General features: G+C 38.2%; 2 protein-coding genes across 2 annotated transcripts; one reads left to right on the forward strand and one right to left on the reverse strand.

The window, feature by feature from the left end:
- Window positions 1-6,072: 6,072 nt before the first annotated feature.
- Window positions 6,073-15,728, forward strand: C1GALT1 (core 1 synthase, glycoprotein-N-acetylgalactosamine 3-beta-galactosyltransferase 1). Its single transcript, XM_009286353.2, has 3 exons — window positions 6,073-6,307; window positions 8,050-8,717; window positions 11,192-15,728. Exons 1-3 carry the CDS (start codon window positions 6,085-6,087, stop codon window positions 11,399-11,401), a joined length of 1,101 nt encoding a protein of 366 aa, XP_009284628.1. The 5' UTR covers window positions 6,073-6,084; the 3' UTR covers window positions 11,402-15,728.
- Window positions 15,729-29,374: 13,646 nt separating this feature from the next.
- On the reverse strand, window positions 29,375-99,449 carry COL28A1 (collagen type XXVIII alpha 1 chain). The gene is given in 37 exon segments (XM_009286354.2): window positions 29,375-29,848; window positions 30,818-30,994; window positions 31,461-31,677; window positions 33,075-33,193; window positions 33,196-33,261; window positions 34,474-35,028; window positions 35,327-35,363; window positions 35,554-35,589; window positions 35,680-35,760; window positions 38,223-38,291; window positions 43,533-43,601; window positions 45,708-45,776; window positions 54,119-54,187; window positions 56,360-56,428; window positions 60,778-60,846; window positions 63,567-63,635; window positions 64,280-64,351; window positions 64,937-65,005; window positions 66,945-67,016; window positions 68,035-68,103; window positions 69,615-69,683; window positions 70,407-70,475; window positions 72,081-72,149; window positions 73,083-73,151; window positions 74,421-74,489; window positions 76,010-76,078; window positions 85,621-85,674; window positions 89,062-89,106; window positions 91,767-91,811; window positions 93,063-93,089; window positions 93,792-93,833; window positions 94,353-94,406; window positions 95,669-95,725; window positions 96,406-96,426; window positions 97,112-97,671; window positions 98,233-98,386; window positions 99,277-99,449. Coding segments are annotated over 35 exon segments (3,486 nt in total). The 5' UTR covers window positions 98,354-98,386; window positions 99,277-99,449; the 3' UTR covers window positions 29,375-29,848; window positions 30,818-30,824.
- Between the last annotated feature and the right edge of the window lie 8,410 nt (window positions 99,450-107,859).

Consider the following 107,859-nt stretch of genomic DNA (forward strand, 5'->3'; position numbering starts at 1 on the left):
CGCGGTTGCGGGGACGGCAGGTGCCTGGCTGCCCGCCCGCCTGGGAAGGAGAAGCTCCGAAAGAGGGGTCTCCTTGGAAGACAGCGAGTCTCTCAGAGACCCACTGGAGGGAGCAAGGTGCCTTCGGCGGCGGGGGAGGGAATCGCTCGCTGCTCCCCACCCATCCGCCTTCTGCTCCTTGTAGCGGGGGACTTCCTGGACTGCCGTCGCAGTTCCCTTTAGTAAGAACTAGGTTAGCAGAGGTCTAGAAAGCCATGCTTTGGAGATGGTAACTTGTTGCCGAAAGAGGATGTCAGCGTTTGGAATGAGGGAGGAGATTACCAAGATCTTTCTTCCCTCTCACCTGCACTGTGGATTGTTACACATCTTGTTTCAGTGCTGTTATTGTCCACCTGTACCAAAATACCTTGCTTTTGTTGTCTATATTTTTGGATAGAACAACCAAGAGTTTTTGATGGAAAAAGTTCCTCTCCGAAGAAATGCTTGTAACATTAGATTTTTTTTTTAAAAAACAAAACACTTTCGAAAATGAAAAATATAATCTATGCTTAGTTGATAGGAAACTGCAGCAGTTCACAGTAATCCTTGATGCAGGCAACATTAGCAGATGTACAACTGTTTTGCATAGAGCTTCATTTTAGAAGCATATGAATATGTATGTATAAAGCTTCTAGAAATAATGGGACTTGGTGAGCAGAAGACCTTTCTTGGGCATTGCACAACTAACTACGTTTTCAACATTTTGACTTTAATTATTCTGATGTGTTGCTCAACTCTTACGGACATGGCAGTAGAGATCAATTTCATTGCTAATTATGCAGCCGTCAATGGACATTTACATTCTGTTTCATGCTGAGGCCTCAGAGCTTCCCCCTCCCTTCGTAAGTAAGGGATACAAAGAAGAGCCAGCTGTGTGTGTAGGCTAGCCATATTCTCATTATTTCTCATAACCTTAAAGTGATTATGGTGGGATGAAACATGTACAAAAATATCTTAGAGTTATGTCCCGCATTCTGTAAATTTCAGAATCCCAGATCGGGGTGTTTTTTTGTTGAATGTGTTTCCTCTGGAAACAAGTTCAAAAAGTTACGTGGTCTGAGTTTGTTTAAAAGTATTAATTTTAATTAATTTTGGTTTGGGTTTTTTTTTTTTGAGGGGTGGGGATGGGGCAAGCTTCAGTATCATATATTCCTATTCCATGAGGATTCCCTAAGTTTGCTTTGGCTTAGGAAGGTGACCTTAACCCTTGTTGGAACAGCTAGCAGAGTGAGAACAGTGTTTTAGATTAATGTGTTAAAAGGCTCATCACCAGAACCACACAGAGGCACAGCGGGGGTGGGGGGGGTGGGGCATTAATCTCATCAGAGGAGGCAGCCCCCGGTTCTGTCACTGGAGAGCCATCAGCCCCATTGCCCAGGTGTGACATGCATCAGGATAAGTCAACAGAAGGGCTCTCTGGAACAGCTTAGAAGATTGAGGGGGGGTAACTGCCTACAGAATATGGGACATATTATGGGATGCAGGAGAAGAGCATCTTGTGACTGTGCAAAACTTATTATGGGATGCTTAGGGGAGGGACTAAAGGGAGGGAACAGGATGGTTTGAGGAGGAACAAGTATGGGAAAATAGAGGGATAAGGGGATAAAGGGCCTGGTCAATTGTAAACAAGTGGCTGGTCAGTATGTTTGGCCATGCCCTGTGCCAGACTACCACAGCCTGTCCTCTTTTCTCATTAAGCTCCATTTCTAACTTTTCCTGGGTGAGGGGACTCTGTGCTATATTCATGCGTGCATACGGAGGTCTAAGTGCCAGCAGCTGGAGTGGTACCATAAGTTATAGGGACCTCTGTGTCTGCTGTGCCAGCAACTGGAGAGTGGAGTGAGTGAGGGTCTAAATGCCAGCAACCGGAGTGGAGACCATAAGTCATAGAGGCTTGTGTGTCTGGACTGCCAGTAACTGGGAAGACTGGAGTGCAGGTGTGTTGTCTTGGCAAGTATGTCAGAGTGTGGTTGCCAGTTATCATGCAGGGCTAGCCAGTGAGTAGGATGAGAGGCTTGGGAGCCAGGTTTTGAGGCAGTTGTAAGTGTGGGACAGGTACTAGTGAGATTAGAGGGTCTTAAATTTGGCAATGAGAGTCGAGGAGGTCCAGGCCAGCTACTGGAGGGACTGTAAGATCTGGGGGTAGTTTTGGAGGCTCATTTGCATGTGTGTCTCTGAGCGAGGCAACTGGAGACAAAATGATCCAAGGGCCAATTACTGAGTGGACTGAATGTCTAAGGCCATGGGGGATCATGGTATGCCTGTGGGGAGCCGTGTGTGTGTATCTGGGTGAGGAGGTCTGTATCAGCAACTGGAGTGGGGCTCTGGGGAGGCTGAGGTTTCAGGGTTGGTGTCTGGATAGATTGAGTGTCTGAGGCCAGTTACTGGAGGGATCCACATTGCATGTATGTGTATATTCCCCACTAACGGACTTTTGTCCCGGTCAGCTAGGGAGAGGAGCAGCATTAGGCCAGACCATGTTTGTGTTTGCATGAACACTGTTTTTAGCTGTGTTGATCTGTATGGTCAGCCATGTGTATATATGCATGTTTGCATGTGCAAGTATGGAAATACATCCTCAGCCTTGTCACTGGCTGGACCTGGGGACATGGAGTTGCAGCAGCCTTGTCTCCATTGGGCTGCCAGGTTCAGCAGCCCGTAACACAGAAAAAATACTTTTTCTGTAAGTTTGAAGGTGCAGAAATCGTTGACTCATAAAACTTAAATTTGGAGCCAAATCTACAATGAGTGTTAAGTTGTGGTAGAATTTTAAAACATTTATTGGTCTGGTTGATGTAAATAGGGCTACCTACATGAATAGATATATTTGTTTAATATATCCTTGTTTAATATATCCTCCAAATAGATATATTTGGTTAAGCTGCCATAATAGAGCAGTGGAGCATAAATTAAATTTAAACCTAGGCTTTTGTTGTAGGTGGTTTTTTAAATAGTGTCTGTTTTTTAACTCAAGAGAAGTAAAAATAGAAATAGAAATAAAAATGGGGATCTTTTAGTGACCTGGTAGGTTTTGCACGTACCTTTTCCCTCTCTGTATGTCATAGAATCATAGCATCACAGACTGGTTTGGGTTGGAAGGGATCTTTAAAGATCATCTAGCCCAACTCCCTGCCATGAGCAGGGGCATCTTTCATTAGATCAGGTTGCTCAAAGCCCCGTCCAACCTGACCTTGAACACTTAAATGTTTTGCATGTCTTGCCCCTGAATAAATCCCTGCATAGAAAAGAATGTCAACAAAGAGTCTGAGTGGGGATGCTTATCATAATAAGAACTGACCTTCCTTTTAGACATTTTCTGGTTCTAGTCTAATGTTATAGCATTCAGTTATTTTTGCTGGCAAGTTAAAAGACTCAACTTATGTCAAATATCAAGATAATATAAAAAAATGAAGATTTCTGTCCTGTTTACTGTTGGAGTTTCTAAACATATGGATACACACACATGTATATAGTGGTCCGGTCTGTTGATATAAAATTGATAGCACGATGAACAGATTATTTTAGATTGAAAACTGTAACTAGAGGCATTTCATATCAAATATGAAGTACAGCTTCAGCATCTGTCCCTACCTGCTCCTAGAAATCTTCTTTGCTTGTGGAATACTGCCAAATCAACTTCTGATTTCCAAATGTGATTAATGCATTTTTTACATTTAACATTTCCAATACACTTAAAGTTTTTTTCTAAAGAATCTAATTTAACATAATTCCATAGTTTAATAAGCAGCAATTATTTTCAAGTTATTTTCTTTTTTTCTCCCCAAGCAAGAGTAATTTTAACAGCTGTTAGAGCAGGTAACTGAAATTGTATGGCAGAGACACCTAATATTGAAAAGTGGAACAATGGAGACTTTTTCTTCTAGAAAGTGCTGTAGCTATGTTGTGTGCATGCATGGATTTCCCCCCCCCCCCCCCTTTTAATATGCTGAAGGAAGGCATTGTTTTATTTTATTCTGGCCCTCTCCCTTTGTGTATTGCAAATTTTGAGGGGACTTTGTGGTGATAGATGGAGAAAGTGAAAACAAAACAAAAAATTTTAGTACAGTGGATACTTTTCAACGTCATAGGCTCCTTGTGCGTATAGGCTTTTCCTTAAATGTTTTGGGGTTTTGCTTTTTTTTTTTGTGGAAGGCACCTGATCTAAGTCCTTATGTTTTCTTCCCAAGTTAGTGGCATATAAGACAATAGAAATAAAGCTGGAAACCACATCATTTTTTCAAGGCCTGGGTCACAAATGATAATACAGTCAATTTTATACTTTTAAGATGTGATGTCTAAAGGCAATCTTTAGTCTCCACCAAGATGTAGTACTGAATTGAGGGAAGACAACATATGATTAAAAAATTGTATAATGTGCTTTTTCATATTAAAGAGCTACAGCTCCTTATCAACCGCAGTTATAATTATGTGAATTTGATACAACCTTTAAGTTTCTTGATTTTTATTTTGTGCTTCAAGTTGCGTTTCCAATTTTCTTTCCTTTTTCTAGCAGTGTGGAAAGAAAAACATATCACATGTTAGAGCTGCTTCGCTCTCAAATGATCTAGATCTGCATGTGTGCAGTAAATCTGATAATTTCTGAAAGTGCCAGCCTAACAATATGCACACTTGCTTTCTGTCCTCTCTGCTTTCCCTTCAGGAGAGCATTCTGACAGACAGAAAGCTGGTATTTGGAGCGCGTGTTGCTGCAAAGTGATTCATGCAGCTTGCTTGGGACAGTCTTGTTCCAGTAGATGCTGCACAGCCGATGAGAGAAGTGGGTGCAGGCTAAATGAGTTGTTCTGGTGGCTGCAGCTCTTTTGCGATCAATGGTTTTCATCGATGCTCTGTACATTCCATAACTTTCTTTTTTTGGCTCCCTGACTAACTAAACTGCGTTCTGCCCATTGACATTAGGAATGATCCTAATGGAGGGAACATCATCAACTTGTTTGTAAGGCACTGGCTTGAATCCAGTATGTATTTAACAGTCAATGTTTTTGTAGTTTAGTCACGAATTATTAGAAAATATCTCAACCCTTTGCAAAGATGAAAAGACTTCAGGCCTCAACAGCCTGGAATTGGTTTGGAAGTGTTTAATATATAAAAATTCACACTTGTTTCGGATGTGTAAAGCTCACTTTATGCAGGCGTAGATGCTGGTTTTGTTTAATTTTATAAAAACGGTCAGCAAAGTCCTTTAGTTTTTGAGGAGCAAGGGTGTGGCTGAAGTGAAGGGGTTTTTTATTACTGGAATACAAGGTTTTTGATGTGTAGAGGAGGCCCTGGGGCTGATGTGTTTTCTTCTCCTCTTCCTCCAAACGCCTTTTAAAAATGGGTGTTTCTGTATGAAAATTCAGATATTGTCTTACTCTTTCTTCTGAAAGTCTACCCTCAGTACTTCCTAAAAGTGGAAGAAAAACTGCCCTACTTTGAGAGTAGATTTACTTTTATAACCCTTCAAAACCTGCTTTGACATCTGTTAAAGAATTCCTGTCGTATACTTACTCCTGGAGTTTAAGTACATCTCATGACCGTATTGTATCTTGACCTGTAGATTGCCTTTGATCATCATCTTTTAGCTTTGTAAAAGACTTAGGTATTACATTTTAAAGCACAGATTTCTTGGGATGAAGAGAATAAAGAAGTGAACATATATTACAATTTTATAATGAAGATATTGCAGTTTAAATATATACGTTCTTGTATAAATATACATTAAATATAATGAATGGGTTTTGTATGTGCAGTCACTATTGTGATTTATGACTGTCCTTTATAATTTTAAGCTAAAGAATATATGGTAGGTCTTTTGCAGTAAATTTATCAATGGTTGTACAGTATTATATGCATATTTGCATTGCTCTTGTACTTAAACTTCCATGCAAGTCCAGGGGAGCTGAATCTGAGCTAGAACTGAGATCTCTACTTCCAGAGAGTTAGTCCTTGATTTCTTCCTATAGCTTTAGATTTGATTTCTGTGTTAAGCGGCTTTAAGCTTAATATATTTTTCATTTGTTTTTGACAGTGTATTACCTTCAGGAGATGGCCTCTTCCAAGTCTTTGATGAACCTTCTAACCTTCACTTTTGGATCAGCAATAGGATTTTTTGTATGCTATCTTCTGTTTAGCATTATACTGGAAGAACAGGTTAAGATCCAGCCTCATATCCTTCACAATGATCCACATGGTCAACACTCAGCAGATACCGATAACAATCAGCTGCAAGGACAAATGAATTTCAATGCAGACTTTGGACAGCATAAAGGTATTTTGTTACGCCTGACTAATTGTATAATATGCCCCCTTTTCATGCACTGCAAAATGTTGCTTTCTTCACTGCCAAGAATTTGTATGAATCCTTTTCTTTCACTTTACCCGTGTTCAGGTTACATCTAAATAACTTTGTTCTCCTGAGGTCTCCTGAATGGTGGTTTTCTTTGTTTGCATTTTTATTACAGTAGTGACTTTTTTCCTTAGAGCCCAATTGTTTGTCCCGCTTCTGTATCCAGACTTGCTTGGAGCAGGAACTTCTCAAATGAACTATTGACATCAAATGGTGGTTTTGCTAAGCAGATGTATTTGCTAGCATTGTAGATGTGACTGAATTGCATTTTAGCTTTAAGAAGCTAATTCTGGACCACTGCTAACTTTTTACCTAGCCTCTCAGATAAAGCTGAAAAAAAAAAAGTAATTCTCTTTTTGGCAGGATTAGTAAAACTTGGAATTGGGGTGGGGTGGAGGGGCAGAGGGGGGTCACTGTGGGCATTGTTTGGCAAGCTGATTATGCAGCAGTCCAAACACAAATTGCTGTTCGCAATCAAAACCAGAAATTCTGTTGCACTCTGATTTTTTTTTTTTTAATTTTCTTTTTTTTTTTCCAAAGAAGGTAGATCCTTCTAATATTTCAGGCATACTTTTAAATTTTTGAATACTCAGGCATCTCATTAAATGAGTTCATTCTAAATCCTAAATACAGATAGTGTCTGAGTTGGGACAGTTTGGATAAGGAAAAAATGCAATGTAATGCATTTGCTGAAGATGTTAATAAGTAATTTGCTATTTAAATGTATTTGAACTACAAACTTTGTAAGACAAGTTTGTGAGTGTTTCACATGTAATTGTAGAAAATTGTTACAAAGAAATCTGATCTGTCATTGCCTAAAGCGTAAGCAGGAATATTTTAGGACCAGTTATGCAGATCTCACTCTCCGTGGAATATTCTTTTACATGAGTTAAAATCACTCTGTATGTATCAAGTGAAAATGTTTTTTTGAGGGAAATGAATGCTTTGGCAGCTTGGAAAACATTATATTACACTCCTCAAATAACTGTATCTATTTATTCTGTTGGATTGTCTGCAAATAGCAACATTTTAGCACAACAATGATACTGTTTCATAGTATTCTAACTTATTTAATCTGATTTTTTTACAAATAAGATTTAACTTGATTTGGTGATAAACTCTTTCTTTCTGGCTTACCATCTGCTTTTCCTTCAGAAATATGTTGCTATTTTGGAAATATTTATTAGGTTTTGTTAATTAACATGAATATATATAACAGAGCTTATTAGCTTTTTGACCTTTCTGTGTTGTAATCATTAAGTTGTGTTCATTGTGAATGGCAAAAATATTCAGCTTTTTAATTTTCGTTAGTCCTCCAGTAACATAAAGAAGTTGCCTCTGGACAGTTTTTATGCACAAACCAAGGTTTTTTTAAAGCCACACTTCCCTGAGCAGATACCCATTTTGATATGGCTCTTACGCTTGCCTTTATCCTGTGAAGTTGAAGTAGCTTTAAGAATTTTATTTTCTTGGTTTTGGGAGTCTTGTTGTTTTCTTCCTAAATCTAACATTAATTTCATTAACTGGTACATTTGGAAGCAAATGCCTCTTCTCTCTCTGCATGTCTTTTCTGACCTAGAAACAGAATGTCTGGGGGGAGGTTGCTCTTACATTTGTTTTGCAATCAAGTCTGATATTGTTTTGGAACTTTCCTCTTTTTTTAGATGAGAATAAAAATATTGCAGAGGGACTGTATCAGAAGGTGAAAATACTGTGTTGGGTCATGACTGGACCTCAAAATCTAGAAAAGAAAGCCAAGCATGTTAAGGCCACTTGGGCCCAACGTTGTAATAAAATACTTTTTATGAGCTCTGAGGAAAATAAAGACTTCCCAACTGTGGGCCTAGAAACCAAAGAAGGCAGGGACCAACTGTACTGGAAGACTATTAAAGCTTTTCAATATGTATATGACCATTATTTTGATGATGCCGATTGGTTTATGAAAGCAGATGATGATACATATGTTATATTGGACAATTTGAGATGGCTTCTTTCAAAATACAGTCCTGAGCAACCAATATACTTCGGAAGAAGGTTTAAGCCTTATGTGAAACAGGGCTACATGAGTGGAGGAGCGGGATATGTTCTGAGCAAAGAAGCTCTGAAGAGATTTGTTGCTGCATTTAAAATGAACAAATGCTCTCACAGTTCCTCAATTGAAGACCTAGCACTAGGAAAATGCATGGAGATCATTAATGTGGAAGCAGGAGATTCTAGGGATACAAGCGGTAGAGAAACCTTTCATCCCTTCGTTCCAGAACATCACTTAATCATAGGATACCTACCAAAAACGTTCTGGTACTGGAATTATAATTATTATCCTGCTGTAGAGGTAAGTCCTTAGGAACCCGATACCCATTTTATGAAGTGTATCTTATGATGTGTATGAATGTGTATGATGTGTGAATTAGCAGTTTAATAGCAGCTCAATATATTTTAGAAAAGAAAATTTTGTTGTGATATCCTGTGATACACCTGTGTGTAGATGTGTTAAATACACTAGTCATCAACTAGAAGTTGATGCTAAGAACTGAACGTTCCAGAAGAGCTAGTGAATCTTAAATTATTATTGCGGTTTTGCTATGTTCTGTGGACAGCAAAAAATGATGAAACCTTTTTGACACGTTTGTCTAGTGTCACCACTACTACCTTCCTTGCAAAGTTATTGTTCTGTTTTGTTCCCTCATATCTCACACACAGTGTCCCTAGCTTCTTCTCCAGCCACCCAACTACCAGTGTGCAGTGAGAAGCGAGACCAGCGTGGTTCATTCCAAGCTGTGTGTGCTGACTGTTACAGAACCGGGTCAAACAGTATTGCTTAGTTACACTGAAGCCTACTGAAAGGGGAGGTGGCACTGAGACACCTTTATCTTCTACCCAAGAGCAAACTGTGCATAAAACTTGTAGAAATAGAAGTAATTTTGAGACTTGCTCATGATCGTATTTGGTTAACGTTGGCTAGGAGATTCCCAAGTTACTGGAGGGGCTGGTGGGTAATGGTATGCGTGACTGTACTGCCTGCTAGTCTTCTTCCTTCCAAATGGAGAAGTGCTGCAATATATTTCTCTTATCACTGATAACTGTGTGCAGTGTTACGTGGCTTGAATGCTGGTAGCTGTCCTGCCCTCACTTTTTTTTATTGAAGGTTGTTAAAATGTACACATAAGTGAATTCCATTGAAAAAATTACAGAAGAATGAACATTGCCCAGAAGTGAAATAAAAGCAAGACCCAAACAAGGAAATATGATTAGATTTCCTTATGTAGTTGTATTAAATTTGTCTACCTTCTGTAGAAGTACAGGCAAGCATGAGAGCTGGCAAAGTTAATTTTTTTTTTTTTAATTCTTTTGTTGTAGCAACAAAAATAGCATTTACAAGCTGAAACATTCTTACTGCAAGAACTTCAGATTGTCCTTTGTATTCCACATCTGAAATCTCTGGTTTAAAAAAAAAAAAAAAGGAGGAAAAAAAAAAGGGGCGGAGCAGGGCGCTACTTGAAATTAAAGTGATCTGAAGGTATTCTGCATTGTAAACTTCGATGATCATGTAATCTGTGATGTGGCTTCTTTTTTAGGATTATAATCTCACTTTTAAAGGTATTATTTTTCAGCAAGCTTTGAGATCAGCATAAGTGGCCAAAATCAAGGATAGGATGTGGGATTTTTTTACACAGTAAAGCTGGGGGAAAAAAAAAAGTCTAGCTCTTCAGTAGACTCCTTTCATTGTAAAGCATCTATTTTTGTACTTTTATTAAGCAGCTAGAGCATTTCTGTAGCTTAAAACAGCTATGATACTGTATTGAGTGTGTCAGGATGCAGCAGCTTTAGCTATGGTTGCAGTTCATGGGGGGCTGAGCTGTGGACAGTTACATCTGTAACTGACACAGTGGTGGTGAGGATCAATAATGGAAATCGCATATTTGATCCTGTCCTATCATATTTGCGTTTGGATAGAGACTACTTTATCTGGTATCAAAACCAAGTTATATTGGTCAAACTTAGTAAGTATTGAAAGAATATTTCTTGTATTCTTTCAATGTAATAATTGTTCTCTTCAATGTCTTTAAATGTTGAATCTCAGTCCCAGTTAGAGATGGAATAATAGCAGCTCTGCAATCAAACCTGATGAGCCCCCCTCAAACTATCTTCCAGAAAAGCGCTTTCAAAGCCAAATATGAGCTAGGAAAAACAAGTTGTAACAAATGTGTTAACAATGATCCTTTAGCTCTTAAAAATGCTTAATAATGTCAATGAAATTAATAAATGTAAAAAAAAAAAAAAGAGTTCCAAAATTATTTGTTACAGCTTTCTATATGTAGGAAGTTAGATACTGACAATTTTGCCAAACTGTGTAATGTGTGAACACACACACAGGTGCGTGCGTGTACACGTTTGGCGTATATACTCTGGATGGATGCTGTCATGAATAACAAGCATGTATTGTTTCATATATAAATGCAATGCATTTAGACCTGCTTGCTGCTTCTTGGTTTTGTTTAAACACCAGCATAAAAAAAAGAAGTACAGAAAAGCAAAAAACCTCTGACATTAATGAGGGCAGCTAGTTTTTTCACTGGCTTGATTACAGAAGCAAAAGACTTTCTCCAACTTTATTTTGGAAAGATGCTTTGGCAGATGTCTGATACGTTTTGCTTGGCTAACATTAAGTTTTGAAGTATATGAAGGACTGATGATAGTGAATTTCTCACCACGAAGTCAAGTATGTGTTTGAATTCTTCCTGGATCTTTAATCCAGGGCATGCTTTGCAATTCTTGCTCATTATTTTGCCTTGTTTTGTATTTTAGGGTCCTGGATGCTGCTCCGATCTAGCAGTTTCATTCCATTATGTTGATTCCGTGACTATGTATCATTTGGAATATTTGATTTATCATCTCCGTCCGTATGGGTATTTGTATCGGTACAATCCTGATTCGGCAAAGAATCCAGAAGAGCAGAGCAAAAATGAAGCAGAGGAGGATAATCAAAAGCTAAAGCAAAAAATTTCTGAGAATTAAGTGAACTTTGAAGAAAACGAAAAGAAGCCAGTACAATGAATAAGAGTCTCCTCAAACTCCTGCATGAAGCTTGTGGACTAAAATTACTCATGGCGATTCTTATTTCAAAAACCACGTTGGCAGTACTTCCTGTCGCTGTCCGTGTACAACAGTCCAGTGCTGGCTCTGACTGTTTGGGATAGTGTGACCTTGCAGCCCTGCTCATGAAGATTTGGGGCCCTAAATCTGTGAAATAGGAGGTTGTTCTGGTGTGCTAATATCTGGAAGAGTTTGTATAAAAAAACAGTGGATGGGTTCAAAGATTCCTTGTTAGAGTATTTCTGTTCCTTCTTCTGTTCTCCTCTATTTCCTTCCAGATGTTCTGTTAGGTCAATTCTAATTTTAGAGATTGGATGCTGCACAGTCAAATACTTCATGATGGCTTACTCTAGTATTCTCTGTATCTTGAAGTTACTGTGTGTACCTTGCCCTATAAGGAAGGGAGAGGTGTGAAAATAAGAGTCTCAAATCTGCTTTGCCGTAACAACAGACTGGTTATTACGAATAGGCAGAGATCCGCCCAAAAGATTAATCTGAATTGTTTCAGAAATGGAATTCGCTGCTGTGACATATTTTAAAAAATTTTAAGTCTCTATTGCACAAAACAATACGAAGTTGGATCACTACTGTTTTAGGGAGAAACCCAGAAATAGTTACTATTGTTTAAATTGCTGAGGTGATGCAAGCTGCTTACATGTTTGCCTGTGGCTTTTTTTTTTATTAACTTATCCTATTGGTTGAATGGATATAAAAATTCATCTCAGGATTTCTCAGCATAAGATAAGGTAGAAGCTTTTTGAAATAAAGTCTCTCTTCCATCACACCTTCCATGTAAACCAGAATGAATAGTATCTTAGCAAAGTTACAGTAGCATTATAACAACTTGATTTCAGCCAGTATTATAATTAGTTTGTTTCCATTTAATTTTCACGTCACTGTACTTTGAGATTGTGGGATTCATTAGAATTTTACAGATACAAACAAGTCCTATTTTAAAACTGCAGCAAAGCCGATTTGACTGCTTCCCTACACATGTAGTTTATTTGGTTAAAGTACTTAATTTCACTTTTCTGAATTTTTTTTTTCCCTCCATTTTTAAAATTTCTTCTGTATCTGCTTCTTGTTACCTTTTTCAGAACAAAGTGTTATATGATCCTTATTTCACTCTTTTTGAAGATGAAGTATATAGTTATTTGGGTAAGGTAGGCTGAATGCAGGAATCTTTCAAAGTGCATTAACTTTCTTCGCTACTTTATGAGTATCTCAGCCTCCTAACTGAAAACACTTCCTTGGTGTGGGACAAAATAGGTGTTTTAATTCCTGAAAAATTTTCAGAGGCCAAGCCTATGTTTTATATAGTTAACGTAAAACTTTCTGGTTTTCTCTTTTTCAAATTGAGTGAATAGCCGTGTGGAGGATGGGGTTGAGCTTGACCTGTAGTGTGTCTTTATTCCACACTTGAACAAAAGTTTCTTCATCTTTTTATCACTTTTCACCTTCATCATATTGATGAATTTGGACATAACCTAATTACCTCCAGTCATTGTTTTGGAAAGGGCACATACTGGTAGCAGACAGCCTTATTTACTACCGCTGTCCTTCAGGATGTTCCTGGAAGAGGATGTTACCATAAAGTACTGGAATTTTTTTTCGAAAGAGAGTTCTTGTACAGATTGGGGTTCTATCTGTTGTCCAGCAGTAGAGAGTCATGACTTCCTTTCTGACCATTGCTCTGCAGTGTGATGGCAATTACTGAAATATCTCATGGAGTTGAAGTATTACATACATCTTCTCTGCCTGAATATAGGCTGGATTCATATATCAAGTATTAGTTAAATGAATAGTTCCTGCAGGGTTAAATCTGTTGGTCTTTTATGAGCAAGACTGAAGTACTCTGAAGTACTGAAAGGGACGTGAGCTTTATTTTATGTTAATTGACTTAAGTAGAAAATTATAACCGTATTTGTTTAAAAAAGGAAGAAGTCTCCAGTTTGCTGTAGTCAGAGGGATGCTTGTCCAGAGGAGAATGGATGGTACCATGCTGAGAGGTGCTTCCTTCTGTGAACTAAATGTTTATCCCATGTGCAACACAAACCAATAATATTGTGAAATCTGTGTCGTATTGATAACTCCAGTGGCATTGTTCAAACATGCAATTAAAATTTTCTGGGATACTTAAGGAAGTTATAAAATGAAATCAAGATCCCAACTTAATCTTTTTGTAAATTCAGCGCATGTAGAAGATCTACTGAACTACTGTACGGTTCCATTGAAACTGCTTTCCTCCTCAGTTCATCCGTGGGGATTTAAAGATTTTCTTCCACAACAGGCAGAACTATTCTTGCATATTTTCTGCAGATTTGTGTCCTGTTTGCCCTGCACTGCCCTGTGAAGTAACATAATTTCCTCTTCACGTTCCTTACTATCCTGACTACCTGTCTTTGGGCTTTCAGTTTCATCATGCATAAGTCTGAGGTGGACAAGAGGAAGCAGGCAGTGAGATGTTTGAGCTCCACATGGGTTGGTTGCTGAGGTGGCAAGTCAAACCAGCCACTGCTGAGCTCAGGGTGAAGCCTTTTCTCAGCAGCAGTTCTAATTCTTGTCTGCTGCCCAGCTGTGGCTTGGGGGTTTAGCAGAGTGGGGCAGGAATGTCCCTTTCCACAAAACATGCAGGACCTCAGAGGGAATGGAGAAATAAAGGAACAAGTTCCATTTCTTGGGGGGAATAAGGCTAAGAACATACTACCTTGTGATAAATAGGTGGCCTATCTGGAGAAATAAGAGTAGCCTTTTCTTCAAGCATCATTCTTGCTTTGTTTTAAAGTGTCCTTGCTCTTAGGCCTTTGAATCTATTTCTTTTGCCTTTCTAACAGCACTGCAAAGTATTTTTTTTCCTTCCAGACAGGCTAGAAAAGTACCGGTTTTTACATTCTGTGATTATAACAGAGGACTGTTGTTCTCTGTAGAATTGTATTGCCATAACAATGAGCTGATACCTCTGAAATAATTGGTTTGTATCTCACTCCCTTCAAAAGCTTCAGTAGACAAGGTTGGAATGTGAACAGTTAGTATCATTTTCAGGTACAACATTACACTACTATTAGTAGTTTGTTATTTCACTCTCAGGTCTTTGTGCTTTGAGGAGGTATTTATTGAGTTTGAGTATTTGCAGCCGAAGGAGGCTACTGTATTTTGGGTGGATAGACCTTGCTGAAGCACAGCAACATAGGCTCTCTTAAGCTATACCGATTATTGCTCTGTGATTTTTGTTTTGTTTTGTTTCTAAAAGAGGTTTCTTAATTTTATGAAACATAAAAGCTTCCATTGGCACCGTAGCGATTTAAATGACCCGTCTAAAAATTTTGAACTAGTTTTCTTGAAATTTCTAGGCAGCAGTTGTTTGCACTTGGATGTGGGAATGTCACTTAGTGTAACATTTTAACCTTGCGTTAAGTGTTTTTTAGTTCAGAAGGAATGAGAATGCCACAAAGCTACCTTCCGATCACTGTTCTTAATCAGAGCTAGTATTAATCTTTGTTTGCAGAAAAAAGACCAATTTTAATCTTCTTTCATTTCCAATTAATTTTTGCAGTCTATATTGGTCTTACTGAAGAGGTTACATGCTGGTGATGTTAGCACCATCTCTCATTTTGCGGAAGCTTTTTCCCCAGTACCTTTTACCTTTAAGGACACTTTCTTTGTTTTGCTTTGGTGGGAGTATACATTAAAAATCGCTTTTCTTCACATGTTGCCATTTGTTCTGTTGCACTTCCAGAAGTATAAATTTTAGTGAGTAGCTGATAGACCTCTTATAAACAGTTTTCTATCTGAGCAGGGTGTTTTATCTTTGTACGATAGAAAAGTGGGGGTTATTTCTCTGATGTACCTGCTACTGATGTTGATAGTGCACGCAGAGGTGAAAATGGATCCCTCAACACAGGACCACTTGGAAAGGCAATTTTGTCCTTCTTCTGTCAAGAAAAACTTCTGTGGAACTCCAAAAGTGTGATTTGCTTTGTTTTACCATATTGTATTTAAAATATTCCACAAATGTTATTAATGCTCTAAAAGAATTGAATATTGCTGCTGGACAGTATGCTCCACTTAAAACCTGTGAATGTTTCACTTTGCAATTATAGGTAGTCGTGTCCCTAATGGCAGGTATAAGTTGGTGACTTGTCTGGACTGATCACCATAAGGATTTGTTTCTTAAGTACCTTCTTTGAAGTGCCTTTGACCAATTTTTAGCATCAAAATTAAGTTGAGAATTGAATAAATAAAGTAAGTTATCTCATACACAGTGCACGTCTGTCGTCATTTACCCCTCTTGTATGCTGGTAGTGTAGCATAGCAGCACAATTTAGTCTAATAAAAACATTCTTACTTTTTTTTTCTTGCGTGGGTACAGGGAAGTCAAAAAGCTTCTCACCTCGCTATGTTTTCTGTTATTATATTTATGCTATTAACAAATAGCAAGCTACCTTGAAAACAAAGATGGGGTTTTAAGTGTAACATTAATCATAAGCGCTAGTGCTAGATTCACATAAGCAGGCTGTTGTTTCTGCATTGTCCTGATTTTTCAGTGTCGCCACCTTGTTACAGAGCCCTGAGTGAACTGGCTATAGCTGATACCTCAAAGATAAAGCAAAACTGTTCAAAATTAACCACCTTTTTTTTAAAAGGATTTATTCTTTCAGTGACTCTCTTACTTCCGAAAAAAACCCAAAACCAGTTAAGATTTAAATGTGCTTTCTAACCTAGCTTTCTGCTATTCATGCAGAATAATATTCAGCAGTAAAGAATATTCCACTTATGCGGATGGGAAGTGTCTTCCCGTGCGAAATGTTGGTTGTTGGACATGGTAGGCACAAGCACGGTACAGCTGTGTTTCCTTACCTCAAGTACTGTAGCAGACTCTGCTAGTACTATTAACCTGGATTAATTAACCATTTCATTGCTTTTGACTGGGGTGCAAGCATGCCTGCAAAGTGCAGGAAGTGCGTGACAACAATTTAACTGCTCAAAAGCTAGAGTATTTTAGCTAAGGAACACCAGCCAATTGAACAGATGATAGAAGCTCCTCTCGGAAGTTTCAGGTGTAGGTTATGCTCCTATGTGATGCTACTGTAACTTCCAGTTGTCAGGATCAAACTGGATCCAGCAAATTGCGGGGCGATGCGAGTACTGGAGCAGAACAAAAACTACAGCTACCATGCTGGAGGAAACCTGTTTTGCAAGTGTGGTTTCGCATTGCTTGCTCTTCGAATTCGTAACAGACTCTGCGTATTTGATGACCAGAAGTTGTAGACACAAGCGAAATGTCATTCAATGAAGGTAAGCTCTCCTAAGCTCTCCTAACCTGCTCACTTGCAGAAAGCTTCACTGGCTCGAGGGAATTTTCCTGGGGTTCTCTCTGCACTAGTGTGAACTAAAAGGAAATCTAAGTATCTTGCACCCTGGGACTGCGAAGGTTGTTTAAGCTGTGGGGAAGATAAGCCTGCGTATTGCTGGTTCCAGCTCTCCCTGCAAAACGTTTAGCAGTCTTTCCTCCTTTTTGACAATGTTTCACCTTAACAAGGCCCTTCTGTGGGTTCCAGAAACTTGGCAGTGAGGGGCTTGTTCTGACAACTGTTATGAGGAATAAGTGAGAAAATCGGAGCCCTGCAGTGAACGTTTTCATTGTTCCACATGTAAAGTAATTTAACATAGATGGGAAAACAGCCGGATCATGGGATCACACTTCTAGGTGTCAGGGTGGTATTTGGCAAAGTATTTGGAAAAGTGGCTCTTTAATTCAGAAATGTAGCCTGAGCTCTCCATTTTTTCAGCTTTCTAATATATATATTCCTGCAAGGCTGCTTGAAATGCCAATAAAAATAAATTGTAGAGGTGCCCTCAATGCTGGTTAGTCAACAAAATGTGGCAGGGACACTACTTCTAAGTATGCTTTTGTTAGCACTGGAATTCGGATCTGATGTGGTTTTGAGCTGTGACCCACAGGTTTTAATTTTAACTCTTCTTTCCAGACTCCCTCAGCCCCCTGTTCCATTGTGTGTAATGCTCCTCTTACGGTGGTGAAACTACAAGCCATGAAATACAGTCCCTTCTTTCCTTCCTCCCCCAAAAATGCCTTTCTGTAAGCTTTGTTTTATTTAGGGTAGGTTGAAGCCTCGGGTGCCGGAGTCTGCACTGGAGGCTTCATACCCCGGTGTCCCAGTTCTACTTGGGGCTTCTCTGATGTGTGGGACAGCTCCTGGGATGAGAAAGTGTCAATTCTTTTGCATATTCAAGGTGTTACCTTCTTGGGAGGCGTGATTTGTCTTTTAAACAGATTCCCATCCTCCCCCTCCCCCCTTTTTTCTTTCCTTTTCCTGTCAATAGTTTCACCTTCTGCTCTGCAAAGTGCTTTTTGAGGAGTACGTGATACCAGACGGATCGCCGTCATTTTCACACTCCCAAGTGGCTGCAGCTCCCTTCAGGTCTGTATGTGAAATGGTACGCTGCCTTCAGTAAAGTTACTAACTTACAGCATGCTTTAAAATCAGGCTAAACGAGGCACTACTGAAGCGAGAGTTGGAACCATGTTTTATCATTTGATGCTTAAGATACTTCCCGCTCTGGTAGGATGGACGGGTGGACTGGCTCCAAACTCTAGCAGCCAGTTGTGCTAAAGTAGCATGAAAAATGTTTTCCTTAGAGAAGAGGGAATTCTTTGTAGCAACGTTCTTCTAAAAGGAACATGGATTTTCCAACTGTCCGCTAAGTGTTGCTACAGTCTCAATCTTATTCTTTACTTTTGCACAAAGAGGTGAACAGTCTCTTGCAAAGCTGAGTGGCAATGGAATTTCGAATTTAGATCTGAATAGAGATGGGAGTTTCACAGGAACGTTTGTTAAAGAGAAAGTTGATGTGAGCAGCTTGCTTATTTCCTTCCATTTAAACTCTAAACCTTTGCTTAAGGAGGTACGTAAGTTTGCAGCAGTACAAAACCAAACTATGGCGCATGTGAACCCATCACTTCGGCATCTTGAAGTCTCGGTTTGTTTCTTTGAATTTCTAAGCTGGCTTCCAGCAACTCCTTGCGCCCTCTGATTTCTTTCCCCTCCTAGGATAAAATCCTAATCCACTGCAAGGAAAGGAGCTTTGTCATAACTTCAGTCACCTGAAGAACCGGATCAGCCTCCTGCTGCTGCTGCTCCTTCCTGGTTCCACCCTGAGTTTTCAGTGTTCCCCTGCAGCTCTGGATCCTGCATGGTCTCAGGTAGTCAAGGTCTTGACTCTTCCTCCTCTGTCTAAGAACCTAGCAAAAAGACTTCGAAATTAATGTGCGTTAGTACCCTGTACCTTTAAAACCTTGGACTATGATTTTTTTCCTTTCACCGTCCCATGAATTCTTAACTAGGAATCACCCGAATGTTGTGCTGTTAAGTGTTGTCTTCCTGCTCCCTGCCCCTGGAGATGGAGAGAGAACATTTAAGACAAACGTTCACTTAGGGCCAAATCCTGAGTACTTGGTAGAAATCAAAACAACTAGATGTCTCTGTAATTGATTTTTTTAAATTAATTTTGTCTCCAAACTCCTAGTTCTCCTAAATTTGGGAGTATGACAACATTGTTAAATGTCTGTTCTCTATCACAAGTGGAGGAGGTGGCTGTAAACTGGAGTCCATACCCTTCTTGGATTTATAGTCCAGGTGAACACCCTGCAGGGGTTAAGCACAAATCGTATGAAAGTCACACCTGAGGGTCTGAAATTTTCCCAGCACGGAAGAGTGCTTCACCAGCACCAGGAGTTCGAACACATACCATTGAAAACAGCAGGTTTCACGTATTCTGCTGTGGATTCTGTTGAAATTGTAGCTGATTAGTGATTAGTGTTTCAAGGACAGGTAGGGTAATCATGTCTAAAACCAATTTTCAAACACCATTTAGAAAAGCAAAGTCTCCTGTTCAGGAGCTGGCAGTGCTTCAATGTGAACAATGAAATCTTTGTTCCTATTTGCTAAAAAGTGGTGTAATATTGACAGAGAACAGGCGGTGTCTGTTTACCCAGATTAGAACATCATTTGTCAGTCTAATCATCAGCATCCTGCTTTTAAAGTATTTCCTTGTCAGCTAGGTTGGGCTTTGAGCTTTCTCTTTGTCCCCTTCCAAAGCTGCATTTCATGCATCTTGTTCAGACTCATTCAAGTGAGTATTTCTCAAAATGCATTGGCCATGTTTTCATTTTAGGTAAGCTTCTTGATGTCTAAATGCAGAAGTTGTCTTACCAAACGTAGATCTGAATGTCCACAAATTCACACCAATCCCAGCGGGAGAAGTCTCATGCAGCAGCTGTATCTTCTCGCTTTAAAACCATCATTACAAAAGTAGCGTTTGGGTCTTATTAGTCACTGTACAACTGCTAATACTTTCTCCAGGAGACTGAGTTAGGTTCACAGACCCTTTATTATCTTATATAATCTTATTGTAATTGCAGAAAAATCCCACTGTAAATGCAGTTATGCCAGTCCACGCTTTGGCCAGCACTTCTTGTTCAAGGAGCTTTCAGTGATACTGACTGAAAACCGATACCTTATAGATGTGTGGTGGCTCTCTGGTTTGCTCTGGTCTTTGCCATACTGATCAGTCCTGCAGCAAGGAGTTTCAGTATTGTCGACTGTTTTTTTGGGGAGTCCAAGTTGTGGATTTCATGTATATTTTCAGCAACGCTTTTTAAAAGATCTGTATGTACTGGTGGCAAGCTGCCACCCTGAACGCTCCGTCCTCATGAGCCTTAAAGAAGTGGAGGGAGCGTGAGTTACTCTTAGGTGTAGCATCTGGGAATTTTACTCCTGATATCACTGTAAAATGAGGAAACTGTTACAAATGTTTAACAGCATGAAAAAAATGAAAGCATGGTTGGAAGAGGACATATTTGCTGTGTCCTATTAGCTAAATATATTTGTGGGCTAGATGTCTGGGCCCAGGAGAGAGTGAGAAAACTATTGCAGCATATAAATGAACCAAAAATGTTGGCTGGAACTATGGCTTTTGCAATTAGACAAAGGTTAATTACATACATTCAGCTGGACCCCCTAGTATTTTGACTTCTAAACATATAATTGTGTACTGTAGAGGTAGCACCTCTAAGATGAGCGTAAGGAAAGAAAATGCTAGTATGAGGAACGCGGATGTCCCATGCTGATCTGTCAATCAGTAGTAGTAGAGACATTCTAACGTGACTGAAGAGAGGACAAACCCTTTTGATTTTACACTTTAGTATTACGCTGCTGCCTGGATTGCTGAACTCCAACATCTGTTTCAGCTGGAGCATCTTATCAAGGGAATACCTTCGCAATGGGTTTTCCATGTGCAGCTGCAATGCTTCGTACTTCTGCTGCCGGGCAGCACCTGCTCTATTCAATACCTGCCCAAGCTTTTCCATCCAACTGCTCTGACTGCCCTCAGGAGCTTTGGGCTCTTCAAGATGAGTCACCATCCCTGGAAGTATTTAAAAGACGTGTAGATGAGGCGCTTAGGGACATGGTTTAGTGGGCATGGTGGTGTTGCGTTGACGGTTGGACTCGATGATCTTAGAGGTCTTTTCCAACCTCAATGATTCTATGATTCTATGATTCTATCTGCTGTGGAGTTTTCCAAATCTGTCCTGCCTGGTTGCTCATCACCCAACTTTAATATTCTACGATTCTAAGATGGTCAGGTTTGAGGATGAGGCTCACTTCTGTAAGATATTTGCCTGTGTGCAGGAGTGTAGAGGCTTGAGTAACCCAATCCGACCTTGTAGTTGACCCTCCTTTGAACGGGAATCCTGCATGGACTAGATGACTTCTGTGGTCTTTTCCTACCCGAGTTATCCTACAACCTTAAAATGTTTTGTCAGCTTTGCAGGGAGATGTTTTGGCACCTGCATGTTTTCCCTTCAGCTCCTCCAGGTCCGGCTGGTCCCTGCTTGCTGCTTTGCAGTCAGCTCCCTTCCACAGCCTGGAGAGCCCCTGCCTGACTGCTGGCAGGGCTCTGTCATGCCCATCTCATCCTTCATGCGTTTTCACCTTCTCCCTTTCCTTCCAGAGGAACGGCGGTATTGTGGAAGTTCTGCTTATCGTTCTGAACAGTACTACACAAAACACCTCTTTTATGTCCCACTTTATAGAAGGGTGGTTAGACTATTTTGTTTCGTCTCAATGCTAATGTGTACTGTTTCCATCACGTGGGGAAGGGACTGTTCTGCTGCATCATATAAGTGACTAACTATAGGTTGAGTTTGCCCTCCTTCCAGCGTTGTATCCTGGTTAATGCACAATGGGTTTTATCAGTGTAAAGGTTCCCTTCTCTCTTTGTTCCTGTACAACGGTTGTGCCTATTCCTTGCTGAACTCGGAGATCACGTTTCCTTGGTATGCAGAGCTAGAAGGGTAACTCTGGTATTGGCGCCATTCCTTTCTCTGTTACAAAAGCTTCTAGTCTCTGGTAGCCGGCAGGTAGTTGCTCTTAAAAGCGCCATAAAAAATGATTATCGGCAATGTGAGAACAGGATCCAAAACAGTTTTTCCCATGTGGAAGTAATAAAGGGGAGCCTGCGCTGCCTGCAGCACCTGTGCCAAACTTAAGCCCAGTGCTTAAGAATTACTTGTTGTAATTCTTAAAAAGGAAATACATAAAGAACAGGAAACAAACGCAACAAGGCAGGAAACACTTTCCCTCGATGTTCAGTTCAGCATTATGCTGATATTTAGCGTTTCACTGCTCTTTCACAAATACATCTGTTCCGTGTTAGAGGAGGAAGCAAGCTGGTTAAAGAAAGCACAGTTAAAGAAACACACCCAGTATCCAAAAACTTTACACCAAGACCCACAGGAGGAAATGTCCAAACAAAAGCTTGCCACCCTATGATAACCAGCTGGCAAGTAGAGTGCCTGAGAGCAGGTGGAGATGGAAACCAAGGTGTGCTGCTAGCATGACGTGAGTGTGAAAGGTCAACATACACCTAAGAGTGAGAATGATCCTGATGCGATGGTTGGAATGAGTTTTACATCACAAATGACTTCCAGGTCCGATGTTAATGCTGCTCTCTCCCATTGCTGCTCTTTGATTAATAGATGCTGCTCTTTTGAAAGCTGGAAGGGGCTCTCGTTACAGAACAGGATGCTACAGAAAACAGTGTAAGATACATAAAAGTACAAATATTTCCCTGTGCAAAGTATACCAATTAAAAAAAAAAAAAAAAGGAATTTGGTGAAATGACGTTCCCAGAATGAAGCCTTGTTCTCAGGGCTGAGAAAGCTTTACAGAGAACGGGTGCGTTGGGGCATTGCTAGTTTGAGCTGACTGGGGGGGTAGGAAGGTAGTTCAGCTTGTATCCCAGGTTGTATCCAGGAGGGGTCATGCTGGGCGCATCGAGGCACCATCAAAAAGCAGAGACCAGTCTTTTCTCCTGTCTCAGACCTCCTGCACCTCGCTGCAGACCAGCTCACGAGCTCTGGAGCCCTTCAACTCAGATCACCGGGATGAGTAATCTGGCAGAGAGTAAAGGCTGCTTCTGTGTAATAGCTTCATTTCCACCAAGACACGTTCTCCACCTGGCTTTGTACTGGAGATACCGCTTGGGGCCAGGGACTCTCATTTACTACCGCTGCTACTACACTGAGCCCTGACTTCCCTGGGCGCTTCCAGAAAGCGCTCCTAGGCTTGACCTTTATTGCCAGACGTACATTCGCTAGATACAGCAGTATTGCAATGGCTATAGATGAAGTGGGGTGCTGCAAGGGGATCCATGAGATGATTATGGGGTATGTTGCTCTTTGGCTTTCACACTACAGTACAGTGTGTGTAAGGGCCCTTTTTATAGCCGTGTTCCTGCTTCAGTGTAGATACCGTGTAAGACTTGTCCCTGCAATGCTGAGTATCTGTTTTGCCCAACATCCTGTTTCCACAATGTCCAGTTTAAACATCAGTCATAAGACAACTTATAAATTTGTCAAAGAGACTGAGGAATATGAGGTAGCTACGGTGGCCAGTAGAAAATGTAATTTTGAGATGAATTAAGAGGTGATTTAAAAAGTCCTCAACCAGCTACTGCTGCTGAGCTGAGTTTTGGAAGTTGTTACTTCAATATGATTTGTAAAAACCTGTTGATGTCTTGCTATGTTTGTTTTATAGAGGCATTTTGTTGTTTTCCTCCTGGTGGCACTGCAGGATGAAGCCATGGTCGTTGGGGCCCTGTACTGCAGCTGCATCATTTAAAATGCTGGGATTTCTTCTTGCTGACGTGACAAGTTCTGTAATGCTTGACTTGAGGACCAGTACAGCATCCTTACTCCATGTTAACCTAAATTACTGAAGTGTACTTTAACTTATTTAAGGGAACTTTTGTTGGGTGATTTTTCTCTTCTTAAGAAGGAAAGTTTCAACCAGCTTACGAATTGTAAACAAATCCAAAGCATCACTGAGCGTGTCAAAAAATCTCAAGAAAGCCTGACATATGACTACTAAATTCTCAAGGATCCCGCTCAAAGAATGGTTTTCACTCACACAAGTTCACCTGTATGCTCTAGAATATCCAGCAAGTACTGTGACTGTTGGTTGACTATATTGTACAGTTCATCCAGAACAAAAATTGAAGATTTCTATTTGCAAACAGGATATTCCCTGCAGGCAGAGCGCAGTTCTGCCTCCAGCACTGCCCTCGTCAGTACGCTTTCTGCTTATCACAGCGACTTGTGTATTTTGGCAGCCTGTGCCTCAAGTAACTTATGATCCGCACAGTTATGCGGCGTGCAGCCTGATGGAGTCCCAGTCATAGTTCTCTGAGGGTCATGGCAATGAAAATATTAATTTTCAAACCCGGATTTTATATATGAATCTCATTATGCTTGAATTAATTGGAAAATACAGCCTTTCTGGTCAGCAGAAATCTATTTTACCTATTAATTTACAATGTAGTTAAAACTGACAGAAGCTATCTTTTGAGAAAACACGATGCGCTAGGGAGTTGCCCTGAATGAAGTAAGAAGTAGCTGAAATTGCCAATTACATCATGATGGTAATTCAGAGGAATTACTAGCTATTTGCTTTCCATGGAAAAATCACTACTAACTGCCCTCAGCCTCCCTCCCCTGCTGCGCTCTCCACACCCGTGCCTGTGTGCTCAGCGAGCCTGGGGCACTCCTGGGCCAGCAGGCAGCAGCCAGACCACAAAATCCCGGAAAGCCTTCTCCGAATCGATGCCTTCCATGCGCTGACCGTCCCTCTGCCGCAGCCCCTCTTCCCCAGCCCTGCTACCGAAGGGGACGTACCCAGGCACATGCTGGGCCTGGGGGCTTTTTTGAATTGTTGCTCATTTATTTACGGCTCTGGCAGGTTTATTTAAGTGTCCCAAAAGCTTTAAGCTGCTGGGAGAGGAGCGCCAGCCCAAACACTTCCAGCAGCACCTGGAATTAGCCGAGTTCGCAACAATTTTAAAGCTAATCCAAAACTCTTTTGGGGGGTTTACTCACATGTTGAGCCTTGTGGTTGCCAGATTTATTCTTGTCAAAATTCTTATCTACCATTATTTTTACAATAAGAAATGGTTTCCTTTGTGTCCCAGGGTCAACCGCGCCAGATGTTGGAGAGATCCCTTTTGCCATGCCAATAAAATGCAAAAATCTCCCTTCTCCCTCCCTGTCCGCACGTAGGGAGGTTACAGCTGCTGAAAGCACAGATTGTGAGACAAGGAGGACAGCCCACGTGTTCTTCCTTTCATCTTGGGAATTGCTCTAAAATAGGTCTTACGTACCGTTAGAAAGCCAGAATAGAAAGTCTCTATGGATCACATTTTAGAGCCTTAGCCATTTGGCTGAATTTCTACATATTCCTGGTTAGAAAAAAAAAAAGCCAAGCTTAAGCAGAATTTGCCTCAAAATCTGGGTTTCGTTTATCCCTGAAGCTTAGACTCGATTGTGTCCCTACTAAAAGATGTGATAATACTCCTGCAACTAAAGACACTTAAATATAAGGCCGTCTCAAGTAAAAATCTAGCAACTAAATATAATTTATATTTCTTTGACTAGCTACCAAGTATGATAGCCAAGATGTCTGCTTACGTTCACCCGTGCGATTTCAAAACCTTGATCTGCTGCAGCTTCAGCAGCAGCTGGAAGAGCTCTGCAACTGGCAAGGTAAAAAGCAAGCCTGAGGAGACTGAAATTACTATAAAGGACAATTGATAAGAAGCTGCAGGAGGAGTAACAGTAGATAATGGGGATGTCAAAGATCTCAGTGCTGGACCTACAGTATTTCATGTGTCAGGAGACCTCAGTAAAGTCGCTCTACGCGCAGGTAGAGCTGGGGTGTCCCAGCCCACACACCTGCCCATGAAGACTTTGGCCCTTTCACTGAGGGGTGGAGGAAGAGGAGTTGTTTATTTTGTTTTTAACAAAAGATCTTTTTTAAAAATTCATCAATACCCGTGAGAACTTGCTTTAAACTATGTGCCGTGAGCTGGATGCCTTTGCAAGCTTCGAGAAGGGTGTGCTGTATGTACAGATGGCACCAAAAGAGCTAAGAAAGCAGCTGAGCAAGAAAAGTGCAGGAATGCTGCGATAAATCTATACTGTCTGTAAAACTTTTCTTTAAAAAAAGTGGATGCTGGTCTCAGCCATGCTATCAATAAAGACTTTTTTTTCTTTTTTTCTCCCCCCAAGGAATGTCTTTGACAGCAACTTCCAAATGAGGAAACGCGGTAATCGGTTTTCCAAGTATGTTCGAAACTGCGGTGCAGGAAATGTTGCGTATCTTCAGCCAATTTAGGGTAACGGAGAGGAAATTTGAAGATGTAGAAGAAACAGAGGAGTGCAGACAGCAGGACGGTCAGTGAACAGGCAGCGTTATTAAACAGCCTGAATGGGCCCTGGGGACAGACAGTGACTGAACTGGGTTAAGGCAAAAGATGAATTCAATTTGATAGCTGTTAGCAAGAGACTGGTAGAGTTTCTCAAAGTGAAAAGCTGCTGCTGTTCTACGATGAGCAGATGGGGTACTATTTTCTTGTTAATTTTCCGAGTCTTTTTCTGAATTGCTAGAAGCAAGGATGTCAGAAAAAGAATTCACCTTATAATGATCAGTTCTACAGAAAAGAAAAGCCTCTGTTATTCTCAACCATTTTTAGCTTTTATGGTTTATAGCATTTGGCCTGGTCTAGCAGGAGATTTAAGGATTTCATGATTAAACTATTCTTGCTTTTAAAATTGGCCTGCGATGTAAATAAAGGGTTCGTTTGCTTGCCAGTGGAAACTGTAATGCTTTCAGTTAGTAATGATGTTTTATGATTTTATACAACCCGAGAATAAAGCAGTGGATGTTTGGCAAGAGGTGCCCTCTCCTGGTTTATTGACCCATGACACCCTTGAGGATGCAGAGCTGGGCGAGGAGACACAGGAGCCAATGCTGCCAGTCAGTGCTGATACAGATGGAGAGAAGAGTTGTCCTTTCAGCGGCGACTTACATGCTTTTTCATGGTTTACTAAATATCAGAGCATATATTCAGAGTTTGCAGCCTGGGGATTCACAGAAAGACCTGAATAGCAATGGATGCTTATTCCAGGATAATCTGATTTGAACAGTGTACAACTTTTAAAAAACCTTTATAGGCTTCACTTTTGCTCCTTTGCTACAAGAGGTTTAGTCAACTCTACATGAAAGCGGAAAAGAAAGCAGAGACCTTCTGGATCACACTGGTTTAATTGCATTGAGAAGACTCCTTGTATGCATGTTGAAGAGTAACTGCTTCTTTTTTTTAGCATTGTTACGTAGCAAATGGTGTCACTATCTGTACTTACTAAAGCTTGCTAACGTTACCAGGACAGTTTGCACTAAGCATTATAGAAGATATTATTGCAAACCCGTAACTTACATCTTCACATTTATGCCCAAATTCATTATCCCCAGTATTTCTTAGACAAGACATCTCTATCTGTCTGGACATCTGGAGCTGAACACAACACCTAATCCCACCCCTGAAACAACTGCCCAGGCACAGATTAGAACAGATTTGAAAGATCCTGCAAATTCCTAGACTTCCTTGCAATTCCAGTGGGAATTGCACCTACCTAAAATATTCCTGGTAGGTGTGAAATGAAGTGGCTCTTGGAACCTGTTACACTCAGAGTTTTTTTACGGCTATCCATAAAGTAATCTACAGTAGAGTTTAACTGTGCAAACTTTTCATCTTTTCTGGATGAAAAGATCTTTTCTCTATATCGTCATTGGATACGTATCTCTATCCCTGTATCTACCTACCTCTCTCACTCTCTCTAGTTATCCGTATCTATCTATGCCTCCAACTTAACTTCCTTGCCTGTATCAGTGCAATGAATCATTCCTGCTGAAGTGTAGGATGTCACACTTGCTGTTACTGGCTCCAGGCTGCTGTGGGGCGAGGGTCCTTTTGGGTTGGGGGGGGTGCTGGTGATTTTTTTTTTCTTCAGATGATTTTTTCTTCTTTTGAGGGTCTCATTTTGTGCTAATCTTTTTCTTAAAAATGTTTGCACTGCCTCTTTTGTTTTAATATTTCTTACATTGCCTTAGTCATCTAACTGAAATGAATTCTGAATACTGGATTTGAGACCTAGCCTAGAAAAAAAGTCTCTCAATACATCTTTCAAGTTTGACAGTATGTTAACATTATAGTTTAGTATGTTTTAAGTTTTGAATCTACTGTTTCCAGCCAATTTGAAAGCATCATTTTGTCTATCCCTCTTGCTCTTCTTTCTCCCTAAACTTTGTGCTTATTCCTCTCTTGCTTTTGACATCTGTTCACTGTTAAAGGTCTCCAGCGCATTGATATTCTTGGTATGATGGCATTGGCTTTACTACTGAACAGTAGTTTCATTCTTTCCATGATCTTTTTGCACCACTAGTAAGCAGTTTGTTTGCTTCAAGCCTTTTATTTGACCTTTCATTTTATTTGCTGCTTATGTCCAGCTTTATATGTAGCTGATTTTATTTATCACAAGAGTCCATCTATATCATTTGTTGTATACTTTGAAGCAATTTATTTTTCTGATGCAAAAAACCCTAACAGACTTATTAAAAGTTGTGTCAAATTTTACTTTCTGATCTTTTTTCTGTGAAAGGAAACTAGTTCTTGATTTCAACAGCTTGACTTTTGTTCTACACCATTGAGTCCCTTCATTTTCAGAATATCACAGGACACACAGTATAAGGTAACGTCCTTGAGTTTTACTGTTCCATGTCACGCAGAAATTAATTGTGCCCTCAGGGTTTTTTTGATGATCATCATATTAGTTCTGAGTATAATAAGAGCAGGACAGTTTTTTGGGGCTGCTGTCAGTTTTTTCTTTTCTAATTTGAAACTCACTAACAGTGCCAGATTTTTTGAAAAAAAAAAAATTAAAAACTTTTAAACTGTACTTCAAGCACATCTTTCCATAGAATTAGGTTTGCAACCTATCTGCTGCAAACAAGTTCATTTTGCATGGTACATGCTATCATTTGGTTACATGGCAGGGGGGAAATTGTGCAAGCAATTGTTTAATGTATCAAGAATTGTCCATACATGCATCCATACATGTAAATAACAATGCACGACTCTTAAAGAGGTATTGCTTTCCATTTTAATCACATGCTCATCATTTTCAGTTTTAACGATACGTTAATATAGGATTATGGCTAAAAGTAGAAAGGATACAGGTAAACATTTATATACATCTTTCAGTGCTTTTCTCTTTTTTAATTTAATAGCATATATTAGAGTGAAATAACTTTTCTTTTTAACACAGAGGCCCTGAGAAATTGAAATGTACTGACTAGCCTAAAGGACATGAAGAATCCTGTTTTTAATGTAATTCTGAATGAAAGTCCTACCATTATAATCGAAAAGATTATATTGATGTTAATCCAAATGTGCTTTAATGGGGGGGGGGGGAACTATTTACATTCCAAAGAGGTACTCTAATTAATGGAAATCTTAATTTACGTCTCTAAATGCTGTATTAAGAGTGCTAATTTCAGGAACCACTTACTCTTGTTTAAAACTAGAGCATAGTTTATTCTTCTGCGACACTGAGAGACCTCTGTCATTAAATGCTAAGTGTAAACACTTCTGACATTTTAATCCTAAAAATAGAACCTCATCATTGCCACATGTAGTAGTAACAAGTTAACATAAATTCAGAAGGAAAAGGTATGTTCCAGTGTGTGTGTATGTGTGATTGTAAGTTATTGCTACGGTGTTGCAGATAACATACGTTATACAGGAATCTAGTTAAAGTGAATACCATAGTGAGGAAAGTAGTAGAGCGTGGTAGTAATATATTCAAGTTAACGCATCACTTTGGATTCTTCTCGGTCAGTTCTTCCTCAATACACATGAACTTCCAGCTTTAAAAACTCCAAACAGCAGCCATTTCTAGAAGAAATAAGGACTTGTTTAATTTTCCTGAAATGTTTAGAAAAACACACGCTGCAGTTCAATAGAATTTTTCTGTACTGAAAGACGAAATAGGGTATTTAATACAATTTATTGGGGATGAGCTATATGGCTTTTGTAAAGGTAGTTAGGCACTACTGATAAATGACCTCTTTGAAGTCCAAGCCTCACTCACTAAGCATGTGGACCTAAGGCAGTTAGTACAGTCTGCTTGGATTTCCAAAACACAAGGTCCTTCCCCAAAGGAAAGTGTTACTGGTTTGAGAGGGACAGTCTTCTAATTTGTAAGTGGTGACAAGAATAAAACAAAGGAAAGGGATAAATGGTCAGTGGAGAGAAGCCACTGGTGGATGTATGCTATGGTCTGTCCTACTCAATGTAGTTGTAAGAGATCTAAAGAAGGGAGTAAAAAGCGAGGTGACAAAGTTGGTGACAATACTGTGTTACTCTGAAGTAGTAAAGAAAAGGGGTGACTGCAAGAAATTGCAGAAGGACCTTGTGATATTGACTGTGTAGGCTGTGAGTGGAAAAGGAAAACTGAGTTTTGGTATCTGAAATAATATGCGAGGGGAAAAATGATCATAAATTCACATATAATATGATGGGTTCTCAGCTCATCCTATAGATGAAGTCTTGGAATTATGATCTATGAAAATATCACCTCCAATCTCAGTAATGGTCAAAAATCAAATACAATGGTAGAAACTATAAGATAAGGAATAGAGAACAAAGTAGAAAGCCTCACTGTGTCACTGTATAAATCCATGACTACCAAGAGCACTTCTGGTCCCACCATCTCAAAAAGGTTCAGACAAACGTATCAAGGTTGTTCAAAGGTATAAAAGATGATATAATATGTATGTATAGTATGGGAGACACTTAAGTAGACTAAATCTTTTTAGCCTGGAAAAGAGGTGATTGAAGGAGGACCTGGTGGAGACAACTTACTTATTCATCAATCAATGCAGGTTTCTCGACATTCTTTTTCTGTTTCAAATCTATTGTTGGTACCATTACAACCTCCATACCAGAACTGGCCACAAGAATTGCCATTCTTGTCATAATACCATTTCACCACGTAGTCCCGACAATCCCCTGGTTTCATAGGTTCCAAGCACCTTGGATCTGAAAGTATATCAGTAAAAGTTAGCTTGGATTCTGGGGAGAAGTTACGTTATCCTAGAAGTGCTTCCTTCAGCAAGAAGAACACCCCTTTTTTTTCTTTCTTGTAGTGCCTGGGCGTATATATGCCTCTCTCAAATTTGTAGCCAAATTCCATTTCTATTAATGAGTTACCTGAACAGGCCTAAACAAATACAGGATCAGTTTGAAATGAGACTGCCTAAATCCTGATGTAAGAACCAAGCTGCTATTTAAATACCTAAGCACACAATTGGTACGCAAGGGTTGTTTGTCATCTAGGTTTGAAAATCTGGCTCTCACTGTATGTGATATCTGTAGACAGAGCATCCAGAAAAACCAAAGGTGATAAAATCTAGTAACTGTATTGGGGGAGGGAGTGGGGTTTGCTCGTTGGTTTTTTTGGTGCAGACTTGCTACCCAATATTTGAGGACAGTATTTATTACTTACCTTTTCCGGTTGTTGCTACCTGTGTTTGCAACACAGTTAGGTGGTGATCTTCAGTAGCTGTTACATTGAACAAAGAATTGACAACTGGACTCTGAGACCTGATTTCAGATATGTCATAAAGCAGGGGAAATGTCGATTCTCTGTGAGCAGAGGTAGTCGCAGTGTGATCCTGAGCAGATGGCAGTGGCTCAGTATATCTGGTCCGTGGTGGACTAAGCTGCAAAAGGAGTCAAAATCTTATAACTTAAAATTCCATCTGGGCTCAGATGCTAAGAGAAAAAATCGAGAGAATTATGTAGGAAACTTTTGCTAAATAATGTGTGAGAAAATATCATTAACAACAGATGGGTTCAGACCTCCTTCTAGTGATTGCTCAGCATGTGACCATAATTTTCTGACACCGAGAACTGAATGAAAAGGCAAAGTAATGCCTTCAATTTAGTCACTAAGCTGAATTCATTCCATTGAAGCAAAATTTCAGCCACCACTTAGTCTGTAATATAAATAAAACAAAAAATGGAAGGAACTCTGGGGCAAATCAGCGCTTCTTAACATCTAGTACACTCACTGGGAATGATCTGACATCTTCAATCTGCCAAGAAATGGAAAATGGCAGGCAGGAGGAACAGGATACTTGTTATTGATAGAAAAACACACGTACATTATGCTCCTCCAAAGATCTTTTTGGATGTGGAATCCCTTGATACAGCAAAAATTTCCAAAACTTGTGTTATGGGAACCACATCCTATTAATAAGATTGTCTCATAGATGTGTCCTTGCCTGTATCAAGCCAAGTGACTAATGACCCATTTTCCTGTTTCTAGCTAACAGCCAGTTGCTAATCATTAGAATTTTAGAGTTTACCTTGATAGAAGTGTTAAGAAGCCAACCCTGCTCTTCAAATTAAGACTATTATATAAAAATTTGGCTCTCTAGTGTTTTAGTATATTCAAGAAGATTTGCAAGGATCTTAGTATAGTATAGTACAAACGACTGCATTAATCCCACGTGCTGATTACCTGCTGAGAACGGGAAGGAATTTGATACTATTCAATATCTTCCCATTTACAGGCCACTACTGACACACTCAGTCAGTTTAAGAAAACTCTTCAGAGTCATTGGGACTCTGAAAATTGAAGTCTAGGTGAAATGTAAATGTGCAGACAATTTATCCAATCCTTTGCATACTGCATTTCTTCTCCAGGTCTACAAAAAGGCTGTGTTTATTTCTGATAGTAATTCAATAGTTTTGAAGATTTAACTATAACCATGGCTAGCCAGAACCAAGAGTGTGTGCATCTAATCGCTTAGAACTAATCCTACCTGTGATCCTTATCACACGCTTTATAAAGTCAGCATCTATAAATTCAGGTTTACATTTATTTTTCCTAATGATACAGAATGTCAAAATTGACCCTCAGTGTCACACAGATCTGTCTGGAGGTATTACAAGCCCCAAACCTAAATCAGTCACACCTACTGAGGGAGCTCTTATTCCAAGAAATTAAACTGAATATTAGAAGACTGGTGAATGGTGAAATAAAGAGTATTTGAATTCAAATAAAGACACACATCTTCTAAAAACATTTGATAATTGTTACTTCTTTACTTACTGGGTAACTGATTCCTTCCGTAGGGAGTATATAAATATCTGAAGTAGTCATTTTGTGTAACTGGCTGTTAGTATCTTCACTAGCAATTTCAGATTCCGGACTTGGAGATGGAGATAAACATTATCGTTTCTGGTGTAGACTTCAGACACATTCTCACAGATTTTTGTGATCAGTTTATTTTCAAGAGCTGAAAAGATTAACAAAATGATGAAATTTATTAAGGGTAATCAAGAAAAGTCATAATGATTCACCACAAGCTTTTAGTGCAGTATTAACCCTAAATCTTCAATGATAGTGACTTGTGAAAGACCATCATCTAAAGTTATGTCAAAATGCAAATGAGAAGTAATAAAGTAACGCACTCTCTGAATTATTTGATTTTAAGGCCCTTTTTTTCTTTTAAGAAGGAACAGATAAAAATACCAAGTCCCTTTTTTAAGCAGGAGTCATAGCTCAACAGTGAAGGAAAAAAAAACCAGAGTGAAGGAAAGAAAGCGTTTATGTGTAAGAAGGAAAAAGAAAAACTGGGCGACACATTTGCACAAAAAAATTCAGTGACTGGGAATACTTTTATGTTGAATGCTGGAGCCTGAGTCAGAGGCCTAAGTTTAATCCCAGCTGGGACCAGAACCTTAGCTTGGACTCTCTTCTCACTGTTAACGCCTTAAATCCAGACTTAACTCCATCCACAGGCTCAGCGTAGCAAAATTAGTTCATGCTCAGGAAAAATATACTTTATAAGGCTAGTCTGCAGTTAGTCTAGATCAATATACTTTTTTCTTCATGGGTCATTATTGGTTTCCTCTGGATTTTCTCCTGATTCCATCTGTGGCCACAGGACTTTTTCAAGCCACAGTTTGAAATATACAATGTACTATCAGCCCCCATTCCCTTGTGTGTTGCTCCACCACTTTTCCCCTAGAATCAGGCTGAAAGCATAGGTTTCCCTATGGCTTTCAGAAAAAACCCCAAAAGAGTGCTTGTAAGAGATAGTGGAGGGACTCCAAGACTGACAAGAGCCATATGAAATAGAGAGAGAGAAAGAGACAGAGATGTTGCGTCAAGGTGGAAGGAAATCTGCACCTCTCTGGGATGAAACCATGGCCAAGCACAAAAGGACTGCGAGGGAAGGCTGATGCAAGCTCTCACAAAAGAGGAGTGCCCCAAAGAAGGCCTCGGCTCAGCAAACTGATGTTCATTGTTTTTTATTGTTTCTGCAAGAGGTAACAATTTGGCAAAGGTTTCATTTGGCCAAAGAAGAAGAGAAACAGAAGAAAGCTGCATCCAAAAAAGAAACAGAAGCTGCCATTCAGCAGGCTGCCTTGCCTTGCTATGGGAAAGGCCAAACTCTCTTATACGCTTATTTCAAGTTTCCTCTTACTAAAATAGTTTCTTTTACCTGAAAGCGTCATGAAGTCATCTATCTGGTAAACATGTTCTTCATCAGGGTCTGTTGCAATGAGCTGCATTTCTTTCAGAAAATCGTCATAATGAGGATCAGTCCTTTGAATGATCCCAATGACAAATATCTCAATATTCGTAGCATGGGCCTCTCTTACTACAGTATCCAGCTGTACTTTATCACGAGTGTCTGCTTGTCCATCCGTTATTACAACAGCCACTTTTCTTACTGCTGGGCGTGCTGCCTGAAATAACTGAATGGCTTCTTGGATAGCAGAAGCTGTGTACGTGCCTTCTCCGAAGTAGGGCATTTTATCAACAGCTGATTTCAGGTTTTCTTTGGTTGTGTATTGCTTCAGAGAAGACACCAACTCCACTTTATGGCTGAAGTTGATAATGCCAATGCGGGTTGTAACATGGTTGGCCGATACCTTGTCAATGACTGTTTTCATAAAAGTTTTGATAATATTGAAGTTATCTGGTCCAACACTTTCTGAACTGTCAATGACAAATACTAGTTCCAGTGGTGTTACTTTACATCTGATACCACAACCTAGAAGAATAACCATTTCAGACATTTTATGAGAAACAACCTTCATAAAAACAAATTGAACTCATATATCAGATTTACAGTCAGTTAAAGCTCAATTAATGAATTAATTTATAGTTACTGATAAATAGAAACAGAGCTGGACCAAATTACTTCCAGTATAGCTCTGGCAACATAGTGAGCATCGTTTTCACATCAATGGTATCCTTACACACAAACATGCAGAGGACAAGTCCATTCAGTCAATATAAATTCAGTGTGTTTTATTAAAACTATTTTTTTTCCATACTGGAATGCTTACCACATATTTCATTGATAAGCCTGATAACTTCTTCTCTCTGAAAAAGAGTATTAATTAATTTGCTGTGTGTTCTAGTTTTGAGAATGCTGAAATTTATTTATTTATTTATTTACAAAAATGCAGGCAATGCAATGCCCCATAAACAACCTTGTGTAACATCACATAGCCTTTAACTATTTTCCCAAAATAAACTCCTATCCTTTAAATTAATTCATGTACATACTTACCGAAAGACCAGGTTCACCTTTTCTTCCCCAAATTCCCTGAAAACATGTAGGGTGAGATAAGTAACAAAAGCCAAATCTGTCTAATTTCTGTTGTGCAAAATTAAGTAATATGAAAATGTGTTTTACCTTTGGTCCTGGAGGTCCTGGGTCTCCAATCTCTCCTTTGGCACCTTTGCTCCCTGGATCACCTTTATCTCCATAGTCTCCCTAGTTTAAAACAACCGTATTAAACACAGTCAGTAACTCCAGTTTTGTTGATAGTCAGAGCTGGAGTTATGGTTCAATGAGCTTTTAAGATAAATTTTCTGATTTTTTTTTTTTGTGTGGCTGGTTTATCTTGTATGTATTATGAAGAGAACATCTGAAAACAGGCTCTCAGAGAAAGCAAGATGGGCAGTAAAAACATCTTTAAGAAATTTATATGAAAAATTACCTTAATTCAGGAGTGAGGGGTAAAGACATCTTTATGCAAATGTCCAGAATATATAATTTTTCACTCTTCTTTGATTTTCTTGAACTCTAAAACAATGTTTATACTGGACCTATGTTAATTCAGACCTATGGAGAGACATAACTGCCTCAGATCAGCCAATGTACTGAAACTCACACCAGCTTTGCATAGAACCCACATGAAAAACTGGGAGCTTGCAAAGAACAGAGGAAAAGGCATGCTCGGACTGTTACATCCATTGGAAAATATGTAGTTTCACATTTAGAAGCAATTCTGCACTTTTTTCCTCAAGTGACTAGACCTTTTGATTTCCAAAAAGAGAAAGGGTTCAACATTACAGTATTTCAAGACACAGTTTTCACATAATGCAGATATGAAACACACTATCAAAAGATTCAGGTTCTAAATTAGACATTTCTTCAAGAAGGAGATTGTGCAGGACAGTTTTTTACTTCTCTCTGGAAGCTACTGAACAGCTTACATTTCACTTGAAACTTCAGAGCTTAGAAATTTATATAGATTACTGCCCATTTTGACATTATTCCTCATTATTACCCAGCCAATGGAATCACATAGACACCTCCTGTGTTACAGCGTTCACCGTGGTGATTCCTATCAATTTTAAGGAACCCTTTTGAGTCTCTCAGTCTGATTCTGATCTTATTCAAACTGATATAAACCTGAAAGCTGTACATAGCTCCTCCACAGCGTTAAGAAAACCAGTCTCCACTAAGTAAGCTCTTGGAAGACAGTTTCTATTCTATTTCACAAAATCATAATATCCAGCAAAGGATATTACTTCCCATTACCTGTCCATGAATTGAATCTAACCTCATCAAAGTTAATGTCAGCATAAGGGAGAGCAAATATGATCTACTGACTGCGGTGGTGCTGCTACTCTCTTACACATAAATATACTAAAACCTGATCTCTTTGGTATTTGGCACTTATATGAAATTCCTACTGAACTAAACCATTCCTTTCCATGTGTGACAAGTCTGCTATATTAATAGCAAACAGAAAAATTGTATTTGGAGAGATTTACATTGGGTCACGAAGATTAGTCAAGATACAAGATGAATATGAAGAACAGTGAAAATATTGCAATTATTATTATAGTATGTAGCATTTGGCATCTGAGAGAAAAGAGAATTAGGAGGCAGAAATTTGAAGCTGTGTGAAAGAGCTTGATATTCACTGTTGCATAAAAGCTCCAAGCTGTAGTAGCTTGAATAATACAGAAGTCTGAGAAAGTAAGCTAGTGTAGACCATAGTACCATGAACATCATTAGTGCAGGCAACAAATGGCTGGGGCTTTGAATGGGTACTGCCTGCCTCAGGTGACTAGAGGGGATTGAACTCTTATTTGGGTAACTTCTTAAAGTTAGAGAGCCTCATCATCTCTGCTCTCCCATGAAGACTGCCATGGATTTTTTCCTCAGGCTTTCCAGACAGAGCCTTCGCAATAAATTCAATATTTCAGCTATGTTGTAATTATTGCAGAGGGGCTGCCCAGCTGGCCCAGGCATATGCTGTGAATTAAAGGTGGTGTACTGTATCAGGCATTTACATCAACGCTCATTCCGCCTGGGCACACTGTTCTCTCTTGTGTATGCACATAGTTGGTCTGCACATCCACATTGACCATGAGCCTTGGTTTCCTTTGGCTAGGCTGCTCCCATCAGAAGCTGCGCATCTGAAAATCACTAATAAATAGCCAAAGTATTTAAATTCTCTTTGTGCAAAATTTGTTAGATGGGAATAGGTATGTGTAGGAAATTCTTACAATTTTTATATCAACCAGGAAGTTGTTCAGTAAGGAAAGATTCAAGCTTGGGCTTCAATCATTGTAAAAAAAAATGAGTCAAAACAAAGCCCTTAAAAGACATTAGTCAAAAAGCAATTCTTTTTTTTGTCAAAGCCTGGCAAATAAAAGAACGTTTTGTAATACCTGAAAAATATCGAAGATAATTGAATACATAATTTGACCAATATTATTCTCCTGCTAACAGGTACGACCTCATTCTAGATCCTACTTCAGAGCCTGGTCCTTAATGACAATTAGTATTTTCACAGACAAAGTAGTATGCACTTACCTTGCTAGCTATACAAGACAATGTCTTTGCCTCCTATTTATCTTCAAAGACCTGTCACACCAAATAACCAATAAAGGAAGAAAAAATTACCTTTTTTTCCTTACCGCAAACCTAGGATTTACCTTTGGTCCAGGAAGGCCAATTCCTATTGATCCCTTTGGTCCAGGAAAACCTTGATTTCCTTTTTCTCCCTGAACAGAAAGTAAGTTTAACTGAAAATTAAAGTAAAATCTACGTCATATCTATTCACTTTATAACATTCTGCATCATAGAGAAAGCCAGATATTTATATTATGCAATGAAGCACATAATTTTCAAGATAGAAGTGGTCTGAAGCTGGAGAAATAAACTGGGTATGATTCAGAACACACATGAAGCCTTTATAAAGCATATAATGAAAAATTTATTCCTGATTAATTAAATGAAATATTGTTATTTCACTGAAACACATGAAAGACAAAAGTAACCTCACTGAGGCTCAGACAGTTATTCATCCAGTCTACAAGCAGTAAAATGAGGTCCAACACAAAGGTCCTCTAGAAATACACACCCAGAATCTCTGCAGGGTTGATTTTTTTTTTCTGATCTTAAGTAAATAAAAAGACGTCTGCTTTTCACAATGTGGAGAGCAGAACATCTTTCTGCTGATACTTCAAAAGACAGTATCAGTCCAGCTACAAAGTTAAAATTTGTTTATAATGATTGTTACACATGCCCTGCTGCATGCACACAGACTTGAAAAGCATGTTCATGCTAGCAGTGTGGGCATACATGTTAAAAAACACAGCTGTTATAAAATACATACAGAAAATCCTTCCCAGCATCTGGCTTCCAGAAACTTTCCTGCTTTATTTAATAGGGTAACACAAATATTTTTTTCATATCAACTGCTGTATACATTTTAAACACAGCTAGAGGTGATGATATTCCCTGGTACATAAATGCTTCATCATAATTCACATTACATACATAATTCACATAACAGCAGTGCCCGGTGCAGATACCAAAACCAGCTCCAGAGAATGTCAATGAGACCAGGAGCAGTCATCACCTGTACCAAACCCAGCCTACGAGATGCAAGTACAAGGTTAGTTTTATTTTTCAGTCAAGAGCTCTCAGACTGTCTCACTAAAGCATCTTTTACTAATACTTGTTTAGCTGCTCACAAATGGGCCTAAAGGGGTTATATTGCTCATAATGGGAAGAGAAATATAAAAATGTTTCCAAATTTATCAAGACTCCAGCCTTCACCAAAGGCACACTAGTGCAGAAGGACTGCCCACTGACCATTCCTGCTGTGCTGGGTAGGGGCTTATGGATTTCTACAGGTGGAGAAGCAGCTGCACAGTGCACAGCCAAGTCAACCTTCTCTTCCTTGTACTCAGGGCTCCTGACTCCCATGAGTTGGGAGTTCACTGGGAGTTAGACAATGAGATGCCGGTCCTAGAAGAGGCAGTATACTATGAGTCATGGTCCACGGATGGTTCTCCCTGTCCAAATTCCAGATCTCAATCCTGCTGAGATGGGAGCTTCTGCTTGCACACGGGTGCATTGTGGTCTTGCCCCGTTCTAGGCAAATGCACCCACTGCACTCCACCGTTCACATCTCCACTGGAGCACTGCCTTTACAGCCCTGCCCTGCGGGAGCCTCTTGGTCCGCTAGTCCTAACTTGGGGAGCTAAAATGCTCTGCTTGTCATCGGGGCTACCCATCACTGACCTGCTAACTGGCAGCCTCTTGCCTCTGTAAGCAGAACTTCTCCCCTTCCCCTTGCCCCAATTTCTTACAGCAGCAAAAATTCAGACACTGTTATGTAGACTCTGGAGACTGGCAAAGAAACTACGATACACCAAATTACATAGCTGATTCACTAGGGAGAAAAAAAAAAAAAGAATTTCCTGCAAATAGGAAATATTCCTAAGCCAGTGCGATGCACAGGGCAATTTATTTTGCACGGTTGTAGGAACGCACAGTGACTATTTAATCTAATTTACTTTAAGTCACTTTTTAGCAGGATTGTGCTTCCTGGGTCATTCATGTAGGTTGGTAATGCAAATGGCTTTTAAACATAGCGAAACAGTGTGCCAGCTTGTTTCAACGCTTGCTGTCCAGCACTGGGACTGACTATCCTTCCTGACTAGGGTCATCACACAGCTTCCTGATTAACACCTTTGCATATCTGCAGAGCACATACATACGAACCAGAATTAGGATATCCTGTGTATTCCAGCGGTCCTTCACTAATAATAAATGTCAGATCTGACAAAACTATAGATTTATTGCTGCCATTTGTTACAGCCCATTTGACATTGTTAGGATGGCATTCAGGCAATGAAAACTGAATGAGACCTACTGTTCTAAAAAAATTCATACCTGTACAGCTGACATTTCTCACAGGCACACATGTGAGTTTTATCCTTTAAAATGTCAACTGCAGAAACAAATCCTGCTTCCTCTACTTCTGCCATCAATCAACATAAGAAGGATTTATCATACATACCATAACTGAACATTTAGTAAAAACCAAGAAGTATGCTGGATTAATTTAAAATTTAATTGCTTTGCCAGTTCAATCCACGTACATAACTAAATTCAAACTTGACAATCAGTCTTATCATAAAAACCAAAGTGGTATGCATGTAAAAATGCAGACCCTTGGATCCCTGACCCTAATATCCTGCTAGATTACTGACCAATAAGCAGACTTCTATGTAAAAATGTCATTCTATGAACTGAGTGCAGATCTGAGAATGTCTAGACTGTGGTTTTGAAAGGAAACCAAGCATAAAAAAGAAGACCTGTGAAAGTAGCTATCAACATAAAGCTACTCGAAAACCATCTCATTTTTGACATTCTGTTCTTACTATATGCAGACGGAGCTCTATGTATATATAAAAAAAAATACTTGGAGTGATAATGATAGTTCAAATGCAGGAGCATAGTAGCTTTAAGCTGATGAAGAGTGGCCAAAAAGAATGAAGCTTGGCATGGCTGTGAAGAGACAGAAGGACAGAAGAGACAGATAGAAGCTCAACAAGCATCAGCATATGGAGGAAACAGGTACTACAGGAGCAAGAGAGCTGCCAAAGTTGTTCAGAAAGAAGATGTTCCTCAGAATTAGATAAAAATAATCGTAATTTAAGAAAGTGATTGTTAAGGGAAGAAAATTTAAATGACAAGACTGTACCTACACAACTCGTGGAATGCAACAGAAACACCACCAGCTGAGTTCGATCCACCATATCATTACAGTTTTGGTCTCAAACCCAAAGACAAAGACCTTCCGTAGCCAGAGCACATGTTACTTTCCTACATCCCTAAATTTCACATCCTTACATTATAAACATGCCTTTCTCTGACTGTGTGTCAGTGGACCGTGTTCCTCCACTGGAAAACTTCCATGATGAAACTGAGTTCTCTGCACTTCTAAAATATGCTTTAGATATTTATTCATAGCAGTGCCAACATAACATCCAAAACTCTGTGTGTATCTATATAGCGATAGGGAGACAGATAGATGTACTCTATAGAGATAGGGAGACAGATAGATGTATATGTACACACTGAGCATATTTTGACTAACCTTTATCTTTTTTCAGGAACAGAAAAAATATTATATAATCTGTATATTTTTTCATGTATAATCAGATGCATTTGATGGCTGAAACATTTCTGTTCAGAATGGCAATTGCGCTTTTATAAATAACCTCACATACCCATAGAATTAACAAAATAGGGAGACAGATAGATGTATATGTACACACTGAGCATATTTTGACTAACCTTTATCTTTTTTCAGGAACAGAAAAAATATTATATAATCTGTATATTTTTTCATGTATAATCAGATGCATTTGATGGCTGAAACATTTCTGTTCAGAATGGCAATTGCGCTTTTATAAATAACCTCACATACCCATAGAATTAACAAAGATATATCCCAAGCATTAGATTCTGGAAACACATCAGAAATGTCTATTAAAGCCAGGCGGGAAATAGTTTTCCTATACTATAAAGCCATACAGAAATGGCAGAAATTTTTCTGTTTTCCACAAGAATAGAGCAAAGAGCCTTCAGAGATTCAGCAAACAAAGGAAGAAGAGAAAAGAAAGTAAGTTCCTTATGCCCTCACATTAAAATACGTAATAGCTTTGTGGTTACTGATAACAATTAATATAGAAGAAAACTGCAAACAGGTCAGAACCAAAGGTCCAGACAGTCATGACTCTCTCTGTAGAGATCTCTGTCTAGGAAAGTCCTGAGACGAGATAAATCAGAATCTGTTAAAGAGAGTTATACAATAAGGAGAAAAGAAAGAACACAGTAAAGTATGTTTTTATGCTGTGAAACACCTCACACTGAAAAAAGGAAGGGCTCTCTGCAGTATAAAAAGGGAAATGGTTGAACAAGAATATAAAAATAGAAGACACTGAAGCTGGAATCAGAGCAAGTACTGAACAAAAATTCAGAAGGAATCGGTGCTTTTCTGGTAAAGCTTGTATGAAGTAATTCCACGCTGACCCAAAGAAAGGTTCTCCTCTGAAACATTTTGCCAACAAGGTACATTTTAATGATTTTTTTGTTTGTTTGTTTCAGCATGTCACTACTTTCCAACAAAAACCTATTTTGTCAGTGAATTCCCTGGTGGCTTTAGTATCTACAGCCAACCGCAGTATAGAGAGGCATCTTTCCTAACCCAACTAAAACAGTGCCCCTCTTACTGAATGGTGGTGGTTTGATAGCCTAGAGTTGGAGAGCTGAGCACAATCCTCCTGATCCAGGGAAATATTCAATCATATGCTCAACTTTAAGCACACTGATTTCAGAGAAATAGGAGAAACTTGGGTTGTTCTCCACTAGAGCCTCCAGTTTTAATAATTTTCTTCCACACATTTATGACAAGGCAATTTATTAACTTTGAATGTTCAGAATATGTTACCATGTTTGTGTTTCTCCTTACAAGGAGAGAAGTTGTGGTTATGGCTGGAACTGGGTGAGTAAAAACCTGATGAGTATGTGGGAGACCGGCTAATTTCTTTTGTATTCCTATATGTGTTGTTTAACTTATTTTGTCATGGTAGATCTCTGTCACTGTCTTTTACAAGGGCATCCAGAGAAAACCCTGGACACTTTCTTTGGACTGTCCTTTAAATCTAAATAAATCAGTAAGATGTGGCAGAGATGAGACTTTTTTCCCGGGTTAAATATATTTATAATGACAAGAATAATAGGAGAACAATCGGGTGCCACCAATACTGAAAACTCAACAGTTAAAGCAAATATTACATACCTTATGAACAAGAAACTTAAATACACAATGAGTATTTGCAGGAGTTCACTGACTCAGTGGCAAAGAGAAAAATAGACAATGAATCTCCTTAAGAGACAGTTTTAAGAAGAAACTGGACAGATATCACATTAAACTGGATTACCTTGCTTCCTTGTATGCTGTTGCCAGGGGGGCCAGGTGGACCAGGCAAGCCTTTCTGTCCCATAATACCCTATAACAGTCAGTGGGGCAAAAAAAGAAGAATTAGGAGGTAAACTCTATTCCTGGTAACACTAAGGAAGTCATCTCAAAGTCACTGCAAGCAAAAAGTAAAACCATGTCAAAGACTCTAGTTCTGATTCTTCTTTGGTTTATGGTTTCTCACTGTGAGCCTTAGTAATTATCCTTGGCAAATTCCCAGGAAAGCAAAGGAACAATTAAGCTGAAAATAATTAAAGAATAAAATCTGCCCATGACACAGTGTGATATTTTCCCCAGTGTTTTCCGCGTAGAAACCAACAGAAACCATCTTTACACAACAGCTTCATGCAATCACTCCACACAAGGGAGGCACAACAGTAGAGGCACAAAGGACCAGAGCAATAAAACCCAGCACGAGTAAACCTGCCAGGCATATTAGCTAGTTCTTGTGCATCATGTATATATGCCAAGCCCCTGTGATGCCACAGTCTCCAGGAGCACTAGTCATTCAGAAAATCGTAAGTGGGAGGGAAAGAGAGAAAAGTCAAAGCAGCATCTGCTGATTTGTGTCGATACAGTCAAAGCCAGGTAAAGCCCTTGTGCTTTGGAGGCAGGCAAATCTAACATTTCAAAGTGACAAAGTGAAGCACATCCCTTTGATTACATCAAAATTAAATGTTTGTTTTTCCTTTTTTTCCTCTTTATTCTTAGTTGAAAAAAGCTTCTGAAATTTGACCAAGCTTCATAAAAGTTTCTGTAGAGTTCAGGTTGAGTTTTTGATTACTGTCTTATAATAAATAATCACTGTGCTCCAATACAGTAAAGGGAATTCATTCAGTGGTATGCAAATTACCTACATTTTGCGTATGTTGAATATTTAGGCAGAAGTATATGAAAATTTGATCATTATTAAATAGAAATATATAGCTCAATATTTAACTTCTAGATATTAGTGAAGTTTGAAAAGTCATCATTCTCATCTGTGTAGACAAAAAATTTGCCACAAACTTTGACAGAATCTCTTGTGAAAAATACTGTTAATCTATATATTTATAAGCAAGGATTCACACAAAACGTTGTGCTAAATAGCTTATCTCAAGAACTAGGTGCTACAAACAGGTCCTCCCCCTTGAAAACAAAATATTGTTTCCCCACAGAAAACACATTTTTCATTCTCAAAGGTTTTGTGGAAGCAGTACATAGTGTCACACATTTGTAGGATTTTGACACTCAGTCCAAACTTACATTTTTAAACAGACTGTGTCTGTACGATTTACCAAAGTACTGAGATTGCTGCAGCTTTCAGAAAGCAAGGCAAAGTCAGACATACATCCTGAGAAAATATTCATGCTCCGTCGCTCATTGCATTTCTGTAACAGGTTGGTAATAGCAATGTTTCTCCATTCAGATACTGGTTTATTCAAAATGGCAGTGGAGACTTCCATTAATCCTTGCTAAGGAAATCACAGGAAAAGTTACAAAGGCATATCGATTTTTAACTTAAGTGGAGGAATATACACAATGTTTCTCCTCATTGCCTTTGTAAAAATAACTGATGTATACACCTATAACAAAGAAAACCAGGCATGCATTGAATTTCTTCTCTTACCAGTATGTCTTTTTTGAATTATAAATCACTTTAGTGGACGGAGGAAAAAATTGCCCAGATGTTGCATGCTGGCTGCTTATAGAATTAACATTTTGTTTTCATGTTTCTTTCCTAAATGGTTTTACTAATGAAATTAATTGGATTCAATTTCATTGAGCAAAAATTGCAAACATAAAATTCACATTTAACATATTGTCCACCACAAAAGAATCTCTTGGAAACAGAATAGATAGAAACAGAAGAAATGCAATCATTTAACTAATTTATCAGCCTGATAGTTCTGTTCAATTTCCAGCTGTAATCTCATAAAGTTTAGCTGCAAATGCAACTTTCATCCAGTTAGTATTCCTTCCTAATCCGGTTAGTAGAAGTGTATGGTCAGTGCCCATGTTTTTATGCTTGATTTCTCCTGCAGTTGCACCAATGTAAATCAATAACTGATGAAGATATTTTGGTGTCCGGGAGAAGAGAGTCTGGCTGTCAGCATCACAAAAGAGCACAAAAGCTTCAACACGGCATCATACCAACCTTGGGACCAACCGTTCCGCTTCCCCGTGGCCCCGGGGGCCCAGGATAGCCTCTCATTCCACGGTCTCCCTGAAAATAGTCACAGAAATGTCAGTAATTTATCACCTATTAACTGTTACATCTTTCATCCACTTACAAAGCAGTCAGTCAAACTACTGAGTTTAAAAAACAAAACAAACGTTACATACATAAACGGTTGCTTTATAGATAGATATAAAAAAAAGCCCAAAATGCAGGCACCCACGTTATTTAAGCTCGAGGTGAAGAACATTATTCCCCAAGCAAAGGTCCACGTGATCAAAGTCACCAACAGAGTTAGGACTCTAATTTGCAAACTTATCAGCTACAGAAGAAGAAAAGCAAACTCATTTGGAAACAAGACCATTTTTCCATCACATTCTGCAGGGGCTTACCAGGATGGACAGGGAGCTTACTAGTGGGACACAACAGTGATCATGTCCTTTACTGATACTGTGCTTGTTCTGAAACTAGAGACACTTAATTTCCAGAACTGTCAAACTAATGTGTTTATGAAAACAGTATGAATTTTAATAGCATTGATATAGAAGAACAAAAAGAACAGCCCTTTGTTTTCCTAAAAAGCCTTAATGCATATATGTTTAGCTTGATTCCTTAAGGAAATGAGGCTTAAGTGATACTCTGCCTGTGTTTCTGCTTGTCTGTGTCAGTCCTCTTTTTTCTCCCGGTATATTTTGAACTCATCAGTTGATTTCAGCCAAATTCATCAGAAATGTAGAGGCTTTGAGCATATTCAACAGTTTTGGTGATAACTGGAGACCAGGTAAAGGAGAGAGATTCAATTTATGCTTTTAGTGGGGAAAAAAAACCAGAGGGGGCTCATCCCTTAACCAGGAGGCAGACAGAAGGCAGCAGCTGGCTGGCCAGGAGCAATCTGGGTAACGCTGAGCCCGGTGATGCCCCTCGTGCTGCAGACAAGCCCAGCGAAGGAGATGGGAGTCAGGGGACATTAGTGGTAGAGGGAAGGCATGGGGACGTAAGAGGCAGTTGTGTTTTCCTCAGTCCGTAATTGTACAAATGAGGGAATAGGCACGCGTTCAGCACATGGTCACTAGAAAACTCCCATCAGTTTGAAAAGTAAAAAAGAAATCTATAACTGCTAAGTTATAGATGCAGAAAATTCTGAATCAGGTTTACCAAATGTCCCTAAACCTATGCCTGTGCAGGCAAGTGCAAAAGAAAGAAATGTTCTGATAAGCTATTAGTCATCCCATATATTAACAATAGAGCCAAGAAGAAATGGTATTTCTTGACAAAATAAAAAATTCCATTATAAAAACTCTTCATTGTACTTGTTTTTGCACTCGGAAAAGCAGTAGAAATGGCTGTGCCTGCAGAGGGAGCATTCTAACTAGGAGAGAGGCGCAAGGATGAATCACACGAATCACAGATGACGCTTGAATTGTGGTAGGTGAAAAGAAACAACATATCAAACCGATGAAAAAGGAAGGAAACAAAAGTACAGAATCTTTTACTGACTTCCTTTACTTTCCGGCAGTCATTATAACAACTGCTTTTAGGTGAAATGCCCAAGGTTCAATCTCTAGCGAGAGATCACTCCAATCTGTGTTTTTTATATATGGCTATGATACTCTCATGCTAAGTGCTGACATATGTGCTATTTATGTAAATATATTAGGACGGAAACTATGCTCAGGTTTGATGGATTTGGAGAGGTGGGAACTCTGAATCCAAAGGCTAAGGCTTAGACTGAGCTTATAATGCTTTCCTTCTTGATGTAACATTTGGCTTCTGAATTTATTTTCAATTTCTCTTTCTTCCAAAGCGCTGGAGACTGGCCAATTGGAGTCTGGACATAGGTATGGTACATGGATGCTCTTAGCTTTAAATTGGTGGGTCAAGCTGATTGGGTTAAACTGATTGCTATGTTCAGTCGGGAGGAAATTTCTCCCTCAGATTTGATCAGAGAGGGGAGTTTGTTGTTTTCGTCTAGTCTGGTTTGGGAAAGGGAACTAAAGAGAGAGCTACTCTCTTTAGCCGTGTTCTTCTTCTTCAGATGACCTAAGGCTTTTATATCACACCTTCCCTGCTAATGCAAAGAGCCAAGATATTGGCAATGCCCTTGAGCTTTTTGCCTTTTTTTCCCCCAAATTATAGCTGTAAACTCTTAAAGATTACAATTTTAAGTACTTAAGGATTGTAGCACTTAAGTCTGGTACATGGTGCTGGGAAATGCCCCTCTGCAGTGGGATGAATGGTAGATATTCCTGATCTTTTAAAACATGCCCAGTTTCTCAATTCCTCCTGCAATGCATTTTCTTACAATTAGCTTGAGATTGTCATATTGCTAGGAAATACTGAGAGTCTAGGCAAATGTAGTCATCTTCCTATTTAGTACCATCTATTATCAAAGGAATAATTATTGGTCCTCAGTGTCCCCACAAACCATAATACAGCCTTAAGCTGTTTGTAGGAGAACTCTTCATGAGCAGAAGTTGGACAGAGCAGCCAAAGCTTTCCCTGCCCAAGCCTCCCTCTGAAAGCTGCCAGAGGTGCCAGAGCTAAGAGGTGGGTATAGAGATAAGACTTTGCATTGTAAGCTTTTTTTAGGAGATCCTGGGCTGCTGTGGCCTGTGAAACAGCCTGTAAGCCGCTGTGATGAAAGCTGAATGGGAGGTTGCCAAACAAGTAAATGATTCCTTATGGTCCAGTATCCAATATATCTACAACCTGCTCTTAGACCAGCCGTGACCAAAAAGAGCGTAAGGGTGACTTGAAGTCATCTGCCTCTTCCTCCCATGGGTAACACATTCTTACACAGGGTCGTTGCAGGTGAAGGATCGAATTTTAGCCTCACATGCTTAGTTAATACCAGATGTCTCACTGAAAAGCTCTTTTGTAGAGCTTTATAGCAATCCTCAAAGTTTCTATATTTCTTGGCTTAGAGAAAAAGACTTTTATTTTGCTTTATGGGTTGCGAAGTGGAGCAGTTCTTTTTTCTAAGGTGTGACACTAAACTGTCCTCCAGGGAATTCATTTCAAGAAGGATTAGTGCTGTTCTTTGATGAGTTCTAATTTATTTCCTGTATTGTGCTTGTAGACAAGCTTGTCACCATCAGCAAAACAGTGAACTAGAAAAACACGACTGAAACAAGAAATAAAGAGTTGAGTCAAAACAGTGTAAAGTATGGGATTTCAATGCATATTCCATACCATTTGTTCAAGAAAATTCATTAAATGACCTAATGGTCACCTGAAAAATAAATCTTGGCTTCCTCATATATACACCTCATTTACTGTAAAGCACGTATATTTGATACTGAAACTTACAACAGACACTGCAATACTCTCTTTAGTGAGAGCTAGTGGACGTAACAGTATTTGTAAGAAGAACATATTAAAAAAAAGACATTGTATCTCTACTTTCCACATTTTGGTTCAAATAGACAGGGCCCAAGCTGCAAAAAAAAAAGTTATTTATATTGCAACTGGATCCATCTCAAATGTTCATGCACTAGGGACTGTGCTAGGGGTTTTAATAATCCTTCTGCTATCCAGTTACTGAGAATGAAGCTTGCTTTATTTCTAGTGCTGGGCTCTTGCTTTTGAATGTCTGTAACCCACCTCCTAGTTGGCAACAGTGCTTTTAAATAAATTTTTTATTATATTCTGACATTATGTGCTTCTGTTTTAATGCTACAGAAAATAGGGTCCTGCCAGGTTGAATGCATCCCACATGTTCCAATTTTGTTTTCATGTGAATTTGACCTCTGATACATAAAATTCCTATCTAGCAGTGTGCACATATGTGAGCCATTTCTGAAAGTGGGGAGAACAGAGCTCTGATTCAGCTGAGTGGAACATTCCTATATAATGATACTCAAAGGAATTTCAAATTAACTAGTGTGTAAATTTATGAGTCTCTTTTATCAAATAAATGTTCTTTTTTATATGCAGAGATTGTTGCTGTTCTTCTTATATTCATTTCTTTATGTGGAAGGGATGAGAGGTAGCCAGTGCACTTACATTTTATTTGAAAAAAAACAGAAGATTGTCCATTTTATGAACTAAGTTCTGGGGGAATTCTTGCAATTCAAGCGAATTGTTTTTCCTTGTGGCACCTTTTGCTGCCAGGAACTCAGCAGCATTCAAAACTGTGTAAGCAAACAGGAGCAAAAAATCAGGAGGGAGAAGAGATGTTTATATACTTTGTTTCTTTTTTTCCAGTGTACTCTACACCATGTCTAGTGTGGATGCACAGAACTACATCACAGATGTGACTATCCATTCGGATAATGCATGCTTTGGTGCAGCAGCCACACACTGCAAAAGCTACAGCTGCTCACCATTTATAGAAGCAATATGCATTTTCCCCCATAGGATTAACGCATCAATCTAGGTGCATCATAAAAAAGAAACTTACCTATTTTAAAGTAAAAAATACAAATTAAATTTTTATCAGATGTTTTTAACTCTTGATTTTTTTTCAATTTTCTGACGGAGACTGTTAGATAAGCACTACTCTGAGCAACCAGATTTGATGGGCAATATCACACTGCAACACAATCAAACCTGTAGATCCACGCAGAACTTTTCATACAAAATTTGATGTGAGCATGATTTGCCCTAATTGTGTTGTGTTACTTGCAAAGACAGCTACTCTACAGAGTTCTTTGTAATACAACTCCTCCTTGAACAAGATGTCACTTCTCCATAACCCATGGATATGGTGCATTCTGAATCTACCCCATGACTGGTTACTATGAGTAGAAACCTCTGCTTGATAGGCAGCTTCTAATTCTACGTGTCCATCAACAGATAGTGCTACAGGCCCAATAGCAGTGAATTTGCAGCCTGATGTTTACGCTGTATGCAATATGAGGAGACCTGCCGGGTTGGCTCCTGTGGACTGATCGCCCGCTGGGGATAGAAGTACATTAAGAGCACTTCCAGAGCAGATCATCTAGTTTAGCTTCATCTGAATGAAATCCATTTCCTGGGTTGTGGGACCGCTCAGACCTCTTTTTGGTCCAGAACCCAAAGCACAGTAAATGGGTCCACCGGGAGATTCACTTCAACAGTACATTTCCGATCCAGCCTGAAACATCCGTGCAGATCACCCGAGAAGACTCTGAGTTTGTACCTGTGGCTGCCTGAACTAGACTGACTGCACACGCTGAGGTCTCTGTGTCACACCCAGCTCCCACAACCACAGCAGGCCCCGTTCTATTAACCTGAAAACACAGCTTCCTTTGCATCCGTGTTTTTCAACAATTTGGTTCTTAGGATCAAGCTACCCAATTCTGACAATTTTTGTGACGATGGAGACAACTTGATGGAAATGAAGAAGATACTTTTAATTTACATGACAACCCTGATCTGACCTGAAACTGTCAGAAAACACATGAGAATAGTGATAACAATTTATCAGTTTGCCTTTGCCTAATCTTTTGCAGGCTTCTTTATAAATAGTGAGTTAGGATAAGAGTTTCTATTACTAGACATTCCAGTATACTATTTCCTGTTGTAATCAAATACTATTAAATTATAAGAGCCTCACCTCTTGGTCACAGCTATTTCTCTTTTGCTCAAATTCAGGTTGAAGTAATGGGCCTACTGCCAAATTTATTATTAATTGGTAACATTCAATTAACAGAAGACGGGTCATATTCCTCCACAAAAAGATACTACCAATAAACCTCCTTTACTAGTACCATGAACATACTTCAGCCCCCAGATCTGGAGGGATGGTAATACTTCTTATGCTGTTCATGGGTGGAGAAGAGACTGACAAGTAAGGATTTGAAGTCTTTATAAAGGAATATGAACAACTTGCTTCAACTGGCAATGATTTACATCACTTAGAGCTGAAAGTGAAAACAGTAAGTACTATAATAGCTAATCTATGATTTAATTAAATATACATTATTGTATCACAAGACTTACAGTGGTTTAAGAATAACTGTGATAAAAAGACTAGATTCCATGTTCTCCACTGCAAAAACTGGATATATTTTCTTCTACTTTACAGCTTTTACCTCCTCCCCTCTAACACTTTTTATGATACCATATTGTACCTCCATCATTCATGATCTGGGTTGGAACTTTCAGAATTACTAAATTACTAATTACTAACTACTAATTACTTAATTACTAATTACTACATAATTCCAAAATAACTTTTGGAATTATACAGCCAAAGAATTGCTTGCCCCAGCAATTACATGAATTCATGATTAGAAGAACAAAAAGGACTTGTGACCCACTTTTTGATCTCTCACATAAGCCAGGCACTATGATTTTCCTAAGTGCATTTCTGTATACCTTATATATTTGTGATACTTCTCAGAAACACAACCGCAAACATTGATTTTAAAAATTCCAGTTGCGAGAAACTTCACTGCAATTATTCTAGTGGTTTCCTTTCACTTAAAAAAAAAATAAGATCTGGGTTGGAACTTTCAGAATTACTAAATTACTAATTACTAACTACTAATTACTAAATTACTAATTACTAATTACTACATAATTCCAAAATAACTTTTGAAATTATACAGCCAAAGAATTGCTTGCCCCAGCAATTACATGAATTCATGATTAGAAGAACAAAAAGGACTTGTGACCCACTTTTTGATCTCTCACATAAGCCAGGCACTATGATTTTCTTAAGTGCATTTCTGTATACCTTATATATTTGTGATACTTCTCAGAAACACAACCGCAAACATTGATTTTAAAAATTCCAGTTGCGAGAAACTTCACTGCAATTATTCTAGTGGTTTCCTTTCACTTAAAAAAAAAATAAAATCTTCTATTTCCATTTTGGATTTAACTCAGATTTCTTTATATTAAACCCCTATATTCCCACTGAAATTCTGATCTATATTTCTGGGGTTTGTAATCTTTCAACCATGGCATCACAGTGGGAGATCATCTTATTTGATTACCTGACATGACCTTCCAATTCCTTTTCTTTGGGAAAAACTACTTTCCCGAATTACGCGTTTAGGAAGCAAGGGGGAATTCCAGACATAACGATGCCCCTAGACATTCTGTAGTCATAAGTTACATTTTTATCAATATCTGCCTTAATAATTTCATACAAGATTCTAGGGTTTTAATGAAATGTTCTTCTGTAGTACCAAGAAAAATGTCTTATAAGACTGTATTATATCAAGTCTGGTATCTCTATTTGGAAAGGATATAATCTCATATAAAAAAATCTAATTAGTTTAGCCATATGTATTTGCTGTAAGTCTATATTGAATAACATAATTGAAATTACTTTTATTTCTTTGGTAGTTTGTGTCATGGGCCAGACCTTGCATTACTTTATGTGAAATGTCTTGTATAGATAAGCGGTAATTCAGAATAGGAGCACAAAGCCAGGTTTCCCAGATCCCATTGTCAGGCCATTCCATGGTCATTCTAAGGTCAGGTCATTCTAAGGATGAATGTCCTTCAGTGTTTCCTTTATTGTGGATATGTTTTTAAGAGGTTATTGTTGTTGTTTATTTTAAATGGGAATTCTCATGTTCTGGGAACTGAAGTTGAAAGTTCCTTCTGTTTGGGAAAAAACTTGTTTGGGCGTTATTTATTTTGCTTTCCCCTGCGACAGGCTGCCCGTTTCCTATTTCACATAGGTAATGAGGACACCATTAATAAAACCACTCTGTGGGATATTTTAAAGCAATTTCTTGTATGATTTTAGTCTTAAGTCTCTTTTTTCCAACTTTTTATAACATAGTAGTTACAATGCAACTTTTTATAACGTAGTTACAATGCGACTTTTTAGGTGAATTACATACTGCTTAGAACTTTATAACACTTTAGCTATTCTGTGTTTTATGAAGAAAACTTGGAAGTGTTTCAGTGTTGTGTTTCTAATCCCTTTATCAGTTTTGTTTTGTTTTGTTTTGTTTTTCTGCCGAGTTTTGCCTCTAAACTCATTAATTTTAGATGAAGGTTTATAGTCTTCTCTTAGGAATCCATTTCTAGGAACTTTAAAACTATCATCTCACTAGTTCCACGTAACCAACATTTCCCCTGACTCCTCTGGGGCCTTGTCCCTTGCACTTCTGCAGGAGAAAGGAAGTGCATAATTATTAGGCAATACTCTACCTGTGTTGGATTCTGACTTCCACATGGAAACTCCAGCATCTAGAAACATCCTGGGTCTTTGGATGTATGGAAAACCTGCAGATTTGCATCAAATCTAGGGATAAACCAAGAACTGGTTTGTATCTATCATGGCAGAAAAGTCTATCACAAGCTTTTCGTCTAACTGAAAGTGAGAGATGAGATCGCAGCATTTTGTCATATATATGCTATTCTAATCTAATGCATTTTTCGGAAGATGTTTGTCTACCTTGTCTGCTAGTCAGATGCATGTACTACCATTGTACAAGTACCTTTGGTCCAGCATCTCCCACGCCTTTTGGGCCTGCTGGTCCTGGGGGGCCTGCTGGTCCTGGAGGTCCCTGGTACAGCAGAGGAATAAAGCATGTCAGTAGTTGTCCTAAAGGAAGAGTACTTGTGTTCTTCAACAAAGAAGGGAATTTCAGCAATAGTTACTAATCTCTTTGGGTTTGCTCTATTTTGTCAAATTCTTCACATTTCTGATGTGTACTGAGCAACAGTCATCCTCAGTCCTGGGTGGAAACCTGAAAAGACTACCAGAGTGGTGGAAAAAAAGTCCGGATCTTGACTTAAGAACATTGGAGTTGTTCTCAGTTCAGAGAAACCCATGAGAAAGCAGACATTGCTCCATGATTCATACACTGCAGATATTACACATCTGGGATACCAGAGCTAATCCATCTAAATTTGGGGGTTGGGTAACCCTAACAGACTTTGGTGTATTTGTGTTTGATAGTCTGTTCTCCTGAACTCCCTGCTCAATCCGCCACAGCCCCTTCAGCTGCCCTTCATACTGTTGGAGGCATCCCCAGCCTACCTTTCAGCATTCCTAGGGCAGACGTCTTTGCCCCATCACACTACAGAGACTTACTACATAAATCTTGTCCATGCCCGCCAGTGGTTTATGAAGTTGGTCTTTCCAGATCATGGGGCATGGAAAGGTGGCCCGAGAAGGGGAAAGATGCACGCTACAGCACCACAGAACCTCCACACATTTCAAGGACGTGTACTCATGTGGCAGGGAGAAACACAACCAACTTTTACTGAAGCCTGAGATTGAGTTACAGAGAAGCATGACTCTTATGGCAGTTGCAGATGGGAATCCTAGAATAGACATGATTTCAGGAATACTACTGCAGAGCAAAGCTCTTTTTTTTTTATTGTCTAGTCACTAATAGAAATGCAGGAAGCGCATACACCTAAGTTTGTCATCCTGTGACTGGGTAGACCACAACCAGCATTTGTATAGTTTTATTAATCAATGGTTACCAAACCAGGCTTCTCTTGAATTCTTTGATTAATTAGAAATGAAAAGTTTTCAGCTTCTCACTGACCTCTTTGATTCTGTATCTACCAATACTTCTTTTTCATATAGTTTAAACATGTATCTTAACTTGTAAAGCTTAAAACTTCAGTTCCTATAAGACATTTTAAGGCCTACTAAAGGTTTGTCAGTCATCTATTTGCATCACTGCCTTCTTCATGATTGCCTTTGCATTTGCTTTTCATTTTTATTTCGGATGATAGTAGGGTTTTTTCATTTGTTTGCCTGTCCTCTGTTTAACGGGTCTGGGTCCGTTCCTGGCACTCCTTGACCCTCCAAGGAGTCTTGAGCTGGTCTAGTGTCCCTACGTGCTGTGAAATGTGTCAGGTACATGGCATTACACCAGGAATTCTGAGTGAATGCCCTCTGAACTAATCCTGATCCCAAAGGATGTTCCCAGGATCAGTTTGAATGCTAGGAAATTGGAGCTGAGCTGTGACTTATTTGGAAGCACTCAGGTCCCACCTCAGTGTATTTGGGAGTGCCTTTGTGGTTGTAGTTTGAAATAAAGCTGGATTACAGACATAAAGAAAATAGTGCTAATGGAAGTTTGACATGTGGTGGTTGAAGGATGGCAACAGTATTTTCACTTTCTAGTGAAAGGTTGGTCAAACATGTCTGTGTGGCTTTGGATGACTGAAATATAGGATGATATGCCCTTATAATGGAATGTGCCAGCTGGAATACTCAGGCATTAACCCCCTCTGGAGCTAACCATCAGAAAAGCAAGGAGGGAGAAAATCTTCAAAAAAGAAGATTTAACCCCCCGGTATGAAAAGCAGCTGAAAAACCAAGGAATTGAAGGCTGCAAGATTTGGACAAGCAGATGTTATTAGAGATCTTGAACAAAGAACAGTAAACAAAAGGGAGGGAAGGAGGGAAGGAAAAGAACTCAAAGCAGTGATTACATTAAACATGTATGAGCAGCCATGAAGATTTTTATGGAATTACATGGTATCCCTTTCATGATGTTGAAATGAGAACAGTTTATATCCAGTTCCGACTGCCTGTAGAACTGGCACTGTATCTAGGACAGGAAAGGACTTCACAATATATATGAAATATTTAAATTAGCTAAAGGATGAAAGAGAAGATTAATTGCACTTAGTTAAGTAACTAAATACTGAGTTATCACACAGTAATTCATTTTTTTGTAGAACACAAAGTACAGAATTAAAATTGTACTTACAGCTTCACCTTTGTGGCCATCGCCTTTTGCTCCACGGGGTCCAGGTAGACCAGGTAGTCCCCGGTTACCCTAAATACAAAATAGTGAGTCAGGCATCGTGCCAGTATCTGGATCATATTAACAAATATGTAAGGAAACTATTTAATATCCTTTTGGAAATATAGAATAGCAGTTACCAGCTCTTGCAATTTGTTCGCAAAGCTCAGAAATTTTTGTGCTTTTTTATTGTTGCTTCAGTCGATCAAATTAAGATTTCAGAAGAATAGGAGTTCTCATTAGGAAATTATTAATTTCTAGATTTGTAGTTGCAGAGAGAAATCTTCAGAACATTGACTTTATCTTCAGCCGATACAAAGTTAAATTTATTTTTAAAAAGTTAAACTTTTATGACTTTGGGGGTAAGTCCTGACATTTGAACAATGAATTTAACAATACTGAACCATAATATGCCAGCCTTAAGTTATCATATGTTGCACATTTTGCGCTTCTGGGTAATCACATTGGTTCTCTCATACAGTAAAGCAAAACTGCATTCTACAAGGGAAAGAAGTAAAAGAAAGAAATACAACCGGTTATAAGAAAAATGTAATTTCTCTTAGTTTAGCCTAAAATGCTCTGTATCAGGAAACAATCACTCCTTCTGTTGACTCTTCCACTGACTCCCACTAAAGATTTGTGCATTTGCAGAACTTCAATGCTTCCTTTCACGACCAGAAGAGAAGCAAATAGCAATCTTTTCCTCTTCCCTCATTCCAGTGATCGTTTTCCTGACATTTAATGAGAAAATTAACTGAGCTTGCAATAGACTGTTCTTCACAGAACCAAGAAAGAAAACATATTACTTTGAGGTATCCCTCAAGATATGCTGGCAGTCTGTACAGTAGACGTTCACATGACAGCACCGCCAGTTGGAAATCCTTACTGATACTTGTAGGTCACACATCCACCCCACTCCTAAGCACGGTATGTATATGGCCATACAGGGAGAAGCGTACACCCTTCACTCAGTCCCACAGAACCAAGAAATGGAAATGGACTCTCCTATAGAGTGCTGGAGGGTCAGTTGTTAATATACATACAGATAACATATCCTGAAGAACAATTACATACAAATAGCAAATATTTCCCTGTCTATTCCAGTAAAAATAAACAGCCACAAAAAAGAAACTACAAATGACTGAAAACTGCTGTTTCATCAGTGCATTGTGCCTGGAAATTTCTGCAATAACATAATGCTTCAAGAAACCACGAATGGCGTCCTGATAGCAGCTCAGATCTCAGCAGCTGGTCTGTCTGAATACAGTGTCCATGACTGGAGAACAAACCGATTCATATTCTAGTTAGATATCCAACAAAAAAAGACTTTGGGTCCAAATTTCCTGTCCCATGAATGTCTCTACCATAGACACAAGCAATCAGATCTTCTTAACCAATTTAGCCCTGTCAAGGAAAAATGAAAGAGCTGCTGTGGCTCTCCTAAAGATATACATCACAGGTTTAGATTAGGAGGGAAGTGAACGAAGAAAGACAAGGTAAACTCAATGTTCTGGTTAAGATGAAACCCTGAAACGACTTTAAGATGGAATTTGGGACAGGGATGCAAGCATGCCTTATGCTTAAAGAAAATGGTACATGGTAGGTCACTCTTGTATGAATCTCTGCTATTCTCCAGTCCAAAGGGATAGTTTCACTGGAAGACTTTAAAAACAACCTGACCACCAGATTCAAACTGCATCAGCCCTGGAAGATGTTCATGTTTCCTAATTTTCAAATTATGGAATTCTGATCCAGTTCTGTGAAGATTTAAACAAGTGTGCTTCTAGTTCATAAATAGCTTTATAATGGAAAGCACATTTTACCTTTTCCCCATTCTTAATATCCATAGTTCTTAAATTGCGGATAAAATGAGAAATGTTTGAGAAATGTTTAATAACTTTTTTTTTAACAAGAAAGGAAACCATGGATCATGAGTTCATCTCTGTTTTTACTTCTAATTCCACTACAGTAAAAAATGGCCAAACAGATGTTTTCATTTAATCTTAGCAGACCATTGTAAATACCAAATACAGTTAACACATTCTCTTCTGTAAGAATCGGGATTTTGTCAAGTGGCTGGTTTTGCCCTTAGTAACACAGCTATAAATCTACTTAAGTCAAATCTACGGCCAAATCTGCTATAAGAAACAGTTCTCTAGTCCAGATTATTTAGTTTTAAATTTTTTAATCGCTGCATTGAAAATACATAAGAGATGGCCCAGGAGCAATTCTGTGATTACCGCTTCCCACAGTTTTGTGGGGTCTGCAAAAGACAATCACAGTGACTCACAGTGACTTAGGTCAGTGCACTGGCAACAAGGCAAGTGCCACTGATGTCACAGATGGCATGCTGAATTAATTCATCTACTTTGCCAACCTTTCCAGGGCATGTTTTAAAGTCATTTTCTGAAGCAGTAATATACAGATAGTTGCTTCTACACTCTTCCAAAGAAAAAAAAAACAAAAAAAAGATAAACAGAATATAAACATAAATCTGGTGTCCACAAAAAAAAGATGAACAGAATATAAACATAAATCTGGTGTCCATGTTCACCGTTAAGAAAAAAAACAACTGCCATAATCAAAACCTAAATGATTAAGTATATGACTGGACAATTAAGTCATGTTCATCCCTTCTTTTTATAAGAAAAACAGAGTGAAGTAGCATTCTAGATTATAGACAAAGTAAGTAAGTTTAGAGGTTTTGAAAATTCAAAAATACAAGCTACTGAATGCCTGTGGATCAATGTGCTATTCAGCATCCTCTGGTAGGTGTACTGGTAGAAGTCTGTCAAGTCAGGAATAAAGCATTATTGGTATTCCTAAGATGTTATCACACAAAAGTTATTGCATTAAGTTGCTTTATTTTGAACTACGTTGTGTAGGTACATATAAACTCATTGGTCTCTGAATTTGGGTCTATCAACTATATTCCCAAGAAGTGAAACAGTGGAATTGAGTGGAACATTTTATGTGCAGACATGGTAAATGTGAAAAAAAAAAAAAGAGGTTTACTAAGAAGGTTCCTGATTTCAGTCTGGAAAGGAGATCACAAAATGGTACCTTTCCCAAACACTGAAGGAAGTCTTCCTGAACTATGCCCTTATCACAAGTGGCAGAGGCTTACAGAAAGTTTCAATTCAGATCATGACTGACAGAAGTACAATATGGTATCATAAATGCCTTAGAGGGGAGGAGGTGAAAGCTGCAAAGTAAAAGGAAATATATCCAGTTTTTGCAGTAGAGGACATGCGATCTGTTCTACAGGCTGCGCTTTTCAGTTTGTTCTTAAATAACGTAGAAAGGTGAGTGGCACTGTTTTCTAATGACGCCATATTATTCTGATTAGTTAAATGAAAGGCAATTCCAAGGAGCTCAGGAAAAACCCTACTTAAGGGTTTGAGTAATTTGGTGATAAAATATCAGACAAAATTCCATGCTGACAACTGTAATGCATTATGCAAGGAGAAAAAGCAGTCATAATTTTATGTATCTAACAGTCATCCTGAACTACTATTACCACTTAAGAAACAGGAGAGAGAGAACCATTCTTTGAAAAGGTCACTTCACTGTTCAACAGTGATAAAACCCCACAAGTTTAATCCTTTGCAAATTAATCTATTATCCTTTTCCTCTAACTTATTTCCCACCGGCAAGGGGGAAACTCACATGTACTACAGGGGAGAATTTTTCAGTCTCCCACTTTTGCAAAGACTGCAATCTCTGTGTTACCACTGAACCCTCAGTTTAACCTCTGGTCTTTCAATTGTGTGTTGATCTTGCCAGCTAACCACTAAAGGCTCAAACAGTGAGCACAGCAATCCTGCTACAGACTACTGTACTCCATTCTTGGTGTTGAAGTTAAAAATATAAAGGATATAACCAAGTAAATTCTATTCTGTAACTTATATGCAAATAAGTACTTCCAAAAGATCTATTTTTTAAATTCTTTATTTCGGATCTTACTTATGTTTTTGAATGTGCAAGGCTGGTAATACTGAAACACCACTGTTAAAATAACTAATACCTCTCAGTTTATATTCACTAAAAAGCATATTGCCCATAGGGAGGTATCAAAGACCACATGAGATAATGAAAGGTGGAGATGAATTTGAAGCGCTACCTTCCTAATGAAGACTTCCTGAGGGAAGTTGACAGGGTGAGATACACTGGACTAGTTATTTAATCTATTTTGTGCTTCCTCTTTGAAAAGATAATAATTTTATTTTTAAAAATAGACTTAACCTGGAAAAATGGAAAAGTTGAAGAATTGGTCAGTTACTTTCCTGAAAAAGTTGTTCAAGTGGTTTCTACATTTTCACAAGAGTTTTGCATATGTTTCATGTTTCTTTATTTTCCATCTTTTGTCTAAAAACTCCTACCGTTGGTCCCATTATTGAATTTCCAGGAAGTCCATCATCTCCTGGTGGCCCCTTGGGTCCTGGATCCCCCTATCCAAAAAGAAACAAATCCAAACCCATATTCATTATTTTCAGTTTTAATTTCCGAAGTTTTACAGGAAAGAACAAGTATTCAATTCTTTCAGACAGTGACAATTATTGAGCTAGGTAATATGAAATCAGTATTTCCTGAGGAAGCTTTTACTACCTTGATTCTGACCTCTTATACTTTTGCTTCTCTGCAACTGTGTAAAAGAGTTTGTTCTGCCTTGACGAATAACTTGACAGCTTTAGTTTTCAACTGAAGCTTGAATATCATAATTCAGTTTCAGCTGCCAGATTCACCTGTGGCTTCTGCCTGCTTTTGCCCACACGAGCAAGGCTGCATAACCTTGTTTCTGCCAGAGCACATGAAGAACAGCAAAGAAATTCAAAGACAAGTGCTGACACAGAGTATGTTTAGAAAGGCTACAGATGCAATGGCGCAGCGGTTCAAAACTGCAAGCTCCACAGTCTGAAGACCCAGGAAGAAACTTCAGTTTTTCCTCAAGTATTACCCAGTACAACTGTTTGGTAATCTTAGCTCTGTCAGTGGCTTTTCTGGAAAGCAGTCAGGCTTAGAATTCAAGTTCCTCATGTTATCCCTTCACAGTGCAAAATTTGGCTCCTTCTAGTGTTTAATCTATGGCAACAGAAGTTTTACTTTACATTAAGGATCTTAAAAAGAAAATTTCAATTTTCAATGAAACTTTTGCAATTTTTAACACTAGTGAGAAGGACAGGCACTATTTCAGGAAACATTCACTAGGGAATGCAGACCAAATGTTCTATCAAAACCACTGAGCAGCTGTAACCATGAGAAAGGAATATGAGAAAAAACAGCTATCTAATGTTACTGTCTCCATATTAGTAACAGCATAATGGCTGTCAAGGGAAATAAAACTCTAGTCCCCAAACATGGGTGTAGCTTAAAATAAATAAATTTCCAGTGGACACAACCATGGCTGTCCAGGAGTTAAGACCTCTAGCAATTACCCACTACTACATCACATACTTGCAGATGTATTAAAAAGACCTCAGACCATGATAACTCCCAGCTTTGAAAAACATGCAGATTCCCTGCATTAGAAATTTATACTGTCTGGCTTCACTACTGCAGATACCAGGATGTTCCAAGAACACAATTACTAGTAATCATTGTACTTCCACAGTGGAGAGAGGAAACGGACCTGTGTAGCCTGTTACATTATTGAGCAATTGTCAGAAACGTAGCAGATATTTGTTTAAACAAAGAAATTATTATGGAGCTAAAGAGACAGTTTTGTATATTTTCTAAAAATCAACTTGCATTTTATAATTACCCAAAATACTTGTTTTCTCGCATCTGCCACTGCACGTAAAAGCCCTGATCTAAAATTTAGTAAAAAGTTTGGAAAAACTCCTACAGACTCCAGTGGATTTTGGATCATGGCCAGTCTGCTACGAAAGTGCTATGAGCTGTACTGAACAGAATAAAATCAGAGTGAAAAAGGCAATAAAGTCTACAAAGTTCTTATTTTTCAGCATGAATTTTATCAATAAACAACCTTGACTCACTTACTGGTCTATTCAAAAAAGTCACAGTAACCAGGAAAATGTGAAGAAGGGAGACCGGTGTAGTGAAACCTGTCTTCATACAAGTGTTGCCTTATAGCATGCCACTTATATTTTCTTGACATAAAGTTTGGCACATTATTATGGTTTTAAACCAATGCAAGATATATGAGCACCCCACAATCCTCTCCTTTCTTTCTTCTCTGTGGTTGCGTTTTTAATTGAGGTGTACCCTGAGCTTCTTGCGTTCCCTTCTTCCTTCCTCCTCCATGCACAAACAAGTCCAAACCACATCCTAGCCCTCTGTGATGTCCTGTTGCCAGGCTGATGAGTACATTGTATGTACAATACCTACATGTGCTTGTGTGTCGGGGCACACATATTTTTAAGGAAGAAGAAAAATGGGGATGAAGTTACTTCAGAGGGATAGGATGTACATTAGTGATTTATCTACCCTAAAAACTATCACCAAAGCTGAAAAGCATCAATTAAAGTTGAAGTTAACTGACATATTATAAAAACAGCAACTGTGTTTTTAAAACCTTCAAAGTTATCTTTACTGTTGCTGAATCCGCTTATTTTACTCAGCAGGACAAGTCCCACCCATTTCAGGTACATTTTCCCCATAAAGAAAATGAGGTGGATGTAGCTCTAGCTATCTCGTATATGACATTTCATTTAAAGTAGTATCTACAGGCCAGCTGTTCACTTGGAAGTGACATACAAACATTCATCTCCAAAAAATCATCTAGTTCAGCATATAAATCCCTAGAACTATACATAGACACATTCCTGCAGGGATTTACTGCCACATTGAGGAAATCTTTAGTCTAAGAAACAAAATGCATAGTAAATTTGAAAAAAAAACCAGACTTCAAAGTGATTAATTTCACAGGAGGGGCCAAAACACAACAGAAATGTAATAAGGATTTTTTTTCTTTAACAAATGGCTTCAGGAGGCAGTTACACTACTAAGTTCAGCATCCTGTTAAAGGGGCCCCAAACACTCTCTGTTACTTTTTAGTACTTTTCAGTCCTTATTTCTAAAATTCAGTCATCTTTGTTACTATAACAAGGAATTTTAACTTCTTTAACCTATATTCTTTTAATTTTGACAAAAACGTGCACTAGAAATTTTCCTATTTCTGGTCTCCAGCAAACACATAGCAGATAATCACCTTTGGTCCAGCAGGTCCCTGAATAGATGATCCAGCGACACCAGGTGGTCCTCTCTCTCCCGGTTCACCCTGTTACAAAATGGTATCATCTAGATTTAAACAGACAGTTTCATTTTCTGCACAAGTAGCAAAAAGTTTTTCCAACACTTTATATTATAAAAATATCTACAATATAGAACTATCTACAAAATAGACAATATTTGGGAAAAACCATAAATCAACTTACTGTTCTTGTGAAAGCTGGTCTAAGTTTCATGTTTTAAATAACTATTGGTTGAACTGTGGTTTTGATTTTTTAACTTTATTAATTTTTTGTGTCTGGCTTATAAAGCCAATGGAATAACCAGAACACTTGTATTATTTAAATTTCCTTATCATTCAGAGGGGTACTTACTCACAAAATATTATAATAGAAAGTTAATGTTTCAAAGTAAAAATCTGCAAAATGCTCATGTTAGAATCACTTGGACAACTTTAATTTAGCTTCTCAGTGCTCATGCATAACTATAAGGTCTGTAATTATATGTTTACTTCTTCTTTTTCTCCTTGGGACTTTTGTGTCATTCAGGACAGAGGATGGAATATTTCTGCTTTTCCTTTGTTCTGTTAAGTCTCCAAGCATCAAATGCTTGAGAAATTTGTACATTACATAAATTCCATAGACTCTTTTATAAAATACAAAGTGAAGGGTTACCCTGGCGGAACAAGCTTACTTTTGGTCCAGCTGGGCCTTGTACTCCTTTATAACCAATCAGTCCTTGGGATCCTTTTTCTCCGGGGTCACCCTGACGAAAACAAACCTTTTTTTTCAATCACAGCAAAGACTCATTCACAACTGGGAGACACACAAAAACCCCAAAACACGATGATAATGATGCCCATAATTAGAAAGGTATTTAGATGCTCCACTCCAACTGAAATCCCACTCAGTTCTAGAATCTGCTCCAAATGTCCTAAATTTAACCAGGTGTGAGATAAAAGCTGTCTGTCTACTAATACATCTTTCCAGGCTTTTAATTTCATATTTAGATATCTAACTAGTCACCTAATTTCTCTTAGCTCCTTCTCTCTCCCTATCAGCATACTGAGATAATTTGCCTCCTCCTAACTTTATGAAAACTCTGTACTGAATTTTTAGGAAATCTCTACTGCCCAATGAACTTTAGGGTCTATGTTTATAGTCTGATTTTGCTGTACTTGTTCAGGCTAAGGAACACATCGCTCTCTCTTAAATCCTTTTAAATCATCAGTAAAAATATAGTTGCTACTTAAGATATAATGAATGAAAAAATAGGCCAGAATCTGAACTCTTATAAAATAGGTCCTTCTAAAGTTTGTAGTATTTCTCCAGTGTGCATGTTCAGCCATACCTTTTGGCCTACATCTCCTTTGCCAGGGGGTCCTTCCGGGCCTCTTGGACCTTGATCGCCCTTTTCCCCCTAACAGAGATTAAATGGTTAATTAATTTTCATGTAGCTAATTTTATTGAATCAACAGACTTATGCGAAACAATGCTTGCATAAACACTTTTCCCAAAAATGTCAGTAAATATCTGATTAATTTTTTCTCCTGCAAAAAATAAAGTCTTCTTAAACCCCTTCCACCCTCCTGCATTCATATTCCTTATTTTCACAGACATTTGTAATAGTGCCGTTTGCAATTGCACCAATCTTTTGTAGGAAGAATTGCATGCATATACTCATATAAGGAAGAGAAATGCTTGCAAAGTTATCAGAAAAGGTCTTGGTTGACCAATTCTAAGAAAAACAACTTTTAAGAAGCAGTAATTTTAGGCAACTCTATAGCCAAAGGCCAATCCAGGCTGCAAATATTTGCCAGAAAGATTACTTCAAATAATTCACAAATAATCCACATAAAACATTCTATTAAGGAACATTATCTACAAAATATTCATGCATAACAGAAGTCAGATTAGTATGTCAGAATGCCTGTACGTAATTCAGAACGTGAAAAGTAGATTAAAATGAAGTTTAAAAACCCATTTCTGATTTGAGCTATTGATGGAAGTGGCATTACAGAGCCTGGTGTTGATAGGCATCAGTCTGGATCCCACTTCTGTGAGACAGCTTCACACCTGCAAATAACTGCGGTATCATCACCATGCTACTCACTGCAGGCATCAAGCTGTTCTTTGCACTGTCCTGAATACCCAAGGTAGCTGCTCAGTACTAATATTTTCACTGATAATGAATTACGACAGTAAAGGTGACAGCACCAAGTTGATCATCAGGACAAAGGCAATATGCAAGAGAAAAAAACCCCAGCATTCCCAAATACAAAAGCCACCTGTAACTTTAACCCAACATTTACTTTTAATTTTGATGTTTCACTTCTGATACATGGGGATCTTCATTTTTGAGCACTTATATAGTGGGTGATTTCAAATTTTTAAAAAATAATTAAGTAGCAACAGAAATGCTACATATTTTTCCACAGTGAAAGGCTTACTGCCTCAGGCTGTAGCTTGTCAAACTGGTATTTGCGCTGCCCTTGTAGAGGAAAAAAATGTGAAGCTCCATTCTTAATAGATGTTTATTACAGCTATTCAGATATTTTCTGATTAAAGACCTGCAGTCAAAAAATGCTGATTTGCATACTCTGAATCATGTTCATTTCATCAATTCTACAGGTTGGCCAGCTGCTGCCCTCATTTAAGAGCTGCACAGCAGCAGAGTTTGGAGGCACCTGGATTCTCAGCAGCAATTCAACAATCAGCCAAAGCACTGAGTTTTGCTCACTTGGCAGCTCATTCTATTTGGAAAGAGTAGAATTAAAAGCCTGCGTTTAACTTACTCTAAATTGACTATTTGGGGCACTCTGCTTTGCACCCCTCTAAATTCCTTTCCACCATTTTGAATTTATGCTTCTTTTTCCCAATGTGGCAGAGTTTCTCTTAAAATCTCAGAATTTCCCTTGGAAACAAGCAGCCCTGGTTTCAGCTGTTTGTGACGGTTTCTGTACCAGGCTGACAGGTTTCAGCCAGAGCTCACCACCCTGCTAGATGCCCTAAGTCACATCAGTTTGAGCGTGACTTCTTGGTGTCAGGAAAAATCTGAACTGGCTGTAAGGAACAGGCTAAAGACACAAGCTATCTGTTCTCCAAGAAGATTGTGAAATTTAACAGTAGTCAATAGCCCACAAAAGGCAGAGCAACTAAATCAGTTGCAGATTCAGATGGTAGCCACTGTTACTCAAGTTTGTTGGAAACATCTCAACTAGTCTAGTCCCTTTTCCCTGGCAAAAGTATCGGCACATACCCTCCTCCAGGATGAATTCCTTGCCATTGCATACCTGCAAATAATGGTTTGTTCTTCTTTGGTCTACACCTTTTACATGCGGTAAAATATATTTCCTTACCTTTTTCCCTGACTTCCCAGGATCTCCCTGCATGCCTCTCTCTCCTGGGAGTCCTGATAGACCTGTATCTCCCTTAAAGAAGAATAAATGATTATATCTGCATACTTCAATAAATTCTTTATTCTGTAAAATGGATCTAAGAGTGTGTTAAAATATTAATTAATGATATACAATATTTTTGCTAAATAAAGGTTGTTATTCCCAGTAAGTTAAATATTCTATAGAGCCAGTATTTTTTTCTGATACAATCTAAAAGTATTTTAGATTTCTTTCCAAGCTCCCCACCTACTTCTTAAATCTTGCTTTTGTATTAAATTAATTTACATTTATTCAGTGAGTAAAAACATGATTGAACACTTTGTTATTCTGTGCACAAGAACAATATGATACGAATGTAATTTACTTGCAAAGTCAAACATCTGGGACTTAAGGAATGGTCAGCCAAAAATGCCTAAATGGAGTTGTTGACTACAGACTAACACCTCACTGACTGTACAAACTGGTCTAGACATTACTTTTAAGACTTGCCACAAAGAGTTGAAACTATCCATAGTCTTGCCAAGCGCTTCTTCCATGATCCTGGGAAAAATCACCAAAACCAAGATGTTTATGTCATCTTACCCAAGATTTTGGAAGCCCTGCTTAAATCATTAACAACATGGTATACAGTCTTCAAAATGGCAGCTGAAGTCACAGCTTTAAGTGTTTAACAACTCTTCTAACATGTAGGCAGTATGACCACTGCTGTCACACTGACTGGTTTTTTTTTTTTCAAATCATTGCAGAGGAACAGAGGTGGTAACGTTTCTAACAGGCCTTGGAAATACCTCACTAGCTTAGAAAAGATGGAGGAAAAGTCCGTTCCAGTTCTGGCTGCAGTAATGATTTTAGGAGAGGCTGGGAGCTCTAGCGCACCATTTTGAGCTTAAAAGCTAAAACTGTGAAGTTAAGTGAATAACTGTCACTGAAATTCCTTCTTATTTTGATCATAGTCAATTTATACCAAAAAATCTTCTACTTAGTTTATCAGCAACTAGTGAAAGAATTAGAAGACCCTGTAAGGAGCAGTTAAAAATAAAAACAGGCTCACTTTAAGTCCTCGTACGCCAGTTCCTGGAAGCCCTGGTTCTCCTTTTTGTCCAGGTTCACCTGGTTGACCCTAGTAACAAAAAGTGTTTTGTTTAACAGAGGAACACAATTTAGCTTCATTCATTACTTGCACTATTTCACTAACTGCTTTACACATAGAAGTGGACTTGATCCTTATGGGTCCCTTCCAACTTGAGATATTCTATGATTCTAAGTGGTCAAGTTTTCAGCCAAGCAGTTTTCAACCGGAAAATTCTGTTCTTTAAAATCCCCAGTAACTTGTAGGACTGCATCTATTTTATTTAACCTCGCAGTGGGCGATCCTTATGTCCCTTCCAACTTGAGATATTCTATGATTCTAAGTGGTCAAGTTTTCAGCCAAGCAGTTTTCAACCGGAAAATTCTGTTCTTTAAAATCCCCAGTAACTTGTAGGACTGCATCTATTTTATTTAACCTCGCAGTGGGCAGAAAGTCTAATTGAATCATTCCAACTTTCTCCTTTTTGTTTTAATATATTTTATTTTTTACTTTTTAGTTTTTTCAAAAACTCTTTGGTCACTGAATGAAAAGTGAATCCAAATAAATAAAAATCAGAACTTCTGTTTAAGAGAAAGTTTTACTCTCACAATTCTTCCTTCCAGTAGTTCTAAAACAGTTAAAGGAATTCCATTTTTCAATTTTGCTTTTAAAATAGTTTTTCACACTAGAAAAATTGTCCTCATACATAACATGTTTCACAGCTACTTATTTTTCCCTATATTAATATTAAACATTGCTGCTGTAACTGCTACTTCCAAGCCGAAGTAATGCCCAGAAGAAAATGATTGTATTTCTCCCTGCTTTTGCTACAGTGACTGATGTCTTCCTTTTGTAAATCAAGGTGATTACAAAGCACACTTCTGCTTTACAGTTCATTCCACTTGCTCTCCTTAGTATTTCAGCAATTCCCTTTTTCTCCTCTTACAGTGCTCACCTGACACTGTATCGCTAGAGGCTTGAGCTTTGACAACAGTAATTGTTTACCCCTTCTTCCTACTTTCCCTCCTTCTGTGGTGCAGTGTCAGCTACTAAGTACATTTAAGCTTTTTTTTCTCTCGTAGTGTTTCTATCCTTTGCTTTGGCTCTTTCTCATGATGACCATGGAAGGCTGAAGGACAGGCTGAAGGCGTGGTGGGACTAGCCTTAAGTCTCAAAACCATCGCTCATTTACAGCTAAGTTGTTTGGTATAATGCTTTACTTGAACACAATGTGTATGTGGAACCAAACTCATTTGATATAAACACGTTTGAAAGATACTTTGTTTATAAATTTGTGTTCATTTAGAACCTAAAATCCACATTCACAAAGGTTAAGGGCTGACGCTAAGCAGAAGCCATATGCTCCATTTGTGGAACACCTTGATAACGTGGGTAGTTTTCCCTCAGAGATTCGAAAGCGAATTGTTATCTCCAATGAAGAGTTACATTTTCATCTCATCAAACACACTCTTGAAAAGCCTGGCAAAGATATGTTGCTTGTTGTTTCTTGCTAGTGCTATTTTTAAAAATTAAAAATATTTTTAAAACATCTGAATCATTACCTTTGGACCTGGCAGACCAAAACCTTTAGATCCTTTTGCCCCAGGGTTTCCTTGTGGACCCTGTATACCCTACAAAGCAAAATAAATGAGTTAGTGCATTACACTCTTCCACATCTGAAATTCACCACGTGTCCATCTTTCAGTTAATCATGATTTTATCTTATCTTTAAAAAAAACAATTTGCTTGCCTGTCCTCAGGCTTAGTTCCGAGATCTTTATTTTATTTTTCCTTTGTCTCTATCCTGTGGATTTCACTGACATATCCAAGTGTAATGACAATTACTGTTCAGGGAGAAAACAAACGGGAAGTGTCTCAGTATCTGCATCTCAGCCCTGATTCATTGGGATAGTATGGTGGAGGCATGAACTCTTGCCTTCTTTCCAAAAAAACAAAAGCCAAAAGAACTTTTTGGATGTTTCAGTTTTTCTGTATCCAACTGTTAAAGGTTATGTTCAAGCTTCAAATGGCTTGAAATTCAGAAGTGGTGGATTCTTACCTTGTGAAATTCTTATCTATAATATGTCATCATCCAAGCAATGCATCTGATTTATCTCCTATGCAAATTATTATGCAGATTAGACCAAATCGCTGTTTGCTTGATTCTAAGACCATTCAAATCAGTTGGAATCACTTATATTTACAAGCTTTACCTAAAGACTAGTTTGACACTTTTTAAAATGAAAAATCACTGTGAGATTCTTAATGTCTTCACATCAAAATTAGAGCTCTGATAAAGTATAAAACAAAAACTACATGTGAATGCTTATTGTATGCCCAAAATGTAAACCTACCTGGCTTCCTGGATTGCCTATTCCTGGTGGTCCTGCTGGGCCCTGTGGTCCTACTTGGCCTTGTTCACCCTATGCAAAAAGTATTCCCAAGAGCTAAATTGCAATAGTCCATGCTAGGTGATTAACGTATTTAAACTAAACACAGAGCAACAGTACCCAAGCTGTATTATCTTGAAGTTTGCTGCTTCTCTTTCAGTTAAATGTGTTTGGAATACCTGAGTCTGCCTATGGTAATTGATTTAATAAAAATAATACCCCTTCCTACCTACAAACTCTCTCATTTATAACATTAGACGATCACAGCTGTAACTTTATTATTAGAAGGATCCATAGCTTATCTTTACATACTGAGATTAATTTTAAAGATTTTCTTGTACAGAAATACACACAGTTTCTTGCACAACACTCAGAAGAAAAACTTTCAAGTGTAAACAGAGCAGCTAGAGAGTATTTTTGAAAAATCTTTGTCACATGGTATTGCAACGGTATTGTACAGCACTTGGGGGGGAAATAGAGGAATTATGGCAGAGGGAATTATGGGGATAGAGGAATATGAGGAGGTCATGTGGGTATTGGAAGTGGCACAGACCCATGAAGGTGTCAAGGATGTGTGACACCAGTCCCTAGAAAACAAAAAATAATTAGTTTCACTTATGCCAGAAACACTTATTTACTGAAATGGTCCCAAATGCTTACTGTCCTGGCCATCGCTGCATTTTTTCTATACAGACATGGGAATAAGATGACTCATTCCTGCGCAGATAACCAATCTTCCTCTAACTAAGGCCTCGAGCAAGATAGTCTGGCAGGTGCTCACCAAGCATCTCTCTCACAGACAGGCCAAATCAGACCACACCACCCCACACCACCTAGGTTGCTCTGAAGATTTTGGAGAGCCATTTGACTGGACAGTGAGATGAGTAAGTTCAAGTTAAACTTCCCGCATCCGTGAAGCACTCACTGCTGACTAAGCTGTCAACGACCTTGGATGGGAGTGCTGTCTCCTCTCACTGAAGCTGTGTGGGGCGACGAGGAGAGCAGGAGTTGTGGGGACAGGAAGGAAGGAAAACAACAGGGAGTAGGAGGAGGGCTATGGCACTAAATCATGAGAAGGAAGACCTGGAATCACTGCCTCTGCTCTATAGGACATCTGGGCATGTTGCATCAGCCACTCTCTGTAGATGCACAAGATACAGGCTGGAATCTCATCAGGCCAAGGGAATTAAAATTGTTCTGGATCCCTCTTTGGGGGACTGGGCACCAAAAAGCTAACAAATTTCAAAAGACAGAGTGTTCCTTGGCCTGTTCCAAGTCCATTAGATTAGATGATTTAAAGGTTTTTTTACATTTTTTAAATATTTAAATAAAATTTAAAATATTTTAAATACAATATTTCTGAAAAAAAATTAGGAGGAAAAAAGTCCATTTCTTCCCTCATACTCCCAGCTGCATAGAATACAGTCCTTAGTGCTCTCAGTTAACATCAACAGGCTCAGCTACTTGTACAGATGAGTGCAGCCTATGGAGCTGCATGGAACAGTGTAGCATAGTTCCTCAGATTCCAGGTAAAACATACCTTTGTATTGTTATGATATTGTGTGAATAATTCATCATTAATTTAACTATAAATATAATTAACTATGGATACGATTAGTAAAGTACTCCGTGCCTCACCTTGTCTCCTTTGATTTGTTGACCTGGCAGTCCAGGAGAACCAGCTACACCTTTAGAGCCTTTTTCACCCTAGAAATATGTGACAGTTTTGTAACTGTATTTGGGAATTTATAAAGAACACCATCCTAGACAAACTGGTCATCACAATGTGGATAATGAGGAAAAAAGTATTCCTTCACAAACAAACAAGAAAAATAGCCAATGGAATTATCAGTTTTAGAGAAAAGCGATTAAGTTACAATTCATAACATGCTTCATCTGCATTCGTTGTGTTGTTGAACACAGGACTCCAAAAGGAGAAAATTAAATACTACGAAGAAGGAAGCTACATTTTGAAAATGCGATAGTATGTCCATTAGTCAGAGAGAGCAGTTCAGAACCTGGTGCAAGGACACGACTAACATCTTTTCCATAAAAGGAAGAAAAATCTTCTTTGCTTAGTAGTTCAAGGCTCTAGAGAATCTTGAAGCCACTAAAAAAGAGGGATACATTTTGATGGGAAGCCCAGTTGTGATTTAATCATAAATCTTTGCTTGTTTGTGCTCATCTTTAAAAAAATGAATATTCACATATATTAACCTAGCAAGTGCCCTTAATGAGGTTACTGTCCACAGAGACCTATACAACCCATCTTTTAGTTTCCCAAAATGGTAAGACAGAATGGAAACAGTCCATGAATGTTTTCTTCCAATACAGAACATAAATAGCTAAGTAGTCTTTCAGAAGACAATTTATCTCATTAATGCTACCAAAATAAGGTATCTTATTAAACACATAAATAAAAGAATCATTAACTGACTATTGTTAGAGGGACTGTACAACTTTTGTGTAATTATCTTGATAGAGTTTCTGAACTTGGAGGGATATTCAGAGAGCACAGTGATTCAGAAGACCAAGATCCATCAGCTGATATTTTATACCAGTGGAATGATCAGTGATCTTAAATAACTTAGACATAAATTTGGCCCACAATGTTAAAAAAAATAATTTCCATAAAACTACCTTTTGGCCTTGAATGCCCTCTCCTGGTAGACCTTTCTCACCTGGCAGACCATCAGGGCCACGTGGTCCCTGGAAGAAAAGAAAAATATATTCAGACTATATTAGCAATTCCATTTTCTATTGACATTTTGTCTAACTTGCTAGTATAGGTTCTTGCAACTCTTATGACACTGGTAAGTAAAAATGCTTCCCTAACAGCTGGCTGAGTCCAGGCAATTAAAATGAAGTGTGGCAACCCTTAATTGGAGGATTTAGATTAGAATGAGCTAATGCCGAAATGGCGTGAATTACATAATTGGTGTCTAAAGATTGTACCCTTAAAACTCAAATGAACCTGTAGATTTCTTTATAATAAATACATTTACCACTGTGAAATTTATTCCCTAAAATTTCATATAATTTCATGATTTTCAAGACGGAAATCATTAATTTGAACATAGGTTTTTTCATACAAAATGGCAGGTTAAACATACAAAATTAGAGAATGCCATTTTTGGGTCAAACAAGTACAGAAATAATTATTTTTGTAATACTTTCTGTTCTTCCACAAAATTCAGGTGTCTCATTATTTAAAGCTAATAACGAGTTTTTAAGGATGATCCTGATTAAGCAAAAAGTTTCTACATTTTTTGTGAGAAAAATAGTCTTTTACAACCACAAAATGACTTTCAAAAATACTGTTAGAATAAATCTAACACTGTGCAAGTGTGTAGGTCACATTTGTGGCTTCTTAATTAACAATCTCTTTGAGATTTTTAATGAAATACACAAGAAAACCATACATTTTATACATTTCAGGAAGAAAAAGCAGCCAGTGAGCTCTAACTCAACATTACAAAAAGCTTGCTGAAGTTCTGTAATTCAGAAGACAAAGGTATAACTAAAAGCATATAATTTGGGTCTTTGTTTTTGATGCAATTTAAATTACACACAGGAGTTGAGGAATGTCTCAGCTCTTGGATTTTCAACTTCTTAGAATTTGTTTTTAGACAATTTTTAAAGATTATCCTCAACTCCAACAAGTAGGGGTACAGCTATTTATATACAACTCCATGTCTTTCTGAAAACTGGATATTGCAATCCTGTTCACGTGGACCAAGCAAATATTTATTTCCCCAAAACTTGTTTGGACATGGCTTTATTCTCCTATTTGGGCAAGCCACATGCAATTACTGCCGCAATACTAGGCTGGCATAGCCGAACACACTTCTGCTGCTCAAGACTAGGTACAAGGTGGTTTATGGAATCAGTAGCCAATATAGCTGCTGTCAATCAATTGCACTCACTAAGACTTCTTTTATTATATTTCCACTTCCAATGCATATATCACTGACTTACAGGTAATCCTGGCTCACCAGTTCCAGGAGGTCCTGGGAATCCAATTTTACCTTCTTGACCTTGAGCACCCTTGTGAAAAAGAATATTAGAAAGTTCAGTCCTAATTCAACTCGATGCTTTTGAAAAGCATAACATTTACATATAGATGACTTAATGATGTCGCCAGAAAGGTCTGAAATCAAATGTGTAACATTTCCTGATGTAAAAAAAGCATAAATAACCATTTAGAAACATTTGAAAGTACCTTTCGATTAATACTTTGAGCACTAGATCACATTCCAGCCCTCATGCCAACAGCAAAGGGGTGTTATCACTTTGCATAAGGGTAACTGCTTAAAAGTGCAGGACCTGAGAAATGACAGGGATGAGGGAGCGAAGTCAGGCTAAATTGGTTGGAGTACAACCCAGCCATGAAGCAGGAATGCTCAGGTGTGAGGGATCCTCACCATAGCCTCTATCTAGGCACTCAAATTGAAGCCTGCTTTAGTGGAATATGGGATTGCATGGGAACTCCAGGAACTGCATAGTTTCTGTATCTTCTATTTATAAGGTGTCATAATCTTCACAATTCCTCCAGTTTACTGAGGACTATGTGCTTCAAGGATAAGAGCACAGAGGATTTTTATCTCTCCCCAGAGTAGTACAGAGACTGGGAGTGACATTCCTTCACTATAAACGTAATTTCCCTTCTGGAATGACCCAGTGTTGTTCCTTTTACATGGCAAATTACTAGTTTCTGAGCTCTACAAACCCTCTCTATGTTCCAGGGTCTGCCCACTGCAGAGAAAATATGCAGGAGTTCAAAGAATGTACAGATTAGAGCAGTAAAAGCAAAAAAAGTGCAGGTATTTTAGACACTGGCACTTGGCTCCAAAAAAGAGGGGAAAAATGGCATAAAGCAACACCAAAGATTTAGCAGCCAGAAGAACTAGGGTGAGATCTAGTTCTGCCCAATTTAGATTTCTTGTTTGAGTCTGAGCTGTAGGTCTCTGACAAAACTCTCATAAACTAAGTAGTCATGTTTCCTATGTAGATGCTTTTGCAGTTTTCCAAAAGGTGATTTGGCTGGCCAGCATAGGCAGACATGACTTTTCCAAATTAGCAAGACTGGATTCCACCTTCTAGTCTTTTGCAATAAAATAAGATAGAGGAAGTAAGTGCTGCATGAGAGAGAGAATTTTATGACCTATAAGAATATCTGTTCCCTAGTGAAGAAATAACAAGGAAAATCTGTCACGTGACTGTGTATCACAGTGACTGAGATGTATTTTTATGCCTTGAAGTATGGTTTACTCATTAGTGCAAGCATCTACTAGTGCTTGAAAATGTTCTCACATATTTAACCCCCATTTAAATGGCATTATTTCTGACTTCTATTATATCAATGGGATCACAATAAAAACTTGGAGTTGCTGGAAAGGCAGGTCTGTTATCTCCATCCTATGCAAATACAAAAACCTGTCAATATTGTGTCAGTTTTACATTTAGATGATAAGAGCTTGAATTTGATAAAACAGCAGGTGAGAACTTTCATCCAAAAAATGACTGCCCACAGTTAGCACTTTAATAGACATATTACTGAGAGTTACCTTGGGTCCTGGCTGTCCAACACCAGGGAGTCCTGGAGGACCATAGGGACCTAAAGGGCCTTGCTCTCCCTAAAGGAAAAAAAATGGAAAGAAACCATTAATGCAAATGGAACTTTAACCAAATTCCACCAGAGTATCTTTCCACAGCCTCATTAAGGGCTACAGCAATACGTTTTTAAAGTTAAAAAAACCCCAACCAACCAACCAAACAAAACCTGTCTTAAAGATAAATGTTTAGATTAGGAAAGGGCTACAAATACGTTTTTAAAGTTAAAAAAACCCCAACCAACCAAACAAACAAAACCTGTCTTAAAGATAAATGTTTAGATTAGGAGCAGGGTCAATATCCTGGCCATACAAGTTGCTGGGATAGATAATAATGTTACAAAGCCATTCTTTCATACGCATCAGGAAAGATAAAAAATGTATGTTTATTCTTTGTCATATCTTTGGTCCTAACTTTATCCAATGATTTGGTACTTCCTCAGTTTTTTTCTTGCTACAAAGATGGGCATTTGGAAATTAAGCAGTGTTTATGCTTTAAACATTGCACTTAAGGTTCTTCCCATAGCAACAACTGCGTATCACGACTGTTGTTCCTACTGCTATCTTTGACTGTAGCTCCTAATTCTCTTGCGTGTTTAGTATGTTTCTAACAAAGCCAACATAGCCACACGATTATTAAAAAGGCTTTTTATCAAAATGTGTTTATTTTCTGGGGAGGTATTCGTATTTGGGGGGTTGAAATTTTGTATATACCAAGAAATTTTATATGCTGAGTTCTGAAACCTTTCAATGAGATTTTTGCACTTTGAGAGGTCAATGGAAGTGTAAAAAACGACTTCAAAGCCAGGTATTTCTCCAGAAATCTACCAGTTTGTAATCTGCCAAAGAATGAAGCTAAGATGCAGGAATGGGAATATACAGTGAAAGTAAATAAACAGATTATCCTTGAAGATTAATTTCTGGTAACTCTGCACTTGGAGTGCTACTACTGCAGCTTTAAACCTAGAATAAAGTGGAACTTGATGCCCAGTCTTAAATTCATTCCATTACAGGACAATATGATAATTTGAAGAGCAGCTGTGAAATTTAATGCTTATTCAAAATACAAGATTTTATAGCACACCTTCATAATCTAATAAATTAATACAGCATCACTAGGATATAAGTCTTAAAAGGCAGAGAAAAATCAGAGAAAGCTGGTATAACTCAGCAGAATAGCACACGTATCTCCACATAGCACACTGATAGGGTATTAGCAACATTGACATTGCTTTAATGTGGATTCTGTGCACGTAGCTGTTGGCAAAATACAGAATATAGCAAAGAAGTTTACTGTATTCCTAGGTAGACCTTATTGTTTGGGTTTCCTAATAATATTTTCATGAAGCTTTTGGACCAGAGTCACAACTTAGTTGATGTGTATCCAGATTATCGTAAATGATGCAATTTTTACTGATATAAAGCCGATTAGAAATGGACCCTTTTTGTTCTGAGCTGTTTTTTTTCCTCCTGTGTTTGTTTTGAAACTTATCAAACAACAACAACAACAAAAATTCCTCAAATGGCCCATCTTCTAGACTTCCAGTTCCTCCATGGGATTAATTTGGCATTGAACAAACTGTCCTTTTAAAATCAGTTGATCAAAAATCATTTTTATTAAGTGTTTCCCATCAGCAGGAAATTTAGGGAAGGCCAAGAATAATACAACCAAAGCTCGTACTTGTCTCCTCTTTAATTCTCTTTACAAACTCTCTGGTTTAAGTACTGTTGTCCTTTAAGCCAACAGCTAGCTGAATTTCAGGGCTTTTGGGGCTCGTTCTGTTTAGACAAGAAGTAGGGGAAATACGTAAAGAAATGTTTTATACTATTTCTTTAGAAAAGAATATATACTAAAAGCAACATTTTCAGAAGGGTTTTAGTGATTTAGAAGCCTCCATTTCATTTCCAACAGTAGTAATTTAGGCTACTGAATTTCATTCATGCCAACAGGTCACAAGCATCTAAGCATCAATGGAAGTTCAGCTTCTGATTGTGCGTCAGTATGTAGAAGTGCACTGACAGAATGGTATCGGCAAAGCCACAGTGCTGTAGTTACACACACCCAGCCCCGTGGTGTGCTCTGCTTCCAGGGCAAAATCATCCTCATGGGAGCTATACAAGTAGAACTGTTGTATTAAGGTTTCATTACAAAGTTTTGCAAGCAAATTTCCAGGCATAGACACTCCCTCAAGGACAGAGATACTTCTGCCACTTCTACCCACAGTTGTGCTTCTTGCAAAGCTGGTCAAGATGCACAAAGCATGGGTTTTGGAAGAACGTTAAGCCAAGCACACAAGCCTGGTGCCCAAGAAGCTTTGCCTTTCAGCCCATAGGCTCCCTTACCTCACCACCAACTCTTACTTCAATAGCTCTCCACTTGACAAACAACATTAACAGAAACAGCTCCACGCAGCTTCAGGGCCTGGAGACAGTCTAGTTAGGGATGGACTTCCCCACTTCAAGGAAGAGGTGCCTCAGTGAGAAAGAAATAGGCACAGGCTGCTGTAAGGCCAGGCAGTATGCTAAATACTAGCTGTTCAAATTCACAGTCCTCATTTCTTTCATGGAGAAGGCAGCCTGGGATCTCTGTTGTGCCATGATGTATTAGCATGCCCCACAGAATGAATGCAAAAGATATGCAAAGTTGAAAATATATTTAAAAAAATCTATCAGATAAAAGAAAACATAATTCAGCAGCATGGAGCACCACTATGTGTAAGTAGGCTACTCTGGGCACAGCAAATGCCACTAAGCACGTTGGCTCTATTTGTCAAAATTAAACCTCTGAAATGGTGTAGGAACTTGTTCCATTCTGAAAAACGATGTTTGATAAATACAGGCTCATCTCCCAGCTGAAACAATAAACCAAACCCCTTTGTTGTGTTTGGATAGGGTCTTCCAAATTTTTTGTCCTGTCGTCCAAACAGACATTGTGTTTTGTATCTATTTCTGACAGCCCTTGACAGAACTTTCCAAGGACAGGAACTCTGAGGGATGCTTCCTATCGCAAATCATTCGCTCCTTCACAAGTTCACCCACGTGATAGAGCTATGCTAATATATGCGCTGCCTCGAATGCAGATGGGAGTCCTACTGAAGTTAATGTTTTTCCAAAAGCTCTTTTTTTAGCCATGATAAAAACATTACATAGTTTTCTCTCCAGTGACTGGTGTCATGTAATCTGCCTCGCAGCAGCTGTACTAGTAGGTACTGGTGTAGGCAGGGTAAACAGCCCTTATGATAAAAGCATGTAAGGTAGTATGAAAATTTTGTTCTGGTGAACGCTTTCTCACTGATAGCAGAGGATGCCTGAATATTAATGGAGAAAGAACCCCCACCTTCTACCAGACAACATGCAAAACTTGGAAACTTAAACTATTCAATCTATTTTAAAGACTGTATATTTCAAACTTCATATGGCTATTAGTAAGCCTGACTTTTATCTTCTGTGGTCTTGGTGCTACAGGTAATGTGGAATTTACTAAAACTATAAAGTGCTGGCAATAATAACATTATCTCTGCATGCAGAAGGAAAAGTCTGCTTTTCAGAGCAGCTTCTTTGTAATTATTTTCTTTGTCTAACACTCTGCTCAAATTCTTTTTTCTCTCCCTATTGGGATTTTCCTTCAGGTGGCATCTAATATCAGCTAGAGCAAGGGGAAGGAAAATTACACTTGATCTGAGCTTAAAATTTTTACATATTAAAACTGTACCATTTTAAGCTTGGAACATACTTAACAGTCTAACCCCCCCAAAAAAAATAGTTTGTTGTGTTATGATGAGTACTAGTTAGTGCCAATATAAATAATTTCCTTACTTTCAAGAAAGCACGTACATACTGTAAGGAACACAAAGACTCTGTATTTCAGTCTACAATGTGATAATGATTAAGTTATAGTAAAAAATAATCTTCAAACATAATGATTTTATCATTAAAGTAAACATTGGCAACACCAATGCAAGTAGATAAAGATATTTTAACGGACATTATTGATATTTTGTATTTCTAAGCTAGTTGAGGTACCTAGGAACTATACTTATTTACAAGGAAATTGGATTTTTCAGTCTCCTGGGAAAGATGTAACTTGCCACATAAGTAAGGAAAGAATTTATAAGTCAGCAGAGAAGCAGCAGCATCCCTTATCAGTTCATTCTGGGACACATTTTCAGGGAAATATGTAATGATGGGTTTCTCACAGGATTATCCCAAGATGTTTTTATGGGAATAACTGCTTCGAATACCCACATTCAAACTTAATTGTTTCCTTAAAAGTTTGAATACATGTCTGTTCACAACTTTAGACTCTAATTCAGAATCTCACTATGCATATGAAATTTTCCAGAGAGGCTCTTACTATAGCAGTGGCTTTTAAGAATGTGTTGTGTTCAGTCTTTCCATGAATATCTCATGGTTTCTAGAAATGTGTACTTTATTTCTATTAGCTGGTCTAAGAGTTTAAACAACTCACTTCTGAAATGAGAACTGTAAGTACTCCCTGTTCATCACTTCCTTATGAGTGGAACACAGGTCATGCCCACCTCCTGATTTTATGCCCCAATTTTATAATCTGTAACCATATCATTCTGTTTGGAAATTGTCCACTGAAATTTGCGAATAGTCACTATTATTCCCCTCACCAACGAACACATTTTCAAAATTACCTTGAATATAAACACTCTTATGCAACCTTACTGGTGCTATCGTGTAGAATATGTTTTGTTTGGGTTTTTTTAATAAGTATTAGTTAAGCATTTTTTAATAAATTAATGAAAACAGACAAAATAATGCCTACTATTTTGAATAAATTAATAGACATACGCATGTTGAAGATTCATTTTTTATCTAACACCAAGAATACTAGGGGAAAGTGGATGTGCACATTTCACATTGGTGACCCCAATGAGGTAATTTAGCTTTGCAAAAATGTAAGCAGCAGAACCTTAGGGCTGAGAGATTTGCTTGACCAAAATAAAGGGCATTATATTAATTCCTAGACCTCGGTTTTCCAGAAGAACCCTGGTAATTCCGTTTCCTTTTTAGAGAAGAAACCAAGACGCATCAAGTCCTTTTGTGTTAGAATATTTGCATTTTTCCTGTTTTTTTATTGCTATTGAAGGGCAAAGCTGTCTTCTAATGAGAACATAGCCACATAATATAAGTGGTAATAAATAAATCCAACAAAAGTAAATGCAGTAGCCAGTTAGGACGCTATTTTACTGTATTAACCAATGCAGTTAAGAGATATGTAGAACCCAAGTATGAAAATGACAGAAAACAGGTTACTGGGAATGTTGGAAGAGAGATGGGATTCTCACTGGATAATGTTTCTGGACACTACTGCTTATGACAGAATATATTACATTTATAGAGCAAGTAAATCTTTTGTTTCTATTAATAGAGAATACTGACTTTATGTCCTGTGTCCCCTTTTGAACGCCTATGGCTTCCTGTAGTAAATTCAATGTGATCTTTGAGAAACAAACCAAGCAAAAGCAACCACAACTGATTTAATCCCCAAACCACCTATTAACCAGCCATCTAGCCAATTCCTGGCCATCTAGGCAGGAATATGGGATACTACTGGAGCAGAACCAAGAGCGGCATGGCTCTTCTCTTTGCCGACTTTCTGCTTCTGGTACTTTCAGTCTTTCTCTAAGTGAGATAGTGTCTTCTGGGTTTTTTGGAAATGGTTGCATCAGCCAGCAAAATCATATCATGGGCCACCCTCGCATTCTTAGTGAGACAAGGAACACAAAATCTGAGTTCCTTGCTCCCATAAGCTGCAGTCTGACAAGAATTGAGTGTCTCTACCTCAGACCCAGGGTTATAAATTGATGTTCTGCAAATTCAATTGTGTGTGATAACTTAAAAGAACCACAAATTTTTTTCCTGTGGGGTTTTTGTAATTTTCTTTACATGTTTTATAGATGAATGAGGTACATGGTACACTTTGATTCAAGTTTTTATTTTATGTTACAATGCAGATAGTATGTGGTGGCTGATGAAGTTGAAGAATGCCTTTAAGTGAAGCAAATGTCTAAGAAAATATAAAGCACAGCTGTGAATGGTATTTTTTCTTGGTATTTTAAGTTAGTGAGAGACAGAAAATAACATAGAATTTGGCTTTAACGATATGATTTTTCTTTTGTAAATTTAACATCTTTCTATTGAAATGTTGCCAATAGGCAATAGAAAGTCAGTAAAACAGAAAACAAACTGAATAATCCTGGTCCTTTGCTCAGAACATGCTTGGGGAACAGGACCAAGATGACTGCTTCAGAAGACAGGAGATACACAGTGAAAACAGCCAGTTCCCAACTCCTAACTGCGTTTTGAGTGAAATGTCCCGTTACTCTCTAACGTTTTTCTCTTAAAGTTATTACGTTTTATACTGTGTTGTAGGTTTACTGTTAACATGCACGTTCAGCATTTGGTTAAATGGAAATATATTTAGTCAGGTAAATTGATAATAATATAAGATGAGTTAACATGTATTTTTATTTTTATAGAAGCGGAGTTCAAATTTGTCATCTTTAATGCCTCAACCTCTTTATAGAGAAGGGTTGTATATATGGTAATAAAACTATTTAGATGTTTTTGAGATGTTATAACTTTGCAGAAATGCAAATAGAGAAAACTTTTTTTAAAGCTTGCTTAATAGCAAAAACTGGTTTTAGTTAATGCCACGCTGAGCCGCATTCTGTGAAGAATATAGGCTGGGGAACATATTCATACATGACTTTAACGGAGGGTGAAAGTAAAGTGATGAAGTTTGCTTGTATATTAAAGAGGTTATTAAAGATAAGCACTGATTGCGAAGTGCATCAGAAAGACTTTAAGAGGTTAAGGATGTGATTCAGCTCCATATGACCACTCCTAAACTTAGGTGTCTACGTGGAAACAGGTTGGCTGATTTCCTGCTGTAGTCAGTGGAAAGCTGGTCAATGCAGGCAGTGGGACTTTGAGAGAGATTCAACTCATTACGGGCAATATGATAAGGCAATATCATGAAAAGAGATGGAAGTAGAGTATTGTGCAGCCAGTGAGACTTCACACTGATAGATTAGCCAGCAGCTTAAAAGAGAATAAGAAAATGCATATGAATAACAGAAGAAGTAAGGTATGAAAAGTTCTTTTAAGTAATTTCTTGGACAATGTTTCTGGACTCCATGCTACCTTGCTTCAGACAAGTCAAATTAAATTAGCTGAAGTTGCAATGCCATCAATACTCTCCTGCTGGTGGCTGCCAGAGCCAGGGGCATCCAGACAGCACACAGATGACACTATCCCCAGCCGTGTCTGCCACCTGGCACTGCAAAGCGAGAGAATGGGTACGGCACTGCGTTATAGAGGTGTGGGATGGACTGAGCTGACCAGATAGATGAGTGAACTGTAGACTTCACAAATGAGACCCAAAACATCTGTAGGCTGAGCTTGATCCGGAGTTTATATTTTGAGGAACTGAATCTCCTCTTTCAAACCTCAACATGGCCCACTAACAATGAATAAAAGTGTTCAGCGGCGGTGTTCTGTGTTATGTCACATCGATACTAATGCCATGCAACTGCCTTTAGCTCTGCTAAACCGGGGTGAAGTCACTAGTTCAGCTCAAAAAGCAGAAAGTATTAGCATGGAAAGGCCACGGGTATAAGGAACTGCACTGAGAATAGACTTATTTATTTTATCCAAGGCAGTTATAAATAACTGCCACTTTTCAGAGATATTGTATTATGTGTCATGAAAACTAATTTTAAAAGAGCAATTGAATAATCCTTCTGTAAGGACAAAAGATATTGGAAAGACTGCTATGTGTGTGAACCAAAAAAGGCTGTGACCTTTACTAGCTGAATGGGTGTTTATTAAGCTGTAAACAACCACCGATTATCTGTACTGATCATTAAAAAATTTTTCACTCATCTTAGATAAGTTCCAAAATGTCAAAGGTTAGCTTCAGTGCTAGGTATGGACAAGAGACAACCTCTAAACATACATATGTTTCTGCTATACTCTTTTAAGTATAATTACCTAAGTGTATTAATTAAACTTGCCTGGTGATATTTTTATTATGAAAGATGTCTGAGCCTGGAAAAACCTTGACTATAAACTTTAAGCAGCAGGTTGCAGAATTGGAAGCTGAAAAAAGAGGGAACTTTCTTTCTTATTCATACTGAAAATCTGCAGCTAAAGTATAAGAAAAGACAATAAATATTATATCCAGGTAGAAGAATTCTAGAGACAACTGCATGTATTTTACAGACATGAAAGTGTGTGAAGAGACTGACAGGAGGACAAACAACATTCAACAAATACGGTTTAGTGTATAATAAAAGTATCTGGTAGTACTATCTTGGACTGATCAGTGTGAAATGGCAGATAGAAAAATTAGTCATTTGCTGTGCTGAAGTTAAAGAGAGGCATGACTTTTCCACCACATGTATGAATAGCTTCTTTCAGACCCATCATGCTCTTTCTTTCCCCACTTCTGAAATATTCTGTAGCAGCTTTCCTAATCGAGCATTTTGTTGAGAAGATGAAGAAATAAAAAGTATGAAAAAGCATTTGTCAGGAAGAGTAAAATCATGATGGATGCCAGTATTCCAAACTTTTTACCGTGAACATTTCCCATATCTAAATTTACTTCTGTGAATCTTCAAATGAAATTGTTGCCTAAGAAACAAACATGAGTGTTTAAATATTGCATCTTTGGCAAACTGCTTTGTGTGAATTTTGTTGCCTTGTATAACTTATATGTGGCATTGTATTAACCAGGCTATCAATAATCCTGTGGTAGAAAGTCTTTGTCATTAGACTCTACATTTTCAAACTGATACATGAAAGATCTTTCTGTACCGAACAATGATGTTAATAGCTGTCCCATGGGCAAGACAACTGTATTCACATAAAGCAATTTCCCAAAGGTTTGCAAGCCAGAAGACTGCCTACATTAATCAGATACTTTATCCAACTGATTTTGCTTGACAAGCTGTAGTCATTAACTTTAAATGATCTATTTTAAACATAACTAAGGCATTAATCATCATCAAATCTTACACCTCTACCAATTTCAAAGTTGTCTTGAGTTTTTACAGTATACAAGCAATTAAAAATGACTTAAAATACTCAATCTAAAGATTTTATAACCACCATCTAGAATTACTTAAAATCTTTAAACACAAGGCATTTTAGTCAAAAATATTCTAGAAAAAACTTCCCAAGTGACAGCAAGGGAAGCTAAGAAGCCAAGACACATATTCAGGTGATTTAAATTCCAACCTAAGTGCTGTGGCTCTAGGCAGGTCCTTGGTAGCACCCTATTGTGGCCCTACAAAATGCTCTCGGAGACCCAGATGGAGAACCAGCTGCATGTGCCAACAATACAAAGCCTTCATATCATGATGACGCTATGGTGCACCAAGCAGGTGGTGTACAATATCGCTGTGCAAAGGACACCACTAACAAAAAACTACTGAGGAAAAAGGAGAGTAGAGTATAAAGATTCTACACAGAGTTTCTGCATCCTCTCTCTCTACATAAATAACATCTACACATATACAACTACATCTTACCTTGCTTCCTTGAATGCCTTTCGGGCCTGGCTCACCTGGAGGTCCGCTGATACCCTACACAAAAGCCAAAGTATAGAATGAGTTGCCTTTGAAGATGCATGTGAAGTTTCTTTTGAATTTGGCCTGAACAGAGTACAGTAAAACACAGCACAATGCTAAGCTCTAAAGGACAAGAGTTTTCTGTGTCCTATCCTGGGAAGTGCCCAACACATTGAATATTGTTAATATTCAATAACCAGTGCTGGCAGAAAGGATATCTTACTACTCCATGTGAATTGCATCTGTTTTATCTGAAGCTTTCCGTTCCTTTCTCCTCCTGCTCCTGACTTTGCCATATTTTCATATTCTCTCTTCTGCCCAAGCAAATAAACTAAGCCGTCATGTCCTATTTAGCTGCGTTTGTAAGAGATCAGTTCCCCTCATCTCTCTGTGATGATGAGCTGAGATTAATTTTAATTCCCTGACATTACTACAACCATTGTGTCCCCTCACACAAGGAAATAATTAATGGCTCTTTGGAAGAGACAGAGCAGGTAAGGTACTCTGTCTGGAGTGATGACATTTGAGGAGGTCCCTTCACCAATACAGTGGCTGGTACGGTAGCTAGAAAAAAGGAGGTCTGATAATTATGAAGAGCAATAAGATCACAGGATGAATAGATTACACCCAAGTCCGGCGTTAAAGCTTTAACTCTTCCGGGAACCCGACTTGTGAGTTAGTGAACATCCCACTGGCATCTGCTGGGCTGCCCAGTTGGGTCAGATTGGTCAATGTTGTTGCAACTACCACTAACAGAGCTGACAATCAAAATGAAGTGGAAGCCTCATGAAGTTTTTTAAATGACTGGAGAAAAAAAAAATCATGAGCTATCAAAAGAATAATACCACAAAATTACAGTTTATTGTAGTAAAAATGCTGGGTCAAATATGGATCATTTTATGCTTATAAAAAGACACAAACTGGCCCAAATGTAAACGTATTGGTTTCATTGCTGACACAAAAATGTGCTCAGAGTGTGTTCATTCCCGTTCTTAAATATGATAAATTACAGGAAACGCATGACTATCCAAAAAGAAACAAAAATAATCCCTTTCAGCTACCATCATTAATAGCTTTAGTAAATCCTCCAGAATATTGCATTTTGGCTCACAAACAGATATGAAAATTTTGGAATATCTGTGATTTTGTATCTCCCATGGATTTCCAGTCAGAAAAAAAATATTTATTATTTTCTCCTTTCTTTTGCAGCTTTTGCACAAAGCATGCAAAAATGCAATCACACACCTAAGTAACAGTTATACGACCACAAATCAAATATTGGGGGGAAAACAGTGAATGAAATGAATATAGCTAGTGTTCCAAATTATGCTCAAATCATAACTTTACAAACTAGGGAATAACTGTCTCATAACAGTACAGTGATGTCCCAAGTGCTGTATTGTGCACAAACTCAGAGTAATATGGCCTTACTCCTTGGTTTATGTATTTTAATTGAGTACTATTTACTAAAAGGAATCTGTATTGTGCACAAACTCACAGTAATATGGCCTTAGTCCTTGGTTTATGCGTTTTAATTGAGTACTGTTTACTAAAAGGAATCTTGCAGTTTTGTTTGTTTCAAAAGAAGCAAACTCTACTTTATTCTCTTAGTATCTTGGTGTCATATAAAGAACTAAAATATTTCTTTAAAATCTCTTAGTAGTTGAAAAGCATTTCCAAAAGGGACTTTGAAAAAATCACATTTTTATAAGCTATTCTTCCTGAGGTAAAAAATTACGACCATGATGTGAGAGGGACAAATGTCCCAGCAGTAAAATGGCAATGTGCTTGAGGCAGGGTGTGCTAATAGAAATACATAATATAATCTGTTAATATAAATACATAAGATAAATCATTCTCAAGCTCATTGCATGCTATCTTCCTTTTAGTCATTAAGCAGGTTGTAGTTCCCATGGTAATTACTTAGTTCTCATAGCTCAGAATTACAGTAAATCCTTGTAACCATTGATTAGTCCTCTTGTATAGTGGTACATTCATCCGCTTCTGTTTTCCAGCAGTTAGGATTTTTTTTTGTAATGAGCCTTTCAAACCTAAACTGAATGTAGACCATTGTATTATATGACGATATGTAACATCAAGCTCAAAACCAGGATAATGTAGGAGTAATTGCAGTGATGCTGTATATGAAAAGAAAAAAACAATTTGATTTTGCCTTAAAATAATCAGGTTATGTCATTGTACGAGGCTTGACTTGCAACAGCAGCTGGTATTTTATAGAGTGTGCAAAACTGAACATATACTGCACGGTGAGTTGAATTTATGTAGGGAAATGCTGATGATTGGTGATCTGATTTGTCTCATTAATTCCTGTCAAAATTGGCCAAAAAACTCTTAGACTCCGTGTGTTTCCATTTTCTAATAAACAAGAATAAGTAAGTGTCATCTTTTGGGGCACAGATCACATCTTTACTAATTGCTTACCAGACAGAATTACTGGAGCATAAAATAATAAATTAATAAATTTGTAGCATTATTGCATGTCCATTGCCAAGCAAAAGGAAAGCAGAAAAACGTAATTTAAAAACATTGAAAATGGCATTTAGGACTAAATGTTCACATCTTAATACCATGTAATAAATTTCTGTTACCATATCATGCCCCCCTTATGTTTTCTTTCATATAACCCAGAAACAGGCTCAGCAGAGAAGTGAGTGGGCAAGTGCTGGCCTTCATCATTCCACATCACCTAGGGATCTACTAGGAGACTGGTATAACTTCTTGAGATGTCTACTCCATACAGCAGCTCTTTTTACATGTCTAGTATGAATTTTTTAATGGAAATTACACAGGGTGTAAGAAACACAAAGACAGCAATAACCCTTTTCAGCAACTGCAAAGAGAGAAGAGGACGATCTGGACTTCTGCACAGATAACAAATAAATGATCACTGATCTGAGAGTGGTAACAATCTCTGCTCCTAATAATACTGAGACTTTCTCTGACTCATTGCTCAGGTTTTGAAATAATTACTGCAGATTTTAGCCTCCCCAACAAATTTCAGTCTTTCTGGCTGCCTTATGTTTCAAGAAGGACTGTGTACAGCTTTCCAAGATACAGCAGGACGCTGCCACGTAATAGAAGAGGAATTTAGCAAGTAGGGGTATGACAGGGCACGATTATACTCTAAGGGTAAGAGGAGATCCCTGCAGTTGGAGAGCCCAAGTGGGCCACGCACCTCTGAGCAGCTTTAAGCAGCAGCAGCAGCCAAGATTTTTTCTTTGAAAATTATTTCCAAAAGACAAAGATTTGCCAGACTCTGCTGTCTTGGTGTCTCATGCACCAAACGTGCTGCTCTCCACAGAGCTGACAGGTTGTATGCAGAAAGAACCTTACAGAATATAATGTGTTTTCTTTTTATTTGGTAGCTTTTAGTTCCCTTACCTGAGGTCCCCGAGGTCCCCTAGGGCCAAAAGGACCTTCCAAACCCTGAGGAAAAATAAGACTCAATTATCAGATTAATAGGAAATTGCAATAATCTGCTTTAAAGTATTGAAAACTGCAGTGTACATGTAATGACTCATATCTCTGTTCAAGCACTTTCTAGGGAGTTTATTCTCTCTCCAGAGTACTGCTGTTCTCACTCTGTATTCAGTAATTGCCTGTTACATTCCATCCTCAATATTTGGTTAAAATACCTTTCATATACAACAAACATTGTGGATGGCTACTTAACATCTTAGCTATTTGATTAACCAGTTGTTATTTGCTACAGGTCTTTAAATTTAATTTCTAGAATTATACTAGACACAGAATCTTAAAAAAATGCTGCAGTGCTTACACCAGAATAACTTCAGGTAACTTTGTCTCACTAACTCAAACTGCAGATCAGGAGCATGGCAGAATCACACTAATAGTTCGCAAAAAACATTAAAAAACACATCCAAAAAAAGTAAAATGCCATATTTTTTTATTCCATTAGCTGTCATTTCTCCATTTAATGAGTTCTTACCAGTTACAGCCACTGTAGATTGTTCACAAATCTTTCTCCTGCACTGTTTTTTCTTCAGTCACCAGAATGCATATTCTACGGGATTTCACTTCTAGTTGACTCAATACTCAGTTATAATTTATTTCTAAAGCAAAAATAGCTTTCAGCAAATAGTTTACCGGTCTTTTCTTTCTCTTTCTTCTCTTTTAATTAGCAACATCTCCGCACACAGAGGCACTGGCAGACTGCTGCATTTTTCAAGGCATGTGTCACGTTTTGAACTTCTAAAGGCCTTGACGAATTTAGCAGTGATACCTGCGCAGCCACACCCCATCGACTGTCTTCCTCTACAGATTCAGATTCAGAATTTTTTAACAATTCTCTACTCCCTGGCATTTGCTCCCAGGCCAAGCATCAGCCACCAGAGAGAGCAGTTAACCCCATTCCGTTCTAGCCCATTTACAAAACTACACAAGCAATGGATGGCACAAACAACAATATGCTGATGCGATGATAGCTACTTTTGGTAGAATACACACATATGATTGGAGTCAGTTTTGATTTCAAAGCTGAACACAAACTGTCTGAATTTCAAGCCTGAACAGCTTTTGAAAAAACTCAGATTCACAGCATCAAAACCTCTGCTGGACTCAGTCTGATTAGTGAGATTGGAAAGCGGCGGGGGAAAAATGCCACATTTTCAAATCAGACAACACTACTGCCAATTATACTTCAATGTCCATCACTGCAGTTAAAGATGCCCCTCGGAATATTGAATTTACTTCTTATACATTTGGCCATGTATGTTCTGTTTCTGATGATTTTGTCCAGCATAGACTACTTTCATGAAAAAAAAAAAATCATTTTGTTCTATCTTCTGCATTTGTAAATGTGAAGCTGGGAATTCTGGAATTACTAGACTGATTTTCATTTGTTCACTAAGTTCTTGAAGTCCTTAATCCATTATAATCTCTGATCCTCTGCAGATGTCAAACTTTTTTTTTTCATCACTGTCCTCAACAGAAATGAAACAAGCGAACTTCTGGCAGCCCTGGCATATGTTTTCTACATCCAGATTTCTTGGCTGCTTTGATTATGTTCTTTGCCAGTTTCTGAACAGCTTCTTTTTATCTTAGTAGACATTTCACATAACCTCATGCTACTTCTCACATATTGCCTGGATAAAGAAGTTATGATCTTCCTTATTCCTCTGAGAGATGCAACTCTTTCTCCTTTTTCATCGATATTTCAGCCTTTTCTGACTCACTTGCTGCCATTTTGAACCCTAGCATCTCACAAGATACTCTCAGCCTTTAGGTTTTTATTATAGTATAATGCCCTTTTTTCTTTGTGACAAATACTGCTGCTTTGAATATTTCTAATTCCTACCTGAAATTCATCATCAAATTACAGGTTCCAGGAACCACAAACTTTTCAAGTTGGTCTTTGATAAAGGTAAACATAATACGGATGTTAAAACTGAAGAAATGTGCTTTAATAGAATGATCAATTGCAATCTAGTTGGTAGTACTTAACAACTCGAACTATACATCAGTGGTTTGTAGCAGTCATACAAACCTGCTTACATGAACTCAAGATGCATGATTATCTCACTCAGGAGTACATTATCCTTCCATCTTTCAGAGTGTAAAAACCAGGTAAAAATCTATATTCACTTGTATCACTTCTGCACTTCAGGTTAAAAGAAGAAGAGGACTAGGTAGAAGTGTGAATGCATTATCAGCACAGATGGGCTGGTAGACCTGAAAGTTGTTCAGATTGTGTAAGAACCTGCTTCTATTGTAATACAACTTTATACACTTGAATTAAAATTAACATTTTAAGGAAAAAAAAAATCTGGTGAACTCTGTAACATGCTCACAGTCCTTTGTAAGCAGGGCTTGGCATTGGTCAGGACAGCTTTTCTTTTAGGTAAAAGTGACTACATTTCTTCTGCAAAATGGAAAAAAAGAATATGGTGAACTGTGGGTTCAGTTTCTACGAATCGTATTTCTACTATGAATATATCTCTACTACCACGGAATTATAAGATGTTCCAAATTTACAATAATCTTTACAAACTATGTTTACGAATATATTACATGATTTTCTAGTATCTTCATCAATGTGAAACAGTTCAAATAAAAATTATACTTACTCTTTCCCCTTTTACTCCTGGGGATCCACATTCTCCTCTCTCACCCTTTATAAGAAGTCAAAAGGTTAACAGCTAAACAAGATGTTTTGATTACACTACATGCATTAAAGACTGCAAGCAGTTCAGTAGCCCAAGAGATTTACTAGATTCTGAGGACCTGAGAGTGGCCTCATTAGATATGGTCTGTAGAAGATACGGTCTGCTCTACTCAAGATAGATACTTTTTCCCTCTGAGAATGCCTACAAAATTTCCAACCTACATCATAAGAGGATAATACTTTTAATACCTAATAAGTTTTGCTGTATTTTTCCACCTCACTGCACTGTCTCCAGAGATCCTCTCTATATTCTGATTTCATTACTGTGATGTCTGAGATTTTCCTGAATAACAATTGTGAGATTGTACAAATGGAATGAAGACAATTACTAATGCGTTCCACTGATGATTTAACATATCAATAGACATATGAAAAGTAGACATACGAGTCTACTTTTCATAGAATCATAGAATAGTTTGGGTTGGAAGGGACCTTTAAAGGTCCCTTTCCCACTTCCATGAAATGTTTCCATAAAATTGACTGAAGCATTTTTCTAATGAATACAAAGATTCAGAGAGGCACTGCTTTTATTAACAATGTAGAGAGATAAGTGCCCAAACCAAGCAAAGTCAAAATGGGATTATCTCCATTTCTGTTCTGGCTATGATGGTCCAGTTTGCAACATAAATTTCAGCTCTTGAAGCAAAGTCAATGGGATTATCTCCGTTTCTGTTCTGGCTATGATGGTCCAGTTTGCAACATAAATTTCACAGCTAGAATCCTCCAAGTCATTGAAGTGTATAATTTTTTTAGCTTCTTGGAGAGCCTATCTTGAGATTTCTTTTGATCAAGCATTAGCCCTTGCAAGTTATAATTAGCTTAAAAGTAAGATTCCTTGTAGTAAATTTTTTGAAAGCTAATGATTGCCACATCTATTTGTGTTTGTAGTAAACAATTTCACTTTCTTTATACTTAACCTCTTATTCAACCCTCAACTTTCTTTTTCCTTCCAGAAGCTTTATTTCTGGTCTTTGACATTTTTATTTTTATATTTAGATTACATTTTCTGATTTTTTTTTTTTAATTCCAACAGGCCAGTCTGCAAGCATTTACATAAATGATGAATTTACTTCTAGGCATTGCATTAGGAGCTCTCATGACAAAAAGACAGGACAGGCTCTTCTTTCCATTCTTTCACATACACTGTCAGCAAGTGACAATCTATTTTCAGACTACTTCTATTCTATAAAAATCTTACCTTGTCTCCCTTGTAGCCAGGAGCTCCCTATTCGAAAATTTAAAAAAAAAAGGGAAAAAAATCATAAAAGAGAAAGCAAAGGTGTAACATACTGCTAATTTAAGTAGGAAAAAAAAACAATAAAGAATTACGTTTCAGAAGTTTAACTATTCACAACAATAAAATATCTCTCTGGAATCATTTAACACATAATTCTCTGCAAATATAGATGTGTATTTTTTCCTCATAACATTAGCTGTAAATACACCACTCAGTTTGCCAGCCTCTTAGCAGATATATGCTATCATTTAAATGGGACTTTTAAACTGAATTGATCTTATGGATGGAGTAGTGTTAATCTTTCTACTGTGAATCAACAAGAATTCAAGCTGAGAAATATCAGATGTCAGAAGCCACTGGAGAACCATCTAGATGTTTTTAGTGATGACATTTTCAATTCTATCTTTGGAATAAGTCTAATGCAAGTCAATACAAAATCACATAGCTTCAAAAGTTCCTTTTGTCAGCAGCATCCCATCTCTATACTTAAGGACATGGTTAGACTCTTTCTCTCAGTATAGATGCTTCACTAAACCAGAACTTAGTTTAGGTGCTCTAAATAACTGAATAAAGTAGATGTGTGAAAAATGGAAAATGCACTTTCAGTTCAGTGGAACTAAACTGTGAATCAGGATCTGGAAGATAATCTGAAAAGACCAAATATGAGTTAGCACTGTAGTAGTCACATACCTCTTCACCTTTTTCTCCATGATCTCCTTTCTGAGCATCGCCCTATTGGAAGCAAAGGAATACAACTGAAATATGTATTGCTCTTTAATTTATCACTATTACACTAAAACCAAGAACACTGTTTAAGGACCAGAAGTTGCTTCTCCTATTTACGATCCACACTTCTTCCTCCCACAATCAAGGACACACAATTCCTGAACATTAACATAGAAAACTCAACTACTGTTATTAGATGACTGAAATCTTAGTCATCAGAGCGAGCCGCTCTGCTCAAGAGATCTGTGTACTGTTAGAAAGCCCTGTGGAGCTTAGAGAGCCTTCAGCTAGATTCAGAGACCTCTGCTGTCAGAGAAAAACTGGAATGATAGGCAGTGTTAACTTGGTAGCAGTTTAGTTTCAAATTTTTCTCTCTCACTTCTAAAGCAGCTAACTATAAACCTCTCATAGAAAAAGTCAATCTTTTAAATCATATTTTAACATACTTTTCCTTTGCTATATTCACTTCTATGGTTTGAATAAAACTAGATAGAAATTTGCTTTATTTTCTAAAATTCACTTTACCTTGTTTCCTTTTGGTCCTGGCTCACCTTTTTCCCCTCTGTTACCAGCACTGCCCTGAAACAAAGCAGGAAAATGTTATTACCATTGTGAGGATAAAATTCTCCAGTTTCTCTAAGACTATATTTTGGGGGCAGGCCAAAATCATTCTGGAATAAGCTTAGGTAGAAACCCACACTGATTCAGGTATGGCACATGGGACACTACTTTCACTTAGTTAAAAAAATCTGGTATTATAAGGTATCTGTGATTTTTTTAATCAATATTCAATGATAAATACATTTTCTACAGAGCATTTGAAAATCTAACCAGGAAGGTGTCACAGAAAACATGCACAGTTCCTCCTCCCCATTTTTCAGCGTTACCCACCACTATCTTATCTTCTCTGCTTAAAAAAACCCTGTGCACAGAACAGCTTAGTGTCAATATTCAGCAGCCCCAAAATAAAAAATTACTACACCGTTATTCCTGTTTGGAGGATCACGAAGGTGGGGACCAGAAATCTTGGTGTATATGTGTATATATAAAAAATGCATATATAATAGGTTACATCTAATAATTTTGGACAAAGCAACTTAAAATTCTTGGATCTTACATTTTAAATTGGAAACAGAGGTTTTAGTTCCACATGCACATTATCCAGAGCCAAGGGACTGGATGATAGGCCCTGCTGTCATAACCTGCTACACATATGGTTGACCAGTTGCTTAGTGTCTAGGGAGAAAGGCAAAAACCTCTGTATGTACCTTGGTTGTCTCTGGGGGAGCTATTAAAGCTACAAAAGGGATCAGAGAGGTCACACGCTGTCTGAACTCCCACTTCTCTCTTCTTTACCAGAGCCAAGAAACAGTTACGTGTTGAAGTGTCACAAGAGCAAAGAGAGTGTTGGAGGCAGAGTTTTAGACCTTTCTTCATATATGCCATCACCCTCAGTCTTTTGAACCTTTATCCCTTACACAGATAGAAGCTGCTGGTGGAAGTAAACCTTTGTCTAATGGACCTTTCCTTCCCCATTGCGAGATTCGAGAATAACTTTTTGATTTGGGCTTCAAAATCATGTACCTATTTATCCACAGTGTTTTATTACCCAATAATATATTTCCAAGATAGTATGTGATTATGGATAGATTTTCTTCTGAGCTCCTGTAACAGTGGCCTTTCACAGTGATATGCTATGATACATCACTTCTTTTTGCAGTACATGCACAGCTAATGTCTTGCTTTTTACAGACACAGTAACCAATTAAAATACTGTGCAACACTGATCTCAATGATTACAATTCAAATTCTGGAGGCTTTTCAAATGAATGCATACTTACAGAATCACCTTTGTCTCCTTTTACTCCCTTTTCACACCCACAGTTCTTCCGCATACACTACAAGGTTAACAGAAACATTAAGGAGAACATTTTTCAAAGGCATTATTTCAAATTTTTAAAGCATAAACTCTGTTTTTGCCTAGCCACAGACTAGAGAACATAAAAGTGGAATAACAGGAAATAAATGATCTTCTAATATATATATTTCTTATATAATCAACATTATATAAGATAATATACAATTTGGCTTATAAGATAATACATATTGGGCTTATACTTCTGTATAGCCCAATCAAAATCAGTTGCTTGATTTATTTATAACAAAAACAAATAAATCTGTTACTACTGTAACTACAAACATTTAAGGTAGCATATACATAGTATATAGTACCGTGAAATGTTACATAATTTTTGGAGCATTTTGACATTGCTATAGTTTTCTAATGAGACCACTAATGAACTTGCATGTGCTGTACTAGTCCTATTCCACTCTGGTAGGAAGAGTTCTTTATGTCTTACTGTTGATACTACTCACTAATGGACAGAAGTTGTAGATTTCTCAGAAGGGATGGAAGAAATGGATGAAAGTTAAAATAAAAGCAATCATGGTTGGAACCTTTACTCAGGGAAGGAAGGCTGATTAATCCTGGAGTATTGTGGCATTATAGAAGCAGCAGACATCAGGAGATCTAGTATGAATAAGAGTAATCAAAACACACAAAACTCAAAAACCCTACCTGCTTCTGAAGCAAGGCTTCCTGAAAAGAAAAGAAAAATATTACTTTCATATAGATTTAATTTAACAGAGTACTAATTTAACCCTTTTTCCTCTCTAGTTTACAGAATTTCCAAGGTGAATGGTAAAGAATGTGAATACCTTCATCCTTCATCCTTTCCTCAAAGTGGTAAGAACCAGTCTGTGGAACTATTTGTATGAAAAAGGGTTCTCCGGTAGGAAGAGGGGATTACTTCATGTGACCCATAATGATCAGAAAACAAATGAGATGTAATGGGACAGCTAAATAGACAACATTAAAAAACAATGCTAACAAGGGGAATATAAAAAGACTTCCTAATGAAAGGCCTTACTATGGAAGACTCTACTAACATAATATATAGGGGAAGGACTCAGTGATTTTATCAGCCTTACGCATGAGAACAAGTTACTTTCTAAAGTATTATCATACGCTCAGAGACACACTCTGTGTGCTGGGAAATACCCTGTCCCTCCATCAGTGATCAGTGCAGCTGAGCTATTATTGTCCAAGCACACAACTCCTTGGAGAGCGGCTGGGAGGAGGAAGCTCCCTCTGTCCTGACTCTGGATGTAGCAGAGACACGCACCACAAAAACCTCTGCACTGCCTTCAGGACTTACTTATCAAAGCTAAATGAAATCTGACATGGATAGACGCGTGACAAGATTAACATCAGCATTACTTACCAGTTCCAATGCTACATCAACTATCAGGTTCTGATCATCCAGGCATAAGATGTGTTTAGAGGCTGAATCACCAGATATCATACGCAATTTTTCTTCTTGGACTTTTTTCTTAGAAAGGCCAATGGTAAAAAAATGTATTCCAAGACTCCTAGCTGTTGTGGCTATACCCTGGATGTTAGGGCTGTTTGGATGATCCACACCATCAGTCATCAAAAAAGCCACTTTCGCACTTCTCTTACGACCTTCAGTTTTAAACAGCTGAGTGGCATTGGAAATTGCATAATAGGAGTAGGTGCCATGGCCAATAAAGCCCAGAGACTCGACTTTCTCTTTAAAATTCTGCACGTTTTTCCAGGCTGTAAAGGGATGATAAATGCTGACTGTGCTGCTGAACTGCATACTTGCTAGTTTGACATTATACTTCTGAGACTTAACTGGCTTCATCTGGAAAATACTGTCAGTTAAGTTTTGAACAAAATTCTTCTGTAAATCAAACAACTGGTTTTTGGCACTTTCTGAACTGTCCAAGATAAAGACTATATCAACGAGACACGTATCACCTGTAATGGAACAAGAAAGTTAAATCTATGAATGATGGGCACACCTGCACAACAGCTTTCAGATAATTCTCTGCAACAATCCCAATCCTCAAATCATTTCCCCAAGGATTCCTCTGTCTTCCCAGTAAAAATTCTAAGGATAAATTTCATTGTAAATGCCAAGAAATGCTACTGAAGTCAAGTAACTAAATTTAAGTTACTTTAATTCATACCAGTATTATTAAATACAGTCTACAGACAAAAACTTTCAAATTCGGGTCTTGATGGGATTGTTTTAGCATTTTAGTTGACTCTCTATACAAAATTTTCCACATGCAATTTCAAACTAAAACTTAGACTCCTTATCATTTATCTTGAGAGATATGCGTGTCAATGAAAATCATAGATCAAACTGGAGTCCATGACCAAGTAAATGTCACCACAGTATTTTCCAGGCCTCATAATCAAAATAAATCACACTTTATAAATGCATACATAAGTTGTCAATCACTAGCTAATGATCCTGAAATATGCGGAGACATACAACATGGTCAATCAGAAATTTTAAGAAAATGGTTTTACCTTCATCTTTTTGCACGAGAGAATAAGACTTCTTCCCTTTCTTTCTGTTTTGCCCATATACTATCTGGTTTGTTGTCACAGCCAGAAGTAAAAAGCAAAAGAAAAAATGTTTTTTCCACATAGTGACTTTGATCCCAAATTAGACAACTCCTTCCTGTTAAAAGTAAAAAACCACCTGTGAATACTTCATTAATAGGTGCAAATAAATAAATACAGATACTTTACATATAGAATACACATTTGTGGGAAGCACAATTCTAGAGACAACATATAAAAAATGATTATAAAAAGACACTGGGTAGCTGATTTAAGCATAGCAGCCAGTACAAGCCCAACTGTAGCTCATATGTATATTAGAACCTGTTTTATTAAAGAATAAATATGGGTAGAACAAACACAGTGCTTCCTTTTCTTTCTTAAAAAAAGCCAGTGCTTTTACCCTCTAACAAAGAAGGGTAAAAGAAATTGTTACTAATGTGTATTGCTATTAACATACTTTGCTATTAAACTAATTATATTAAATTAGCAGGAATATTATAGAGAACACAGAATACAGTTTGTTTCTAGAAATCCCTAATTGTTAGGAATAAACAAAGATCTGGGTGTTTTGGGATGCAGATATATTACCTAGGTCTGGAGCAGCAGTATGAACAACTTATTCTTCTAAGAAACAATGGCTTAGTAATGAAATTCAATACATGAATGTATTATTAATGTTACATGGCTGTAACAGAATGTGTGCAGTATTTTCCATAAAGACAATATTCTATTACAACGACTGTATACACTAATAAAACGAACATTACAACATTTAAGTCAGTGATTCAACATATCTCTAGGGAAAACTGAACCCCATTAAAACTGATTTACAAAAAATGCCTGCAATTTACAATAATTCATTTTACATATCATTAATAACAAAGACAATATATTTAAATTTAAACATTCTTCCTAAATCGTCAAGTCCATCAAGCAGTTATATACACAGACTGCACACTAAGCGCAGTCCTCTAAAAAGAGAAAGGAAATAACTAAGTCTCTTACCTTTGAAGGCATTCAAAAAGCAAATTGTGGATTGAATAAGCTGTCAGTGTAGAAAATATGTCCAGTAGGTCATACTGGAAAATATGTTTACAAAAATAAAGCAATCTGTAAATAAATAGCCTATCCACTTGTAAATGGCTCTACCTTGCATCTAGATCCTTTATGGTCCATTATTGCTGTTTAGTTGGCCAAAGTTTAAATGAAGATAGTCAGGCACTTAGCCAGGGCTGAGTGGGAGACCAAGCCATTTTATTAAAGGGATAGTGTCAGTCTGGGAGCACGAGTGTTTTCCCATTTTAAGTAACTGACCTTTTACATTAAAAAACTCACTTCTAGACAAACTGCATCTTTACCCATCACTTTGCCAGCCACACCTCTTCAGCTTGTCCATGTTAATGTTGCAGCACTGGCTAGATCAGAGATGTGAGATTAGTACATTATCATTTGTAGGCTAGAACTGAATTCTGACCCGATGGTTTGTGAGTCTGCCAGGATCATGAACATGTCTCAAAGGTGGTAATTGCATTAGCAATTACAATAATAAAAGGCAACTTAAAAAAAAAAAAGTCTTTCTGAGCTGTTTTCCTCAGAAATTCTTTCTGCTCTTTAAATCCTCTGAGGGGTCAGACACAGACAGGGTATCTAAAAGGGGACTGTCATTTAGGTAGCTCTCAGCATGCTGCATGCAAATTATATTTGCTCTATCTAATGGCAGGCTTCAGAGTAAAATTGTATTGTCACAGTGTTAAGTAAAAAATCGGGGTGAGAGAAAGTATGCCAATGGTAAGTCTCAAGGAATCGTGACATACCTTGAGGGAGTTTTGTGCAGACACCCAGCAGAAGGTTCAGCGCCCAGCCTCTGGACAGGCAATGCCTACCAGGCAAGACATCCCTCGGTGCCTTGGTGGCAGGACAGAACGGAGAGCTCCTTCGCATGGTGCTGCAGAAGGAAGGACTCGGGCTTCATCACTGGGATGAATCAGGTCCCTGCACTGCTATGTGATTAAGCATTGAAATGTTTCAGTTATAGATTAAAAAATTTATGAATAATTTGGGCATTTCAAAAACACAACATAAAAAGATGGTTTTGACTGAAGCAGGTTTTTTGGCAGAGATCCAATCTTTCATCGAAAACATAGGATTGAAAATGTATAAATAGTTCTTTATTAACGATCCAACTGTACTGAATAGCTTTAAAAAAAAATCTGCCTAAATGCCATGGAAGTTGCACCCTTTAACTTTTCTCAAGACAGATTTTCTAGACTTGAGATCACCTTGGTAGCTTATGTCTGGGACACTACTTTTAAACATATACACCAAAAACAGGTTCAGTATCTAATTCTGTAGGACAGTAATGTTGTCTATTCATTGCTTTTTTGTGTTTATAAACCCAAAGACTGTGTGTGCTATTTTTGTTCCAGCACCTGATGGAAGTTTCTCGGTGAAATGAGTACCTCTCATTACCCACAAGACACTTTCAGCATGGCAAGTAGTGCCAAAGCTTAGGAACTGTTGTCTTCCCCAAAAAATATGAAAGTTGATGCTTTGCATTCTCTGTAAGTAATTTCTGCTTTTTTAGTTTTGTAGGAAGAGTGCATCTGAAAGATGAAAAGGAAAAGGCAGAGAATACAGAATTTCTAAACTTTGATTTTGATATTGCAGATTTAATCAGGTTATTTAGTAGAAATAGAGTGAATACCATGCTTATCAATTGCCATTGATATGTCCTTCTTGAAGGCATTCAACTTTCCAAAAAATGCTAAAGCACATCTGTTTATTCCACGTCAAGCACAGCTCACAGCATGCCCTTTCGAAAGCTGTTAGAGCACAACATGGTAGAGTGCAAATACTTGCTCCCAGAGAATTCCCGGACTCCTGATCAAGAAATTTCATTAACAAGGCTGATGATTTGCTACGATCCAGATTTTATTATGGGGAAAATAGAGAAACAGAAAGAAAAAAAGAGTAACTATAAATCAAAAGATTAACATTAATGTGGTTTCATATGCTAAATTAAAAATGCAAAAGGGAAAATATTAAAGCCATTTAGTGATTCCCTAAGCCTAAGGCAACAAGAAGGGCTTCTATAAGTACACAAGTAGCAAACACCGGCCTTCTGTGATTATAAATCCACTGAACTATGCCTGCAGAAGTCTATCTACTATACCCATATAAAACCAAATCTGTTCAAATTAATGGGGGATATTTTCCCTACGGCAGACTAAACAAGGTGGGGAAAACTTCTTTCCCCTCCTGCAGAATCCTGAGACCCTCTTTCCTAACCTAAGTGAATTTCATGCAGTCAGCCTTTGAGTTCTTTGGCTACTTTCTACTGGATTTAAAACAGAGATACTAAGTTTGTGCACCTTTAATAAGAAACAGGAGCTGTGTAGTGAATGCAGCACTTGGTGGCATCTACCACCACCACCCCCTGACACACACGCACATGGCAAAGAGAGGTCAGCCCTTACGTGAGTTTCCTCCACCGGCTGCTCAATCCAGATGAACTCATGAGCTTGGCAATCAGAGCCCAAGGTTGCAAACCAGACATGTCATTTGCTAACTCTTACCAAAACAGAGGGAAAAGACATGGGTGGCTGGTAGGCGTGGTGAGAGCAGTGAGGACAGGGAACGGGAATAAAGACAAGAAACTTAAGTAAAGTGGGAAGGGAGCAGAAGTACTGCAAAAGAGGACTCCAAGCACTGGAGAAGTACCTGAGTGCATTGCAATCAATGGAAATATTAGGAAATCTGAGGTTACTGTTGTACGGCTGGGAGTGTGGGGATGTAGGACCCAAAGAAAGACAGTGTTAGTTTCATTGTTTATCAAACAACTTCCTGTACTGGAAGGCACATTTCATAAATCTGGATACAAATGTTAGATGCTTCTTGAAGGAAGTGTGCTGGTTTTGGCTGGGATAGAGTTAAATTTCTTCCTAGTAGCTAGTATGGGGCTATGTTTTGGATTTGTGCTGAAAACGGTGTTGATAATACAGGGATGCTTTCGTTACTGCTGAGCAGGGCTTACACAGAGTCAAGGCCTTCTCTGCTTCTCACCCCACCCCACCAGCGAGCAGGCTGGGGGTGCACAAGAAGTTGGGAGGGGACACAGCTGGGACAGCTGACCCCAACTGAGCAAAGGGATATTCCATACCATATGATGTCATGCTCAGCATATAAAGCTGGGGGAAGAAGAAGGAAGGGGGGGACGTTTGGAGTGACGGCATTTGTCTTCCCAAGTAACCGTTACACGTGATGGAGCCCTGCTTTCCTGGAGATGGCTGAACACCTGCCTGCCGATGGGAAGGAGTGAATGAATTCCTTGCTTTGCTTTGCTTGTGTGCGTGGCTTTTGCTTTACCTGTTAAACTGTCTTTATCTCAACCCACGAGTTTTCTCATTTTTACTCTTCTGATTCTCTCCTCCATCCCACCAGGGGCAAGTGAGCGAGCGGCTGTGTGGGGCTTAGTTGCCGGCTGGGGTTAAGCCACGACAGGAAGTTAAAACAGTTATAAGCAGGGAGGGAAAGAAGCAATCCACTGAGGAGAGTAACATTCTAAAATTCATATTACCTTCAAATTCTGCAGTATGAAAAACTACAAGGAAAAAGAATTAATTACTTAAACTTCACTAATCAAATCCTCATTTTTTATTTTTGGTACAGTTACAGACCCTAATAGCAATGTAACTGAATATCTTATAGGATAGGATTTCTTCTAAATCAGACAGTTACTGCAAAGTTTGATCTCCTTGGCCACAAACACTGAAGCAAGTGGTGTTTCACAAACCATTGCCATTTTAAAATGGTGTAGATAATCACACTTTCCTGTCTCTTTGCAGTTCCCTTGTAGAAAACTGTACAGAAACCATGCCTGCTTTGCTTTTCACTTGGTGTTTAAATAACAGCAATGGAATACGCTAACTAGGAGCTTTTAAGTAAGCAGAGTACATTGAGCTTTTAAGTAGCAGAGTACACTTCCTGCTGATTTCATTAAAATTTTGGTGCAGGGGAAAGAACAGGGGGAAAAAGAATAGGGCATCACTGACCAGTGAGCATTAAAAAGTCTCTGCCTTCATTCAGGTTAGTAGAAGCACCCTTCATCTAGCCTGGGAGAAAGGCCTCCCCTATTGCTAGACCAAACACTTTCTTAAGTACCAACTTTCTGCTTCTCCAAGGGTAGATCCCTTTTTAAAAAGACATTCAGAGAAAATCACACCTTTGCAAACACCCATAATCTGTTCATGTGTGCTGTGAGCCACGAGTATGACAGCATATGTAACTTTAACTTATTTAAGGGGTGAGACAACACATACTAAGTAACTCGGTGAGGTCTTAGCTCTTAGCAAAGATGGAGATAACGCTAATCTGGTTGCATGGGAGAGCTGTTCATCTGTCATATGGTTGTACATAGTACCATTCGTACACAGAATTGTCAGCCTGTGCAATGCTCTGTTAACAAGAAATGTACTGGAGGAACACGCTGCTAACAGAAAAAAATCGTATGTGCCACCACCGCTCACACTCCCCAGTGCAACCAAGGAAGGATTAGCTGTCCCAGCAGCTGCAGGCTGCTCCTGAAAGGCCTCCTTCCTACACACCTCTACATCATCTCCTGTCAGATGATGGATGAGCATGTGTCACTTCCATTGACGTTAATTGTCTTCATTAAATAAATGTTGCCTTCGTTATACAAACTGAGACTAAAGAGTTTCAAGGGAATACAATCTTTTGCACTAAATATCTGTTAATGCTATATATAAATGATACTTACTGGCAGCATCCAGCATCTGTTGGATCAGACACAACAGTGATGATTAAGCATTTCATTAGCAACAAATTAGTCACAGGGATCACTCATACTGTTTACATACTTATTCTTACCCTTATGCATGCTTAGGTCAAGACTTGTAAACAGCCTATCCATCCAGAAACAGACTGTCAGCTATAGGAGAATGCTTTTTCCAGCAGTCCTCAAGGTTTATCTGCACTATGTGCCAAAACAGAATTAAGTGAATGGATTTCCAGCTGTGTTCAAACATTTCTCACTTTTTTTGGACCTGCAAACATGACTCTCATCTGGCAGAGATCAGAAAATGTTAACATTTATGATTTTTAGACGTAACAATTTGACTGGTCAAATAGACATATAACCTGGTAGTTCTCACAAACATCCAGTATTCAGATAGCAATGGGGTCAACTTTGGTTGTATTACTCTGGATAGAAAATCTGTAGATCTGTTACATGTTGTGTATAATTGGTCTCTGGAAACAGCCTAAGCTCTTTTTCACTACTTACTGTGCTTTAGAAGTACAATAAGGATCTTGACAGTTCTGTTACAGGATTATAGATTTACAATTCAGAGTTTTATTTTTTCACTAGTCTTGCCAGTATATAGTTTCATAGCTTTATATTCACTTAGAAATCAAATTTGATGGAAGTAATGCCTCCAGATTTACAGCATTGTTTTTAACACAACTAATACTTCTTGGTAAGTACAGCAGTGTTTCAATGGCTGCTCTGAACCACACGCTCTGAACCTAGATGCTGAGTACATCTAGGTCTCAGGACTATTGAATCTGTCTAAATGCACTCATTACATGACCATACTAAAGCTCTGGTCTGCAATACAAAGTTTTATCTGCAAAACTCATCTTATGTTGCTATTGAATTTCGAGTTAAAAAGCCTTTAGTTCCTGCATTCATGCTAGGTCACCTCTTCTATTGGAAAAAATCATGTATCACCTTGCTTTCCTGGTACAATACCTATCCTCCTTGAATACTTCCTGCTGTTCTCATTACTGCAACTCAAAAATGGTAAAGAACAAATAAAAAGAAACAGAGAAAGCTGACAAAGATAAGAGATAGCTTCTGTATGAAGACAGACAAAGTAAATTATGTAGCTTGGAAAGCCACAACCGAATGCGAATGTGATACAGATCTATAAAAGTATGAAAGAAGGTGACTATTCTATAGTACATGAATGTAATATGTCAAAGGACTTACACTGTGGATCAGTTTGGTCGATGATATTAACTAAAATTGACTGCTCTAAATTTACTTTTTTTTTTTCCCCAGTGTGCTTTTCACTCAGTAAGAATGACAATAGTTACTATAAAGACTGGTAGATTTTTTCCTGGCTAGGAGACATAGCTAATGGATGCAATTTGAAGTATTTCAAACAGTTTTTAAAAACCACTTTTCCTAATACTAGATATATCTTAATTCAGTGCCGTTGTTATTCATACACCCGGTAACTAAAGCCACGATTATATGCCTTTTTAAAATCAGATTGCAATAAATGTATCAAAAGGATCATTTAGTTGCTGAATTCAATTTATGTAAGCTATAAAGATATTTATGCTATCTAAATCCTGCCCTCTGGTGTATCTACATGATAATGCATAGTGATAGTATTTCATACTGGGTGACTCACTCAATATTTAATCAGGACACAGCTAGTAAATGAGGCTACTGTCTGGGCAAAACATTTGTCCCCTTGTAATAGAAGGTGGAAGCTAAATACTAAGATATTAAAAGACTAAGATACAATGCTTCAAGGAGGGAGGATATCTCCTGGAAAAACCGGGTTTACTCCTTAGTTTCTATCTGATCCCGAGAAACTAAATACTCATTTCACACACTTCTCTCTTTTAGATAGCCAGATTGGGAACGCCAGTACCTAACACATGTATCTTCTGAGCACTACAAAGTCAATGAGAGCTGAAAGTGATCAGTCAATGTATCAGCAAGGTAGTACGATTTGCTGAAGTAAGTACAGTTCCGGGTTGTCAGAGAATTCAAATGACAGCCTTGTTGTGTCACTTAGGAACACATGTAATACTGGCCTCAGAAATGTTCTGCATTAGTCTCAAGGTAAATTATTACTTACAATTGTAAGAAAACAGAGCAAGGATTAAAACAGTAACCGTTCCAAAACAGACTTATTTTACTTCCTGGCAGTCTGGTTCCTGAAATTCCACAATCCCCTTTTGGACAAGGCTCACCTTGTTGTCCCCGAAAAAAACCCAACAACAAATAAACAACCCAAAATTTGAATTTACAATCATTTCTATAAAATGTTTGACTTCACTGACAGCTCAAAGCAAAGATGACCAAAGTTTTTATGTGCGGCGATCCCATCATCTGTTGTGTAGCCACTTTGTGGCTACAAAAAATTATCAGTTTGAAAAAGTGCTTGGGTCAGGCTCAGCAATGAGGAACCTGGTTAGAATACAGCATAGTTCATCTTCAAATCCTTTAAATAACCCTTTGTAAAGCCTCTACACTTCAATTTATTTTTGTAAGCACCTGGTGACCAAGGTTGCTTGACACAACATATGACATAGTTCAAGAGTTCTCTCTCTAACAGTCAGCTACTGATAGTGATCCAAACTGAAGAGTTACTTTTTCTTTCATGAGTTTTCCTAGAACAGGAGCTCCAAATGTATCAAAAGGCTTGTCCTCAGTCACATATATCCCTTGCTCTATCCTTTTAAAATCATGCTTTTTGTTCACAGGTTACCTTTGGACCTTGAACACCCAAACCTTGGGAACCCTTTGGTCCAGGTACTCCTTCAGGGCCCTGGATACCCTAAAAAGATAAAGTAGGAGATTAATTTCAAAACTTTCATAGATTAGTTTTTCAATTAATAAAATGAAGTAATTACCTCCAAAAGGAAATAAATGTGTCTGTGAAAGTCTTGCTGTCTTTATTTCAATTCCCTTTGCTCACATTTCTATGCATCTCAGTGAATAACAAGGACAGCAACAACTGATGCTAACGGAACAAGTGAAATTGAGAGGTTCTTTCACTCTTATCCCACCCTATGCAGTGGCATAGGATGCTCCGCCACCTAAAAACAGTCACCTTCCTTACTCAAACGGCTTATTATTTTGACTGCCTCAGTTAATGAATGCCCAAGGTGAAAGACCTGGTGGGCCAACTGAAGAACCTTTTTCACCTGAAAATATATGGCATTTGAATACAGTAACTTGCATTAGGATTTTACTATGAAATTGTACAAAATTAAGTGATAATCACAACATATACAAAGAATGAAAGTATGATCTCTACAAATGAAAGAATGTTCAGTAGAAATACTAAAACCTAGGGAAAATAGTCTTGCAATCTGTACCTACCACTTTTGCAATCACACTGCTGAATCTGTATAATTTGGCATATTTTTAAAAGGACTGTCCTGGTTTCAGCAGGGATAGAGTTAATTTCTTTTCTAGTAGCTGGTACAGTGTTTTGGATTTAGGATGAGAACAAAGTTGATAACGCACCGATGTTTTAGTTGTTGCTAGGTAATGCTTACACTAGCCAAGGACTTTTCAGCTTCCCATGTTCTACCAACTGAGAAGGCTGGAGGTGCACAAGAAGCTGGGAGGCGGCACAGCCAAACTGGCCAAAGGGACATTCCATACCATGTGACGTCATGCTCAGTACATAAACTGGGGAAAGCTGGCCGGGGGGGCCGCTGCTCGGGGACTGGCTGGGCATCGGTCGGCGGGTGGTGAGCAATTGTACTGTGCATCACTTGCTTCGTGTATTATTATTATTTTATTATTATTATTATTAT

This window comes from Aptenodytes forsteri, unplaced genomic scaffold, assembly GCF_000699145.1.
Source record: "Aptenodytes forsteri isolate BGI_AS27 unplaced genomic scaffold, ASM69914v1 Scaffold55, whole genome shotgun sequence".
Classification (NCBI taxonomy): Eukaryota; Metazoa; Chordata; class Aves; order Sphenisciformes; family Spheniscidae; genus Aptenodytes; species Aptenodytes forsteri.

Bases quoted from the DNA above. Each gene is read 5' to 3' on its own strand.
- C1GALT1 (XM_009286353.2), top strand. From the start codon at position 6,085: ATGGCCTCTTCCAAGTCTTTGATGAACCTTCTAACCTTCACTTTTGGA. The intron at 6,308-8,049 runs GTATTTTGTTAC...CTCTTTTTTTAG, and splicing joins AGACTTTGGACAGCATAAAG to ATGAGAATAAAAATATTGCA. The intron at 8,718-11,191 runs GTAAGTCCTTAG...TTTGTATTTTAG, and splicing joins ATTATTATCCTGCTGTAGAG to GGTCCTGGATGCTGCTCCGA.